Consider the following 144,179-nt stretch of genomic DNA (forward strand, 5'->3'; position numbering starts at 1 on the left):
AAAAAAAAAATTAATTAATTACAAACACATTGGCCTATACCAATTTTCCTTCTAAAGTTATATGACTTATACATTGCATTTAAATTGTTGAGATTCATTCTAAAGCAAACATGAACTGGAAAATGAATTCAGAGAAACCAACCGCTCGATAGAGATATTGTAATGTTTTATGGTGGTTGTAGAAAATCTAGCCAATTTGGTTCTCGTTTCGAATTCGATCAACTAGGTCAAATTTAGTTACTCTTATAAACCTATATTTATATATCATACACTCCAAATGGCAACCTCTATCAATTCAAATAAAATGGAAAAACCGACCGTTGGATGAGATTATTATAATAAATTATGAGTGTGGTAAAAAATTTAGCTAATTTCACCATATTTTCGAATCCAATCGAATCGATCAACCATAGTCATGACACATATATGCACATATTCACTATGTCAATAACCCCATCAGACAACAGCCGATGACTGTTGTCTGATTCAGAAAATTTCTGTTGTCTAGTAGCCTGATATCTCTTAGGCCTTCAGACGACAGATATTACCCGTGATCTAAATTTCACTCAAACAACATAGGCCGGCCAATAATATGTTGTCTGATTATGTCGAGATATGCCGAATTATGACTTTCTGAGGTTAAAGATGTAACAAAACGACAGTTATATGTTGTTATAAAAGACTCTGCACAACATATTTTCATAAAACTCTATCGTTTATATTTCATTAAGACGACAGAAATCTGTTGTCTGAATATATGGAAATTTGAACTATCTTGGATTTTTTCTGTTGTGTGAATCAATTGTGGACAACATATAAATTAGAATGTTCTATTGTTTAATTTTGAGTAATAAGACAGAATTATGTCGTTTGAATATATAGAGGCTTGAACTTTCTTGGGCCTTTCTATTGTGTGATTCAATTAAAAACCACAATTATCTGTTGTCTGACTAGCATAAATAATACAATTGGTCTGCTTCATCTGTGGTTTATGGTGATTTCAGACAACAGACATTTGCTTAAATTTTGTAGTCTGATGTTGGTTTGGATGTCAACTTTAATTGGTTTTTAGTTCTGTCTTAGAAAGAGCATTTGCACGACACAATTTCAGAAAAATTGGTCTATTTATTTGAATATCATCATGAATCATTACAGCCACCAAAGTGAGTTCTAGCTATATGCACAAAATGATTCCTAACTACTGATCTACCATAGACATACAACACTAGTGATCTGAAACTTGACAGCATGCTTGCCCATTCAACCCAGACTTGATCAATGTCCAAGTAATCTCCAACTCGGTAGTTATCCTGCATAAGTAATATTCAAGTGTAAGAAAAGGTATAATAGAAGAAGCCTAAAAGGGAAGATCTGAGGAGGGGGAAAAAGGATAAGGGATTACCTCTTCAATTTTGTAGAACTTGTACAATTCATCGACATATTCAACAACTACTAGTTCCAACATCTGTATATTGTCGTGACAACATGTTTTCCTTATGAGAGGTGCATGTTAGACAAGAATTCACCATCTCAGGTAAATACAATCTTTCAAAAAGAAGCAACATAAACATACATTCTTAAATACATGCGTACCTACAAGAAATCACCCTGCTTTAAATGGTCAACACTCAGAGATGGATACCAAACCTGTAAAAAGTAAACTTCCAACCAAAATAAATATCAGACAAGATCAAATTATAGTTGGCATGGATCAAATTTTCCATTGGGTTAATTTCATCCCTTTCTATTCTTGAAGCTTCAAAATGAATAGCAAAACACCAACATAAGTAAAGCATTTATATAATGTGCAAGTAACACCAAGTACTGATCAGACTTATATAGTAGAACCTTATACATAAAAGATTGAAACTTTACAATGAGATATACCTGAAACTCTACAATGAGATATGCCTGAAACTTTGTCAAGCAATCCTTCAGTTTTACCAGGATGCTCAACCTGCATGATGTTTACCCTATTAGAATTCTCATTAGTTCAAGGACTAAATTACAGTACAACAGATTGGTTAAAGCACCTGAAGACGGGTATTCATCTCGATGAAATAAAATTGGCCTGAGACTGTATCGACTATAAACTCCACTGTGCCAGTGATAACCAACTGCCTTTATATATTTGGCAAAGACTTCAAGTTACAGAGATACTCTTATAAACCCAAAAAGAAGGAATAAAAACAACAGTATTAACAAAAATGTGTAAAGGAGCAGAAAATCACAAGCACTCCACTCTTTGTGGGGCTATTTTCATATAGTTAGAGTATATCATCAACGAAAACACCACACCTTGGCAGTAGATACAGCTGCTTGAAATGAAAAAAATTCCTAAATGAACAAAAACTTAAAATGCTGTACATATATGGGGGGAAAGTAACCCCAATGACACAAAACGGAGTCTTTGTAATGATTTAAAACATTGACAAGTATGTCATAGCTTATACAAAAATCAGTAAAACTCAGTCAGTGGTACCTTTTATCACACATGTGGAGGCCCAATAAAGGTAAGACCCTTATCTTCACAAAGTTGAGCGAAGTCAGAACTCTCTGACAGAAAATCATAGCCAGAATGGATAGCCTAATCACACAAATCTGCATAAACCATCTCCTAATACATTGAACTATTGATCAATCAAGTCAGTGAGCAATTGAGCATCAAAACCATTGAGCTAACTATAGTGACCTACAGTATTTTCAATTGTCTCTTTTCTATTCACTTTTCAATTCATGAACTTCATACCCAAATAGAAGTTCAACCAAGGAAATATTTATTTCTTTATACCAATGCAGTAAGAATTCAAATTGATTACCAACAATATTTAATCATTCATGGTAATCAAGTCTGACACCAAATCTGATATACAGTTCAATTAAACTCTAAGGCAAGTAATATACAAAGTCTCAAACTTTCCATGACCAATCATGAATACAGCAAAATTGGCTAGTACAGCAAAATTGACTCAACTCCTTGGCCTTTCTCTAATCTCCACACAAGTCCAAAGTTTTCTTTTATCTTATTTTTGGCTTCCTCTCTATTCACCGAAATCCAAAGAAAAAAGATAGAGCAAAAATAGAAGAAGCTCTGCGTCATGACAAATAGAGAAAAGGCCGATATGCGTCGTCAAAGACAAATCAGATTTTCCACAGTTGGTTTCTTAAAATTATATTATGCTATTCTGAATTAAGCAGCATCATCAATCAATCAATTTCACTCAAACGGATACGATTCACATGAGCTGGAACACTCCACATCAGGATCAAACAAGCTAAGATACTTCTACTTATACCCAGAAGAACTTAATGTCTACATTATATTAATTGAGAACAATAGTCTTTATCATGTATAAAACAGCTATAGACTTTCAAAGAAACAGCTTAAGCAACTTCAGGAAGGAAATAGAAAATGACTACATATTAGATAATCTCCTCCATACTCTAGTAATTGCATTAAATGTATATCAACTTGCACATAACACAATGAACATCCTGACATGACATGTTTGGTTCGGTGGTGTTTCCTGTTTGTTCGAGCTTTTGTTTCCAAGTTGGTAACTGGAAAACAGTTATTGGTCAATTTTTTATCCTAGACTACTGTTCTATAACTACAAGTAGCAATGCCCTCAAACTGCAGCTGGTGCATGAAATATTTGCAAACTATCCCAGTTATTGAGCAAACACATCACTTAGTGATCAAAGAAATTGTCAAAACAAGTAATCAAAATCTCTTTCTCTCAATTCTCTAAGAGACATCTACTCGAAAAGACCGAAAATTAATCAAAATCTGAAGCAAATTTTTAAAAGGATCTCAAATCAAGAGCGAGGAGGAGGATATCAGATACCTTGACTTCTTCCCTCTTCCTATTTCTTCTTCTTTTCTTCTCTATCTTTCTTAACATCCATATCCTCTTCTTTCTCCTCTCTTTCCCGACCCCTTCTTATTTTTTTCTTTTCTTTCTTCTGCTCCGCCACCAAAAGCTGCAACAAGTACATAAAATTTCAAGCTTGCAGATCAAATCAAGCTATTTTTAGAGAAAAGTAAATCAAACCAAATTATCAAGCAATCTTTTAACAAAAAGGTAAATCAGATCGAATCTGAGAGAGGGACAGACCGAGACTGACAGAGTGATGTCGCGAGAACGAGACGAGGTCGTCGTGCCGCTGCCGTCGACCGTCGCAGAGACTGGGTTGAAGGTTTTGAGGAGGTTTGGGTTTTCAGAAGTTTGGGTTTTCGCATACCTCCGTCTTCCACCTAGCCTCTGTTGAGGAGGTTTGGGTTTTCGCAGACCTCCGTCTTCCACCTACCCTCTGTCTTCGCCTAGGCAAAGTGAGCTGAACAGTTAATCGAAAAAACCCTAAATTCCCAATACAACAAAACCCCTAAATCTATAAACACTTAATCGAATGGCTTACCAGCAGTATAGTGAACGAATAGAAGAGATTGATGTTGGATTTGGCGCTGGATTTTTCAGTTCAGTGGTTTTGGTTTGAGAGATGTGCTGTGAAGAAGAGAGAAGTTTGAGAGAGGGGTGTTTTCAGCGTTTGAGAAATGGCCCGATTTGATTAAGTTGTTTGATGACTTGATCTAATTTCATTTATGTGTTACCAAAAAACCAAACAGTCCTTTCCAAAAAAAAAAAAAAGCAAACTTTCGAAACTAAGCAACTCTCCATTACACACACAACAGAAAACTGTTGTCTGAAACAAAACATTTTTCTCAAAACCAATTTACCATGGTATATCACTATATTCAGACAACAGAATTTTTTCATTCTGTCGTTAAAGTTATTCAGACAACAGAAAGCAACAATTCTGTCGTCTGAGCTCTGTTGTCTGATGGGTTTATTGACATAGTGATTCTATATAGAAGTATGAGAACTTCCAATTTCACCATAAACCAAATTACAACAAATTCACACTCACAGTCACACACACACACACACACAAACGAAGGAGTTCCTCCAAGTCTATGAATTTTTTTAGAATACTCTTTTCTTAAAAATGGAGAAAATATTTCCTTTTAATTGCCGGCTATCAAAAAAATCAGAAAATGTTACGAAAGAAAATAGAAATAATAAAAAAAAAAATTTCTATACTAATGGATTCGGGTCCATAACATAGAGGGGGAGGTCATAAGCGTCTATACCGTAAAATCGATTTTCGACACACACACACACACACACACACACACAAACACAAACAAACATGTCTAAAAGTCCTGGATCTTCACACACACACAAACATGTCTAAAAGTCCTGGATCTTCGATAATGATGATGTGGCATACTGAAGATTTCCAAATATATGTGCTGGGCCTTCTAGATGTGGCTTTTCGTGCATATTGTAAAAGATGCTGTAGATTCTCGTCCAAGCTGAACTTTCTTCACTTAAAAATTGCCATAACTCCTTTTAGAAAAGTCGGAATCGTAAACAGTAAAATTCTTCAGAAACTAGACACATGGGGCTTTCCGTGCATATAGGGTACAACTCCTAATTCCATCCGAGCAGTTCTCAGTAATTCAGTGAAGTTTGGTTCTAGACATGAGCTTGTAAAAGATGTTGCAGATTCCCGTCCAAGATGAATTGCCTTAACTTAAATTGTCATAACTCCTTCTAGAAAAGTCGGAATTGCAAACCGTAAAATTCCTCAGAAACTAAACACATGGGGCTTTCCGTGCATATAGGGTATAGCTCCTAATTCCATCCGAGTAGTTCCCAGTAATTCAGCGAAGTTAGGTTCTAGACATGAACTTGTAAAAGATGTTGCAGATTCTAGTCCAAGCTGAACTGCCTTCACTTAAATTATCATAACTTCTTCTAGAAAAGTCGGAATCGCAAACCGTAAAATTTCTCAGAAACTAGACACATGGAGCTTCCGTGCATATAGCGTACAACTCCTAATTCCATCTGAGCAGTTCCCAGTAATTCAGTGAAGTTAGGTGTTCTGCACAACAGTTTCTGTGTTAGTTAGCTTAGCTTAATTAGCTTCTTTTCTTCTTTCTTTGAAAGACACCTACAAAGACATTAGTTAAAAGACACTAAACTAATGTAAATGAACTATAAATAAGGAGAACTAAACATATATATCAAAAGAAAGAGGCATAGAAATATAAGAATTAAGAAAATATGAGCACATCAACACACACACACACACACACATATATATATATATATAATAATTTACGGGCTTTTACGTGCAGGGCCTATGGGCTGGGCCAGACTTTTGAGAGTTTTTTAACGGGCCGAGCCAGGCTTTTGGCCCTCTCAGTCGGCGGATCTCCATCTGCCCACTTGATACGCAGGTTTTTTGATGAGGCCTAACCCGATACATATTCTAACCGTTTTTACCCATCCACAATTATTCTCTTCACAACCATTATAATGACAAAACATCAAATTTACAGAACCCGGTTGAATAGCAACAACGTCACACAAGAATCCATTCCAAGTATTAATACCAGATTTGTCGACCGACCTAAATTTCTTCCATAATTCAATTACAACACTCAACCACCATAAACAAAATCAAATCAACTTGATCAAGTGAACACACAGTCGGGACGACTTCAATTTCAACGTACCAACCACAATCATCACAATTACTCAAACTCAGAGATTGGAACTTTGAATTTACCTTCGTTCTGTCCAATTTGCAGATTGGAACTCAAACTTCTTCACAGTAGCTTCCTAAGAACCCGGTGATGAACTGGAAATCTAAGCCTCGACGTCCACCAATCAAAGCTTCTAAATTTTGAAACTTCACCACAACAACGGTCGAAATTCACTACAATCGGAAGTAACTCAACTCATCTTGTTTCGAATTTTCGATCTCAGAACTGGAAACTCGACTGACGATGAACTGAGGATTCAACAACACCCACCAAGAAATTTCCAGACTTTAGCTCTCAATCGAAGTTAGGCCTCATCTACCGAAGCAGTCGAACCAGAAACCAAGCAGGAATGAACCGAGGGCAGTCGGAAATGTCGCCGACGTTAGCAACAGCGTCGAACCCGAGCTAACCCAGAACTCAAATCGACAAAACTCCATCAATTTCAAAAACCAATTAGCCCAACATGTAGAGAATGGCGTGAGGATGAGTTTTCATACTGAATGCAGCCCAGACGGTAGCCGGAAATCGCTGAAATTCGCCTGAGCAGTCAGACCTTCTCACTGTCGATTGTCCCTCCTCGTTCGGTGCATGGACAATCAAAGACCACAGACGTGACGGCAACAACGAGAGGAAGAGATCGGTGGTCGTGTATCGTCGATCAGTAGCCGGACGGTGTCACTCTGGCTGGGTTTCTTTCCTGGGTCGTGGTTGTGTCTCGGGTCAGAAAGCTCTGCTTCTCTCTCTCTCTATCCTTTTAGATCGTCCAATTGGTCAAAGGCTTATATATAGACTTGTCCAATTAACAATGGACGGTTGTGATCAAGTGGTGGAAGTCTTGACGGTTGAGATTGCACCACAATTTTTTTTTTTTTACTTTAATTATTTTCTAGAATCTCAAACTTTGGAGAATCATAACAAATAGATTGGGTATCCTAAAAATTCCCCAAAAATTTCCAAGAACTCGTCGTGTCGTGTACTTTATTTTTCATCCTTAAATTGAAGATTTCACCTTTCAAAAATTTCTGAAAATATTCTCGAGCATCCTTTATTATTACCGAGATCATTTAATAATTTCTCATACGATCTCCACTAACCTCGATACAATTTTCCGGGGCTGACACATACAATATTACAATAGAGTAAATAAAAAATCCCATCCACTCCAGTACTCCACTAGGATTAGGGCAGAGGGGAAAAAAACTAGAAATAAGGGCAATAGAAAAATTAGACCACCGAAGTAGGCGTGAGCCAATTGATGAGAAGTCTTCTAGAAGTTATTAGAGATGTTTTAATCAAGATCCAATTTGCTACATCAATTTTGATTGTAGTCCATCCACTTTTTTTTTTATTGTTAATTGTAGTCCAATCACTTTTTTTTATTGTCCATTTTGCCCCTCAAGGTAAATTAAGGAAACAAATCAAAATTTCATAATGAGTTTTTCTATTGGAACCTCCAAATTTACTCACTTGACCTCCTTGGTTTTTACACCTCCTATCAAATTTTCAAATACTAAATTTACTCACTAAACCTCACTTAAGTTCCTGAAATAACCTCACTCATATAATTTGCAAACAAACTATTAATTACATATTCATTCCTTAACCAGATTACATAAATCTCTTATCTAATAAAAAAGAAACTCAAACACAAGGTATTGGGCTTTAAAAATTAATTTCTAAAAAAAAAGAATTGTTTTTTTTTTTAACTTTTTTTTTTCTCTTGTAGATGTGCAAAAAAAAAAAAAATGAAGAGTAATTTTTCTTAATGTTTAATTATTTTCTCTATTTTCTATACCTCATGATAAATTATTTAATAGCTTTTTAGATTTTTTTACTACTAGCTCCTTTTTTTTTTTTGTAACTATAATAAATAGACTGAGATTTAGGTCATAAAATAATTTCTTTTGTTATCCCTCACCAATATGCGTTCAACATATATGATGATAAAAAAATTTATGTCACATGATCTTGATTATAGTTTTAATTCTTATTAAATATATATAAATTCTTTAATGAGTATGTAGTGAAATTGAAAAATGAAAATAGATAAGGAAAATAATAAAGAATGCAATATAATATTATTGAATTGGAAAGTCTAGAGAAATTAAATATAATATTTTTTTGGGTATTATTATTGTCCTTAATAGTCATTTTATAAGAGGTTATATATGTCATTTAATAATTCATAATAGAGTGAGGTCAACTGAGCAGATTTGGAGATCCTAATAGAAACACTCTTTCATAATTTGGAGAACTTGTTTTCAGTTCAAATCTTTAAATTTTGAATTTCAAAGCTCCTCTAATCTACTCAAGGAAAATAATTGTAACAAACAATATGCATTTAAAACTATGTATACATATCATGTTTACCTATATAGAAGGTAATTAATTCTCAAACAAATCAATGCATCGATGCTAAAAAAAAAGTAGCAACTGACTAAAGTTGACACAACAATTCGTAGAGCTATAATAGTATACTGAGAAAACATCACCAATGGTCACTGAGTTATGACTTATTCGACACTTAACTCACTGTATTTTCAACAATATCACTTAACTCACTCAGTTTTACATTAGTCTTTCACTTAACTCATTGTCGTTAATTCTGCCGTTAAAAGCTATTAAAATTGAGGGTATATTTGTCTAAACACTAAAAAAATGCATTTCTAACTTTTTTTTTTTTGAAAGACAATTTTTTTTTCAAATTATATTTAAGTTAAAAAAATCATTTTTTATTAGAAATCTCATAAATTTAAAAAATTTAAAAAAGTCTAATAAATGTAAATTGAGGGTATATTTGTCTAAACACTAAAAAAAATGCATTTCTAACTTTTAAAAAAAAAAAGACAATTTTTTTTCAAATTATATTTAAGTTAAAAAAAATCATTTTTTATTAGAAATTTCAGAAATTTAAAAAATTGAAAAAAGTCTAATAAATGTAAATTGAGGGTATATTTGTCTAAACACTAAAAAAAATGCATTTCTAACTTAAAAAAAAAAAAAAAAAGACAATTTTTTTTCAAATTATATTTAAGTTAAAAAAAATCATTTTTTATTAGAAATTTCAGAAATTTAAAAAAATTGAAAAAAAGTCTAATAAACTTAGTTTTTTAAAGTTAAAAATGATTTTTAAGTGTTTTGACAAATATACCCTCAATTTTAACGGCTTTTTAACGGTAGAATTAACGGCAGTGAGTTAAGTGAAATATGGATGTAAAACTGAGTGAGTTAAGTGATATTATTGAAAATACAGTGAGTTAAATGTCGAATAAGTCCATAATGGAGCTTTAACAATATCCATAATTGATAAGGAGAGATAAAAAAAAATATATAAAAATAAAGGCTCTGCTAGGGTTGCGTTCACGCCGCTCTAGGCCTCAAAGGGCAAGTTTGGGATTGCTGTGACTTCTAAAAAAAATGCTACTGCTGTGTTGTGAGAATAATCAGCTATGAATCACTACTACAAAAACTGCATCACACAACGATGGAAATCTGTTATGTGATGTAGACCATGTCTGTTGTCTATCTCAATGTTGTGTGATGAGCACACTCATACAACGGTGTTTATATCATAGACACAACGCAATGCTTAAAACCGTTGCACCAATTCTGCGCATGCCAATGCCAGAAATTGGATGCGGCGCATTCAATTGTTGTGTCGATGTGGTCAAACAACAGAAGTAAGTAGGGACCGTTGTTGGTTAACTTCTCATACAACAGAAAAATGACACTCAGACAACGAAAGTAATACTATACTATTATTGGTTAACTTATCATACAACAGAAAAATGACACTCAGACAACGAAAGTAATACTATACTATTATTGGTTAACTTATCATACAACAGAAAAATATGGAACCTGTTGTGTGAGTACTAGTGAGACAACAAAATTTTATAGGAACCGTTGTGTAATTTAGCATTGAGCAACTGATACCTATTTGTTCTGTTGTGTGAGTACTAGTGAGACAACAAAATTTTATAGGGACCGTTGTGTGATTTAACATTGGACAACTGATATCTATTTGTTCAGTTGTGTGAGTATTAATGAGATGACAAAATTTTACAGGTATCGTTGTGTGATTAAAATTGATTTGTTGTGTGATACTATATATGCGTATTCATACTACGTAATATAATTGATTGTTATTTGATTATTTTTGGTTCTTTACCTGAAATATTTGCACAAAAATAATGCACAATATAAGATTTAGGCATTGAAATACTCTAATTCAACCATCCAATGTACCAAAAGAGGTAACATTCATATATCCATCCATACCATAAAACCAAAAAGAAGACATTCTACCTAGCTTGATGGCTGCTGCATCCTAGCTAATTACAATGAAAGATAGCAAAAGCTGATACAATATCATTATTCCAAAAAATACACATGCTGGCATTATTGCATTCAAGTGCCTTCTTCCCACTTGCTAGCACTAATGCAGCTGCACCATCACTGTCCAAGAGAACAACAGAACCCCTTACGCACTGTTAAAAATATGAGACCAATATGAGAAGTACCCAAGCAGAGACACACACACACACATAGATAGCATTATGATAGAAGTATTGCCAGTAATAACTAACCCCCATAATATAAAGTAAAAAATAAAAGAGATACTCAAACGATAACATAGATAGGACGTTCATGTGACTTGCCTTTATCCAGCCAAAACCACATAGCATCGTGCTCATCTTCAGCAGACATATATATCCAAAACTTATAGTTAGCTGCAAATGCGGAATGATGTAAGTTTAGCAGGGAAGAAAAAGATGCAGCTGGAGGAGTTTACCTCCTTCAACACTAGGGCATCCAATTATTCTTTTGTCATAGTAGGACTTGACTATAGTAGGTGTTTCCTACAACACAGAAAACATAATAGCCTTAGTTACATGATAATGTGAGTCGAAGACATTTATACACGCTCTTAATCATGCAACACCGGTCAAATCACTACCAGTCCACTTGTGTAAAATAATTTTAGGACCAGAATCTTCCAAATATTGAATAATGACCAAAATTATGCAAATGAACAAATGAAAGAATCCTTTTCTTATCTATTTAAATACCTGACCCTGTCTGATTAATAATGCCCTAACCTAAAAGCACTTGAATAAATAACAGAACCCAACCTAGTTGTTAAGGAACTCACAAGGATTTAGATAAATTAACTAAAACATATGTAGAATTTACATAGGCCATAATTGCGTTAGACAAAGTTTGAATTACCTGGTTATTGTGCTTGTCCAGCACAGGAGTAGTCTCAGATCTTCTCCTAGCTGCTACCGCTGTCTCTCCCTGCAGGCAACTAAAACATTTACAAATCATAAACTTATATCAAACTAAATATCAAAATACTTATATCTAATACTCAAGGTAATTGTTAAGACTCCAAAAGTAATTAAAAATGAACAAAGAAGATAATCTACAATCCCAGCCTGATGCTAAATTGATGCTTATAGAAAAAAATGTCTAAAAATACTTACAAGCATCCTATTCTTCCAAATATATCATACTTCGACAGGCAAGAAATAAAGAGAGAGCACTGACAACAAACAAAGAATCATTTCACTTAACCCCTCCACACTCTTGCAATTTGGCATCGTATTTAACAAAATTGAAAATAAAAACACTCATTCAGATCTAGTTTAATTAGTAAAACCCAATGAATGCATCTACTGATTGTCATCTGAAGAAAGAATAGTTTCATAGCTTGAGGTATATATAGAGAAGTTACCTCAACAGCAACTGGAACAAGCTCAACTCGTTCTACCAGTAGCTTAAGCCAAATTCCCTTCTTTCTCTGCAATCAAATGGAATTGTTAAGTACTTGTTTACGGTTCAGGCTAAGATATAATCATCACTAAGGTATAAAGTGACATGCCTTGCATATCAAGATAATAATACGTAGACATGGATGACTAAGACTAGAGTAAGTCAGAATAGTAACACCATGACATACAGCAAGTTGCACATTCTGATATACATATCATCGATATTAATATCTGAACAAGGAATGTTCTGAAGAAACCTAGATATACCTTATCCAGTGCAAGAATTTTTGTCCAAATGAATACAAGAATCTGTCGTAGTTCAGGTGTCATTGTTTGCAACAGCTTCAGTACATATGGAAATATTCCAACAGACAATGCTTATAAAACACAAACGTGATTCCAAATAAAAATCTCTTATTAGTTATTACTCAAAAACATCGGATAGAATACAGGATGGAAATGCAAACAATATAAAAAAAAAAAAATACCAGATCTACAGCCCAGGGTCCCATATCAAGGAATCTCCCGAGGACAACCAGAGCTCGAAACCGATAGCATTGACTAAGATCTAAAACATAGATGATACATGAGAATTAACATGCATCTCAACCAATACTTCCTATGACTAGCATGTCATTCTGCCCACTTAAATTTATAGCTGGCTATAATGAATGTGTTATGCATACATATAATATACACTCTTGCCAACTACACAATTATTACACCAAATTTCTATCAAATGCCTCACGTAGGATACTCGCTTGATAATACCAACCAGGCAACTGGCATATTAACATTTTATGACTCTGGTCAACCCTCTATAACAACCGAACCTCAAAACTAATAACATGACTAATTACAGTGTTTTTAAATGTTAATCCCACAAGCTTTTAGTCAACCCAAACTAGTTTGAATGACAAAGTAGAGCATCAGACCTGAAGAACAATAGGCAACTGCTCTGGTGGTTTCTTGTGTTCAGACCCGTGGTCAGGCCATACCTCAAAAGCAGTCAACTGCTCAGTGAAAAATGGACTTGGCTGGCATAGAGCGAAAAATAATAATAGAAGTCAAGTCAATAGGATAAACACCACTGATCAAGAAATCCACAGGCAAATTGATAGGCATATCACGCAAATACAAATTATGGCACTCTTGAAATGGATCAGTCTGCATATAGCCATTCTCGTACATGATCAAAGAATATGAAACTTGCACATGACATGAAGCACACCTGAAACTCAGCATTAGGATCCTGAACCAACAATGGAAGCTAAGAAAGGCATATCTCAGCAACCATGTCCCATGCATCCCTGCAGAGTGCATAAGCAAAAGTGACTATCGATTCAATAACACAAAGCGTAAACTTGAGAATTATATCCTTTAGTACCACATGTGGTGCTGATGGGTAGAAGGCAACTGTGGATGAGAGCTTGGAGAGCAATTTGCGGATCACATAATCCACGCGGCAAGGAGTTATATAGCAATTTGCACCATGGGGTTACAATCACTCCCCGGTGGCGCTGGCTTGCTACAATTGGGTGATGCCAGTTGAAAAGTTTCCACTGATCACGAATTCCTACTGGATCACTCTTCAAGGAATCCTCCTACATTTGCTTCATTGCTTATGCCTTTTGATGCTACTGCAGGTTGAGGATTGTTATCCACAGTAGCTGCTTCCCCTTCATCCGGTAATCTCTTCATCATGTTCATGATAGTTGGCACCAACTCAGTGGACAAAGGGAGAAGTCCCGGAAGCTGTAGCCACATTAGCCAACAATTATTAAGGCAACTCTATTAAAACCTTCTACAATATCTCATATTTGAGAGCCTATAACATGAGTTCATTCTCAAACAATTAACTAAATATCATTAAACTAACTATTAAGGTTAACTAGTTCAGCATGATAAACAAGAATGTATCTCCCAAATGAATGGAAAACAACTCTAACCTCCAAACAGATTACAACCACCACCAAAGCAACGACGCCATTCATGACTTGAATTCCTCGCAGCTGGTTCGGATTCTTAGTGACCGACCAGAGGGTAGATGTACACACATGTAGAATGTTCAACATGATCTACCCAGCATGTGCTTAAGTATTGGAACTACCAGGCCATTATTTGCTTACATTCCAGTGTCCAAAGAAACCCAAATTCAAGCATAGTGAGGAACCCTTTTCTTCTATAATGGATATGCATACTCAAAAACGAAATCCAGTCAATCAAGTAGTTCAACACATATATACCATTCTTTACAAGCAACCAAAAGTCACTAGAAGAAAGAAATTTTCCAACTTTCATAAGCAAAACAATGTCCTGATTGAACCCAAAACACCATTTCAATTCAAACCAAAAACAAAAGGATTTGACATGCAGAGAAAAGAGGGAAATTGGTCATCAAGTTTGCAACTTTTATACTTATTTCTACATTCTAAATTTCTAATAAGTGTAAGAGAGTAAGAACGGTACCAGAAAAAACAGAGCGCAAATTAACCAAGGCATACGATAGATTAGTGTCATAAAACACTTCCCTGCTGTCGATTTTGTACGATCCAAATGCATAGGATTCCAAAGCCATCTGGGTCCATTTTGCACCAAAAAACCCAAATCAAAATAGATCAAATTCAGAAACATGAGAACAAGGAAAAGTTGGAATAGAGACTACCTTTGTGGAGACCTAGAGATAAGGCATAGATTCGATAGGGACTAGACTGGCAGAAAAATGCCATATGGGAATGAAATCTTAGGGTTTGACGAAGAGAGAGATCGAAGGGCCCAAGCTTGGGTTTTTAATTTGACCAAAATCCGAGCAACTTCTAACCTCAAGTAACGATTGGTCGAGGCCTGGAGATTAATCGGATACAAATCAGATCCAGAGTGAACAGAAACAAAGATGAAGGCTTCAAATGGAGGAAGAGAGAGAGACTGTTTTTCTAATCAAATAAGTGGGCTTCTCAAAATAAGTATAAAGCGACGACACCTCTGTGCAGTAGCAATTTACAAAATACTTTGCATCGGCAAAGTTTTACCAAAGCATAGATCATTGTTTTACGACAGCTATTACCACGGCACATTAACGTGGTGGCAGACCTCCCATATCTTCGCGATGGCCCAATTTTGCCAATGCAAATGGGCAACTATTGGCTACGGCAACTGCTTGCTGACGCAAAGTAGTGAAGCCAATGTAATTCTTCTTTGTAGTGTCTCTGCTCAACATATCGAGTACCTGAAACAACAACCCATTTCAACGAAAAGAAGAAATTTGAACTAAATTTATCATTGAGGACCTAAAGGGAAGAGGTCATAGAGAGCTTGATCATCGCTGACCTCGACTGCGGTGGTGCTGGCAGTGCTCACCCTCCGCGTACTGCATCGTGTTCATGGCTTCTCTCTCTTTTTCTCTCGTTGATGTCGTCCCACCAACGAGATCAATTTCAATCAAAGATGAAGAGCGAGCCCTAATAAGTGAATTAGCTAGGGTTTCAAGGATAAGAGTAGATCGAAGGAGAGGTAAAGAGAATTGGGGGTGGAGTTGGTGAATATGAGGAACAGTGACGAAGATAATTTGGGTCGAGAGGCTATTATGAGGGTTTACAGTTTGTATGTCGAGAGAGAGGGTCTGAGAGATTTTGTTTTGTATTCTTCTTTCTTTTGGACACGATGTGGCATGACAATTAAACTTAAAAAAATTCTCAAAGTCACTCCCACAACAGAAAGCTCACCATCCGTTGTATGAGTGCACTACATAAAATTAAAGTTTGGAAACATACCGCCTACAACATTTTTGCTCAAAATGTTACCACCTATGTTCCTTCTTCACACAACAGAATAGCTTAAATCTGTTGTCTAATTTCTAGAGCTTGCGACATTCAAGTAAGCTTCCTCAAAATTTGGCGCCAGTTTTCAATCACACAATGGAAATCTTAAGCACCGTTGTGCCTAGTAGCCCAAATTTAGATTTCAAGAGGCAACCAAGACTCCAGAGTGGAGGGAAATCTGCCACTAAATTTTCTAAGACTCAGACAACGGAAAATACTTAATTCCGTTGTGCAATGTAGTTCTGATAAAATAGTTATCATTTTGTTGACATTCACACAACATAACATCACTAATACCGTTGTACAATAGACTTTACTTAAACACACAACAGATGATTTCTATTCCGTTGTGTGATTGGTGTTGTGTGATTAACTTTTTGTAGAAGTGAATTAAAACAGTTTCATGTTTGGTAAATAATATTTTTAAAAGTGATGTCAGTACATAAAACAACTTCAGAGGGTATCTTGATCCACATCAGCTTCTAAAAGCAACCTCTGGGTTGCATCTAAAATCTGCTGCCAGTGACCTATAACTTTCAATTAAAGCTGTTTTTTACTTATTTACCAAACACTATAAAATCTAAAATTTTAAACCAAAGCTGTTTTTTTTTTTAAAGCGAAGCAATCCCAAACGGGGCCTAGACATCTTCCTCCATCATCGATGGAGACATATGCCAATCTCCATTCCATCAGACTCACTGAGCCTGGCTGCTGCCGTCTCCACCAAGAGGCCAAGGCTAGGCTTTTTACCTACCATGACCTCCGTCTCCCAATTCCAATCTAATTTTGAAGTTTTGAACCGAGACGTCAAGTTGCTAACCAACGAGCGGCTCTACTTTGACGCTACTGGTGGTGAAGCAAAAAGAGGTAAGCCATTTTGTGGAGCCGATGGTGTGAGAAATTGTGCTAAGATTTGCAAGGGTAGCGGCTAAAGGCGTTAAGCCTTGATCTGTAGCTCTTGCGAGAGCAGCTTTGCATACCACCGGACTGGTGTGGCGGCAACGTTGATCATGCCAGAGAACGGTGTCTCCTAGATGGGGGTGCCCAAATCAGTTTGGGTGCCTAAATTGGGTTGGGTGCTCAAAATGGATTGGATACCTAACACATTTTTTCAGACAGGCCCAATTTTGGATCAGACTAATGGGCTCTAGCTCACTAGGATTTCGGACTACTGAAGAAATCATGAGTCTACTATTTTCAGGAAGACCTCCTAGCCCTAGCTTGAAAGGTAAGGAGAAAATATAGTTTTTTATTTTCTATGCCTATAAACTATGCTTTGATTTGTATCATAGTTATAGGCTTGCATGAATAAGTGACCATGTGTACCGTCAAATGATTGGATATAATCTATGTATCGCTATGGTTCTTACCACAAACTCTTTATCTACTCATAAATTATAAAGGGAGGATATATAATAGCCCTTTCTAACTTGAGTATTAATATATCAACATGATTTAAAAAAAAAAAAAAATTATCCCTAATTAATAGGTGGAGAAAAAGAAACTAGGACACAACTACTTACCGTCTTTTATGATATGTAAAATTCATCTCCATTTCTAAAATATTACTTTTGTACTCAGTATCAAAAGTGCAAGCATATCTATGCACAAGATAAAAAAAAAAATAGCAAGGTAGTTTTAACATTGTTCCTAATAAAAGGTATAAAAAAATAATAATAATAAAAAGAACCATCCCAACTTATCTTTCCCTTAAGATATTATCTTTGTACTAGGTATCAAAAGTTCAAACAGATCTATGCACAAGGTAATGAAAAAAGAGCAAGCTTTTTTTAACAATGTTACTAATCAAAAAATAGGAAACATTCACTATAACAAATAAAGCATATAAATGTGAAATAACTATGTCTAATAATTCTAGGACAATCTTTGACTAACACCATAATCGTTTCTATATAGCAGGTATGCAAAAACTTCTTATAAAGTCTATGATAAAGGTAGCTGCAAATTGAAGAAGTCACATTAATGAACTAAGAAAGGAGAAGCCACACATTTGGATAGAAAAAAAAATGAAAAGAAAGAAATGAGAAGTATGTATTGGAAAAAAGATAGCCATGGAATGAGAGCAAGAAAGATATTTAAGAAGGAAAAAGAAATCAGATGTTAGATGCTTGAACTAATATATAAGAACATCTTTAGCAGACTCTCTATTTTGACTCTTTAGTTATTTTGGAGAGCATGTTTAACATTTTACCTATTTTTGCAACTGTATCAGACTCCTAAGTACTCTATATTAAAACTTTTAGCTATCTCGCTCCTAAATATAGAGAGCGAGATGAAACTCTCTATAATTTAAAACATTCATTTTTGAGTTATTTTATGTACTTTATAAGTACATTTAAACTATTTAGTCTTCATTTAAAAAAAGGACAAAATACTGTTTACTCCCTATACTTATAGGGTCTCAACGTTTCAGTCCCTGACGTTTCAATTTCATCTAAAAAGTCCCTGAACTTTCCAATTTCATCTAAAAAGTCCCTGCCGTCAATTTTCCGTTAAAAAATCTGTTATCTTGCTGATGTGGCACTATTTCAACAGTAAAATGACTATTTTACCCTTATTGACCCCCAAAAAAAAATTTACTCTTTTTTCTCTATTTTTTTAATTTGTTCTCTTTTTTTTTTTACTCTTTTTCTCTCTTTTTTTTAACTCTCTTTTCTCTTTTTTTATTTATTTGTTCTCTCTTTTTTTTTTAACCCTCTTTTCTCTTTTTTTTTTTTAAAAACTTTTTTCCTCTTTTTTTTATTTGTTCTCTCTCTTTTGTTTTGTTTTTTTTTTCTTTCTATTTTCTGTTTACCTCTTCTTCCTCTTCCTCCTCTCTGCTCTTTGGCCTTCTTTTCCTCCTCCCTGATCGCAGCTCCAGTTTTCGGCGAGCATCACCACCTCTCCTAATCACCGTTGGCGTGCCCGCCGTTCCAAGCAAGTGCTGGCCATTCCACCATCCATCCATCATCCCCGTCATGCCAGCAAGCATCACCACCTCTCCTAATCACCCCTCTCCATACAGCGGTTCCAAACCAAATCGGAGCACACCCAAATCAAATCAATTCACGTTCCACCTCCCTTTCTTCGGTGCCAAAACAGTTCAAACATTTCTCTCTAAAGTTACGATCAAAAACAGCCAAATAGACCAAAACATGGAAACTCGCAGGAAAACTCAAATATCTTATCCTCTTCGAATCTCTATTGGCTCATCATCTCAGCAAACCAACAGCAAAGAAACGTTATTGACGTCGAGAGAAAGCTTCTGATATAGCTCCGACACCACGAAGGGGCCGGAATCTGAAGGGAAGAGAACCCGACCATTCCGGCTTCCAAGCGTGGCCGAAAATTGGAGCTGCGATCAGGGAAGCCCGAAGAGCAGAGAGGAGGAAGAGGAAGAAGAGGTAAATAGAAAAGAGAAAGAAATATATATATATATATATATATAAAAAGAAAAGAGAACAAATAAAATAAAAAAAGAGAAAAGAGTGTTAAAAAAAAAAAGAGAACAAATAAAAAAAAGAGAAAAGAGAGTTAAAAAAAGAGTTGGAAAAAAAAGAGAACAAATTAAAAAAAATAGAGAAAAAAGAGTTAAAAAAAAGTAGGAATAAAAAAGAACCAATTAAAAAAAAGAGAAAAAAGAGTAGGAAAAAAAAAGAGAAAAAAGAGTTTAAAAAAAAAGTAGGAATAAAAAAGAACCAATTAAAAAATAGAGAAAAAAGAGTAGGAAAAAAAAAGAGAAAAAAGAGTTTAAAAAAAAGAACAAATTAAACAAAATAGAGAAAAAAGAGTTAAAAAAAAGTAGGAATAAAAAAGAACCAATTAAAAAAAAGAGAAAAAAGAGTAGGAAAAAAAAAGGAGAACAAATTAAAAAATAGAGAAAAAAGAGTTTTAAAAAAAAGTAGGAATAAAAAAGAAAAAATTAAAAAAATAGAGAAAAAAGAGTTAAAAAAAAGTAGGAATAAAAAAGAATAAATTAAAAAAATAGAGAAAAAAGATAAAAAGAGTAAAAAAAATGTCTTGGTCAGTAAGGGTAAAATAGTCATTTTACTGTTGAAATAGTGCCACGTCCGCAAGATAACATACTTTTTAACGGAAATTTGACGGCAGAGACTTTTTAGGTAAAATTGGAAAGTTCATGGACTTTTTAGGTGAAATTGAAACGTCAGGGACTGAAACGTCGAGATCCTATAAGTATAGGGAGTAAACAGTAGTTTGTCCTAAAAAAAAAGATAAATTCAAAACTAGCTAAAATAAAAAGCATTGATGCAGATGTATTAGAGCATCTTTAGCAATGCTAGTCATTTTTTAGTTAAATTTTAGCTAAAATAACTTGAAAGTCATTTTGGCTAGCTACTTTAGAAATACGTCTGTATCAATGCTTTCTATTTTAGCTAATTTTGAATTTATATTATTTTTTAAATGATGATTAAAGAGTTTAAATGTATATATAAATTACATAAAATAACTTAAAATAAATGTTTTAAATTATAGAGAGCCTCATCTTGCTCTCTATATTTAGGAGCGAGATAGCTAAAAGTTATAATGGAGAGCCACTTAGGAGTTTGGTACAGCTACTAAAATAGATAAAAAGCTAAACATGCTCTCCAAAATAACTAAGGAGCTAAAATAGAGTCTGCTAAAAATACTCATAAAATGAGTTTTTAGCTACTTTTAGCTAAAATTTGACTCACAAATTTTTGAGTCAAATTGACTAAACATGCTAAAATAGATAAAAAAAAAAAAAAACTAAACATACTCTCCAAAATAACTAAAGAGTCAAAATAGAGAGTTTGTTAAAGATGTTCTAAGGAGTTTCTAAAAGTTTAATGCACTAATTATTAACTTTAATTAAAAAACAGTAATTTTAGGAAACCTTGTTTAGAAGATAAATTGAATTTATTATTTCATGAAATCTTGTTGGACTGTAATTAATTATGTCAATTAGGATGATAATCCGTAGAATTTATTACGAAAGGGTAAAATAGGAATGCACAAACATACAATTAATTGGCAAAAAATTGAAAAAGAAAGAAATTCCATGTGGCCGGTGAATCATAAGACCTGTAATTAACAAAAAATTTCTTGTGAATTACATCCGATATAGAAGATGAATTTTAGACCTAATGAATTTTGTCTAGTAGTTAGTAATTAGTGAAGCCAATTGTGAAACAAATTTGGCAATTGAAGCTAAAGGAAAAGCTGCCATCCTCGCTCTCTTTGTTGCCCAGGAGTTCATTCACCTCCCTGTACAAATCGAATCAGACCGCCAAGAGCTAGTAAAAGACATTAATGGTATCGACTCTGGTAGGGATTGGAGAATGTCTCCTGTGATTGCTAGAATTCGAGCAGCTTCTCTTCCATGCATGCTAATATCATCGTCTTGAATTCCCAGAAAAGTATACTGCACAACCCATCATGTTGTGTCGCTGAGTGTGAGGAAGACGTGTCCGAGCATCTGGATTGACAGGCCGGCGTCTTTCCTGGTCCATGTTCTCTCACGTGACGGACTACCATGTCCACCGGCGACGTCAATTGCTGGGTTGAGACCTGCCGGTCTTCTTTTCTTTTTTATCGTTGTTTTATTTTCTTCCCCCGTTCTTTTTAACGTTCTGCTTTTAATTAGCCTAGGTAATACTAAATCTAGTGCGGGCCTGTCACTATGAAAGCTTGTTTGTGGTGTTTGCTGGGCCTTGGTTCTTTTGGGTCCAGTCTGTTTCTTTGCCGTATGGAGATTAATAAAAGTCATTTCACATCCAAAAGAAAAAAATTGTGAAACAAAGAGAATAAAACCTTCACTTTTTCTTTTTTTTTGAGAAGAATAAAACCTTCACTTGTTTGTCCAATCCCACTAAAGTCACTGTAGTCTATGGCAGACATATTCTGGGGACTAGACCTTCTGGGGTCACCATCGATCATTAAGCAAGCACTTTCATGACAATTACATTGTTCAATTATGGACTTATAGTATATGAAGGAGGCACCGACCAGCGGCGTAGTCGGCTAGTCGCTCTCAGCCACGCAAGGCCAAGAAGAGAAAATATGCATTTGATTTCATCACATGCTTGATGTAATTTGGACAAGCCGTGCAGTGTCAGCCATACAATTAGGTCAAGAATACCATACCGTTGTAATATTGGAAATTGAAACAAAATGTTGATGGAGATTGGACAATGTATTAGCGTATGGGCGGCTAATGGTTGTCTATTTTAGGCCGCATCACTATGCATTTCACCAAAACTAAAAAATTTGAGATGTGTTGGTATCAGGCCCGCTCACCTGCGGGACTACTTTTCAGGGACAAAAAGGGACAGATGGTCTATGGTCATTAGATTTAAATGAACCAGATCCGAGGGGTGAAAGAAACTGTACAAACCTTCATGGACTCCACCCAATCCGTTACCCATCGTCATTCGCTGCTCTCTCTCTCTCCCCCTCTCTCCTCTCTCTCTCTCTCTCTCTATTCTATCTGGCTCATTCAATCACTGGGGTTGGTCTCGTTTGAGACTCATGAATAATTAAACAATTATTAATAGTAAAATTCATTGGAATTTGGGTTTGAATCAAGGGTGCGAACTATTACAAATTCAAGATTGATTTCTATTATTTTTTGTATTCTGGAATGAACCAAAATCCAGCACCACTTAGCATGTAAAGGATGAAGTTGATCTTTCTTCTGTTTTGTTTCAGCATAATCACAAGTTTTTTTTATATGTAATGGATTGTAATATGCATCAGTTGGGTTGTCATTCAATGAATGTTTTTTCATTCATCCACTGCCCAGAACTTGTGTATATTCTTTTGCATTATGATTATAACTTGTGATTGTGAATTGGGATGTCCGTTACATGTCACTGACCAAGTAACTGTAACTGGTCACGTAACTGACCATGTCACTGACCAAGTAACTGTAACTGGCCATGTAACTAGTCACGTAACTGACCATGTAACTGACCATGTCACTGACCAAGTAACTGCCCATGTCACTGACCAAGTAACTGCCCATGTCACTGACCAAGTAACTGGTCACCTGCCCATGTCACTGATCATGTCACTGACCAAGTAACTGCCCATGTCACTGACCAAGTAACTGGTCACGTAACTGACCATGTAACTGACCATGTCACTGACCAAGTAACTGCCCATGTCACTGACCAAGTAACTGGTCACGTAACTGACCATGTAACTGACCATGTCACTGACCAAGTAACTGACCATGAGACTAAACGGGATTGGATAATAGGTTAAAAAAAATTTGTTTTAATGATTTGCCGTTTTATCCGTTTGATCAACTGAATTAAGATCCAACGGCTGGGATGATTTTGTCCCGTTTTGTCCCTTTATTTTCGTCCCGCAGGTGAGCGGGCCTGGTGTTGGTATTAGTACAATTTTGTTCTATTTATTTATGGTAATGCAATTGAAACTTAACTAATAAGTACTAAATTAGTATGGGTGAGGTGGAGGGCAGTAATTAGCTTGAGTTTAATCTTCTTGCAAAACGAAGTGAAAAGAAAAACTTACTTCGATCCCTTTTTTATTTATTTTTTGAATAAATGACTAATGAGGCTGCCCTCAAGTCTTGATTGATGAAAATATTGAATACAAGGGAGGATATTGAGCCTAAGCACCACCATTGGCCAACCCACAAACCATTGATCCATCCCAACCACCTTTTGATCAAACCCAATCAACCATCGAACCTAGACCTGCCTCTATCCAGATCGTAGCCCCAATCCAGGAAGAATGTCGCCCATCTCCACCATTCCTTCTCACCCATGGTGACGCCACCCCCTGGTGCCACTGCGATTTCATGGAACCTTGTAAGCTCAATCCCTTCCAGCAACCACAAACCTAAGACAGATGTAGCCACAGCCTTCCCTAGAGCCTGACAAGAGAAAGAGCCTCCCCCCCAACCCTATCTCTGGACACTAGATAAGTGCACCAACATCACAACGCGTCCGGCCGCACTTACCATGCACAAGTGAGGCCAGCGGCCCAAGCCGGTGCAGACGTGCAACCGGACATGTGCACAGATTACCAGCGGCGTCCTCTCCTCTCTCTAGGGTTTTCCTCTCGTCACTTCGATCCCTTTTAAGATGGAGAAAAACTTTTGTATACAAGTCCAAAATCATTGCCGAATCTGAAAGTTTCTAAATAAATTCTTGTTACATATGCTCTTTCAAAAGTATACATATATTTCTGTATAATAAATCAAAACTAAATTTTTTTATAGACTTTAGATATAGTACTTTTTTTTTTTAATCAATGAAAGAAATGTGTGTGTGTGTTTTTTTTTTTTCGCTGCCCTCAAGCCTTGATTAATGAAACTGCAAAATATAAAAGGAAGGGACGTAGAACCTGAACCATTGATTACAATAAGCATAAAGAGAATAGCCCGAAATAATACCAAGAGTCTCCACTAAAACTATGTCTTCTACCAAGCACCAATTAGCAAAGAGTACACGATTGGCTACTCCATTTGCTTTGACAAAGCGGTGACATACCGGAAAGAAACTCTATCCTGAAGAAGCATCATTACAAATAGCACAGTTTTCCCACTATGTTGCCGCACGGAAATAAATCCAGCGAAACTTCATTTCATCCTGCCACTAGGAGGTTGCGTCCATTTGATCAAGTAAACGCTCACTGCCTCACGAGGCTAGACAATGTACACTGAGTGTGCATACCGAGACCAACCCACATAGCCCTACCCTCAAGATAGGGTCTTATTACTGGCATAAAGCTACGTCTAATTAATCATAAACAAAAGCAGTAAAACATAAAAGAAAACAAGTATGGTACCAGAGCCTAATGCCATGCCTAGGCCCAACAACTATCACGCCCAAGCCAAAACTGCAGACTGACATCATCACCGTACCACCATCTCACACGTAGACATCCCATCGTCCCACCATTCGCCGCTGCTTCGAGCAAGTACCAGCAGTCCCTCCGTCCCTACATCCTCTCCATCACACCAACAAGCAACATTGCCAATGGAAACTAACCAGATCGAAACTGACCCGATCTGATCAGCAAGATGCTCACCGACGCAGATGCCTCCAACCAACCCAAACCAAATCGGAACACTCCGATCCAATCTAAACTGATCGAACCACAACTCAGGTCGATTGCACTCTGCTTGGGGCGGGGTCGATACCAGCCCTACCTGGCAGCCGCCAATCTCATGCCTCTCTTCCCCGACTGAACCTACGCTCGATCTGGATAGTGACACAGCACAACCATCACCCCAACCAGACACCCATCTTCCTCCGGACAAGCGGTCCACTATGGCTGCCCTAAGCCGCCGCCACGAGGGCGTGCCGTCGGACAGGGCATGAATCTCACTAGAAGCTAAGCAAGCCCGTGCAGCCCATTCTAAAAAAATGTCTTTATTAATTGTTGGAAAAAAAATGAAAAAACTTTTATTAGATGAACTCAAATGAGTTGTTTACAATCATATTCAAACACATCAAGAATATACTCGGGTGCCTGATCAGTGCAAACATTGCCTTGTTCAGCTCAAAATTTATACCTGCTAGGCAGTGTGCAATTGCATTGCAAGATCTAGGAGCATAGTAAATCTATACTCCCTAAAGTCTTCTTAAATCATGCTAGATGTCATTTATAAGTCCCCCATTTGCTAGGAGTTCATAATCTGTGCATAAGGCTTCAGGCTAGGGATAGCTTTTGTGCAGTCACTTTCAAGGACAACATTTTGTGCTTGAAGTGAATACAGTAAATCAAGGCCTTCTCATATTGCTAGAACTTCGTACTGTTTTGGTGATGATGTATGCAATATACAGCGAATAAAAGGAGCTTTAAACTGCCCTACAGAGTACTGTAAGACTCCTCCAACTCCACCATGAGTTTGATTTGGTAAGAACAAAGTATCCACATACAGTTTTAGAGCACCTTTGAACAACCGATATCCATTTCTTTCTGCTCTAGCTTCACTACTTTACAATCAGTAGCCCAAGCCTTTTGAAACTCATCTAGCCAAGCAAAACTGCTCAAAACAATGTCTTGTACAAGATGTCTAGTTAAAGTTCCTACAACATTATTTCTTTCTTCCACATCGCCCAAATAATCATCAATAACTTTAGAAAAATATCAAGTTTAAGATTCAACGCTCTCTCAAGCATCCACTCATTAAAGTTTAGGGAACGCAGTAAACTCTCTTGCAGATTAAAAGGTGGAGCATATAATATTTCTAAAGCAATAGAGCACTTATAAAACATGTGAGCATTGTCTTCAAGCGGGTGAGAACAAAGCATGAAGGTAGTATCACTATTGTAACCTTTTGTGAGAAATCTTTCTCCTGTGAGTAAGAGATTGTTACAAGCTCTCTAAATGCAAATATGCACTTTTTCAGAGACTTTTTCCTTCCAAACTCTCTTCTATAACTCCTTAAGATCACCATTGGAAGTGAAAGTGATGACATTTTGGAGCACATGTTCACGAGCAATCCAATATGTAGGTTTGACAGAGTAGAAACCCTTCTTTTCCAAACTCCAAATAAGTTTATCATTGCTCGTACTCCGGCTTAAATGAATGCAAATAATTTTTTCTATAATATCATGGGGAAAGAGAGCATTAACAGATGTAGATACCCATCCTCTACATCTTCATTGATTAGATTTGCTACCATTTCCAAATCAGTATTTCTAGGTCTTTGAAATTGGTACTAAGGGCACACAAGGATCCATCTATCATTCCAAATGTTTACCTATTTTCCTTCACCAAATTTTAACTATACTCCAGCTTGCAGAATCGGTCTACCATTGAGAATATTTCTCCATGAGAAAGATGGTGGCTCACCAACTTTCGCTTCCCAGAATGAACAATATGAAAAATATCTTCCCTTGCAGAGTCTAGCAATCAATGATTGAGCATTAAGGTAATTCTCTATCCCTATTTAAAAAGCATAGCTAAATTGTAAGCATAGATATATTTAGAACCCATACCTCCTTCACGTTTGGTAAGACACATTATTTCCCAACTTCTCCAATGTATCCTTTTCTTTTCATCTGTATCACCCCAAAAAAAGGAAGCACACAATTGATGAATATCATCACATAACCCCTTTGGCAATAAATATAAGTTCATTACATACGAAGGCATAGTTTGAGTAACATCTTTTATTGGAATCTCCTTACTTGCATAACTAAGGATTTTTTAATTCCAATGAATCAGCTTCTTGGTTAGCTTTTCTTTGATATACTCAAGATGGCTGTTTTCGACTTCCCAAGTCTCAATGGTAGTCCAAGGTACCTATCATGCTCATCAACACCTTTATAGCTAGAATGGAGACCAACTTGTTTTGTATATCCATCTTGGCATTGTTACTAAACATAAGACTGCTTTTTTGAAAATTTAACTTTTGTCCATAAGGTTTCTCATAGATGTCAAGAATGTTTCTATAACCATAATACTCTGCTTCATTGGGAATACCAAATAAAAAGCTATCATCAGTAAAGAATAAATGGTGAAGGGTGGAAACTTGATAGCACATTTTGAGACCAGCAATGACATTATCTTGAACTACTTTTGTTATCAATGCAGAGAGATCTTCTTCATAGAGGATCAAAAGACTGGGTGATAAGTGGCTTGCCTTATCCTCTTGTAGGTATAATATGTCAAGTTGGCTCTCCTTGGATCAGGATAGAATAACTGATAGAGGTCACACGATTCATAATCATTGTAATCTATCACTATGCCAAAAAACTTATCAGACGACAGACAAAAACTGTTGTGTGATTTGAAGTGCCACCGTTGTAGAGCGAGCCGTTGTCTGTTGAAAATTCAGACAACGGTGGAACACAGTTGTCTGAGAAACAAACAGGCAACGGGTATGTGTTATAACTGTTGTGTGATGGCTCGACAGATGGCTCGGCAGATGCCATGTGCAGCTACACAGCAGTTGAAGCTCTGGCTTCAGACAACAGTGCTTGGTTTCAAGCTGTTGTATGTTAAGCATATCAGACAACAGACTTTTAGTTTGTGTGTTGTTTGATTGATCCTCAAACTTCAGTGCTTGGACTATATCTGTTGTATGATCAACTTTGGGACAACATAATTCAATTTCTTCTGTTGTCTGATTAACTTTGCGACAACAGAGTTTAATTACTTCTGTTGTGCATGTGTAGATTAGAAGACAGTGATTTGTTAAAAACTGATGTGTGATATGAATGATTGCAGTGTGATTTGTCCCCATTTTTGGCCATCCAGACAACAGGCAGTTATCATTATATCTGTTCTGTTGTCTGATTATTTGAACATATCCCATTCCTGAATTAAATTGTGCATTTGATCCATTTACATACCAAATATAAACATTGCAAACCACTAATCATTGTGTGATCAAAATTGGGCAAAATTAATGCTCCATTATTACCTAAATAATGGTACTGATCAATATTAGAAAGAAATGTGAATCCAATTCATCAATTGAAGTACGCCAGTTCATACATTAAAGAATCAAATGTACTATAAAGAACGTATTTCCCAATCATCCATACATTAAAACACACAAAATCATTGTAATAGCTCCAAGATATATGTATTGACGACAAAATTAACCCACTCATTCCACATCTGAAAATACCAAATCATCTGGTGCTCTTAACTGCTCTCCCAACAGAGACGCTTCGTCATCTTTCCAAAGCCTACTCCCCCTTCTCACTTCTACCAGCAATACCATATGAAGTACCAAACCTATAATTCAGACAAAGCAACAATATTCAGTTATGCAACTCTATTACCTAAAACAAAATGTTACCTAAAATAAAATGTTACATTCTATGTTGTTTCAAGTCCAATAGAGTAACTGATATCAAGACTTAACAAACCTTATGAGTACTAAAGTAATCAGCCACGGAATGTAAACACAACTGTACTTACCCCTCTTTCTTGTCTAGGCAGAAATTGCCTATGCAGAAAAATGCTGGCAACGGTTTATAGAATGGGACCTAAAAGTCGTTACAGTTCTGATCCACTGTAGGAAAAGCTATAACACCTTATCTACCATATCTATCACGGTGAAATGCCACCATAAACCCAACTTCAAGGATCAGCTTCCTTAGAGTTTTGAAGGCTACAAAGCAGTACTTGATATTAATAACACTTTATTCAGTACATAAATCAAGAAAGCCTAATTATCATAAAACAGTATAAGCCTAACACTTTATTTAGGGCACTCATGTACATATGATATTTTTGGGTAATTGATCATTCTCTAGCACCATAACCTTGGTTTAGAGTGTTCAGCAAAGACATGCATTTTATGGCCAGAACAAAATATATGTCTATAGTCATCAAAAACCATAAGACATGTTAATAGATAAGAAGAGTATAATAAATTTATAACTGGTATCCTTCAACTATTGCAGTAACAAGTAACTAGCATAATAAGATTCATATATATATATATATATATATATATATATATATATATATAACTATTAGCCTATTGAAGCCTATAGAAGTTTGATCTAGCAGCACAAGGACTAGAGACATATTCAGATTCAAAGAAGCTCAAACCAAGCAAAAAAATAAATAAATAAGAAGAAGAAGCTAAGGAATGCTTCTTCAATCACGACAAGAAGAACAAATAAAAAGTACTTGTAATGACTTGAAACTTAAAAAGCTTTTCGTAATTTCTTCAATAGGTTCTCTGGATTCACCTTCTTTATCCAATATGAGTGTTTAACTGCAATCAAAGACATTCACACAATGCCCAGACCCAAGTAAAATATCAAGCATTTTTCATAAGCAGCAAGTATAAATGAAGAGGTCTTACAACTAATCCCCACTTGAATTTGAAGCCCTATATCCATTACTGCAAGAAGACAAACATAGATAAGTTAACTAATGATTGTATAAGCTAAGTATTTTAAATACTCACCATCTTCTCCCTTCCCCTCTTCGCATAGCAAAAACAGAGATAATAATTAGTAAGCATAACAAAAGTATGGACAGAACATACCTTTGAGTGGAGTTTATGTGCTTTCTCTGAGAAGATACTTCCAATTTCTGATATAAGCCTGCAGACTGAACAATAATCTCAAATAAGACATGTAGAGGAAGTAGAATAGCAATAACCAATATGTGCTTGACAGATTTCTACCTATTCTCTTAGTTTGCATTTTAATAATATGTATATTGTGTGATGACATAAAAGTAAGAGCTACAGAAATGACGTCCTCTTAACAAGCAGTTTATACAAATCTATGATGTCTTATAGTTATATATCCTTATATGTAGTTTTGAAATTTTAAAGCTTGATAAAGTACGTCAGAATGGCCTTTTAGAGAAAGTTGGAGATGGGGAGGAGAAAGTACATCAGACTATAGTCCTTTTGCAACTATTTCTAACTCATTTGAGCTTACTACAAATGATTGACTTCCATGCTAACTTGTATTTACAAGGGAAGAATTCAATGATATATATACCGAACTTAACATAAGCACTTCTGCAAACTTAGATTTACAAGGGAGAATTCATTGATATCAAGAATGTAACACAAGGAATTGTGATTGTTAGACAAAAGCTTGAACGCTTAATTACCTACTTAGGCAAAAGAGTTACAAGACAATTCCAATTGATTTTTCTTCTACAAAGAAATGTTTGGGAGAGTCTAATATCTGGTAATTATGAAAGAAAACAATTGTTTATAGATAGAAAAATCAACTATCAAAGTAACAACAATATAACATTGGCTTTTCTTTAATTGTTGTTCACAAGTTGGTTCGTGAAAACTGTTCTTACCATTCATGTAATTTTTAGGACTGAAATAAGTCTCTTGTCAGAGACTCCAATCCCAGCATTGAAGAAGGAATTGCTCTAGTAGGCCTCTGAAATTTGCAACCATTTAAAAGAATACACAAAACGTAGACCAAATGTCACTCCAGTTTATAGAAAAATGGTATAAATTGGCATTATACTATCAGGGTATACAACTACAAAAGTGGAATAATTACACCAATACTTTACAAAATAGTAAAAATACTGAACTTTTGGAACAAAAAGGTTCCAGTACCTATTTGAGTTAGAAAAACTGCACGTATTGCAATTGGCAACATGCTACCATATAGCATCAATAGTTCAAAATTCTTCACCGGCCTCAATGTGTCGAGACTGCCTGCACTTACAATCATACTTACAATCATAAACTCACTCCTCACGAAAATCCATCGACACTGTATAAACATGTCGAGAAATCAAAAGCTCTCACCTCAATTATGGTCTCTCTGTTTTCTTCATCAAAGACTTGTTGAATATCCTTGAGTGCATCTCCAAACTTTTCTTTAAGCACTTGTTCAATCCCCATTTTCATGGTGGTTGTTGAGCTAGGACAGCTTCCACAAGCCCCTGTTTCAACATTTCAGGTCAATTCCTTTAAATTACAGATTCTCATTTCCACAAACTGAAACTAAAACATTAAATTTGTTTCACGATCAAATTACATGTATGATTTGGAATTAACAGAACCCAAAACTCAGAATTGGGAAAAAAGAAACGGAAATGAAATCCCACCTTGGAGCTTCAGAGAAACGACGTCGTCTTCTACGGACACAACGTCGACGTTTCCACCATCGTTGATGAGATACGGGCCGATGTCCTCGAGAACCAAGTCAATGTTGGGAACTATGAGCTCAAATTGCTTGGCCGAGTAGAGTCTCAGAGAAGAAGAAGAAGACTCGGCAGCAGCGCTTGCGTTCGAAGCTCTAATGGCGGAACAGAGAAAGATTCTTCTTTGAGAAGTTAGACGGCACCATTTTACAAGCATAAGTTGTGGGGATTGATGGGATTTCGCTGGGATTTGAGAAGAAGGAATTGGGGTTTTGGGCAACCAGGAGAAATCAGAAGGAACCATGAATAACCCAAATTAAAATCAAACGGAGAGGGTTTTAGAGAGAGAGCGCTTGCCTGCGGAGGCGATGGCGTCGGAGAGACAGTAGCGGGAGTGAGCGGAGGAGAGGGAGGCGGTGGTGGCTGTGAAAAGAGAGCGAGAGAGGAAGGATGAGAGGGCTAGGGTTTCGGGGAAGAGCCAGAGTGATGGGTCGCCAGTTCTTTCGGAGATAAAGTGAGTGAGGATGAAAATGGGCTGCCAGAGAGAGTGGGAAAACTGACCTAAGTGTGTGGGAAATGAAAATTTTGTTCCCCCGTATTGAAATTTTTAACTTTGTCTTTTCCGCGGTTTTTTTTTTTTTTTTTTTTAACTTTTTCACACAACGCATGTATGAAGTTAAGTTGTCTGAGTTAAGGGAGCAAAGGAGGGAAAGTTCCCGCCTATGTGCAATCAAAGTAGCAGTTTTGACGTTAGGGACATACATTTCTCATTCAGACAACACAAATAAGCCATTCCGTTGTAGGAGCTTAAATCGTGTACCAGCATTTCACTCAAATATTGGCCTTTTTGGGGCTACTCACTCACATTTTGGGGTACATGTGATTTTCTTCCAAACTTACACAACGGAAACAAAAAAATGCGTTGTATGTTATTTTGCAACTTACTCTCATACAACATATACAACAATACTGTTGTGCAAGGTGAGTCAAAATTTCGACCCAAATTTGAGCAAGGTGGGGGGGGAATTTTTTTTACATTCAGACAACAGACAAATCCTTAAAACTGTTGTACAATAATCTTGGACCCAAAAAAAATGATGTACGACCTCCTTATACAACGCCAATCTCATTAAACCTGTTGTGTGAAGCAGTTTCAGTGATCACACAACGGAAATTTTTTTTTTCGTTGTCTAAAAAGTGTAGTGTGATGCAGTTTTTGGCATAGTGTATGCATAATTAAATCCCCACTTTGTTAACATAGCTAGTAAGAACTGCCATTCAAGGTAGTCATAAGCCTTGCTGATTAAAGAGAGAAAAAAAATTCTTTGCACTGAAGTTGATGCATAAAGTGTGCAGCCCTCAGTAGCTACCCAAGTACTGTCTTAAATCAAACGGCCTGTAACATAAGCACTCTATAATGGTGATATGATTTCTGACAACCATTGCTTTAGCCTATTTGCCACAACTTTAGAGTTGATTCTACAGATTATATTACTCATGGCTATAGGTCTAAACAATAGCATCTTTAGGGTTTTTGAGTTTAGGTATTAAGCATAAATGAGTAAAATTGGATTCATTCCAAACCTTTCCTTTTTTTAAAATAATTCGAACAACTACATCCATACTAACAATATGCCAATACTTCTGGAAAAAGAATGGGGACATATTAACAATATGCCAATACTTCTGGACTTTTAGAAGGATGCATTTGAAATAGAGCAGCTTTTATCTCCTCATAAGTATAGGGTTTCATGAAAGCATCATTCAACTATGTTGTTACTTTCGTAGGTGTGGCATTCAAAACAACTCTAATGGCCTCACTGTTACTGTCCTCCGTTGCAAAAACAGTTTTAAAGTAGGTCAAAAGAAATCTTCATATTTCAACTGGTTCAGATTGCCATTGACTCTATTCATTATTGAGTCCTTTAATCATGTTTACGCTTTTCTTGTTGCTAGCATGCATAAAAAAATAATCAGAGTTTTTATCATCATCTTTGAGCCAAACTACCCTAGATTCCTGCCTCCAATACTTCTCCTAGTGAGCCAAAATGACATGACCCGCCCTGAAATCTCTCCCTGAAATCGGAGGTGGACCTGAGGGGCCCACTTTCTGATAAAATCCTACCGAAAATTCGGCAGAACTTCCCCTAAAAGTGGACAACCCAAAACCTGTTAAAACATATTTACACTTCTAAACAACCTACAAGACTCTTGCAGCCACCCTGCTCCCAAAACGAACAATTCCACAATTTAGAGTATCAAAACTATCCAAGTATCTCAAGTTACAATCAAGTCATATCTTACAATATTAATTCAAAAGTCTCATGGTTATCAGAGCAGTCTAAAGCCAAAAGAACAACGATATACAAAGTAGGTTAGCAAGTAACCTACGAAGGATAGATGGCAGCGGTGGTGCTAAACTTCAACTCCTAAAGCCGAACAGCTACACTGCGAACTGGGCATTTGAAACCAAAGGGCCCAAGGGAAGCATATAAAAACGTTAGCGTGAGTAGACAAAAATATATATATATATATATATTTTTAAGTATAATGATTTCATTCATAGTAACACATGCCAGAATGACACAGTACATAGTTCTTACTATGGAGGATAGGTGTCATTACACTTGAAACAATTCCGCTCTTTTTCAGAATCCTAGCAGAATAACATAATTCTAAACTAAGAATAATAGCAGACAAAGTTCCCGGTGCCAATGCGCACAATTGTGGTACACCAAAGAACCTTGCACTTAGATGTGTAGAACCAACGATCATTCTGTAGGCAAAGTACACAAGCTATGGTCCCTAAAAACTTAGGGAATTATTGAAAGTAAACAAAGCTACTAACATAGAGTTGGGCCTAGGTAAAAAAACCTAGCCCAATATAGTAGACCAAACAGCCCCAAGAAAGAAGCCCAACACCGACCCAAACAAAGGATTGCTTGACCCTAGCCCAGACCATCCTCAGCCTCAACTGGTTAACCGCCTCAATCTGAAGCCCATTGCCGCCATCGCAAAAAAACCAAAAGCCAGCCCCCGCCGCTGCCACCTACCTCCAGACCTCGCCGCCTCAACGTCCCGCCCAAATCCTGCTTCCTCAACCCCAGCGAAGTTCGAGCAAGCCACGCCGAAACTGAAAACCAGTTTGATGCAGTCTAATCCAACCACCGCTGCTACCGTTCAGTCCTTCCATTACCGTCACCCATCATAGAGGTGCCTCGACGATGCTTGACCCGCGTTGTACCGCCACCCACTGAGCCCAATACCTCGTCTGGTGCATGTTGCCACAACCATCTAGTTCAAACCCAAGCCAGAACCTCTCTCCAAGAAGCACCCAGGCCTCTAGTATTCTATTTCCCGTCCGGCAGCAGCCACTAGCCAGTGAGGCGAGCCACCGCCACCCATGGGCACCGCCAGACAAGAAGAAAAATTTGCAAACTCTAGACCAAGAAACAGTCCGAGTTTTGTGGAGAAGATGGTAAAACTAATCTATATGGAATGTGGACAAAAATAAATAATTGGAAAGAAAAGGGATTTTATGTTTTCCCACATTTATTCCTTTAAAAACTAGATGCATGCAACATTTAGATAAACATAAACTGATTGAAGCTCACTTCAAGAAAACCGACTAGCCCCGCTAGTCACAAAACAAGTAATGGGCAAGAAAAGAAAAACCAATACTCGAGAAAATAAGACCAACCCCTCTGGTTAAAAGAAATCGGACTAGTCTCACTAGTCAAGTAACAGAAGGATATGGGGAAGAAAATATCACCATACAACATAGAGTCTCCCAGACTTGGGTCGGAGCCTCCCTGGCTCTACCCTCGACTTCAACCCACAAATACAAAGTAAGTAAGGAGGAGCCTCGACTGCCCGTGAAGAGGAGAACTAAATGAACAACTTGTATCAAGCTAAGTATGGTGAAGAAAATCATTCGAAAACAGTAAATCCATAAAGCTTCCCCAAATTCTGCAAATAACATCACGAATACGATTCCCAACCATACTCAGAAATCTCAAGATAAAACAATGAAATTTAAGGACGTGTCCCACACGCGAAAAGTGTTCTCAAATTGGTAAACAACATAAATTGAAAATAAGGTTAAGTCTTAATCACTTAAAATAAGGCGACGTCATTCTTGAAAATCAATATCAAAGTGTCATAATTCAAACTTCACAATCTCGAAACATGCTCGATAAATAAATCCATGAGTTTAAAAAGAATAGTTGCATGCATAATATTTAAAACAAGGTCCACTCATAGTATACGGCTAATATGGCACCTAAGCATAAGGTCCTCGTCGAGCAATGGGTCGGTACCTCGTCCTATAAAAAATTATATTCTGTAAACAACAATTCAATACTTAAATACAATTCTAAACCGAAACCCTAAAACCCTTTGTAAACCAACATTTTTTCCGGATTCAACCCAAACTTTACCACTAATATCAATCCGTCGATTAGAGTATTCCATAGCGGAACAAGGGAAATCCAAACGTTGGATTCCCATAAATCGACATCCGAAACTCCAAACTTCAAAAATTCACAATCAATATCAAACTTCTCCAAATTTCACCAAAATCACATATTCAAGTTCTACAACAATTATAGGATTTAACTAGCTAAAAATCGAAGCCAGAAACCTGCTTTACGCGCCACCCGTAGTGGCGGCGCGTAGGCCCCACGCGTTGGCGGCAACCTCCACCTCCTGTCACCAAATTTCTTGTACAACATCATCTCAACATTTCCACCAAGTTTCTCAACTGTGACAAAGTCAGAAAATACCTTGAAGTGGCCAAAAACTAAGCAAACCCGAAAACTCTGATTTGCACAATAAAATTTTCCTGCCATGATTTCTTCCTCCACGCTTCAGTTCATTGCAAGAGATTTGAGGAGCATGAAGGGTGGTTCAAGGCGCTTCCAACGAACCTGGTTTGGTCACCCGTGGTGGCCTGAATTGAGAGAAACGGGCGTTGACCTCAAAATTGCTACAGTCGGGTTTTTGAGTTTATTAGGCGGTTTTCCAGCTAAATCGCCACTAGTCACCGCCGCAGGCTTCAAGGGGAGGAGGAGACGAAGCCACCCACGCTGGTGGCACTCCGTGAGGTGGCGTGGAGGCAATGATACTCCGAAGTGAGAGAGAGAGAGTTGCAGAGGGGGGAGAGAGAGAGAGAGAAATGGGAGTTACCCAGCTTCCACAGTAAAAATTTAAATTTATACCATTTACCCCAAACAGTAACTTTAGGATTTCGCTTATAACTTTTACATACGAACTCCAATTTTTACGTACCATATATGCACTTACTCTGTTTAATGTCCTCTACAACTTTCATAAAGAAAATTTTCTCAAAATCTTATCCAAACAAAAGTCAACTTTTAGGGCCACTAAACGTGTCGAACAAAGTAAAAGGTGAAAGTAATTGTCGTTTACAGTCTCAATGACTATTAAACTGGTAAATTTAGGTTCGGGACGTAACATAAAAGTTGTTGACATACAACAGCCTTTGCTCCTCATACTGTTCCAGAGAGAAAAGTAGTTTAAGGATATCATTGAGCTTTTCTTGAATGACACGCAATTTAGGTTTCTATCTATCAAGCTCATTGTTGTGCCATTGCATAAGTTTGTGCCCTGTTGTTTTGATTTTAAACCCTAACTATTGCAAAGCATTTCCCGTAGATGGTTGTGCCCATTCTTTCTGTATAATAACATTGCAATTCAGATTTTCATGCCACATCTCTTCAAACCGGAATAGCATTATAACTTCCTGATAATGAAGCTTTTCAGTACTAACATCAATTAACAGAGGGCAATGATCCCATTCAATAGGATTTAGGGGAAGAACTCTATTGTAAGGGTGTTGACACCCAAATTTCCACGAGTTCAAATTCTATGAGTGATAAGCGAAGATGGGAAGTCATCAACCTCGTAACCTAATTGGGCCTTCAAGCAAGCCCATTTCACGTCAAAAGGAAGCTCTCTATTTAGCAAGCGATACGAGAAGCCCAAATTCTCAAACGATTGACATGCATTTTCAAAAGAGCCAACACGCTTATTTACCATGCGATACGCGTAGACCCAAGCTACATTTGGGGCTTATACAGAAGGGTGTGGTGTGGAAGGTAACGGATTCTATGAGGCCTATTGTTAAGTTAAGGCCCATCGACAAATTTGGGCTTGGGGGCCAAAATTCATGCTTGAGGGGCTAAAATCTTAACAAAGGCTAGTAGAGAGATGAATGCAGGCCCAGCAAAAACTTAAAGCCCACTAGAGCCATTTCCCTACCCAAAGTCCATTACACCAGCCTTTAGCCCAAAGACTGTTGAACCATCTTCTTCCCCAAACCAGAAACGCGTGCTGTCAAAGTTGCTGCTGGGATTGGTGCTTCACCATTTTTGGCAAGAACCCAGAATCCAAGGAGAGACTCTTTGATTCATATGCCCAGCAATCCCTTTTCAATTTCCAATAGCCTTCAAACTTTGTGATTACAATTTACAATAACAGAAAATAGGGGATTAGAATCCTCAAAGATCACAGCAGCACAAAATCTGGGATCTTCACCACTAACCTTCACATTCATAGCCAGACCCAGCTTTCACCCTTTTGGTTTCATGGGGAAAACAAAAGCTGAAGGCTTTAGGATTATCCCACCAAAACTAAGAATACCACTTCAAAACCCCCAGTTCTTAGCACGAATCTTCCCCTTCGATCTCCACTATAAAAAGCGGGTTCATCACCGTTGGAAGCCACAACAACCCAGAAACATCAAGCAAGAGATCAAGCTCTATCTCTAAATCCCTAGCCATCAATTCATCCCAATCAACCTTAACCCAAAACCCAGAAATCATGCCATTGCTAGAACTCTCTCTCTCTCTCTGCTAAACTCCCAGGCATCTAGCTCCAACACCATATCTACCTATAAGTTCTGTTCTCGTGAAATCAACTTTGATCGCTGTCATTATCATATGACCCCAATCGCTGCCATTATCATCTAACCCCAATCGATGTTGTTATCTTCTAGCCCAATAGCTGCTGTTACCATCCAGCTAGTCACAACAAAATTGTTCCTGGGTCACACCTTCGATCGATTTTTGGCCTGGTCTTCGCTCTATCAAGAGGGCTATCGCTGCTAGAAATCCAAAGCACAAACTTGCCCTCACAAAGGGAACTAACTCCTCCATTGCATGGTATGAAAACCTCTATCTAGGCACTCTTTAGTGAACTTGTTGCTTCAATGATACCACAATCAACCATTCTTCTTTTAATAGTTGCTATTAGAGCTACAGCCCTCAGATGTCCTCTTGATTAGTTAACTCTTGACATAATTTCATTGAAATCTCTTGCAATTAACCATGGGAAGTTGCAATTTTCAGCGGCTAGAGTTCTTATCAGAGACCAAGTTCTATGTCGTCCATCTCTTGCCGCAACACCATAAATTCTTATAAATCTCCATTTGCTTGGCCATGTCAATATGGTTGGGAGAGTACGTTTTTAGGCTTGTATGAGTGTCATCATTCCAAATCAAGGCAAGCCCTTGTTACCCTTTCTGCAATGGAAAACAAATATTGTCCTTAAAACTAAGATGACGAGTGATGGAATCGATAAAGTTTTTCTGTGCTAGGGTTTTAGAGAGAAAAATGAAACTTGGTTTACGAGCATGGACAAGGTCAATCAAAACCTGAGTCTTGATATTCATGATCCCTCGATAATTCCATACCAAAATGTTGCCTTGTAGCATATGGCCAAAGGATGCCTACTTCACTGCCAGAGCTTGACAGTGCTACACACAGTAGGCGGCACATAAGATTTTGTTTTTCTAGATCAAATCATGACACTTCAAACATAGCACTTGAATCGCAACATATGGTTGGTAGAAGCATTTACTTGTTAGTTTTTACGTAAAATTGTTGTGGTTTATAGTTTACACTATAAAATAATTATGGATTAGAAAATTTAGTCATATTCACTTCATCATCATCTTAAATTGGAATTAGTCATGCTAATAGACTAGCAAGATGAAGTTTTTTTCTCTGACAAAGAAAGCGTTGCACGTGCTTGGTCAGCTTCGATTGGGACGTATGCCCGGTTCGACGGCACGCCCTTGTGACAGCGTTGCCGGACGAGTAAGAGATGGACTGAGTGTCTGGTGGTAGATGGGTGTCAAGTCGGAGGGAAGACTGCATGGTGGCTTTGTTGTTTAGATCACACAAAGGTACCGTTGGGGAAGAGTAGCGTGGGCTGGTGTAGGTGAGAGCGAAGGGTGGATGGCAGAAGGTGAGGTTACCTAGTGGTGACGAGTTGGTAGTGACGAGAGCGGGAAGGTTCAGATCCTATCAGAATTCTCCGATCTGGCTCAGGTTGATTGGATCCACTTGCGTCCGCAACCATCTCCTTGATCGAATCGGGTCAGTATCCATTGGTGGCGATGCTGTCCGACAAGATAGGGAGGGTAAGGGGTGGAGGACGGCCTGAGGTTGCTCGGTGCAGTGGGTATACTATCGATGGTGGGACAGCGGGAGCTCTGTGTGCGATATGGAGGAGGGGTGACATATGCAGCCTTCTTTCTTGGCTTGGGCTCGGTGACTTTTGGGCCTGGGCCTGGGTTTGGGCTATGGTCCAAAACTTTGTTTCTTTTATGTTTTTATTACTTTATTTCTTTTATGTTTAGTAATATGTGGCTTTATGTTGGCAATAAGTCTCTATCACTATATGATAGGGCGATGTGTGCTTGGTCCTAGTATGCACACTCAGTGTGCCTTGTCTGGCCTAGCATGGTGATGAGCTGTTTACTTGATCAAATCGACGCAACCTCCTAGTGGGAGGATGAAATGGAGTGTCGCTAGATGTGTTTCCATGCGGCAACATAGTAGGAAAGCTGTGTTATTTGTAACGATGCTTATTCGTGATAGATTAATCTTTCCATTTTGTCACCGCTATGTTAAAGGAAATAGAATAGTCAGTTATGCATTCTTTGGTAATTTGTACTTATTAGAATATATAGATTTAGTGGAGACTTCTGGTATTATTTCAGAGCGTTCTCTTGGAAATGCTTATTGTAATTTGGGGTTCAACCTTTACGTCCCTTTTTGTATTCTGTAATTTCATTAATCAAGGTATTAGGACACCCACACCACTCATTTCAAAAATTGGAATTAACCTGTTTTCTTTGAATTCTTATAATTCTAATGATCTGATGCTAGAATCCAACATGCATTTGTAGTTATGCAAGTATTTTACGAAAAGAAATGCAGTAGCAATCTTATAATCGCAATGATGAATGAGATCAATAAACACAACTCACAGTTTGATTTTATGTAGAATATTCCAGATAAGTTCTTCTGGCAAAGCATTATGCGCCAACGTATGACAACACGTTTAAGGATATAATAAATTTGTTTATCAAAATAAAATAACTAAACCTTTTGGACAGAATGCTTCTAAGATTATTGAATAATGAATGCCAAAGGATAGACTTACTGTCAGCCCAAAAAAAAAAAAGTACAGACTTACTGCTTATGATTATATAATATTATAATATGTTGTAGGTGAGAAATTATCCAACTCATTAGGGTTTCATTATCTCTTACGTACTTAAAATTGTCATTGCACACTCTCCTTAACTTGTGCCACATGGAGAGCTTCTTGTGGATGATAATGACCTTCCATGTATCGGATGCTTTATCTACAGTGGCAAAAGAAGAAAAAAGAAAAACAACGATAATTATAGGTAAAATAGTCAAATTACTCATTGACTTTTCTTAAGGTTGTCGATTTATCTCCTAACGTTTCAATTTTGATTATTTGCACCCTTATTTTTTTTTCATTGTTTCCGATTTACACCCTACTTTTGATTTTTAGACTTTCCATCCAATTTCTTGTTAGCTTCACCTCATATGTTAGGCATTTTTATCTTTCCAATTATTGGATAAAGGGTCTCTACCTTGACATCCTTATTGGTGTGATGAAAAGGATCCAGAGCTCAACGACTTCTCGTAATAACTTTGCATGCTTTAGGTGCAGAAGCCCTTCCTCAGCATCTTTAATTGCCTAAATAACATCCTCTTGAGGCTGATAAAATGTAAGCGTCACGTGACTATGCTAACGATTAAGTCTTAGCAAGTATAATGAAGAGCTTATAAGCTAGAATCTCATCCCAAACATCACCACAATTACTCTTCCTAGAGCTGATTAATTTGCAAAGCTAAGAGCTTGATCATTCACCCCTCCAAATTGAAATCATATTTGAGCTAATATCAAGTACATTAAGAGCATCTCTAACAGCTTCCCTATAATTTCTCTATTATAAGGAAGCAAGAATTAAAATTTTCAAAAATATTTCTGCTCCAACTCCAACAGATTCTCTATTTTACAGATTCCATAATTCTTTCCTAAATCTTTTCCTAAAATTTTGCAGATTGCTGTAAATATAGGGAATTTTGTTTTCTCTCTCATCACTATCTCTATTTTAGGGATAATTATAGGGAATCTGTTGGAGCAAAACAGCTAAATTTTTCCATAAAATGGAGAAAAATCAAGATTGGGGAATCTGTTGGAGTTGTTTTAAGCCTATCAATTAGAGAACATGATCGTGCTTGTCTCGTTTAAGCCACCAATTCAATTAACCATAAAACCTAACATCATCTACATTGATTTTGTTTTCTAGGTAATCGAACAAAATGAGGTGTTTAAACAAAAGAGCAAGAGAGAGAGTACACAGGTCGGAGCTCGGGATTGGTGAGGTCAGAGACTAAGGCGTCATTGAGGGTTGCAAGAGAGGCTCTTTGCACTTGCAATTAAACGTCTAGCAGGTTCTCCAGAACCCTCTCATTCTAGCTTGCCATCGCTACCTCTCTCCTCCACTATTTTTTTTTTTTTGGATAAAAATTAGAAATACAAAAATGCCCAACACGGGAGGTCAAAGTTAATGGAGAAATTGGATGGAAAATCTAAAAGTTAACGGCAGGGTGTAAATTGACAGCAATTTGAAAAGTTATGGTGCAATTAATCAAAATTGAAACGTCAGGGAATAAATTAACAACCATGAGAAAAGTCAGGGGGTAATTTAGTTATTTTGTCTTCTATTTATGTATTTGTAGCCGTCCAGTTATTTTATGTGTAATAGTCATACTATAGTTTCGTTTTATTTTTATTTTTATTTTTTTGATGACAACTATACTTTCGTATTAGAATAAAATTGAAAATCTTGTGACGATAAAGTGTTCCCTAATCAAAGCTTCTAAACCCCTAGCTATCACAAGATTTATGTATACAACAAGAAATGTAAATTCAAGTCTTACATTTTCTGTTTTAGAAGGGAAGGAAAAGTAACAATCTTTGATATGTAAAAGTTTGTGGCCACCAAGCAAAGCAAAGCAAATCAACAAAGGAAAATGTACGTGAGTGGCATTAGACCGTTGTATCCTTCTTTTTGGGTCTAGATGACCGTTTAACACTTGTCATTTTTCTACCTACCACATAGCTTGCCATTTAATATTACTAAGCCTAGCAATTTCATTATCGCACCAACTCTTTTTTTTATTTTTTGGGTCTATAGGACCTTTTTCTTATAGATTATCCCAAAAATTGATGACCAACGGTGAGAAATTGAATCACTTCAATACCGCATAGCTTTTTTAGGAGCCGTTGGAAGACAAAGAGGGGCCCTTGCAAGCGAAACCAAGCTAATAAATATGGACTAATTATGGGCGGCAAAAAAATATAATTATCTCTAATCATCTTCTTAATTATTGCTTAGCAAGCACTCTATGTGACCCCCATATATACCCCTGTACACTCCCACTCTTCTCCAATCTCCATCCACACACAAACACAACCACTTCTTCTTCTCCTCCCTTGTTTATTTGTAACTACAGCCACTCACAGCTAAGGCCATGGCGAAAGATGTTGAGGGAGCTGAGCACAGTGAGTTTGCGGCAAAGGACTACCATGACCCTCCTCCTACTCCTCTTTTTGACGCCGAGGAGCTGACCAAATGGTCATTTTACAGAGCTCTCATCGCAGAGTTCATTGCTACGCTTCTGTTCCTTTACATCACGGTTTTGACTGTGATTGGGTACAAAGAACAGAGCAAACTCGACCAGTGCGGCGGTGTTGGGATTCTCGGTATCGCTTGGGCCTTCGGTGGCATGATCTTCGTCCTTGTTTACTGCACCGCCGGTATCTCCGGTAAGTCATCGTTAACTTCCTATAACATTATTGCCAAACTAGGTCTTTTGCTTGGGCTGCGTTTGGTGTGTGCTTTTTAGGTTACAAAAGTACTCCTTAGTGTTTTATTCCCGTACATAATTAGCACTTAGATTTTCTGTAAAATTGTGTAACTGCTTCTAACAAAAGTGCTGCTAACGAAAGCACTGTCTCAACAAAAACATTTTCCATGAAGACACTTCTCTTACAGGTGAAATTAGCATGGAGGGGTAGTGTCTTTTTTCGCAATTAATCAACTAAAGGACAGACAATCGTTAGTGGTTGTGGTTTGCACTTTGAAGGGGGAAAAAAGAATTTCATCACCTCAATCATGCACAAAGTTGGCAATTTAGACCCCCAAGTTATAAGGATAAAATGAAAATTTAGGACCAACACATTATTTAGGTTTCAATTTATTGTTTGGTTGCTGAGATATTGAAAGGAAGTTGAAATTTTAGGGTTTAATTGTGCGTTCCGAGTGACTGATGAAATGCTTGTGACAATTACAGGAGGACACATCAACCCAGCTGTGACTTTCGGGCTATTCTTGGCACGCAAGGTGTCGCTCCTCAGGGCTGTGCTCTACATAGTTGCACAGTGTCTGGGTGCTATCAGTGGTGTAGGGTTGGTCAAGGCCTGGCAGAAGACCTTGTACGTCGAGCATGGTGGTGGAGCCAATGAGTTGTCCCCTGGGTACAGCAAGGGCATCGGATTGGCGGCTGAGATCATCGGCACCTTTGTTCTTGTATACACTGTTTTCTCTGCCACTGACCCTAAGAGAAACGCCAGAGACTCCCATGTTCCTGTAAGCACCTAACGACCATTCTCCTTCAGTCGTATATAGTTGACATATATTATATTTTCGGACCGCGAATATGAAGATTTAGTGTAATATTATTTGATAACAAAACATGTTAGATATCTAAAAAGAAAACATTGCCTTTTGGTTACAAAATTACTAACTTGGATCCATGTGAGGCAATTTGATGGTGGAGATTACTTGTTCATTGATCCATTGCACAAAATTTTGTTTACTAACCAACCATTTGTATATGTTTTTTGTTCTTGAATAAAGGTCTTGGCACCACTTCCCATTGGATTTGCTGTTTTCATGGTTCACTTGGCCACCATTCCCATTACTGGCACTGGTATCAACCCTGCTAGAAGTTTTGGAGCAGCTGTCATCTACAACCAAGACAAAGCCTGGGATGACCAAGTAAGTATAATTTGCTTGTTCCATTTTCCAATTAATTGACTTTGTTCTTATAAATAATTTGGTGGTTTCTAATCATGGATACTTTACCCTATTTTCAGTGGATGTTCTGGGTTGGACCTTTCATTGGAGCTGCCATTGCTGCCTTTTACCACCAATTTGTTCTGAGAGCAGGAGCAATTAAGGCCCTAGGGTCTTTCAGGAGCAATGCTTAATTAAGCATGATTTTCCACCCATGCTTGATTTCAAAAGATGGAGATGGTCTTAAATTCTAAGAGAATAATAGCAACAACAAATTAAGGATTGCAAGTCTGTCTCTCTCATGGCTCAAAAATTGAGAGGACAAAAATTGGAGGGCCATGGAAATTTGTAGATAAACATGTCTTTGTTTGGGCAAGGGTGTATTTTGTGATCCCTATCTTTTCTTTCTTTGCAAGTATGTATGTGCTGTTGTCATTTCTTCTGCATGTGTATCCTTATCTTTAATTTAATTACTATTTTCACTTGTAAGTGGGTGTTTTCATGATCTTGTTGATGCCAGCAGATAAAGTTAATGAAATCTGGGTTGTGTTGTCTGGTGTCAATCGTCTTCTAGTGCTTCACTACTTGGTTCATTAGTAAACTAATTAATACTAATCACCCTGATCAGATGGATTAGGTTTTATGTCAATACATCATTGGTCTCCCTTAAAGTAAACTTCTTCACCACATTGCTTTCAAAATGGAGTCTTTGAGTGAGACAATGAAATTTGGAAAGATACACTTTAACTTTATTACTTTAAGTGCATTATTTGGGCAAAATTATAATTTTGGTCCCTATGCAGCTATGCTTAGGTCCATTTGCTCTTTAGGTACCAAAAGCCATAATTTAAGAAAATTTATCCTTGTTTTTGTACCGTGTGGTTTAACTAGATGCATGCTTATTATCACAATAGATGTGAACTTTTCCCTCCATTTTGGTTCTCATTAATCCACGAACTAAACAAGCAAGAAGTATATTTGCTGAAATGGAAACCATGACTAGAATGAATATATACCTAGGTTTACCGTTTACATGAGTATTTCAATATTTTTCTTCATAAATAAAAGAGAACTATGTGTAACACAGTTAAACAAATGCTGATGATGAAAATAACGAAGCCTTCTGGCTCATCTCTCTCAGATCAAAGCTTGAATCCACAATCAAAAGCTATCTCTCTCTCTTCAACCAAAAAAAAAAAAAAGCTATCTCTCTCTCTCCGAAGCCTTCTGGCTCATCTCTCTCAGATCAAAGCTTGAATCCACAATCAAAAGCTTCTCTCTCTCTTCAACCAAAAAAAAAAAAAAAGCTATCTCTCTCTCTCTCTCTCTCTCTCTCTCTCTCTCTATATATATATATATATATATATATATTATATTGTGGCTATAATTTAATCATAGTATACAATAAGAACCACAGCTTTGTTCTACGCATTCTTATCCTCAATCATTTATATATAATTTATAAAATTATTTCATAATTAAGGGGTGTTGATGATGAGATGGTTAAATTAGTAGCATAGTTTAATAGTTGTTGTGCACAGAGTGATAAAAGATGCACAATAATAATAATAAGACGTTGGCTTTTGTGGTGGCGGTTCCGGAGAGTGAGATAGATGATGATGCATTATTATCTGTCACAGTTGTTAAAGGGACAATACAATAGGTTAGGTGCGGTGAGGTCAGTAGAGATAGGAGGTTCTTTGCTTTTATAAAAGGTGGGATGTTCATGGAATATAGTTTTTCTGGTTATTAGTCTACCTTATCTTGTCCATATTTTATGCTTTCTGGTCGTTTTCTAGGAATAAGTAGGTAAAATGCTTTAGCTGCTTTATGATGCACTGACGCACACATTGGCTTAATCTATGGACTTTTTGCTCTTGCACTATGCTTGCGATGAAAGATGTTTGCCAAAGAAAGCTCGAGGCTTTTCTGGAGAGTTATGTGTGAAGTGTTTTTATTCAATGGATAATGTTCGTGTATATATATCTTAGCTCTTTTGTATATTTATGACAGTTAAGAAATAATAAAAGTTAATAAGCTTCATTAGACGTTAGTAGCTGTTGTTATATTCACTGAATATATAATTAGAAGCGCTTTAATTATGAGAAATCTCCTAATTATGAGAAATAGCTACTAGGAAAGGCAATCGCTTTCATCAAAGCATCTTTATGTGTCTTGCTCTCTCTAAGAGTTGTGGGCGGCAATTGTTTGAGTGAGGCTTTCGGAATTGGAATTGAAGGATACGACAGTATATTCTTGATGAAAGTAGTAAAAGGAGTTGATACATCTTCATCTCGTGTGCGGTTGATGATCTTAACCCTAAACAAATTGGCGTCCAAGCTTCTTTATAGAATTTAAAGGAGAAATTCATAAATCCGCCACTGGAGCCTTGCTATGAGAAACCACTTAACTGAAAGTGCTTTTCTAATCCTAAAAGCACTGTTTTCTTTTGTGTCAAAAGTTAAAACCCTATAACAAATTAATTCTATTTATCTAAAAAGTAGTCTAATTTGGGGCCACGGGATACATTACTGGTTATAGTATTACCAAACCAAGTGACAGCCGTAATCAAAACCCTATAACTAATTACTTCCGTTTATCTAAAGGATAGTCTGATTTGGGGCCATGGGGTACATTACTAGTTATAGTATTTTCTTAAGGTACTGGGTATGTGTTAAAGCCTCACTCAAACAATTGCCGCCCACAACTCTTAAGAAAATTCAGTTAGTACATAAAATAAGGATTTCTTGTTGTATCAACTATTGGTATTTTTTTTTATGACAAAACTATATATTGGTATTTTACTATTAAGAGAAAGAGCAAAACTAAAACAATTTTCATCCAAGAACATACCAAGTACATGAATAAAGATTTCTTGTTGTATCAACTATTGGTATTTTTTTTCGATGACAAACTATATGTTGGTATTTTACTATTAAGAGAAAGAGCAAAACTAAAACAATTTTCATCCAAGAACATACCAAGTACATGAATAAAGATTTCTTGTTGTATCAACTATTGGTATTTTACTATTCTATCTAACGACCTGGAACATGATAATTAATGCTTTGTTAGAGTACTGACCTGTAAATGCAGGAATACTACTTTTTCAAATAATGCACTGATGTCACGGTATTATCTACCATTAATTCATTACGCAGGTAATTAATCCACAGAGAAATTAATTAACAATTATCTGTTTTCGTGGTCGGTTTGGGGTGAAAGCAACAGGAATATTTGATTTCTAGCTTTCTCTGTCACTAATACTACCCATGTCTGTATTGTCTGTCTGTTTGGGTATGGAAAGTTCAGATAATGTAGTTTTTCTGGGTTTATAAATAGAGGCTCACAGAATGGTGTTATTGTGGTCATGAGCTACTAGTTTCTTTCTTTTTGGTGGAAATTTTTTAAATTAACTTCAGTTTGTTCTATTTGCATTATAATTCTGAGATTATGAAATTCAGATGGTTTTGGAAGATTCCCAATTTCAATGTAAATTTTGTAGTCTTGTATAGTGCCGGCGTGATGAGATTATACCTGCTGGTCCAAGGTCCAGATAACAGTAGTAATCAAGATAATTTCATCTGTAGCTCCATATGATTAATACAATTAATATCACATCATTATTTTAAACCCTACATTTGAACGGTGAAATCATCATTGATCAACTTCATTGATGTTTTGCAAAAATGATCTTCAAAGGCGAGGTTCATATTGATTTGAACCCAACTAATTTGCTTATCCCAAAGTAAGGAAAAACTCAACAATATTTTTCATAACAAATGTCTCTTCAAATAAGGTTATGGGTTTTAGTCGCTAGAGCTCCAAGAAATGCTGACAATATGGAACTTAATGACAACTGAAACATTAAGTCATACCTAGGTGAATCTGAGCTGGGTATCTTTAGTTAGCTGTTTTGAAGAAGAAAAAAAAAAAAACTAAACGTGGGAGTTGAGGGTTTAGTATCCTCCATTGTCATGGAAGAAACAATGAATCCCACACATTTTAAACACACCAATATTATTACTACTCTAATTACCCATTTGAAAGAAAAACGATTTTGTTGAAGGATATCCACATTGAGTGTGGCTCTTCAAACTAGAGTTTAGTTCTAGAGTTATAATAGGAGAGAAGGTCCTAGATTTCCCAATTATATTCGGATTCTATTTCCTTGTATGACAAGATTATGTACTTTGTAAATCCATATATAAATAGCTCCTATTATCAATAATAGAACACACACAGTTCTCTCATCTATTCTCTCTGCAATTCCATTTTCACTACAACACGTTATCAGCACAAACCCTAACCCTAGCCCTAAAAACCAAAAAGCTGCCACAAACCCTAACACCCAAAATTTCTTTCACCAAAAGCTGCCATAAGCTCCTAGCCCATGCTAGCCATACCCTGCGCTGCTCCTGCAGCCCTTGCGCACCCTTGTGCTGCCTATTGCCCCTGCAGCATTGTCGCACGCCTGTTGCCCCTGCTCGTTCCTGTGTAGATCAGCCTGTTTGCACGCCCCGAAACTTCTTGATCGGGACCTCAGATCAAATTCTTCCTTCATCAAAGTTGTTCGTCTCTGTCTCTTATATATGACTTCAAAATTTCAACCCCATTGGAGTGGTTTTGAGACCTGTACACCATTCCAAGTGGGAGCTGTCCAGAAACAAATCTGCTCCGAATTTCAACAAGTAAGTTTTAAAGATTAAAGTTTCTGCTTTCTTATCTTTTAAATTTCTTTATTTGCTGCAGGATTTTCCATATACAAACATGGATTCGATTATTTAATAAGCGAAATTGTGGGGATTCACGCTAAATGAACTATGAGCGTTCGTAATCAATGAACTAAGAGTGTTTGTAATCTTCGGACTAAGAGGGTCCGCAAGCATCTATTTTTGACCATATTAAACATCATTGTTTCAGTCTAATCCAAATTTCTTGGAAATCGATTTCTTGGTAGCATTAAGGCTCGGAAATCTTAATATTAGTTTTCATGGAAGTATTGACTCCGAAACTAATCCGTTCTTGTTTCTCCTTTTTGGATATCAAACTTGAATGAGCTCGATTTTACTCCATTGGATTCTACGGGCACGGGATATTTATTGCCTACAATCCAAGAGCCCTGTTCTAAAGGAACCATTCAAGACTCACAATCTGAGATAGATAATTCCAGGGCACTTACCCTGATGAAGCGCCACATAGAGATGGCACACTTTTGAGTCCATGAATGAGGATAGCGCTAGAAAACTTTGGGTAGCGCTTCGTGAATGTTTTAACAACATTCACAATTTTCCGAACTTAGAAGCATGATGGAATTATCTCTACTTCCCTAACTTTGACAAAGTTATGGAATATTGTTCGGAAGCTCTCTGCATCAGACATTGATGCATGCCTGTGAAAAACTATCACAGAAGAACAATTGATTGAGAAAACCCTCAATACCTTCCCTGTCTATGCTATGAGGTCCTCTGATTTATTCCAGACTCATGTAAACGCAAGACGGATCACAAATTTCCATAAGCTAATTGGAGATATGGCATGTGTTGAAAGGCACAGCCACGAACTTTGTGAATGGAAAATATGGTAGGCCTTAAGATGGCTACCATGAGCACCGTTCAATGGCTAGAAGATGTTGCCATGGATGATATGATCAACATGCTCTGAAGGTCATCCCCAAAGTTGGCAAATACATGACCAAAGGAGTCATGACGTTGAGGGTTGGGGGTTGGACACCATGGCGCCACTTTTAGCCATGGTAACACTATTCCAATGCAATGGTCCTAGGGACCATTTATATTGCGTCAATACTCCTCAATCAAGATAGCATCCTCTACATTATGTTTTATGGAGTAGTTGGTCAATGGTGATCAAGACATCGAGTTTAAAAAGACTTTAAATCTGGCGATGAAGACAAAGTGCCGCAGATTTTTATTTTGAATAGTCTTTTATTTTTCCAAGAATTATGTAATGGCAATTATGCCTTAATCAATAAATGACAATTTTTTCTTCACTCTTTCTCAAGTGGTGCATCCAATGAAGTATGATGTCTTGGAAAGTGATTGAGATTAGTGGTACTTAAGAGAGCCTCGCTCCACCGACATCTCTCTCTACTTCCTTGGTCATATTTGATTGGAGTTACCAAACGGATTAAGTAACTACGATTTGTCTAAGTTTGATTTTTATTTTGGATTAGAGTTTGGTTAAGAAACTTTGATGTAATCATTGACTATTAATAAAGTGTCGATTGTTTTACTTCATGTCTTGGACATACCTTAATTCAAACTTTATTTGAAAGATATAAAAGCCAATGGTTTTCATGTGGAAACACATTGTGAGAATGGACAAGAGTTCCTTTGCATCACCTCTAATGACTACGGACATAAACGAGTATTAGAGAAACCTATGTGTCACTCTAGTGGGTTGTATGCAACCACTATTCGAGTCATTGAATCCAACCATGCCATGAGAGATGACTTATGAGATTCTGACACATATTGGTTTTGGCACGACCGTTTGGGACACCTAGGTCATGATATGATTATCTGTGATACTAAAGACTTCACACAGACATCTCTTCTTCAGAACGAAGATAAGTGAGAATCAAAAGTCAATTCAAAGAGAGCATTGCACCGTCGCTGCGCCTTGGGCCGCCACCATGCACCACCAACCGGCCAACTCTGGCGCCGTGATCCCCCTGCTGCAAAATCATGGCTTTGACGCCATGTATGGAGACTTGGCTCCTCTCTCTACTTCTCAAAGTAAATTGTGACATTATGGCTCAACCAAAACCTTAATTGGTTGATTATAAGGCCAATCTTTCATTCTGTAAAGCCTGTTTTTTTTTTTTTTTTGGATCAAGACCATCCTATGCAAAGGACACTAAAGAAATAATTCCATTCTTACATAGAATCCAAGGGGATTTTGTGGATCGATTCAACCAACTTGCGGACTGCTTAGATGTTTTATGGTGTTGGTTAATGTGCGGACACGCTGGTCACGTGTCGCGCTATCATCCACTCGTAATGCTGCTTATGATAAACTCCTAGCCCAGAACATATGGCTACGGGCTCACTACCCAGATCATCCCATTCAGTCAATTTGACTTGATAATGCTAGAGAGTTTACATCGAAAATTTTGGATGACTATTGCATATCATTGGGTATTTATATCAAGTATCATATTCCCATGAACACACCCAATTGGTCTCGCGGAAAAGCCATCATTAAAAGACTACGATAGTAGCCCGAACTTTGGTAATGCGCACCAATATTTCCGCTTGGGTTATGCAATATCGCATGTAGCTATGCTAATTCGTCTACGACTCATAGCAGCCACTCAACGTTTATTTGCGTTACAGCTAGTGAATGGGTTCGAGTCTAATATCTCATACTTATGCATATTTGAGTGTGCGGTTTATGTGCCAATTGCGCTGCCACAGCGAATCAACATGAGTCATTGCAACTAATGCATATATATATATATATATATATATATATATATATCACTACTAGAATTATGGCCCCAGACATCGGCCAAAAACCGATGAGAAACAAAAACCCGACCGATCTCTTTGTGGGTGATGAGAAAGATCTGGAAAATCCAGACATCGGTTTTTAGCCGATGTCTAGTATTCGTTTAGACATCGGTTCCTCATTATAAATCGATGTAAATAGGTTTAAATGATAACAAACTTGCATGTTTTATTATTGTTAAACCCACATTTTATTGTATTTAATGCTTAAAGAAATACAGATTATACAACACAAGTTTGCGTTTTTACATCGTTATTGATTTAAGAACCGATGACTGATACTGTTACAGACATCGGTTCCCATAAACATTTCTTGTTCTTCATGATTTTGAAGCATAATTTACCACATATACCACGATTTTAGATTCAATATACAAAGTCTTGTATTGTAGGAACTGATGTCTGGTACTCAATAATATATCGTTTTTGACAAAAAATCGATGTCTGTGTATTTTAATAACATCGATTTTAATTTTGGAACTGATGTCTGGTACTCAGTAATATATCACTTTTGACAAAAAATCGATGTTTATGTATTTTAGTAACATCGATTTTAATTTTGGAACTGATGTCTGGTACTCAGTAATATATCGCTTTTGACAAAAAATCGATGTCTGTATATTTTAGTAACATCAATTTTAATTTTGGAACTGATGTCTGGTACTCAGTAATATATTGCTTTTGACAAAAAATCGATGTTTGTATATTTTAGTAACATCGATTTTCATTTTGGAACTGATGTATCTGTATAACTGGACATCAGTTTTTATGGTTAAAACTGATTTCAACTTTATATCTAGACATCACATTCTATAAAGAGGATAATGTCCACAAAATATGTAGCTGCTGTTATAAATTGCAATTTCGATAGTTGACAAGAGTGATTTGAATATTGGGGCATTATATCTGAAATCATCTTCCTTAACAGTTTACAAAATGGGCAAAATAAAACCCCAATTCACCTACTACAAGGCTAGCCTAGCAATTAGTATTCATGTTTGTTCATAATTTCTACAAAAAGTTCATTAAAAGCTAGCCTAACTCAAAATCAAGAAACTGGTCAGAACCTACAGCAGAGTCTGTAAGTAGTCGGCTACTTCAATGCGGACCTCGTCAAGTTGTTGTTGGGTATACCTTTTCCGATCCTTTACCGCCCACTACAAATATATATAACAATGTAAGTCATGACAGCACCACACAAAGCAGCAGAAGAAATTGACCGACTAGTTAACTAAAGTTTTAAAATCTAGAATTCCAATCCTTAGCAGCAACAACATAAACTTGATTGCAGAAAGTGAGACAAACATAGTAATAGCAATCTTCGATTATATAACAAAGCAGCAACTAGCTAGAAGCTAAAGCCTGAACAAGATAAACAAAAGCATAAATGTATCTAGATAAATTTCCAAAAGGCCAAGTGTACAATATCCGAAATGAATTAGGTATGTGTACATATTTTCAAACAAACAGTAAAACCTTAAGAACATATATTAGCTATGTTCATGATCATACGTCTGAAATACAATGAGAAAAAAGTAATTATTAGTTAGTCTCAAGTACCATGAGGAAAAAGTAATTATTAGCTAACCTGCAGTGAACTATAGCACAACAACAACAGTCATGACAGCCCAAATGGTATTCTGTCCAATTAAGGGTCTGTTTTGTTCCTAGATTGGATGGAAAGCTATGGCTGGAGGTTGTAAAAATGGTCTTGGAGATCAAATAGGAAATGGGTCTTACAGACTTTAGGGTACCGTAGGCTAAAGTGTTGCGGGCTGAAGGTTGTAACAACTTGGCATCCATGGTGGTGATTTGGGGACGGAAAGATTGAGGGAGAGGAGTCTGGTATCATCATCTTCTAAAGCATCATCCAACAAATGCTCTTGTGAAGGGTGACTACTATAGCTATAATTGGGCTTCATTTTCAGTTTGGGATCTCTAGCAATAAAGAAACCAAAGCAACTACAGCATACCATCAATCTAGCGATAGAGGAACTCTTATGCATTATTAGAAACCTGATGAGTGAAGTAGTTACTATAGCTCCCAACCAAAACCAACTTTTTTCTAAAACCTGCAAAACAACATACTAATTATTTTAGGCCAAAATTCGTGACCGAAATGTCATATTAATTTGCCCAATACTCATATAAAATAGAAGAGAAAAGAAACCTCTAAAATTGCAGAAACTGTATCATAAGTACTCAACAACTGAGATATCAACCTTAGCACACAGAGATGCATGTTCCTTTCCAACAGACATAACCTTTTTCCTCAGAGTATCCACCTTTCCCAACACCTGTAATAACAGAGAAAGTAGAAAAAGGTCTAAAAGATTATACCTTTGTGCATTCATCTAGTGTAACAAAACAGTGAAATATACACATCACTCAAGATGTAGAAACAATCATAAAACTAATTTGAGAAACAGAAATCAAAACTTCATTCAAAAATCAAAAACTGTGTATAACTGTCATTTTTCACAAATTGAAGCATCAAAATACATACATAACTCATATCTGTACTGTACTACAGATATAGGATGTGATGACTAATTTTTGTCTATTATAAGTTTATAAGATTCCTAATTTAAACAAACAGAGATTGCCCATGATTTTCTTAGGTACCTGTTCATAATTCCCCGAGAGTTAATTCCATAAGAGATTGAGCAAAGGGTGAAGCTACTTTTTATTGGAAAGTTCTCTGGATAAGTCCTTATTGGAACTACTATTTCCTGAAACCATACAGAAGGCTAACAGTCATCTTTGAAAAGTCATTCCATATGAGAAAAGTAAAAGAGAAATAATCTATATATCCAAAATTTTGAAAAATAAAGTTCAGAACAAACTTTGGATCAAGTTGCTTTGCACCTTTATTTCTTTCTCTCTTTGCAACATTAGCATCCTAAAACAAAAACAAAATATATCAAGGGTAGCAGCAGGTGCTATTAATGAAGTCCGCTATAATGTCAATCTAATGTAGTCTGGTCACCATCAATATAAACCACATGCCAGTTGCAAATACCTTTTGTTGGTGCATTACCATTGGTGTCTTTTGAAATGCACCAACAGCTTCAAGTATTTCTGGAGATTTGAATAGTAGACCCAGCCACCAGTCAGTATTCCCATACAAAATCAGCTACTATTCTTGGTCATAACTGTTTTGAATCATAGAATTTTATCTCAGCACATGCATAGACAAAATAAGATACATTAGATACATCCCTAAACAAACAAAGTCCAAATCTTTCATCACCTAAGCTATTAAACTGAACAAAATCCAGGGTGCATATAACTTACTTTCAGTACGCAAAATCAGTTGAAAGTATGGCTTTTATTATTTTATATAATGCATGGTTTATACAATAAGCTGAGAAACCAATAAGATACATTCCAGAAAACTAATCAACTCATTTTATAAATTTCCACTTAGAGCAGAAGAATTCCAATTCTATGGCGAATTTCACAGCTTTTCAGTTACCAAAAACAGCAAATGGATATAGAGAAATTACACTTACACTAGCTTTTAAAGCTGAATCCAATCTCCAAAATTGGCAAGTTTTATGCTTCACGGCAACTTCAACCTCATCCATCGTCCTCCTCATCTTCTTCTTCTTCAGTCGCATCGCTCTGAATAACATCAACATCATCGCCCTCTACGTCTTCGTCCTCCTCCTCTTCTTTGTGTTGATCTTAGTTGACCTTTGATCAATTCTAACAGCAAAAGACCTTTGATCAATACTAACAACATACAAAAAGACAATCAATAAGATTCCAATCGATTAGTAAAAAATAACAGAGCAAAAACCCAATCACCCAGCCCCCTCTACACGAACTGAAAAAAGCTCTCACTCTTTTTCAACCTATAACCCACCGATCACAAAATTGTTTAGAGAAGATGATAAACAAAAAAGAAGAAACCAAATCCAAACCTTCCTCGGAAGTCGACCACAATCTTGGATCTCTCCTCTTCTCTAGCCTACCCAAGCAACCTACAATCAAAATTGAAAATGCTACATAAAAATCAAAAATTCAAAAGCTTTGAAAACCAAACCCCTCTGATTCGTTTTCAGCCCAACCTTTATATCTCAGAGCTTGATCAATACGGTTGATACCTGAGTTTGACGCTGCGTATGTATCCGAGAAAAAAATCGAAAATAGAACGAAGAGTTTGTATCTGGCTGTAGTCAATGTAGGCTTCTAGAACAAAACAAAAAACTTGGGCCTTTTTCTCTGCACATACACAGCATGCACCAGCTCAAAATACGAAGCACTAAAGTCAAACACAATCAACATGCACCAGCTCAAAATGCTACAGCTTTAAGTCATTCAAAGACAAACCCAACTCAAATACACAAGAATTAAACAAAAAAGATACACAAGAATTAAACAAAAAAGATTGTACTTTAGATCAAAACCGGACAGGAAATCACCAAGCTAGAGAAGAGAGAAAGAGGACCTACGCAACTAGACGTAGAGCCGGCTCAAATAGGAGAATGACAAGCTCAGGTCGGCTAATAAGCTCGAGTTCAGATCGGATCTCAAGCTCGAGGTCTGGAGAGGGAGGTTGGGTCAGAGAGCGAGGCCGGGAACTCAGGGTCAGGGAGCGAGGTCGGGGACTCTGGGTCAGATTAAAGGAGGCTCCAGACGGCTTAGGTCAGAGAATGAAGTCGGGGACTTGGAGCACGTCAGGTTGGAGAAGGATGTCGGGAACTCCAGGCAGGTCAGCTTGGAGAATGATGAGGTCGGCAAGGTGAATGAGCTGCTGAGTCTCATAGTTATTAGCTAGGGTACGAAAGTTTTAGAGAAAGAGGAAAAAAATACAAGTGTTGGGGGGAATGAAATAATTGGTCCCCGCGGTTGTCAAAGTTTAAAACTTAATCCCTCCGCGTTTTTTTAAATTTTTCTAAAAAAACTTTTCTCATCGGTTACAAAAGTAACTGATGTCCATAATAATAATAGAAATCGGTTTTTTCACAAACTGATGTTAGCACGGTTTTTAACATCAGGTGCAATCCTAACCGATTTAATAGTGGCGATGTCTAATGACATTATTCTAGTGTGTGTGTGTGTATATATATATATATATATATATATATATATTTGTGTTGGACATAAGTCTCCAACCATAAGTCCGCTATGTAAAACCCTTGACAGGCGATCTCTTTTTCGCTGGATTTGCCAATTGTCACTTTGATGAGACAGTCTTCCCGTCGTTAGGAGGAGATTAGAACGTCAACGTTCAACCGGAACGACAGGAATTATTGTGGTATGTCCCCACTATGTCTCATCTTGATCCCCTAAAAGTGACGAGATCACATATACCTGCTGCAAATATATCTGCAAGGATTGTTGTCCCCACAAGAGGACATGGTGCCACTCAGAGGAGATGGGTATGGCACCACTACCATGGATGGTGGTATGATGACTCCACAAAGGTGGCATAATGGCGTCATAGGTCATGGGTTCCACTAGAAAACGTAGGAGACCCATAGGTTCGATGGGTTCTCGCCCTAAGAAGAGAGCGAGTTTGGCACAACTTGATCCATTGATCATTGATACTCAAAATCCGTCTGATGAGAATATTCTGGAATGTGGTTATGTCTAAGAGACATCGTTGAGGGATGCCTCAATGTTAGAACTAATTCCTGAGAATATAGAGATCTCTACGAATTACACTAGTGTACATGAAGACGTGGAATTATTAAGACCAATAACATCGAACCTTACTCCTTTGAAGAATGCCAACGTAGAGAAAATTGGCATAAATGGAAAGATGCAATCCAAGTTGAATTGGATTCACTAATGAAGAGGAAGGATTTCGGGCTTGAGATGCCAACACCTAAAACCTGTTGACATTAATAGGTCTTCGTTAGATAGCATGATGAGAAAAAGAGATGGTAATCTCGCCTTATGGCGCAAGGCTTCTCACAAAACGCCCTGGAATCGACTACGAGAAGACATATTCTCTCGTAATGGATGTCATTGCACTCCACTACCTTGTCAGTTTGGTAGTTTCCGAATAACTGAACATGCAGCTTACGAATGTGGTCACTACGTATCTTTATAGGGATCTAGATACGGAATATGATGAAGGTTCTTGTGAACTTCATTTACCCAAGTCAAGTGGCTCTAGACCATGGAGTGCGTTTGCAACGAGGTTGAAACTCTCACTAACGTGACTGCTTGATTGGGAAGGGATATGATGAACTATGCCCACACGTTTCCATGACAAGTTCTGGATTTGCAATTGTCGCGGTTTATGTTGGAACCCATGAGAGTTAAGGGAAACCGCTGAACACCTGAAATCCAAGTTTGAGAGGAAGGACCTTGGGAGAACACGGTTTTGTCTAGATTTAGAACTTGTATACCTTGTTAATATATAAATGCTTAGGCATTTTTATAAAGTCAAAGATGCACTCCCATGGTAGTCCGTAGTCTTGGCCCTAAAAGGGATCCGTTTCGTCCCAAGGATGATGACGAAAACGTGTTAATAGCAAAAGTGCTTACCTGAATACAATATGCGCATTATTGTACTTATCACAATACAAGACCGGACACCTCAATTGTTATGAACTTGTTGGCTAGATATAGCCCCGCGCTAACGCAACATCATTGGACTGGTATAAAGATAATCTTTCGTTACTTAAAATGTACTATAGATATGAGCTTGTTCTACCCCTACAGAGAGAAAAGAATGACGTAAGAATGATAACGGATCTCATTAGCCCAAGAGGCGCCGTCCAAGATGCCATGACCGGCAAAGCTGCTACCGCCAAGGATGGCCGGCGTCATCCTCCTCCCTTACACCAAAACGATGGTGATGTTTGCTGATGCAGGGTATCTCTCTGACCCTCACAAAGGTCGCTCCCAAATGGGTTATGTCTTTACCATGGGAAGCACCGCGATATCTTGGAGGTCTACAATGTTGCTACTTCCTCGAATCATGCAGAGACTATTGCTCTACATGAAGCTATGCGTGAATGCATATGGCTAAGGTTCGTAATTAGACATATTCGAGGAACTTGTGGTTTGAAGTTTACCACAGATGAACCTACATGCATTTATGAGGATAATGCAGCTTATATTGAGCAAATGAAGTTAGGTTTCATCAAGGGCGACAACACCAAGCATATATCGCCTAAGATCTTTTACAATCAGCAACAACAATCACTTCTAAAGATTAAAGTGAATCAAATCCGATCAGAGGATAATGTAGCGGACTTATTCACTAAGTCGTTACCTAAATCGACCTTCGAGAAACATGTGAAGAGCTTCGGATTGAGAAAATTATCCGAACTCCCATGATTGTATCTATCAGGGGGAGATGTCAACATCAGGGGGAGGAATGATGTCTACATGATCGATCTCAAAGAGTGAATGACGTGTTGTGCTCTTTTTGTCCTTCAACTAGGGTTATTTTTGTCCTACAGGGTTTTTGTTACCTGACAAGGTTTTTAACGAGGCAACGATCAAAACGTCATCACCAAGTTTGAGCGGCACAAGGGGAGTGTTGAAGGATATCGACATTGAGTGTGCCTCTTCAAACTAGGGTTTAGTTCTAGAGTTGTAATAGGAGAGAAGGTCCTAGATTTCCTAAATATATTCGGATTCTATTTCTTTGTATGACAAAATTATGTACTTTGGAAATCCATATATAAAGGGCTCCTATTATCAATAATAGAACACACACAATTCTCCCATCTATTCTCTCTGCAATTCCATTTTCACTACAACAGATTTGGCATTAGTGTGTGCAGTCTTTTCCTTATAAATCAATATATGACTCTTTGTTGAAGGATGTCGACATAATGTGTGCCTCTACAAACTAGGGTTTAGAGTTGTAATAAGAATGTGTTCTAGGTATTCAATTGTAATCAGATTCTATTACCTTTTTGGGTACCTTGTAACTCCCTATTTAAAGGGCTCCTATTATCAATGATAACACACAATTCTATTCTCCTACAACACGTTATCAGCACGAGTTCTAACTCTAGCTTCAGAAAAGAAAAAAAAACCTAGAACTTCTTCTCTGCCGCAGCCTCCAGCTAACCCCCCCTCTGCAGCCTCCTGCCGGTCTCCCCTGCTACTCGCCCTGCAGCTCCGCACACCGGCCTCACCCCAGCACCCTAGCCACAGTCCACTGCAGCCCCTGCTGCCCGCACTGTCCCCTGGCGACCTGCTGCGCACCTGCCGCACGTCACCTACCGACCTACTACAGCCCGCCTAAAGCCCTCCAGCCGCCTCCACTGCAGCCCGCGCTGCCCAGTCCGCCTGCCCACTCGGCCCTGCACACATCCTGCCCACGCCCCGGTGCTGCTGCATCTTCCCTGCCAGCGACCAGTTCAGCCCTGCCCAGTCTGCCTGTCCACTCGGCCCTGCACACATCCTGCACACCTGACACCTGAAGCCGCGCAGCACCGGACGAAGAAGAAGACCGAAGGAAAAGAAAGAAAGAAAAAAAAAGAAGAAAAGCAAAGGGACCGGGCCGGCCCAGAGAGAAAAAAAAAAAAAAAAAAAAAAAGGGGGGAGAAGGGCTGGGCCGGAAAGAAAAAAAAAAAGGAGGAAGAAAGAAAGAAAAAGGAAGGGAGAAGGGTTGGGCCCGAAAAAAAAAGAAGAGAAAAAAAGAAAAAAAGGAAGGGAGAAGGGCAGCCCACCAACTGCCAATTTTCGACTAGATTCCAGCAATCCTAATTTAGCTACACGCCTGCATCAACACGCGCGTGTCTTCAAGCCAAGAACAATCACGTAAGTTTTTATAATTAAGGTTGCTGCTGTCTTGTATTTAAATTCCTTTTATTTTCTGCAAATATTGGAATATATGTTGCCAAATGATTTTGATATTTAACAAAGCGGAATTATGGGGATTCACGCTTAACGAACTAAGAGTGTTCGTATGAACTAAGAGTGTTCATAATTAAACGAACTAAGAGTGTTCGTGTGAACTAAGAGCGTTCACAATGCTTGGACTAAGAGCGTCCGTAAGCATCAAATTGTGACCATATTAAAACATCATTGTTTGGTCTAATCCAAAAGAGATTCTTGGAAATTGATTTCATGGTAGCATAGCTCGGAAATCTTATTGTTTTAGTTTTCGTGGAAATTTAACTCCGAAACTAATATATCTTCTCTTCTTATTTTCAGGATGTCGAATGAACCTAGACTCGACTTTCCCATGCTTGACTCAACAGGCTCGGATTACCACAGTTGGGTAACCGATGTTGAGAACCATCTCACTTCAAAGGGAATATTACCCATAATCCAGGCACCTAACCCGGATCTTGTGTTCAACTGAACATCTACAAAGCATGCTCAAGCAGTTATCTTGATGCGACGCCATATGGACAAGGCACTCAGATTGGAGTATATGTCGATCAAGAATGCAAGAGAGCTATGGGTAGCACTAGAAGAGCGCTTTGGAAATGTCCAAGATTCCCTCCTCCCTGACTTGAAGGTTCAATGGAACAACCTGCGCTTTGCTGATTTCAAGTCTGTTGCTGAATATAATTCAGAAGCTCTTCTCATACAGTCGATGTTGAAGTTTTGTGGACAACCTGTCACAGAGCAAGAGCTAATTGAGAAAACTCTCTCCACCTTCCCTGTTTCAGCCATTGTGGTATCAAAGTAATACCGTACTGAAGTCAATGCTGGACGGATCACGAGATTTCATCAGCTTATCAATATCATATCTGTAGCTGAGAAACATGATAACATACTCGTGAGGAATTATAATTCAAGGCCCATTGGAACTAAGAGCGTTCATGAGGCGAATTATAATGCACCCAAAGGAGGGCGCAAGGAGCGGTACCCTAAGAATGGAGGATATGAGGGACGTATGGGCCCATATAACCGCCCTAACCAGGAAGGAAACCGCAAGTTTGGTGTGGATACACGTGGTGGTAATGCCACACGTGGGAGAGGGGGTCGTGGTATCCCTAGCCATAATGGTGGCACCATGGGTCGTGGTGGTGGCACCAACTCTACTAGGGAACGCCCGCAACGTGCACAACGTGCACCTCAATTAAAAGGAGGCAACCACAATGATGAGTGTCATCGATGTGAATCAATTGAGCATTGGTTCAAGCAATGCAAGGCAAGCGAGGAACTAGCTTCAAGATACAAGGCATATAGGGACCTGAGGGAGCAAGAAGTGTACCTTGCAGAAGAAGAAGAAGATGGTGGAGATGTCAATCTCACCATAGAGGACTTCAAAGCTGAAGATGAATTGCACAAGGATGCAGCAGACTTTGATTAGATTAGTCCTTTTATTTTTCCAAGAACTTTTGTAATGGCAATTTGCCATAGTCAATAAATGACAATTGTATTAACTCTTTCTTATGCGGCGAACCCAATAAAATGTGATGTCTAGGAAAGTCATTGAGATTGTTGGTACTTAAGAGAGCCTCGCTCCACCAACGTCCCTCTCTACTTTCCTGGTCATATTTGATTGGAGTTACCAAACGGATAGAGTGACTACAATGTGTCTTACTTTGATTTTATTTTGGATTAGATTTTGGAAACTTTGATGTAATCATTGGCTATTAATAAAGTGCCAATTCTTTTACTTAATGTCTTGGACATACCTTAATTCGAACTTTATTATATAAGAGCCAATGGTTTTCATGTGGAAACACATTATGAGAATGGACAGAGTTCCTTTGCATCACCTCTAATGACTACAGACATAAACGAGTATTAGAGAAACTTATGTGTCGCTCTAGTGGGTTGTATGCAACCACTATTTGAGTTATTGAATCCAACTATGTCATGAGAGACGACTTATGGGATTTTGACACATATAGGCTTTGACATAATGATCCGTGTATTAAAGACTTTACACGGACATCCATTTTCAGAACGAAGAAAAGTAAGAATCAAGAATTGGTTCGAGGAGCTGCACATGCGCCTCATGGCGCCATGATTGTGCAAAGACAGGCCATACATGGCCAGTGCCGCCTACCCCCTGCGGCAAATACATGGCATTGACTCCATAAACTCCTCTCTCTACTTCTCAAGTCTATTGTGACATTATGGCTTAACCAAAACCTTCATTGGTTGATTATAAAGCCCATGTTTAGTTCTGTAAAGCCTGTTATTTAGGATTGAGACCATCCTATGCAAAGGAGATTGAGGAAATAATTCCATTCTTACAAAGAATCCAAGGGAATTCTATGGATTTGATCAACCAACTTGCGGACCGTATAGATGTTTTATGGTGTTGGTTGATACGCAAACACGTTGGTCACGTGTTGTGCCATTATCCACTCGTAATGCTGCTTATACTACACTCCTAGCACATAACATATGGCTACGGGCTCACTACCTAAATCATCTCATTCAGTCAATTTGACTTGATAATGCTAGAGAGTTTACATCGACAATTTTCGATGACTATTGCATATCATTGGGTATTGATATTAAGTATCATATCGCCATGTACACACCCAATTGGTCTCACGGAAAAGCCACCATTAAACGACTACGATGGTAGCTCGGACATTGGTAATGCGCACCAATATTTCTGCTTGGGTTATGCAATATCGCATGCAGCTATGCTAATTCGTCTACGACTCATAGCAGCCACTCAACTTTTATTTGCGTTACAGCTAGTGACTGGGTTCGAGTCTAATATCTCGTATTTATGCATATTTGAGTGTGCGGTTCATGTGCCAATTGCGCCGCCACAACGCATCAACATGAGTCATTGTAACGAATGCATATACATATATTTGTTGGACATGAGTCTCCAACTATAAGTCCGCTATGTAGAACCCTTGACAGGCGATCTCTATTTCGCTAGATTTGCGAATTGTCACTTTGATGAGACAGTCTTCCCGTCGTTAGGGGGAGATTAGAACGTCAATGTTCAACAGGAACGACAGGAATTGTCGTGGTCTGTCCCCACTATGTCTCATCTTGATCCCCTAAAAGTGACGAGATCACATATACCTGCTGCAAACATGCCTGCAAGGATTGATGTCCCCACAAGAGGACATGGTGCCACCCAGAGAAGATGGGTACTGCACCACTACCATGGATGGTAGTATGGTGACACCACAAATGTGGCATAATGGCGTCATAGGCCATGGGTTCCGCTAGAGAGAGTAGGAGACCCATAGGTTCGATGGATTCTCGCCTTAAGAAGAGAGCGAGTTTGGCACAACTTGATCCATTGATCATTGATACTCAAAATCCGTCTCATGAGAATATTTTGGATTGTGGTTATGTCCAAGAGACATCGTTGGGGGACGCCTCAATGTTAGAACCAATTCCTAAGAATATAGAGATCTCTACAAACTACACTAGTGTACATGAGGACGTGGAATTATTGAGACCAATGACATCGAACCTTACTCCATTGAAGAATGCCAACGTAGAGAAAATTGGCCTAAATGGAAAGATGCGATCCAGGTTGAATTGGATTCACTAACAAGAGGAAGGATTTCATGCCTGAGATGCCAACACCTCCTAACATAAAACCTATTGACATTAATAGGTCTTCGTTAGATAGCGTGATGAGAAAAAGAGATGGTAATCTCACCTTATGGCGCAAGGTTTCTCACAATGCCCTGGAATCGACTACGAGAAGACATATTCTCTCGTAATGGATGTCATTGCACTCCACTACCTTGTCAGTTTGGTAGTTTCCAAATAACTGAACATGCAGTTTACGAATGTGGTCACTACGTATCTCTATGGGGATCTAGATACGGAATATAATGAAGGTTCTTGTGGACTTCATTTACCCAAGTCAAGTGGCTCTAGACCACGGAGCGCATTTGCAACGAGGTTGAAATGCTCACTAAAATGACTACTTGATTGGGAAGGGATATGATGAACTATGCCCACGCGTTTCCATGACAAGTTCCGGATTTACAATTGTCGCGGTTTATGTTGATAAACATAATTGGAACCCTTGAGAGTTAAGGGAAACCGCTGAACACTTGAAATCCGAGTTTGAGAGGAATGACCTTGGGAGAACACAGTTTTGTCTAAATTTAGAACTTGTATACCGTGTCAAGAGACATTTTTGATAAAGTCAAAGATGCACCATGGTCGTCCGTAGTCTTGGCCCTAAAAGGGATCCGTTTCGTCCCAGGGATGATGACGAAGACGTGTTAATAGCGGAAGTGCTTACTTATGTACAATAGGCGCATTATTGTACTTAGCACAATACAAGACCGGACACCTCAATTATTATGAACTTGTTGGCTAGATATAGCCCTGTGCCAACGCAACTCCATTAGATTGGTATAAAGACAATCTTTCGATATTTGAGAGGTACGATTGATATGGGCTTGTTCTATCCCTACAGAGAAAAGAGATAACGAAAGTGTGGGATCGGACCCCACAAGGCAAAATGCCACATTCCGTGCTCCTCCTCCCCTCCATCAAAATGACAACAAGCATTTCTAAATATTGAAGTGAACCAAATCCGATCAGAGGATAATGTAGCGGACTTATTTATTAAGTCGTTACCAAAATCCACATTCGAGAAACATGTGAAGAACATCGGATTGAAAAAGTTATCCGAACTCCCATGATTGTAGCAATCAGGGGGAGATATTGACATTAGGGGGAGGCATGATGTCTACATGTTCGATCTCGAAGAGTGAAGGACGTGTTGTGCTCTTTTTATCCTTCGACCAGGGTTATTTTTGTCCCCTAGGGTTTTTGTTACTTGGCAAGGTTTTTAACGAGGCAACAATCAAAGCGTCATCACAAAGTTTGAGCGGCACAAGGGGGAGTGTTGAAGGATGTCGACATAATGTGTGCATCTACAAACTAGGGTTTAGAATTGTAATAGGAATGTGTTCTAGGTATTCAATTGTAATCAGATTCTATTACCTTTTTGGGTACCTTGTAACTCCTTATTTAAAGGGCTCCTATTATCAATGATAACACACAATTCTATTCTCCTACAACAATCTTCACTTTTTCGATCCAAGACTACTTGGCTGTAATGCAAGCCACCCCAACTTATGGTGTATCACTAGGCAGTTATGGTTGGAACTTGGAGACGTCTAGCCTACCCTAGAACCCTTTTTTTTTTTTTTTTTTTTTTTAAATGAGGCTGGTGTGGCTGCCATCAAGTCTTAATTAATGAAACAGCAGAATACAAGGAGAAGATGTAGAGCCTGGACTCTAAATTATAATAAGTATAGAGAGAACATCCTGAAATAATACCAAAAGTCTCTACAATTATTTTTTGTTGAATTGTTTAAGCTTTGAGAAGAGTGTTAAAAAAAAAACTGAAAATGAAGGTTAAAAATCGAAAGTTTTGGATCCGTCAAGCCTTCAATTAACCTTGCAAGTGTAAATAGAAAAACTCCTTTGTATCGATCAACAGACTCAAACGACTCCTGTGATTTGTGGAAGATGCATTGCCAAAACATGTGAAGCCTTCGAGGCCCATTAACACGAAGCGAGGATCTTGTGCATTTCTTTAGTGGATCTCCAAGAAAGAGACTACTGTTACAGAAGGTGAAAGAAGCATATTGGGAATTGGTTAATAAGAAAAGGGGAAAGAATAGCTTTGAAGAGTGTCATGATTTTCACGGTGGAGTGGGGAAGGGGAGGTTGCATTTATTTAAGGTCTGGGGTTGCATTTATTTAAGGTTTGGCATGCGCCTAACGTAAGTCTGCAATAATGTCCAAGGGCGGTGAAAGAAACAAAAGCTGAGCCTGAGGCTACCCACTATAATGACACACATCATGAGCTATGTATGGCAATGTGTCCTTTGCTGCTCCTCCAAGCTAAGAAACCTGCTTGCACCTCCCATTACTCACTCTTTGTACAAACTTAACGTAGTTTATCGATCACTGTTTGTTAAATGATATGTCAGAATATACTTTTGGTTATAAATAGATAAATCTTTAAGTTAATTCATATTTGAATAAATGAAACACTGTCACATCATTTGCTAAACAAAATTTTAGAAATATAACGACGTGTAATGAAATTGTTGTTACATGAAAACGGACCATGAAACACTATCAATGCGTGTTTTCAATGCATTGTACTTGTAGTGCATTGGAATGCAACTTTAAATGATAGATTATAGGTTTGTTGATATCCTGTTATGAAAAACAGAGGAATGAAGAAGATGATAGATCGTTTTCCTAGTCCCCACTCGTGTATGTGTTTAATTAAGGCACTCAAGCAGATGACACATGATTTAGAGAAAAGTATAGTGAACATAATAAGCCTGCCAACAAAACTAAATGACAATCATACCCTGATAAAACATTTGACTGCACTAATTGGTCCATAAATAATTGCATATAAATGGGGCATTGAATAGGAGAAAGTGGAATTGCCCTCCAGTAGCTAGCTTGCAAATTAACCTCTCAATGAAGATTATGATCCTTAAAAAATTGAACTTTCTAAAGATATGTTGGTGGAATTTACAAATTTCCATCATTCTGTTCCCTCCTCCTCACCCTCTTTTTCATCACCAAAATGATAGTCCAAGCAACAGCCACTTCCCTCAACCTTATAAAAAGCCATACTAATGCTCCCAAAAGTTTCACAAGAAAACTACTACAACATTAGCTTCCAAGACATTCAAGAGTTAGAAAGTGAGAATGGCTTCCATTTTTCCATTATTTCTCTTGTTCTCTTCTCTCACCCTTCTCTCCATTGCTGGTGCTCAGGAAAGAGCTCCTCATGGACTAGCCAAAGAGAACCCAATGGCATTTTCGCCAACAGCATATGATTTTTTTCATCCAAACTCAAAAAACCCAGTTGCTAAAGACCCGTGTGTTGCTTCCAAATGCTCGCCATTGCCTATTGCAGCCCATGTCGAAGCAACTGAAGGTCATGAGAGCAGATTTTCTGGCTCACAGAATGGCAAGACAAGGGTTGGAGCTGGTGGCATTGCAGGCATTGTGTTCGGTTTAGGATTTGTGGTGTTTCTGGCTATGGGCGTTTACTATGTGATTGTCGCACGCAGAACAAAAATGACTCGGGCTAATACTGTTAAACCTGATGTATGAGGTTTCATAACTTGGACAAGCCATCTACTGTTGCCCTTTCATCTTTGTTTTATTGTAGTAAAACCAGATTATGTAGTGTGCATCTATAATTCATTACGTAGTTGCATGGTATTTATGAGTATTACCTATGATTTACAATCAAATTTGCACAGATTTCAGCATATATATATGATTACTAATGTAGTCTTCAGCATGAAACCTAACTCCATAGTGGTTACAAATACCATCACTCGCTTGAACCAAACTCTTAACCAAACTAACCGCCTCTTTCCACAGATAATGGATAATAGAGACATCGATCTCAGTATACATCTTACTATCTTGTTGAAAATGAAAGAAGTTCATGTTTAACTATATGACACTGACACCATTTGGTGAACGAGTTTGAAGCAGACAAAAGGTACTCCTGAAATGGCATCCTTGAGATTGAATTCTCCTTTTTCAAATGAACTGAACAAAAGGTGCCATAACAGCAGAAAGGAATGTGAGAATATTACAACTAGGGATTTTGTTTATATATTGAGGGGATATAGCAGAATTGTAATTCCAGCCAAAATCCAGGGGCAAAACCGTCAATTCTTATCCCTAATGAACAATTGAAAATAGTGAACTCATCTTTAGTATGTGTAGTAATGACAATAAGGCTAAATAGATGGTAGAAAGTGGGACAATAGGCGGGCTGTGTTCGACCGGTATTCAGGGAAAGACTGGAGAGGATAAAAAACAAACTCTTATGGTGAATGAAAAACTACTTGAGCTAGAAGCCCCCGACAGTTTTGTTCTTTCGGAAAGTACCAATCGCACTCTTTCGTGAATGAAAAACTAGACTAATGTAAACAAAGAACATCACAGAGAGGATAAAGCTGAGTTGCAATCAAGTCCCATTTGAGGCATTCATAGCAGTAAGCAGACAATTACATCTTCAGTTATGGAGTGACCTCCAATGGTGATGGATATGTTTGCCAGTTTGAGCTGAAACGATTCTGGTCCCCAGTACTGTTTTTCATCTTTGGTCTTAAGTCTAGAAGATATTTTATCATGTAAGAACAAGACGCGAATATTCATTCATGCAAAATTTTAAACAAGAAACTAGGTTGCTGGCAATATGATTATGTCTTTGCATCATGGCCAAGGTGCAAGCCGTTCTGATTTCTCAAATATGTAAAATGATACAATTGTAGACAAGTTATAAAGGTCACAGAATCAGACTGCCGTACTTTGTAGACATGTAGATTTACTCAAATAAATCTACCATCCAGATGAACTAAGGGACTCAATCACTGGTCGAAATGTCTGGTCCACAGCCTTGTTCCAGAGGTGCGCAAACTCTGAGCGATATTTCCTTCCAAATATGGGCTCTCTCATCTGTAGAATTTTAAAACCAGGAACTATTAATATTTAATAAGCACTGTATAGCCAAGTACCCAGTAACTTATTTAACCTTCATTGTACATTTGTATGCTACACATGCTTGATTGGTAAGTTCAGTAAAGTTCACTGCTACTTGTTTAATGTGAGAATATCTAGTAACAGAGCCTAATAAGCAAAGTTCACAGAAGTCCATAACATGAAGGCACAACCTCAGTAGAAAGTTTCTGAATATATTAGTTCAGAGATATATGAAAGTTCAAATTTGATATTGCATTAATGTCGTTTCCTCGTGTATTTAAGGTTTGACTAGAGGTTAGATGTATCTACGACCGTACTTCAAATAACAAGCAACCATATATATCTGCATTAAGTTTTCTTTTCTGTTTAACCAAACATATTTCTTTAATAACCAGCCCAGCCTCTTGGCAAATCACACTTGGGTATCTTTATTAGCCATTACTGTTAAACTACGAAATGTCTTAGAAAGACTGGAAAACCCATATCAGCAACCATTCCAGACCCTAAATTCTGATAAAGTGGTGTACATAGAAAATTGTTCAAATGCAACCATGTGAAAGAATTAGAGCAGTGCATGAAACAGAACAAGTGTTCCAAACTTCCAGCCAAAACGCCCTAGCTATTCTACTCTTAATATGTCCTGTTGGGATTAAAGCTCAATAGAACTACCCTACCCTGAAGGCTGAAAGTCTGAAACAATAAATTTTACAACAAAATGTAGTTCTCTATGGTATGGTGATCATAGTTGAGCTTATTCATATCAGCAACGATTCAGTAATCCTCATACAAGTTTCCGGACAAATCAAAGACAGAAAACTGATCGAAATCACTGCTCAAAATGAAGAATACCAATCGTTTTCTTTTGCATTTTCATACCTAACGAACATTAACCACCAACTAACTCAGTTCCCTTTTACTGAAACCAGTGGGAATAAATCACCATTATCATGAGTCCTTCATCTTAAATCGACACTAAATTAGAAAACCAAAAGCCTTTTTCTAACAAAATGAGCCAGTCATAGAGATTCAAAAAATTCTGATCAGACATAATAATCTGGTCAATTGGGTAAAAAGTTCAAATCTTGATAAAAAAAAAAAAAGTTGGTTATGAACAACATGAACCCTGATTCTAACACAAACCAGAAATGAAACGATAGAGCACAAAGCTAAAGTTAGGGTTTCAGTCACCACCAAAACGGTGCGTAAAGCATCAAATTGAATACAAAGTTTGGGAATTACCTGAGATCGGGCAACGGATTCAGGTTGGGTACCAGAAATGGAGTTGTAGATGCTTCGTCGCTGCTCAAAGACAACGATTCCGGTGAGTATGCTTCCGAGTGCGGCGCCCAATAGACGCTCCTGCATCATCATCATCATCAAATTTAGTTCATAGAATTTGGTTTTTAGGGATTTCGGATTGAGTTGATAGTGAAAATGCACGAACCAAATTGAAGAAGGAGTAATTTTGGGTTGGAATTTTTACCTGAGCAAGAACGCTTATCATGGCTGTCAGATTAATGCTCTCTGCAAATGGCTCCCTATTCTTTTAACCTCGCTGCTAGAAAGAGGACCCAACTTGGGCTTGGTTTTGTTCATTTGTTGGATCAAATCTATGGGAAGGCCCAGCATAACAGTATATTCTTCGAAACGAGGACATGAAACTTTTGAAGCTTCTCTTTTTTTTTATTTTGGTCTGAACTCTTTTTTTTATTTTTATTAAATAATAAGTTCATTATTACGTCATTACTACAAGAAGTCATCGTAACTAGTATGATTGTACGAGCAATATAATCATGATCCATTAACGACTTTACTCATAATAAATGTCAAATCATCGAGTCTAAACATAATTTTCTAACCTCAAGAGGACAACAATGAAGTTAATAAATTTCTAGTAAACTGTTAGGCTAGAAAGATGTCATTAACGACTTTACTCATAACAAACGTCAAATCATCTAGTCTAAACATAATTTTCTAACTTCAAGAGGACAACAATGAAGTTATTAAATTTCCAGTAAACTGTGAGGCTAGAAAGATGGTCATGTAGATTATGGAAACTCTGAATCCAACAAAGTGCGGTGAAGCTCAACATCATCTTGTTGAAGAAGATGAACTAGAACGGAAGAATCAGAATCAACTTCTAGTCGAGAGATCTAAGGTAAGATAGCTTTAACCCATGGTACAAACCCCAGGTTTTAGCTTGTAATACTTTTCCAAAAGCAATTTTTCAGCTTTAACCCATAGCTAATCGATACTTTATACCTTTTTTTTGAATGCTTTATTGTGTAATTACTCAAGATAGCGATTGTAAGTTGGTGCTACAACATTGATCTTGAATAAGGTTTTGTACTATTTTGGTAGAATTGACGCAAACATTTAGCTTTTATGACCAGAAAATACAAGGGTTTCCTAGCATACATGGTCCCCACTTGAGACCAAAATACCTCATCTTTCAACATCTCAACTTGAGGAGAGGCGCTTGCATGTGAACCCCTCCCAAAGGTCGCAGCCAGTGTCATGTGAATGTCCCTAATAAGACTTTTTGGACCATTTTAGACAATGACTTGGTACCCAAAAGTCCAGCTCTCTAGCCTCCCTCCTCACTAGTACTTCCCATGTAAATCCCTATTTGCTGCATCAATAAATAACAATGCGGCAAGCTTGACAGAACATGAAGAAGTAACAAGAAAGAGAGGTATTCAGAGAAATAAATACATGAAGAAGATTGAAAAGAAGTTCATTGATTAGATCTGAATTACCCAAAATAAAATAAAAAGACAAAAGACAAGGAACTCATTGCTTATGATTGCTTGTTTGTTGGTGGAAGGTTTAAATCATTGTCCATATATAATGTACAAGTTTCTGTTTTAATATTTTGCATTGTGGTGCGCAAAGTCATAACAATGATTAGGTAGTTTTATTTGGCAAAACCATTATTAGGTTGTTGGAGCATAGAATCCCTATATTTGTCACCATTATTAATCTGAAAAATTCTTCAATGCAACGGCGATGCAAATGTACCAACGGATTCAGCAGATCTCAACCGTTGATATTTATAAGCAATTTTTTTTAATAACAAAAAAATATACTTGATGAGTTGATGTAATTTAGCAGTCCATTTATGTTGGTGTAAGTGTCCGTTGATACACCGAATACTCTCTCAATTAATCTTACTTCATATTCTTTATTTTCAACCCTTGGGGTTGAGATTGAGGTTAGTTCATGCAGTGAGCGAAAATGAATTGAGATGGGACTAGAATATGTCAGAAACTCGATCATCTTGTATGTAAAACAAATTTATAAAAAAATTCTTCACATTCTTTTTTTGAACCTAATTTGCTGTCAAAATTACTTTTGGAAAGTTTAAGATTTTGAGACGGGATTTATGGCACTGGCACTGAGACAATAATTCACAATCCAGAAGTAAAAACTAATAATAATTATAATATTCTCCGATACTCATAATTGAATAGGCCACAGGGCAACACCCGGATGTGAAGAGGTCAGAAATCAAAAGGGCATTTCAAGACAACTATTTTTTTTTTTTTGAGAGTCATAGGAACATCCGGACCCTACTAGGAAGATCTTATGCGCCATTTATTATGTGTTTGTCTTTGGCTGCTTTCTTCTGGGAACCAGTCTTTGTTTTCAATGCCAACAACCTGCAAAAGGGTCCTCTACAATCTGTGCAACAAAACAAGTCTCTTCGGTAAGCTGAAAGCCCCAACAGGAAAGCTGCTTTCTTCATAATTCAAAAGCTCCATTCTTGCAGGGCATGCTCAGCTTTATTCTCTCTCTCTCTCTCTCTCTCTCTCTCTCTAGACTTGCATATATACAAGTTCTGACATTGTATAGCTCAGGACCATTAGAAGCTGTGTTGAATCAATTTCTAGGATTTAAGAACTTTGACTGGGTAATGAGAACTTGTAGCTGTAGGTAGCTGTCTGTCTAAACTTTTTCTGTGTCTTCTCTGTGGTTGTGCTGGTGTTCTACTTTTCTTGAGAAATAATTAAAAACCCAGATAAGTTTCAAGATTCGAAGCTGTTTTCTTTAAGAATCCTAGATCTTTTCTGAGCAAGAAAAGTAAAATATCTATGAGAAAAGTTACCTTTTTTCAAGGTAAAAGGGTAAAACTAGTGGTTAAAGTAGACTTGGGATTCACAATACAAGTAGGTGATTGACAAAGTTACTGTGTCTGGGTTTTGAGACCTCACCAGTTTCAAACTCATTTCCTGTGGATGTTCTGGCATTCATTATTCTGGGATTCAGGCTCAGTCTTTGAGATTCCCAGGGAATCTCTTGGGATTTGGACTTGGATTTTTCTTACAAATTTGGAATTGTGGGGATTTTAGCCGTTAAACAAGGCCAATGATGGACAAGTCAATTTCAACAAAGACAGCCTGTTGTGTCGGTTCTATGGGGTTCTTCCTTCTCTTTTTATCCCCATTCTCTTTTGCCCTTTCTGAAATTCAAGTCTCAAGAAGAATCTGAATTGTTTGATATATATACTTGATTTTTAATTTGTTTGGTTCCTATCTTGTGTAGTTTGAAATCATCAAGGGTATTTGAGAAGGGGGTCTAATGCCATATTGGTTCTGGGGAGCTTCAATGGGTTGATGCTTATTGACAATGCGCTTGTTCTGGTGGCAGCAGTTGCCTCTGCTTATACTCATTCAACTTTTACAACCCAGCAGAACAAGTTACAAAATATACGGTACTCTCTCTTTCTCTCTCTCTCTCTACTTATTAGAATGCGTTCACAATAATTAGCAAACTCATTCTTCATATTGTTGTTGCTATGAATATGTACATGGTGATTGAAAATGTCTTGGATTTGGGGCCTTATAGAGCCACAAGTTTGGAGTTTCCCAGATTCAACGAGGTTCCAAGTGTATGAGTATGGTTAGAATACTCGTTAGATTTCCCTTTTTGAACAGTTATATTGTAATTTTCTTTTCAAGACCAGTGCAGCAATTCCTATCTAGTTTATTTTGCTGGCCAAAAATTATAGGTTTTTGGGGTAGTAATTTATCTTTCCTTGATTATGTTTGTAGTTGCTGTAGAAGAATACTGACTTTTTGTTCTTTTTACTTTTTCTGAAACCTGTAGCTGAAGCTTTACTGACCTTCAAGAGCAGGGTTGGAAGTCCTGAACTCTCCGGTGGTCAGATTGGAAAATATCCGTGTCTAAAGCAATGGACATTTCTCAAATATTATAAACTGAAGGACCCTTGTGTTCCTTTGTAAGCTCTCTCTCTCTCTCTCAAGTTATTGTATTGCATTAAATATCAACATCATTGGATGTAACACGTGTTACCAACTTCACCTGGTTTGTGATAGATGCTAGTTTTTATGAACAGGCTCCTTGAGTCCTTAGGACCTGTATATTTTGGTGGTAATGTTCAATCATGTGATTCCGATTCTTACTTCAAGAATCCATTTTATGTATCATGTTTTACTAGTTACCTGGAACAAGGTTTAGGCAGGTTGTGGTGCGCTACATTGTATCTGAGGATACAAAAGTTCTCGTTTTGGTACATATGAAGTTTCTGACATCTTCAAATGATTACCAAAGAATAATATTCAGACAAGTACCATTTAACTTGGCGTAGAAGTGTAATACAAGTAGGTTATATTCATAGTAATTTTTGTTTTTTTTACTCTGTTCATCTTTTTATCACTCAGCGGCACATTTCCTGGTATCTCTTCAATTCCCCTGCGGTCTAACAGAGTCAACTTAGCACCATTTGCTCCAAGCCTTTTCATGTCACAATCTTCAATTGATGTACAAAAAGAACTCCATAAACCAAGAAACAGAAGGATAGCAGACATAGTTGATGGGGACAGCAGTGTTCCAACATTCACACCTGTACAAGAAGCTGGTGATAAAAAACCAAAACAGAAAGTTGCAGCCATCATTGGTGGAGTTGCTGCTGCTTTTCTTGTGGTTATTGTAGTGATACTAGTTTACATCTACTTGACGCGTGTCAAAAGAGTCGTCAGGCGAACATCTGATACATCATCTTCTACACCATCCCCCCATGGTAAGTTAGCTATGGGTTTTCTTTTGGCTTCGTTTCTAAGTTGTACATGATTAATTGCACACTGTTAAGGCTGTGATATAGCTTGCTGTGTAGTTAAGTAAATGAGTTTCTTCTTTCTTTTCACTTCTTTCAGTTGAATGGACAAGAGGGGACACATCCCCCTACGCCGTTGCTTTATCTCCATATGATACACACAACTTGAGGCAACTGTCAATATTGGAACTAGAGCAAGCTACTAGCAATTTCAATGAAAATAATATCATAGGCCAAGGTAGATTTGGTTTGGTCTACAAGGGATTGCTCCAAGATGGATCTATTGTGGCTATCAAGAGACGCCTACATGCTCCGACTCAGTATTTTTTTCAAGAGGTAAACAAGTCAGCAATCATTTCTTCAGTCAACCTTGACTTTCTTTGTGAGGCAGTGTCTAGACCCTCTTTTGATGGGCGTTCTTCTTAGTATCTTCTTTTGTCTCGATCAAATATAGGTGAAGCACATAGCTCGTGTGAACCACGTGCATATTCTCAGGCTCATTGGTTATTGTCAAGATACAAGTCAACAGTTACTTGTCTATGACTATCTTCCAAATGGAAATGTTGGGAATCATCTATATGGTACTCTCTCACTCACTCATTCATTCATGCACACTCACCTCTATCTCTATCATTCCCTCTGACCATATAGTTATGCAGATGCTGAAGGTTTGCCTAATGGAAAGCTCGGTTTATGGCAAAGGTTATCGGTTGCTTTGGGAGCAGCCAAAGGTACATCAGCTGGTTCAACTTCTAGTGCAAGCCTTAATTTTTCTTCTGCATAAAAATATACTTTCATTTTGCACCAGGACTTGCACATCTTCATAGTTTGGTACCTCCTCTCCTGCACATGAATTTCAGGACAAGCAATGTTCTTTTGGATGATAACTTTACACCCAAGGTGTCTGATTATGGATTAACCAGACTGCTAAATAAGGGTCACTATGCTGGATCATCTTCAGCCATAGACTGCTTTCTTGACCCAGAGTATGTAATCTCTCTTCAGTCCACTAAATTTTGTGTGCTACAAGATAGAATGCAGATATCATCTCCCTGTATCTGCAATGTTATTTCTACTAGTGGTCCAGATCAGTTGATGTGCAATAATGGCCTGCAAGGAAAACAAGAGTAAGAGTCCTCCTCCACTAGCTTACTCACCAAAGATTCTTGCAGGTCATTTTCGCATGCCAAGTGATTTGATTAGTCCTCCTCCACTAACATTGATCTTGATCACTTCACTGCAAGTCACCATCTAAGTAATGCATAACTCTAATACTGATACTACAGGAAGTGATTTCATGTGGATACTCCTCGGATCTAATGAGCTTCTCCTTGTTCCACTTTTTTTTGTAAATTTGCACATCCCTAACAGATCTTATATGGAGTTCAATAATGTTACTTAATTGGCACTCAGTTGATCTTAAGCTGTCAGCATTTGATTTTATTATGCTATTATTGCTTAAGTTTCTAAACCTACATTGAATAGCTAGTGACAATCTAAGTTCTTGAAACCAAAATTACTTTGAGTTTTGAGTTGAATATCCATCTAAAAAGAGATATCTACAGACTTTATGTTTAATGGCTGAATTTGTTACTGATGACTAATCTAATCCTTTTTCCTAAAGGTTAGATTCATCGAAGAAATTTTCAGAAAGAGGTGATGTGTACAGTTTTGGGGTCTTCTTACTGGAATTGATCAGCGGACGTGAAGCAAATGGCAGAAACCAGTTAAATTTGGGGGATAATTTATTATTGCAGGTAATATTACAGCAGTCTTTTCATAATAGCCACTATTAGTGGCAACCTATATGTCTCAGTTTATGCATATACTACTGGATGCATTACATTTTTACAATTTGCATATGTAATATTAATGTGAAGGAGAGAAAGTAACTAGGTGAAGTGCAGCTATATGTGTTCTTTTATTTAATTATTTTCAAACCTTTCGGTTCTTACAAGTTTGTGTATGCATATTGAAGGCGAAGGATTGTGAGGATTTGGACAGATTTGTTGATAAAACATTAGGAGACTATACAATGCAAGCTGCAACAAAACAGATGATGGAGTTAGCATTGATGTGTATAGAGGCTAGTGAACAAAGACCACACATGAAGACTGTTGTTCAAGTGCTCGAACGGATTCAAGCGAAAGAAATTAGCCATTTTCACATCGAAGTCGAGGAGATAGGTGCTGTGACTCTTGGTAGTGAACTTTTCAAATGAGTGCCCTCTGTAACAGTCATCTTTTCATTCTTTTATAGATTTGATTGGTTTTTAAGTAGTTACAGAAGAGAAATAGATTATATAAAAGCATTCTTGAAGTATATAAATCAATGAAAATGGTACAGATTGATGGGATTATCTGCCTCTGCTATTTAAGACTCTTTTTGGGGTTAATGTACAAGTTTTACCACAATTTCTAAAATATGTAAATATGCAGGGAAAAGCTTTTGACTTGCTGGGAAAACTCATAACTGTTTTCACAATGTTCTTTTCAATCTCAAAGCAGAGTAATGCATAGCTATTTTCTGGGGGAGAGATCTCAGAACTCCACATATAACTTGGTCTTTTGTTTACTACCCGAGAAAATGGTGGTTTAGGAATAAGAGCAACAGTGCTGCTCTTCCCAAGTTAGGCTCGAAAGTTCTCACTAAAGCTAAGAATTGGTGGGTTATACTTCTCAAGCTTAATTACTTTCTTTTTTTAATAGAGATCACACAGTTCCTTAAAGGCTTTCTAGGTCCAAAGACTAATCTGTGCCGGGGAATCATGTCAAAACGCTTCCCTCACCCGGCCACCAAGAATAGATTGGGATTTAACTCAAATCAACATCAGCATGATTTGACTCGAATGTGGGGTTCCACACCTATAAACTTTTACCAATTCGACCACCTGTGGTGGTTCAAGCTTAATTACTTGAGACGCCATATCTTTTTTCAAGCCAAGAAGTCCTCTTATGGCCTGGAAAGGCATTCATGAAGGTCTTAAATGCATTGTATAAACTATAAATGAACTAGTTGGTTCGTTAGTTTTCCATTAGAATGGCATTTTGGTGGCGGTTGGATGCTAGTGAGAAATAAACTGAATGGTACAGCTAGACTTCATGCTCATACTGTTGCTATACGTGTGTGCTTGGTGACATCATTCTAATGAAAATCATGGACCATTTATTCAGTGAATGCCTTGGTTTATTACGGACATTGCTATCTTAAGCTAAATGAAATTCGCACTCCTTAGTTTATAATCCACATTCATTACTTCATCTTTGAAATTTTTACAAAAAGACAAAATTTAAGAGACTAAAAAATAAGGCTAGGCATAAACCGAGCCAAAGGTGCAAAACCGGCTCGGCGACCAAATGAGATGAAATACGGCAGAAAAAGTTATTTTTCTAAACCAGACTGGACTTTTCCAGTTCGGAACCGGGTTCAGCCTCTAAACTGATAGGAAAAAAAAACCGGCCGAATAAATAAATATTTGTTCAAGTAAATCTTTATTCTGTGTCTGGCCCAAACTCTAGGTTACTTGACCTAATAGTAATAGGGTTATTAATTAGAGATTATCTCGAAGAATCTTAGAGATATCTATTCAATGTATGATTATCTTTCCTTATACAATTCAGATTATATGCATTGTAATCCTCTATATAAAGAGGCTCCTATTATCAATGAGTTTACACAGCAATCTTCTCTCAATTACCGTTTCTCTAAAACAAGTTATCAGCACGAAGTCCTAACCCTGAAATCCTAATTTGGTAGCCCTCAAATTCTAGCATCCACCGCCCCACATATTGAAGCCCCAGTCTCCAAGAGCCCAGAACCGGTGGCGGAACCACCAGAACAGGCCGGAATCCACTTGAATCGGACATCGGAAAATCCTGACCGGCCCCTACCCTGTGCCTGCCACCTGCATACCTACCGAGATCTGCCGAGACCTGCGCACCCTTGTGCCTGCCCCTGCCCCTGCCGACATCTGCCGAGAGCCCTGCGCATCCCTCTGCCGAGAACTGCCGAGAGCCCTGCGCATCCCCTGCCGAGACCTATCGACACCTGCTAAGACCCCTACGTAGCACCTGCCGACAAATTGCGTGCCAGTCCTGCACAGCCCCTACAACAGCCTCTCATAGCCCATCCTAGCTCTGGCCACCGCAGATTACCGCCATTTCCAACCACTTTTCTGACGACCTCCGGCAGCTTTTTCCAGCCATCTTCAACAGCTTTTTCTGGCCATCTCCGACAACCTTTTCAGGTCAAATTCTGGCGACTTTTCAAGGTAATTTTTTTTCTAAAAGTTCCCGTTTTTGAAGTTTTTTATTCTTTTCTCTTCTGTTTTTTTTTTCGGGGACTTGCAACCTCCATTCTTCTACCCCCCTTCTTCTTCATAGGGGAGACCAAAAGTCGAACTGTAGGGGTTTGTGCTCACTCCAAGCTTGGAGCTTGTAGAGTCCTCCAAACTTAGAGTTTGTTGAATAGAAATGATCAACCACAAACATCGTTGTTTCAATCTAATCCAAACCCCTCTTAGAATTGGATTTCTTGGAAGTGACTACGCTAAGAAATCCCTAAATTTCTTATAAGCGACTACGCTCAGAAATTTTATTGTTTTCGTGGCAGCCTTTTTCGCTCCGAAACTAACCCTAATCATTTGTTGTTTTTTCAGGATGAGTAACATGAACAAGTTGAACTTTGTTTCACTGGAGACAACAAGTGCAGGATACCACCGGTGGGTCCGTGATTTGCGCCAACATCTTAAGGCTGATGGAATTCTAGAAACCATCCAAGAGCCAAGTCAGAACGTGCTCACTGTTGAGCAAGCTGCCACTTTTGAAGCGAACCAAGCTAAAGCCATAATAATTCTCATGACAAGGCACATGAATGACGTGCTCCAAAGTGAATACCTCAATGAAGAGGACCCTAGAAAACTATGGGTGGAACTTGAGCAGCGATTTGGCAATGTTCGTGACTCCCTACTTCCTGATTTAAAAATGAGATCGCATAGCCTCTGCTTATGTGATTTCAAGTCTGTACTTGACTATAACTCGGAAGCCCTTCTTATCAAGTCTTTGATGAAGTTATGTAGAAAGAACATCGCTGATAGGATGTTAATTGAGAAGACTCTCTCTACCTTCCCTATCTCTGCACTGATGATTGGTAAGAATTATCGGATTGATGTGAATGCAGGACGTATCACAAGGTTTCATGAGCTTATTGGTGCCATGAACGTAGCTGAGAAGCACGACAATATTCTTGTGAAGAACTATAACTCTAGACCCGTGGGAACCAAGTCTATTTTGAAGTCTAACTATAGTTGCGCCTTCAAGGGAGAACGCAAGGAGCGAAACCCTAAAAATAGGGATAATTCTGGACTTTCTGGTCCATATACTCGCCCTATAGAGGAAGGAAACCACCAAGAGAGGCGAGCAAAGGGCCGTGGAGGTCAACGTGTGAAGAGAGAGAGAGAGGCAGAGCCTCCGACCATGGTGGTGATGCCACCAAGGACAATGGCCATCCTAATTGCACCCCAAAGGCGCCTTGATCAAGGGAGCGTGACTATAATGATGTTTGTCTTCGGTGTGGATCATCCGGACATTGGGGCAAAGCATGTAGAGTATCGCAGAATGTTGCAGACGCATACAAGGCGTATCGTGAAGCAGGAGAAGCACATTACGTGGAGTAAGATGATCAAGATGACGATCTCGCTCTTAGGGTGGACGACTTCAAGGGCAAAGAAACTGGCAATTTTGATTAAGTCCTTTTATTTTCCAAGAGATGTAGGCAATTGTCATATTATTTTTGGTAGTAGATGCCAATGGTTTAGTCTTTCTTCAAAGTAGGCTCACCCAAAGTAAATGTGATGTCTAGGAAGGTTTTGAGATTAGTGGTACTTAAGTGAGCCTTGCTTCACTGACATCTCTCTATTCACCTGGTCACATTTGCGTTGGAGTTATCGAAAGAAGTTAGACGACTGCCATTGTTTTGCATTAGCTAGTTTATTGGATTAGATTTTCTTTGGTTAAAGAAACAAGGATTAATTTCAGTTTAGTACGCTGTGGTTTGGGGGTAACATCATGTCAGTCCCTGATCTTTCAATTTGATCAAATTGAAAGAGCAGGGACTGACATGATGTTACCCCCAAACCACAGCGTACTAAATTGAAATTTATCGAAGAAACAATGATGTAATTCCGTTTGGCTTATTAATAAAAGTTGAGTCTTTTCTTTATGACTCCTTTTTAATTACGAGCTTTTCTTTTACTAATGGATTCGGGAGAACTACAATGTCTTGCGGATAGTGCAACTATGCACACCATTCTACACTATAGGCAATTATTCTTAGAGATGTTGCCTACATATTCCTCTGCGACTACGATGGCTGGGCCATCAGGGTTAGTTCAAGGACATGGAATTGCCCAATTCCTATTGCCAAATGACACCTTGATTAATGTCGCAGAAGCTCTCTACACTCCTAAGGCAAATTGAACCTTATTGAACTTTAAAGATATAAGAGTAACGGATTCCATGCAGAAACGCATAATGAGAATGGAAAAGAGTTCCTTTGCATTACCTCTAATGATTGCAGACGGAAGCGCATCTTAGAGAAGCTTATGTGTCAATCTAGTGGACTTTATGTCACTACAATTAGACCAATTGAATCCAATAATGTGATAAGAGAAGATCTCTTGGATTCAGACACATATTAGCTTTGGCATTACCGACTAGGACATCCTGGTCGTGATATGATGATCTATATATTAAAGACTTCATATGGACATCCATATTTAGAGTGAGACAAAGCGAGAATCAAAGAATGATTCCCTAACTTAGTGTGACCACCTCCGCCATCCATCGCTGCCATAGGGCAGCGAATGTCCCTCGTGACAATGCCATAGATGGCGCCAACCATGGCCATGACGCCATGGATGTTCATCCCCATGGCCAAGACGCTATGGATGCCACTTTCCATGGTCCTAATGCCATGATAGGTGATGTAGTCACACATTTTGCTTCTAATAGCACTACAAACGCTCAGGCCCAACCAAAATCCTCATTGGTTGCTTCTAAGGCCCCTCACTCATTTTTCAAAGCCTGCTCCTTAGGGAAATTAGGACCGAGACCGTCCTATGCAAAGGATCCCAAAATACTCATTTCGTTCTTACAGAGAATCCAAGGGGCTATCTGTGCACCAATTCAACCATCATGCTGACCCTTTAAATATTTTATGGTATTGGTTGATGCGTCGACACTCTAGTCACATGTCGCGCTGTTGTCCACTTGAAATGCTGCTTATGCTAAACTCCTCGCCCAGAATATCCGTCTACGGGCTCATTACCCTGACCATCCAATTAAGTCAATTCGACTTGATAATGTTGGGGAGTTTACATCAAAAATGTTCGATGACTATTGCATGTCACTGGGAATTGATGTTGAGCATCCAGTTCCCCATGTTCATACCCAAAATGGTCTCACGGAAGCCGCTATCAAACGACTATAGATGATAGCACAGACATTGGTTATGTGCACTAATCTCTCTGTTTCCGCTTGGGGATATGCAATACAGCACGAAGCGATGCTAATTTGGCTATGACCCACTATCACTCAACCTTATTCTGCGTTACAACTAGTGACTGGGTACGAGCCTGATATCTCGCACTTATGTATTTTTGGGTGTGCCATTTATGAGCTTATTACGCCGCCACAGCGTACTAAGATGGGTCCACAACGACGAATGGGCATCTATGTTGGATATGAATCTTTAACTATCATCCGCTACCTTGAACCCTTGACAGGCGATCTCTTTACTGCTAGATTTGCGGATTGTCACTTTGATGAGACAATCTTCCCGACGTTAAGGGGGGATAAGAACACAGATGTTCAACAGGAACGACATGAATTGTCGTAGTCTGTCCTCACTATGTCTCATCTCGATCCCCGTACCGCACAGTCCAAACTTGAAGTGCGAAGAATAATCGAGCTCCAGAACGTAGCAGATACTCTGCCTGATGCGTTTTCTGATGTTGCCAAAGTGACGAGATCACACATACCTACTGCAAACGTGCATGCAAGGATTGACATCCCAAATACTGGACGTAACGCCGCTCCTGAGGTTCCAGGAGATGGTGCCACTGCCCATATTGGCAGTGATGTGGAGTCTATGGCTGCAGGTCCCGCAAGGAATTGTGGTAGACTGATTGGTTCGAAGGATACTCACCCTTGAAAGAGAGCAAATGAGGCACAAACAAATCATTTGATCATCGATACTCAAAATCCGTCCCATGAGAATGTGGTCCGGATTATGGTTATGTCCAAAAGACATCATTGGGGGACGCCTCAATGTCTGAACCTATCCTTGAGAACGTTGAGATCTCTATAAATTACACTAGTGTACATGGGATGTGGGAAAGAAACTCCATAATCATTCATGGTGTATTTGCATATTCAGTAGCGCGTGAGATTATTGAGACTGATGACATCATCACGCTCCGTTGATGAATGCCAACGTAGAGCTTGTACATACTATTAGATATTTGGCACTATCGGCTGGGCCCCGAAGGAGTGCCCAACCACCACACCATGGCCCAGGTTCGCAACCTACCATGGTGGTACTCATCAGGGACAACATCTTTGACATCAAGGACTTCGGACCTAACCAACATAGGCCATCTGAGTACACATCAGGAGAATGGATATAAACTACAAGATAACCTGGGTCCCACATTGAGGATATGGGAATTACTCTTCACATGCTCGAGTATTAAAGATTAATACAACCACCTTTTAGAGGTAATAACTCCTTTCTGATACTATTACTCTGTCCATTTCTATATCGGTACCTTACTCTGGCATCGGAGAGGTATAAGCCGTCCAGTACGGTTTATCCCTCTGATGTTTTGTACTGATACAGGATACATGAGTTGGATCGGTACCCTAGGTGGTATAGCATTCTGTGTGAGGTACCCGAAGAAAGGCACCAGAAACATTGGCGCTCCAGATAAAGGGCCCGAATCATGACTGAGCTGGAAAAAACAGGAGGTGAGAGCTGAAATGTTGCCCGAGCATTAGTATTCAGCCTAGGCACTTTATCAACAGGGATGCCAAGTGTTGGATTGACAACACATGGTCTGGGATCCTTGGACCCGCAGAATGCAAGCAATCCACAACTACCCGATCCAACAGCCCCGATGTCAGAGCTGGAAGCCATGCGAGCTGAGATTATAGCCTTCAGGGAACAGGCTCGGATCGATCGGGAACAACATAGACTACATAGAGAAACTAACCTCCTTTCATAGCAGCGGCTACAGGAGTTGGAGGACGAGAATACCGTACTCGCCCGGGCATTGGATCGACGACATCAGCATAACGAGGCGCTCACTCAAGCTCTCGCTAAAGCTTTACAAGTAACCACAACAGAGTTAAATACCACACCGATTACAGGTGCAACTGGTACCGGACTGACCACATCCACCGTTACGGAACAACGCATCATCCACATACCTGTAGATTTGTACCCGGAGAATTTGAGGCACATGCCACCACCACCCTAAATTGAGCCCCCAGTAACCGACCCAAACACGACATTGTTCTTACAAATGAGCACAACTTTGAGTGCCCTCCAAGCAAGGGTCGAAGCAGCGGAGAACCAGGACACCTGGCGTCCCCTGACCACTTACGAAAACCGTCTAGGTCCTTTCACCCAACAGGTTAGAGGTGCAATTTGCTCGAACGTATCAAAGCTGCTGAAGATTGATTATACGGGAATTGGGAACCCGTATCAGCACCTACAAGCTTTCCGATCACAGACGAGCTCCAAGGGATACACGGATGAGGTGTGTTGTAACATGTTCTAGGAGACATTATAAGGGGAAGCTCTGAGTTGGTTCTACGAACTGTCGGCAGGTTCTGTAGGGAATTTCAAGGAGCTCGCTGACAAATTTGTAGCCCGATTCATCCTACGAACTGACGGGATTCACACTCCCAAGGGACTGCTGAAAGTTCAGCAGGGAGAGAATGAAACGCTGAAATCCTTCGTGAACCGGTGGCAGGCGGCTACCGCTAAGTGCCTGGACCTTAACAAGGAACTGGCCGAATTAGCTTTCAGGAGGGGATTAAGGCCCGGGGATTTCCTCTACGGGATTAATCATCATCCCCTAGCTAGCTACGACGAGCTGATGGCCACAGCCATCAGACACGCTTAGGCCAAATTATAAACATAAGGGGATAGCGTCAAACTAGAGCGAAGAGTCTCCAACCCGGCCTCGATGGCTAGGGATGAGCCACAAAAACGGGAGTGGGTCCATGATCAGGGACGATCACCCCACAACTCAAGCAAAAGGAACAAAGAGCCCTTGTTCAGATCTAATGGTTACAAGACTACTCAGTCCCACCGGGAAGAAAGAGCACAGTAGGGCCCACGAACACCACCTCTACCCCGGTACGAAGTATTCACTCTCCTAAACTCTTCGTACAAAACTATTTGGAACGAGAATAGAGATGAGATACCTGGACTGCCACCTCGGAAGTTCCTAAAAAGAAAACTTACCCAGCAGGAGACTGGAAGGTTCTGTATATATCACGAAGATGCTGGGCACAATACCAACCTCTGCATGACTCTAAAGAATACGATCGAGTCGCTAATTCAAAAGGGCAAGCTTCAGCGATACCTACCCGCTAAAGAGATAAGATCTATCGACATATATGGCCGGATCCTCACGATTCACTGTGGAGGACCGAAGGATTTACCTCCCTGGATGAAGAAGCGAAATTCTAGTTTCGGTCACCCGGAAGTTTTCAATTTCCACAAGACCCCGCATCAAGGGGGCGACGCTGGGTGGAAGTCCGTCATTTTCTTGCAGGAAGAAGAAGCTGACCGTAAGATGCCCCATGATGACCCCTTCCTGATCACTCTCCAGATGGACCACCACATAACTTCTCGTGTGCTGGTAGACACTGGGACCTCTGTTAGTGTATTATTTCGCGATGCGTACAAAGCCCTGAACAGAGGATGAACCAAGCTATCACAGGATAATGAGCCCCTTATCAGCTTTTCCGGAGATATCGTTCAATCACTGGGATTAGATTACTTGTCGATCACAGTGGGGGAAAGTCCAAACTGCTCCACCATCAAAACAGAGTTCATAGTGGTTGATTGTGCTTCATCCTAAAATACTATCTTGGACCGCCTGGAACTCTGGCGTTTAAGGACATTCATTGATGGCCACATGCTCATGATGAAAGTACCAACCCCGGTTGGAATTGCGACCATACGGGGTGATCAGGCTGCGGTAAGGCAGTGTTATTCTTTAACGGTATCTCGGGGTAAAAGAAAGTCATAAATATTGCCTGTAGTCACCGACCTTCTCACGAACAGGTACAAGGATCCCAGAGATGACACAGATTCTGACGAAGAAAGGCCCGGTGCCATAGAAGACATCAAGGAGGTGGTGTTGTACAAAGAATTCCCGGACAGAATTGTCAAGATAAGTACCAAGTTCGCTCCGGCCATCAGAGAAAACCTAATCTCGTTCCTTCTCTCTAATGCATCCGCTTTTACTTGGTCGTACGAGGATATATATGCCCGGTATACCAACTGATATAGCCGTGCACAACCTCAGCATTCTTCCTTTCTCGGCACCGGTAAGGCAGAAGCGCCGAGCTTTCACACATGATAAGTACGGGGCTATCCAGGTGGAAGTGAAGAAGTTGATGGCCATCAATTTTGTGAGGGAAGTGACGTATCCTCGGTGGTTAGCCAATGTGGTTATGGTACCAAAGAAGGTGCCTGGATCATGGCGTATGTGTGTAGACTTTACAAATCTCAATCGGGCATGCCCTAAGGATAGTTTCCCGCTCCTACGAATTGACCAACTAATCCCGACTCCACTGTTGGGTACCGGTATTCATTTTCATGGATGCATTCAGTGGGTACAGCCAAATTCGAATGAACCCAGCAGATGAGGAGCACACCGCTTTCACCACAGACAACGGTCTCTATTGTTACCAGGTCATGCCTTTCGGATTGAAGAATGCCTGCGCTACTTATCAGCGACTTGTCAACTCCATGTTTGTAGATGTCATCGGTACTATCATGGAGGTATATGTGGATGATATGCTGGTCAAAAGCCTAACCGTCGAGGACCACGTAACTAACTTATCAATTGTCTTCACCATCATATTACGCAATGGTATGCGGCTTAATCCACATAAATGGATTTTTGGGGTTGAAATAGGGAAGTTCCTCGGGTACATCATTAGCCACAGGGGAATAGAGGCGAACCTAGAGAAGGTACAGGCTATATTATATATGATATCCCCCACCTACCGGAACGAGGTCCAATCCCTTACTGGTAAGGTGGCTGCTCTGTCAAGATTTATCTCAAGACTCACGGACAAGTGTACTCCTTTCTTCAAGTTACTAAAAACCCAACACGTCGAGGTAATAGCCTAGACCACTGAGCACAAAGCTGCTTTTCTCGACCTTAAGGCATACTTGGCAGCGGTACCTCTGCTTTACAAACCTATTCCCGGAGAAATGCTTTATATATATCTTGCGGCATCTTCTACTGCAATAAGCTCAGCTTTGATTAGATGGGATTCCGATTGCGAGTACTTGGTGTACTATGCTGGAAAAGGTTACACTAGCGTAGAGTCAAGGTACCCAGACATTAAGAAGGTAGCCTTAGCCCTCCTTGTGTCGGCCATGAAGCTCAGACACTACTTCCAGGCACACTCGATTACCGTTTTCACTAATCATCCATTGAGATAGGTTTTGTAGAAACCAGAGACATCGGGAAGATTAATTAAATGGGCCATCGAATTAGGGGAGTTCGACATCAAGTACCAGCCTCGGACATCTATTAAGGGCCAGGCAGCGGCAGGTTTCATTTCTGAACTTATTCCCCCTCATGATCCACCTACGAGAACCCCTGAACCACCAGCCCCGAACCCACAACCACCAAGCACTTGGTGATTGTACTTTGACAGCGCAACTAACAAAAAGACAAGTGGCGCCGGTATTTTGCTAATCAACTCGGAGGATCAAGTCTACAAGTACGCCCTCAAGTTTGCCTTCAAGGCATCCAACAATGTCGTAGAGTACGAGGCACTCATAGCAGGTCTACAGATCGCTCGGGAACTAGGCGTCCAACACCTTCATATCTTCAGCAATTCCCAATTGGTTGTGAACCAACTTAGCAGTAACTTCGAGGCAAAAGAGCCCTACATGTCCTCTTACTAGGCCCTAGCCCGGGCACTGGTTAAGAGATTTACCTCCTACATCATCACTCAAATACCCAGAGCAAAAAATGACAAAGTAGACGTCCTTGCTAAGATTGCGGCAACTTCTCTAAGTCCTGGTTACGGGACTACCAAGGTCGAACTACTGGAAAAGTCGAGCACTTCTAAAACAGTGTCAAAAATATTTACGATGGACCACACTGCCTCCTGGATGGATCCAATCTTGAAGTACATGGTTGACGGTTTAGTCTCGGACGATAAGGTTGAGGCCAGGAGGCTCCAATTAAGGTCAGTTCGATACACGATTATGATTCGAAACTTATACAAAAGAGGTCATTGCTTCCCCAACCTCAAGTGTGTGACACTAGAGGACGGCCGCAAGATAATGAAGGACATACACGCCGGTGTATGCGACAACCATGCAGGGGCCCGATCTCTTGCACACAAGACCCTGAGGGCTGGATACTTCTGGCCAACCATGTCGGCCCTAGCTCAAACAATATCAAGCTCTTGCCATAAGTGCCAAATGTATGCGAACATTCCAAGGGCACCGCCTATTGGTCTCTCCATACTCCTCGCACCCTGGCCTTTCTGCTAATGGGGCCTAGACCTGATTGGTAAGCTTCCCACAGCAGTGGGACAATTCAAGTACGCCATTGTAGCTGTTGATTACCAAAAAAAGTGGGTAGATGTAGAACCCCTCGTCGCTATCACCACGGAGAAAGTGAAGAACTTTCTATGGAAAAACATTTACTGCAGGTTTGGAGTCCCGGACACCATTATCACAGACAACAGGACCCAGTTTGACAATGATGAACTTAGGGCTTACACTGAGAATTTGGGAACTAGAATCCTCTACGCATCCCCAGCTCACCCCCAGCCCAACGGTCAAGTCGAGGTTATAAACAAGATAATCAAGAAGATACTGAAAAAGAAGCCCGATGAGGCCAAGGGTCTTTGGGCTTCTAAACTCCCGGAGGTATTGTGGGCTATCAGGACCACGGTGACAGAGGCTACCGGAGAGACCCCTTTCTGCATGGCTTTTGGGTCTGAGGTGGTCCTTCCTAATGAAACGCAAATCCCAAGTCCCAGGATCGAATACTTCGACGCGGGTACCAACGCGGAGGGCCTACAGCTCGATGCTGATTTGCTTGAAGAACAAAGGGATGTGGCACACATGCATAATCTGCGAACAAAAGAAGAATAGCTAGCTATTACGATGCCAAGGTTTAGTCCCGGAAGCTAAAACTGGGGGACTTGGTCATGAAGCAAGTTTACCCAGAACCTCGAGGACTAGATCCTTAGTGGAAGGGTCTTTATGAGATCGTGGAAGAAGCAGGCCCCGCACTTCTACATCTGGGACATGGACGGGGTGATATCACGGCACCCACGGAACACATAGCGCCTTCGTTACTATTACAAGTAGCTCCCGGAGCATCTTGTCCTAGCTTTTTTGCTTTTGACCATCGCCTATGGCAAGCTACCCAACGGGTACTCATTTTGTACTAACCACCATGCGGTACTTGAATGGAAAAATGGATTATTCAGACCATTACTTGCATCTTGGCCTAGTTACCGAACGTACCGGACAACCAAGCTATATTGTTAGTTACTTTATTCCGGTAATGAGTAATTTAAATACACACGCCTTAGCAAGGCATAAAATACAAGCAATTTTAATCCCTTTAAACATTTCCATTCAAAACAAAAAAAAGCAACCCCGCACTTCGAGGCAAATGAATTTAATAAGGGAGCAACCCCAATACTGGCTCGAGGCCATTGTTCAAAAAATAGGTGTAACAAATTAAGGCCCCGGAAGACAATCTTCCTAATTATGAACATCAGGATGACCACCAGTTGCCCCTCCCTCGGGTCTACCACTCTGGCTTCCCTGTTCTCTCTCCTTGGCCTCCTGTTCCATCTTCTTTTTTTCTAGTAGTCCCCGCCTGAATTTGACTTCATCCAGGTACCCGGCTGCCACCCACTTTTTGTTCTTGATGATCACGGCTTTGTCCTGAGCAGCGAGTAGCATATCGACAAGCTCTTGGGAGCCCTTGAGCCCGGCAACAGCCTCTTGATAAGGCACTCCTCCAGATGCTCTGTTTTCACCTTCCATGAATTGGCAGATTCTTCAGCTTCTTTCACAGAGTCCCGGGCACTTTCTGTCTCAGTCTTTGCCCCAGCAAGTTCGCTTTCAAGATCCGAGATCCTTTTCTCCGCCACCTCCAGTTCGGTTACCTTAGGAGTTAAGGACTCTACCTTCCTCTTCAAGGAGTCCCACTCCTTCTCCAGCCTAGCCTTCTCCCCATGAAGATACTTCACTTGCCTGGAGAGGCTGCTCACTTCCTCCTTCAGATGGGTATCCTCCTCACTAGAATCGATGGCATAGACGTTTTATAGCGCCTGTACAAGGTAGCAGTATCATTATTGATACTTTAATATATATATATATATATATATATAAAGCGTTGTACAATTATAAGCCATGTACCTGCATCATCGACTCCCTCGCCAGCTTCCTATTCTCTTGGGGAGTGTTGTCCTTGGCCCAGACTCGGTCTAGGTCGATGTCCTTAAGGTCCCTAAGCATCGACCTTATGAATTTTTCATCTGCCACACCATACTCAGAGAGCAGTTGCTTGATCGGTTTCTTGGGGACAACCGGCAGCACCGGAGCCAGCAGCCCCAATGACGCGGTCGATTACGGAAGGGTTTGATCACTCTTTTTGGACATCTTCGAGTCCCCCTTCACATCCTGCCCAGTGTATGTCACTCACCTCTACATTTCCTCCACTGCGGTGACGGTGGCGGTGAACCTTTTTCTCTTCTTCCCTGGCAGAAGTACGCCTTCGCTACCAATGGACCCGTTGAAGAGAGAAGCCTAGGACCCGGTTCTTTTTGCCTTGCCCTTTTCCAGGTCTACGATGGTAATGACAGGCTCCTCCCGCTTCTCTATTTGGGCATTGGGGTCCGGTTCCCCATACCCCTCATCCGGTATCTCCAGCAGGATATCCTCGATGGAGGTCCGGGTCTTCTTACCCTCCAGGTCCATGTCGATCCGCAAGGCCTTGTCTCCCTGGTTCATCAGCCTATCCATCAGCTTTAGATCATCCATTTTATCTTCTTCCTTGCCTTTCCTTGGTTTCCTCTTCGGTACTTTGACTGCAAGAACAATGACACTATTTAGTTAGACGAAAACTAAGTTATTATAGTATAAGTACTCTGGCGTCATTCCTCACCGGGTACTCTTCCTAAACCCAACCTGTCCAATATAGGGTACTAGATGAATCTGTAAGAGCTCCTTCCTTCCGTGTCATCCCACACGGCATATACCCTTGCAATACGCTTCTTCTCCACCTCTGATAGTGTATACGACTAGTCCCTGATGGCTTGGTAGGTTCCCGTGTGATATCCACCAATTTACTTAGTTTGTTTTGTGGCCTTGTTGTTTGCAGACCTTATTTGTTTGGATATTGTGAAATATTTTGTTGTTGGATCATACAATATTTTTATGAGACTTATTTATTTATTTATTTATTTGTACACTTAGTTTTAAGTTAATTGGTTATTTTAGTAAAAAGGAAAATAGGAATTTTAAACTAGTTACAAAGAGGTTGTGTTTACTTAGAAGTCTGAAACTTAATAGATATTTTCTAATAGGTTAACTGAACCTATGAGTTTTGAGAGAGAAGAAAAGTGTTTCAGACATGTTTAAGGTAGAAAAAGAAGAGAGAACAACGACTGCATGCAAGGATAGGGAAAGGAGAAAATAGGTTAGGCTGCGCTGACCACAAAAGCTTGAGACGAAGTATCAAGTCTGAGATCAGGTGATATTGTTACAATTTCGACCAGGTATGTTTATTTAAACGATTATGGCTCTTTCATTATTTGAAATTAGACTTATCAAGGGTTATTTTGGAGTTGATTTTACAGAAAAATATTAAGAATCGAATTTATGGTGGTTTTTCAAAGTTGACATAGAGGAAACGGGTTTTCTACTGACAGAAGTTAGGAACGTGTTACAGTCATTGTTTGAAGAGCCAAATGCTTTGTTTTAGCCGTCATATTTTCTGAAACTTTTCTCTTTGTGTCTTCTTTCTGGAATAAAATTTTAATGAATTTATCATTCATAGTTATTTTTATAAAATTCGTTAACCATATGAACGTAGCTGTTTATGTGGAGAGGCTTATTTTGGGTTCTGTTTTGTAGATAGATTTTGGGGTTTGGAAAAAACTGATTTCTGTCCCAAATTTTTATCATATGTTAAATATTGAGCCCTAAATAGATTTGTAAAATTTCAATGAGTTTAAGTTCATATTGAATCCTGTGGAATTTTTGGAAGAGTCATTGTTGGTGAAGGTTTAGTTTCCTGGAAGCAACATACACTACTAGAAAAATCACATACAATGACACCAAACAAGGACACATAATTTATGTGGAGTCCTTGAAGGTTTTTAAGGACACACAGCTTCAAATTGAAATTTTTAAGTGGCTGGACAGTTTTTAACGACACCCTAAACCATTTATGTTGTGTCCTCATCGGGCTCCAAAACTGAAATCCAATTGAAATAAAAAAGGGGGAGCTGCAGTACTTGGCGTTTTCGATTCCCTCCCGAAATTTCACTTCCCCCTCCCCAAATTTCACTTCCCTCCTTCTCCATTTTCGACTTCCCTCCTTCCCCATTTTCGACTTCCCTCTTCAATCGAAAACCTCACCAATTAGAGAAAAGATGTTTCATCCACTCTCTTTTCAGCTTTTAGTTGTAATAGAAAAATAGAAAGAAACTGGAGCTGAAAACAGATTCGATCTGTTTCGATTCGGTGGAGGTGGCGATGACTATTTGAGTTGATTCAACTCATAGTGAGGTTACTCGGTGTGAGATATACTCTGGGTCGACAGATTTTGGCAAGAATTTCAATACAAGGTGAGGTTACACGATTAGAGGTTGCTCAATCCCAAATTTCTTTTGGTTTTGTTTTTGTTTTTTGTTTTGTTTTGCTATTGTTGGGTTGAATGTTCTGTACTCGGTGACTTCCAGCTATTGTAAGCTGTGGTGTTGGTGATTTCATGTCATCGTATCTAGTATTGGTGGTTTTATGCCATCGTATGTGGTGTTGCTTGTATCCAGTGGTTCTATCGGAGCCCTTTGGCCAAATTTCTAGTAGTGAAGCAATGTTTATGTTAATTGTATATTACTTTCTGGTTCTTCTTAACTTTTACAATGTGTTTGCTGTTTAATTCAATCTATGAGTTGGTATGGTAGGCAGAGATGGAATTGTTGCTTATCTTAATGCCCTATATTTATATGGATTTTGTAATGGTTTTCCTTATGTCATTAGTTATGGCTATTGAGAATCCTTGTCTTACTGTAATTTACCTGCTGGTTCTTTGAGTTAACATGCGGTGAACGATTATAGAATGATTAGCATCAAAATTGTATTTCTGGCAAATTGATGGTATCATAATCACAAAGCTGAATATGTGTGAGACTTAGGATTTAAATACTGTTTGATTCTAAGGGAGGACTTCATGATGCTGTCGAGCATGATTGTTTTCCATCTGCCGCCACGTGTGGTACTGTGGAAATAAGTTTAAGTATCAATACTTTGGATTTTTATACATTATATCTTCTAGATCTTGCTAAACCTTAAATTTGGTTTATACTGGTTCTAGAAGGTGGACTTTGGCAATGGTGTACCAGTGAAAACTTCAGTGGAACCTAAAGTATCTGAGGAAGGGCTTCTTGATGCTATTCAGCAGGATTACTTCCCATCTGCCTCCTTAGAGGTAGCAAAGACAGATTATCAGTACTTTGAATTTTGGATTTTCTTGTTTTAAAATTAAAAAGGGGTTTGGATTGAAGGAAAGCCACCAGTCATCATTAATGATTATATAGCTAGGCTCCGTTAAGTTGTCACATTACCACTTTCAGAAATTGTATCGTATCAATAATCTGAATTTGTATTTAGTTAACCTTTTTTTTTTCTTTCCTTTTCAGAGTTTTGAATTACCTCTTTCAGAATAAAAAAGGGTTGGGTCTGAAGGAAAGCCACTAGTCATCATTGATGATTATATGGGCTGCAGTAAGGTATACATTGCCTGCTTTCCTTTTCCTGATTTATGGAAATTGGTGGTTCATTTGTGCTGTTATTATGCTGGCAGGAGGTATAGGAATTGCTACTATGATAATTGGCGGACCTCATGAAAAGGTATTAACTTTCAAGCATACAAGTCTCTTTTTTCACATTTGCTTTTAGATTGTTAGATAGGAAAAAATATTATAGATTGCTGATTAGATAAGATTGTTTTTCTATTGAATATTAGGACTTTGTACCATTATTGAATGTGGTATTTGATCAGATGGTTTGTACGCATTTCTGGACTATAATTTAGTCATTTAATAATTCAATCTCTGTGCAGCACATGCAGGAGCTTATCCGTTATCTCCAATTTGGACTATGGTGGCTGGCTCTTGGTGTTACCAGTAAAACTTCTGTGAATTGAACAAACAATTTCAGTGAACCTTATAGCTGATTCTTGGTTAGATGAATCTGTTGTATGTGGTCTGATCTTGGTTGCCTTTTCCATTACAATCTAAAAGAAGAGATCTTTGATATCATGCCTTGGTCGGGTGGTTTCATGTTTTGAGTAAATAAAACAAGACATTCCTACAGATATTTGTACTTTTAAAAGTTGGATTTAATAAAGTTTCTTGCTTCTCAACAAAAAGTTTGTATAAAAGATTTCTGTTACCTCATATTAGTTGTTTCTCTTCATCTAATTAGCCAAAACATTGAGGCCATATATAGATTCATTTTCTTGCATCTTTCACTGGGATCATGTTGCATCGCAGCCTACCTTACCTTCTTGCAATTCCTGATTCTGGTTTCCCAAGTAATTTTGTTGCTGATGCTTTCCTTTATGTCCAGGTAATTGCTCCTCTTATGCAGCATGCCCCGACCAAGTTTGGGAGGTTAGATTATGTTAAAAGGTCTACTCGGCTGGACAGGTAGCTTTTACTTATTCATAATGCTATTAGATATCACGTTTTATATATGGCTAGCGTCATCATGTGTATGTTAACTGATAGTATTCTTGGCTTTTCAGAACTTATATATAGTTATAATGTGTATCTTGTAGCATATATATGAAGCTAGTTGGAAAAATTTTGTTGCTCTTTTAAGTGGAAAATTGTGTTGCCCACCAAGCATGATTCAACCTGGGGCTGTAAAGTTATGAAAGTATTGACTAATCATTGATTTTGCAATAGGTACCATTGCCCAGATCGTGAGAACCCCGCTGAGATTTTAGCTGATCTTATATCTGTTGACTACAGCTCTACTGAAAGTGTCTACTCCTCTCAGAAAAGAAAGATGCTCTTGTTGAATCATTTTCACAACATCATCACTAGTTCTGTATGCAACTCCGATTACATTAAGGGAAATCTCCAAGAACAGCACCGGGTTGAGCAGGAAGAGTAGAGTTCAGAAGAAGGGAGGTTGGTGGAGGCAATTCTGGTTGCTCCTAAGGCTTGCGTGGATGCAGGTAAATTTTTACTAGCATGCTTCATAGTTACTTTCATCAAAATAGAATTCAACATTACTAATATCTTATGCTGATGTACATATGTGAGAAAGACAAGATTTGGTAATCTCAAACAATTATTCTGACGTTTTTTTAACTCACTTTCATTTGTTGATTATTTTCAGCCACTTTATTTTACCATTTCTGACAAAGGTTAAGAGCAGTATAACTCATTATGAACAGTAGCATCCACACTCTTAAGTAACAATTTATCACTTAAAGGTGAAGAGGATATGCATTTAGTATGGTAGCTTTTCATAATGAATTAGGTTGTAGTTCCATAAATATAATCCAAGTTCCTTGTTTTATCTAATGGCCTTTGAACAACTGACCAGGCTTCTCGTGATAGACCCACAAATAAAGTTCAGGAAAGAATGTCAATTGCATCAGCTCTTATATTTGGGTCAGTTTTTTGGAGAATGGAAGTTCTCAGACACCAATACAAGACATAATGGGATTGCTTCAGGTGTGAAAATCTATAAATCCATTGAATTGAATTATTCCATGATTTGAGAGTACTTAGGTTTGATTCAACCTGAAAATAAAACAGTCATTGAATATCAGTGTCCCTTATATAGTTTCAAACCTCTCAGTTGTATTTATGGATATTCTCTGTCAGGACTTGAAGTCTTTCAATTTCAGTTCAAATTCTTTGATGAGCTTATTTACTTGATGTTATGTACTGCTGTTGTTTCCTTAGTACTTAGATCAATAGTTTACTGTGTTCTTGGTTTCTTACTAAGCTTTTCATGATGTAGTGCCATGGAGATGTTTATCGAGTAGAGTGGGCAGAGCAGGTTGATGGATTTTGGTGCAGATGAACTAAAATAGTTAGCATATGTATATGCAGATTGTTTACTTCTGGTATGAATCAGATTAGTTATATATATTTGAAGCCTACTGAGTGTAGCAACAACTTTGAATTAAATTGGTCAAAACAATAGAGTAGGGAGATTTTGGATCTTTAATCTCCTTTAATGAGATGGACTTATGGTGTTTGTAGATTACTTGTATTGGATTTTTTCTATATCAGTTCTCATATTATAAGGACTTGTTGATATGTCATTTGTATGAAAATTTGATGGAAATGTACAGAAAATAGGGCACAAAATGCATTCCCATGTCCTAGTACAGAAAACAGGACATATGAGAATGTATATTTTGTGTCCTCTTATTGATTTAAGGACTCCATTTTCAAATCTTTGAGGACACAATTTGTGTGTCCTAGAATAGAAAAGAGGACACATATGAGAGTTTATTTTCTGTGTCCTCTTATGGATTTAAGGACTCCATTTTTAGAGTTTTTAGGACACAATTTGTGTGTCCTTGTATAGAAAAGAGGACACATATTAGATAATATGAGGATGCAATTTAGGTGTCCTCTTATGGATATAAGGACACCGAGACTAAAGTTTTTAGGACACACAAACTGTGTCCTCGTATAGATAAGAGGACACATTTCCAGTGTCCTTATTTGGGACTTATGATGACTCCCAGATAGAGGACTCTTTTTTAAAGAGTCCTTGTATGTATTTAAGGACACTGTTTCAATGTCCTTAAATCATGTTTTTTTAGTAGTGATATGTCGTTTTTAGAAAATTATTTGGATAAGTTTTTAGTATTATTTTGACTTGATATTTTTACAGTAGATACTTGAGCATGTCTAGTTTAGTGTTGTAAATTTTCAAGGGATTTGATTAACGACTGTAGTAAGTGAGATTTTTCCTCAGGACATAGGCCCTGCCAGATTTCTTTTACCACAGGTTATAAGGTTCTAGTTCGTGTCTCATTTTGAGTTTTTGTTTGCTTTAGGCCGAGAAACCGCAACTTAGGACGCTGTACCAGTTACTTGTATAGCTTGGTTAGTTGAGGTAAGTAACTTTTGTTTGCTCTGGAACCATGATAACTATATTATGGATGCTATGTTACTATATTTATTATACACTTATGCTTTGAGTGCACCATTTTTGTTTCTGTTGTGAATGCTTTAGCTTCTACTAGTATGTATCATGCAAAATGTGATAAGTTTTGAAAGATATTTCTGCTAGGTACTCTCTTGGCATATCAATACCAGTAGGTTGTCTGGGGAGAAATATGTTCTATAAGTGCAAATTATGCACTGTTTTGTCTTTGTAGGTTCTGCATTGTCTGTTATATGGCCCACATAGTGGGTTTGTCATTGACGGGTGACATCTGTCTCCCACCTATGATAAATTTGGGTCGCACGGGTATGGTGTGTCTAGAAGGACCTAGAAAGTTCTGTTTGATTTGTCTTGAGTGCACTCCATGTACTATGCATTTTACTATATAGTATATAAGTGTGGAATGTCTTCCTATTTGTTATACGTGATGTGTTATAGTTACTTACTAAGTTTATATCTCATTAGTAATTTGTTATGGTTCTAGGAACTGAAGAGGAATTGAATGCTTAAACTTGGTGGCAGCTAGTGGTTGTGTCGGCGTCCCCTAAAATAAAAGTTTTAGTTTCTTGTTTAAGATTGTTCTAAACTTTAGAGTTGAGCTTCCGTTACTTTTTTTAATTTAAGATTTTATTTTCAAATTAACTAAAGTGTATTTTGAAGCTTTTCTTTATATCATTTTGACTTAAGAGAAGTATAGTTTTCACCTCCAATTTTTGGGGCGTGACATCCCGTAACCTGCCACTTCCTATTCTTTATCTGCCACCTGCCCCCAGCAAGAAAAACCTTGTTTCTCCACTTCTTGCTCTGTGATGTTGGTAGGTCTGTAACCAAAGGCTCATAATCTCACGCATTAAAGGTCACGGTGCCTCAATACTTCTTCGAGTATGCCACTCGGTACACGGCTCGGAACTCGTTTATCGTTGGCCAACCTTGTTCGTACAAATCCCACATCGCCAGCATGCTAAGGATCTGTTACCACTCATTCGTGGTTAGTTGACCCAGCGATAAGTTGAGCATCCTTATCAAGTATTGGACCGGCTTCGGTATTGGCAGGGATAACCCCTGGTGCAGTTGATTCTCGTACAGTGTTACCCACCCGCTGGGAGGGTTGCATGCCAGCTCATTGGGGCCCAGGGGCCTGAGCTCCACCTGGTCGGGTATTCCCAACCTTAGTCTAACGAAGATTATCTCCTTCATGGTCATGCTCCTTCCCGGCTCCTCACACTACGTTCCATCCACCAGCATGTACCTGCGTACTGGCACGCCCTCTGGAATCGCAATAGTGACCTTCTCTCCGGACCCCTTATGTGCTTCATTCACGATAGTTTCCTTACTTCCCAAAGACGACTCCACCCTAGCTGACGATGCGGTCTCCTCCTCCCGGTGCCCCAAGTGGGTACCGCTACTGGCCAAGTAGGCATCTATAGCTTGTTCCGCCCGCCTCTCCGAGGCTTGATACGATGACTCCCCTCCCCCAAGTGTCACCCTCATTTCTGATTCCATCCTATTAGCCTACGGATACTCTACTCTCCAAGTCTACCTGGAATCAGAAAAAGGGGGAGAATCAGCCCAGAGTCCCAGATCTAGGGCTCCGTGGTAGTGTGGATCAATCCCTACTGCTATCAACCCACAAACTCAAAAACCCAGACAATAATCTCTTGCCCATAAATCCTAATCTTATTCCTACCAAATCAATTCTAAACCCAAATCAACGCCTGCAGAGCAGACTTGGTGCCACAAACAAAAGTGCAAAATCAAACAAAAACAAGGCACACCAAAACCCAGAAAGAGGCAAACCAGAAACCAAGCAAAGAAAAACCCAGATTACCTATAACCTAAGAAGTGATTTCTTACCTCTTCTTACTGTAGTCGCTTCGCCTGCTTCGCGCTCTGCCAAATATCAGTTCAGCCACTCCTCCCTCAAAGTCGCAGCAACAGAGAATAGCAAAAAAAAAAAAAAAAACTCGGAAAACTTTTTCTGGCTGTTTCTCCACAGAAATCACAGAATGAAAAGAAGAACAGAGGTTTTCCCTCTTAAATTCAACTTATGTGCAATCCCTACCGTTGGCAACGAATGGTCGCTAATCGTCAGATCGCGCCACATGTCCCACTAACTCCTTCGACCCCTTACTTACGCAAACCGTTAGAATAGAAGTGACGGGCATTTATTGCCCCTCTGGAATCCGCGCGCCACGTGCCTCGCATGCACAACTAGCCCCACCGGGTACCAGAGACTCATGCCCTCACCTGGAACCCCACCAGGTACCAGAGGCTCAAGCCATCACTTGGAACCCCATCGGGTACCAGAGGCTCAAGCCCTCACTCGGAACCCCACGGGGCACCAGAGGCTCAAGCCTTCACTTGGACCCCACAGGGTACCAGAGTCCAACCCCAGGCTTAAATCGAGTACATTGTGGAGTAGCTACCTACAAAGGCCCGATCAAGACATCTCTTGACCGCGAACTTGGGGGACTCCCTACGTGCACGATAGTGTCAAACTATTACGAATAAGTCCCTACCTAAGAAACATCTTGAACGGGAACTTGGGTGACTTGTACATACTATCAGATATTTGGCACTATCGGCTGGGCCTCGAAGGAGTATCCAACCATCACACCATGGCCCGGGTTCGTAACCTACCATGGTAGTACTCATCAGGGATGGCACCTTGTACGTCAAGGACTTCGGACCTAACTAACACAGGCCATCTGAGTACACACATCAGAAGAATAGATATAAACTACAAGACAACCTGTGTCCAACATCGAGGATATAGGAATTACTCTTCACATGCTCGAGTATTAAAGATTAATACAACCACCTTTTAGAGGTAATAACTCCTTTCTGATACTATTACTCTGTCCATTTCTATATCGGTACCTTACTCTGGCATCAGAGAGGTATAAGCTGTCCAGTACGATTTATCCCTCTGACATGTTGTACTGATATAGGATACATGAGTTGGATCGGTACCCCAGGTGGTATAGCATTCTGGGTAAGGTACCGGGAGAAAGCCACCAGAAACAGAGCTGATTGGCCAAAATGGAAAGATGTGATCCAGGCAGAACTTGATTCTCTAGCGAAAAGAAAGGTATTTGGAAAGGTTGTGCCAATACCGCCTAACACCTAACTAGTTTGTCATAAATAGGTATTCGTTAGAAAGTGTAATGAGAGAAATGAGATAGTAAGGTACAAAGCTCGCCTTGTGGTGCAAGGCTTCTCACGACGCCCTGGAATCGACTACGAGGAGACCTATTCTCCTGTAATGGACGTCATTACGTTCCGCTACCTTGTCAGTTTGATAGTTTTCGAAAAACTGAACATGCAACTTATGGATGTGGTTATTGCGTATCTATATGGAGATCTAGATACAAAGATATACATGAAGGTCCCAAATGGACTTCGGTTACCCAAATCAAGTGGTCTAAACCACAGAGCGCGTTTGCCATAAGGTTGAAATGCTCACTATATGGATTGAAACAATCTGGACAGTTGTGGTATAACCGTCTACGTGACTACTTGATTGGTAAGGGATATGTCAACAATGAACTATATATGCCAATGTGTGTTCATAAAAAGAACAAGTTCCGGATTTGCAATAGTAGCGGTTTATGTTGATGGCATGAACATAATTGGCACCCTTAAAGAGTTGAGGGAAACCGCTGAACACTTGAAATCTGAGTTTAAGATGAAAGATCTTGGGAAAACATGATTTTGCCTCGGTTTGGAACTTGAGAACCTTAAAGATGGTATCCTGATTCATCAATCAACTTATGCCCAAAAGATGCTTAGGCGTTTCAATACTGATAAAATTAAGCCTTCAAGCACCCCAATGGTCGTCTGTAGTCTTGATCCAAAGAATGATCCATTCCATCCAAAAGAAGACGACGAAGAAGTGCTAGAGGCAGAAATGCCCTACCTAAGTGCAATAAGCACATTATTGTACTTAGCACAATGCACAAGACCGGATATCTCATTCGCTGTGAATTTGTTAGCTAGATATAGCTCTGCGCCTACACGATACCGTTAGACTAGTGTTAAAGATACTGTTCATACCTACACTAGCAAGCTAGTTCTCTACATCACCAAGCATAAGTAACACCCACTTTGGGACATCCACGAGACATGGCAAGGCCCAACCGAGACATGCATCGTGTAGCCCTATGTTCAGGCTACGCGGCGGTATCCGGAAGTCGCAAATCCGCCACCGGGAAGCCACCTTTCCGCCCTTGCCAAGATGCCCCCATAACATAGCTTTCTACATGTTAAATAGACTAGAATAGTGGGTTCTTGTCCCACATCTAAGAAAATGTAAAGGAGAAGCATTCCTTCATCTATAAAAGGAATGCCTCCTCCCACAACTCAACACATTCATTACATCTCTTGTAATCTTGTTAGGCCGCAAGGCTCGACACACTAGTATAAGCTTTCAAGTGGACGTAGTCTCCCGCTCATGCGGAGGCGAACCACTATACATCTTGTGTCAATCTCTCTCTCTCTCTCTTACTTATCGTTAATTAGATCCCCACGGATCCAAGCGTTAACATTGGCGCCGTCTGTGGGAAGCCGACACACAAGGGCTTCGTCACCTACCACGAACTTTGACCCGAAAATGTCGAGTCGACGCTCATTCAACATCAAATTGGGTCCGGTCAACGCCCAGCGGGTCCGGTCAACGCCCGGCGGAGCTGGTCAACGCCCAGCGGAGCCGGTCAACGCCCGGCGGAGTCGGTCAACGCCGAGCAGTGCTTGGTCAACTCTTGGTCAACGCTGACCATAGTTAGTCAACGCTGAACTCCAAAAAAAAAAAAAAATCTGGGCGGCCAAATTTTCTCTGGACACCCAGAAATCTTCTCTGGGCACCCCTCCAATTTTCAAATTTCCCGCCAGACTTCATCCCCGCTGCACTTCAACCTGCAGCTCCGCCGAACTCTTCGATCTCCACTGAGCTCAGGCGCCGGCGAACTCCTCCGCCAAGCGGACACCACCGACCTTGCACCACCATCAGCGCCGCCGCACTCGGACTCTCCGCCGCACTTCGCTCCTCCGCTGGCCTAGCTCTCCACCAAACTCCGCCAGCCACAAGCAGCGCTCCTGCTCGGCGACTCCGAGTTCCGCCAAACTGCGGTCGCCCACGCCGGGGACTTCCGCTCAGCCCCGAGCTCTGCAGCTCCGGTGCTCCGCCGGGAATAGCTCCGCCCAACCTCATCCGCCGAGCTCCAGTTCCCCGCTGAGCTCCGTGGTTTCCGCCAGACAACTACCACCGTTGCGAACCAGGTCCTCCAGACAAACACGGCATCCGCCACCGTTGGTCGCCAGCACGAGTTCCGCCCACTGCAGGTCGGGGACTGCACTGTTGTTACCTTCCTCCGCCGGCCAAGTTCTGCTGAGCTGCTCCACTGCTAGCCATCAGCGCTCAGTTCCTCCGCTGAACCTTTTTTCCGCTGACTCGAGCTTCTTCCACCCGGCTTTGGCGACCGCTGCTCCTCGGCGCTCCGCTAGGAGACCCAAGCTCCGCTGGCAGCAGATGCCGAAACGCAACAACCAAGTGCTCCGCCTCTAGCTAGTCCTCCGCCGGACTGTGCTTCAGCGGCACACCTCCGCCGAACTCTCCCGCCGGACTGTGCACCGCTGACCATTGATCAGCGGCACCACTGGCTCTACCGCCAGGCTAGAGCAGCATCAGCGCCTCCGCTCCGCCGGACTTCTGCAGCGCCGCTGGGCACCCATCTCCGCTACGCCAAACTCCTTTGGCAGCACCGGTGTGCAGTCCCCCGCTACGAGCTCCGGTGGGCAATCCCTGCTGCACCGCTCCTCCGCTCCGCCACCCCGCAACGCATCTCCGCTGGACTCCACCGCCAGGCTTGGGCTCCACAAACGTCCGACGGCCTTGCACCGCCAACCTTCATCATCGGCGGTAAGGCCGAGTGCCAGCGGCAAGCAGAAAACTAGCGGACACCCAGTCCAAATCTTTTTTGGACACCCACCACCGGCTTCCGAGCATCGCCGCTCTCTGCACGCTTGAACGCCCATCTTCGATGCTCGATCACAGTCAACACTACCCTCGCTCAACCTCTGAGTTATGGAAAGATAAGTCCTTTTCTCTATACAGTTTGTTTCTCCGCTGAACAAATTGTTAGACGTGCACATATAATTCTATGTTATGCTAGTACGTACTGCATGCATGCAGCCACACACGTACAAATAGCTTAGCTGGCATTTCATAATTATCATATTGGCATGACTTTGTGGCCTTCATAATTATCAAATTACCATGCACGTGGGCCAACAAGGAAACTTATGGCATGATTTCTGCAATCATCAGTTGGCTCCCCACGTTAGTATGTCGCTGCTTTCCAATGACTAGCTTATATAATAATCTTGTAGAGCCCATGTCGATCAAATTGATCACACTCATGGAAGTACAACATTTTCTCATGCTTTTCCCCGCCCAACATTTTCTCATACTTGGTCGGTTTATAAATATGGATAAAATGCTAATCATTTACCTTATGTTAAGGGGACGCCGTCACTTAGTACCGCATCAATTAACGCGGCTTCTACTAAGGAACTTCACCTGAGTAATGGACCGCCACGCTCGGTCACACTCCGCTCGCCTCCAAACCAGCACCAGATAAGTCACTATATCTTATCTCTTGCGCTCTTGCAATTTGAGCTACTGCCGATGCCATGACTATACATGTCTCTATAACCCCTAAGCATGCCTACAACATGTTATTAGCAACTTTACTACAAGTACATGCTACACACATACATGCTTAAATTCAATTACTTGTGACATTCATCTAGAACCTTGTGACACTTATAGCTCAATTAAACATGCTTGGATAAACGCTTGCGAAACGGTTACGACTCGTTTAGGTATCAAAGCATGGCCGCGACTCGCTTGGGCTACGCCCCGCACGCTCATATAACGCCTACACCTAACTTGCTCGAACACCTAACTCACTACACTTATCCAACATGCTTTAATTACGCTCTTGGTTCACAATGCTTCTTACATGTGGTCTAGCCTCCGGGCACTACACTTTTTCACGTTTCCTTACATATGGTCTAGCCTCCGGGCTCCACGAGTCTATGGTCTACGACCTACCGCCATGCGGCAGGGCGACGCCCCATTCTCTCATGCACTTACGAATTTTTGTCTTCTGTGATACAGGATAGCGAGTCCCTTCTTGCTTGCGGAGCTCGGGGACTTGTAGAGGCCGTGCGCCTCTCGGATGTTACTTATGCTTGATGACTTCATGATTTGAACTCCCCAACCAAGAAGCTACTCTTACTCGGGGACTTCGGGGACTTGTTCATACCTACACTAGCAAGCTAGTTCTCTACATCACCAAGCATAAGTAACACCCACTTTGGGACATCCACGAGACATGGCAAGGCCCAACCGAGACATGCATCGTGTAGCCCTATGTTCAGGCTACGCGGCGGTATCCGGAAGTCGCAAATCCGCCACCGGGAAGCCACCTTTCCGCCCTTGCCAAGATGCCCCCATAACATAGCTTTCTACATGTTAAATAGACTAGAATAGTGGGTTCTTGTCCCACATCTAAGAAAATGTAAAGGAGAAGCATTCCTTCATCTATAAAAGGAATGCCTCCTCCCACAACTCAACACATTCATTACATCTCTTGTAATCTTGTTAGGCCGCAAGGCTCGACACACTAGTATAAGCTTTCAAGTGGACGTAGTCTCCCGCTCATGCGGAGGCGAACCACTATACATCTTGTGTCAATCTCTCTCTATCTCTCTTTATTTATAGCTAACTAGAGATCCCGCTCAATCTCTAACGTTAACAGATACCTTTCGAGACCAAAGTGGTACAATTGATATGGGCTTGTTCTATCCCTACAGAGAGATGATGGATTCGGACCCATCATATGTCAGGGACACCACACATAGTGGTTTGTGTTCCCTCTCCCCATCCCAAAATGATATAAGTGTTTTGAAAGGTTTTGCTGATGCTGGGTATCTCTTTGACCCACACAAAGGTCGTTCCCATACTGGTTATGTATTCACCATGGGAAAGACCGCGATATCTTTGAGGTCTACAAAACAGATCTTAGTCACTATTTCTGCGAACAATGCAGAGATTATTGCTCTTCAGGAAGTAGTTCGTGAATGTATATGGCTTCGATCCATAGTTATGCATGTTCAAAGTAATTGTGGTCTGAAGTCTACCACAAATGAACCAACAAGCATTTATGAGGATAATGCTGTTTGCATTGAACAAATGAAGCAAAGCTACATCAAAGGCGACAACATTAAGCACATATCGCCTAAATTCTTCTACAATCAGCAACAACAGAATCTCCTCAAGATCAAAGTGAACCAGGTTTGATCTGAGGACAATGTGGCAGACTTTTTCACTAAGTCATTGCCCAAATCCACGTTCGAGAAACATGTGGCAAGCATTGGCTTGCGGAAGTTATCTGAACTCCCATGATTGTAGTCATCAGGGGGAGATGTCTACATGTTGATCTCGAAACGTGAATGGTGTGTTATACTCTTTTTCTCCTTCGACCGAGGTTATTTTTGTGCCACAAGATTTTTGTTACTCAGCAAGGTTTTTGACGAGACAACGAGAGGAGCACCACGTTTGGGTGACACAAGGGGGAGTGTTCAAGTAAATCTCTATTCTATGTCTAGCCCAAACTCTAGGTTACTTGACCTAATGGTAATAGGGTTATTAATTAGAGATTATCTCGAAGAATCTTAGAGATATCCATTCAATGCATAATTATCTTTCCTTGTACAATTCAGATTCTATGTATTGTAATCATCTATATAAATAGGCCCATATTATCAATGAGAATACACAACAATCTTCTCTCAATTACTGTTTCTCTAAAACAATATTCAATTTTTATTTAAATTAATAATATTTTTTAATGGTTGTCGAGTTTTCATTGGTTGAAATCAGGTTACACATAGAACCTAATGCACCTGGTTCCTCTCAGTAGAAGAAAACCCTAAGCCTTCCAAAAAAAAAAAAAAACTAAGATTAAAGTTTGTGGTCGTCATCTCTCTCGTCTCTCTCATTAGACTCAGACTCAGACTCATCTCTCTCATCTCATCTCTCTAATACAGCCCTAAACCCTTAAAAATGAAATATAGTGTGAATTGTAAAATGGGAAACCTGAACTTCACTTCCTTATCAAATTAGTAACCTAACACTATCAGAACTAGAAAACGAAAAATTCAAGTTATAGTCCCAATTTATTTGTGATCTAAAAAAATCACTCTAAGTAGAGGGATCTCGGGATTTTTTTTATAGTCTTAGTAGCCTGAAATACGAGAGAAACCCCAAATACGAACCCTCAAGCCCAAGATCAGTGATAGAGAGTCCAAACCATCAGCCAAACCTTAACTGCGGTGCCGCGATCACCAAGTTGTTGAACATGATCAACAAAGCCAACAACAACATCATATATATCTACTGTTTAAGAGTGATTGAATTTAATTTTCTTGATCAGTTACTAACCACGTAAAATTCTCAGCCATTCATCATTTTAAATCATTTCTGAAAAAAAAAAAAAAATCAGGAAAACAAAATAGCAAACTACAAAGACCCCCTAGTAGAAGTCCAAAACACAAATAACACCTCCACTTTTGATTTTATACATCTAAGGACAAAAGTTTACACTTAAGGACATTTTGTCTTTAGTAAGTCTTTTACTTTCCTTAATAGTCATCTCTTCCTTTGGTAAAAATAAAATTGACGGAGCGTAGTGGGCCCATGCTTTTGAATTTGTTTGTTTAACCATATTGCAGGTATAAATCCATCCTCTATACTCGAAGGTAAACGGTTATTTTTACCATTCATAATTTCGATTGTTGATAGACTTGAGTTGATTGCTATCTGTAAAATTACTACTAAGGAACTGCAAAAGGAGAGAGAAAAATTGAGAAAATTAAAAACCTATAGAGATAATCTTAGTAGAGATTCTCCCAACTACTGGGATATTATCTATAGACTACAGACTAGAATATATAGAATAGAAGAGGAGATAGATAATCTCTTAGATGTTCTGGAAGAGGAACAAAAACCTCTTGATTATTTGAGCATTGGTTAGATCCGCACATCACTGGTATCAGAGCTTGTAAAATAGCTCAAGGAGAACCCCTCCTTAATGGGGACAATGTCAGAATTGTTATTAGAAAAAATAAATTCTCTATTGAAATCTTCTGATGAGAAATATCAGAAGTTGTTACTAGAAATATCTAGATGTCAAACTCATCTAGAAAAATTACCTGCTATAATCCACCAATTGGAAAGATTGGAAAACAAACTGGATTATATCAAAGAACTTCCAAAAACGGAAGAAGAAAAGCTGACAGTCGTTAGTAGAAAAATCAATGAACAGCAAAAAACGCTGGAATCTATGAAAAATATACTGAAGGACAAGAAAGGGCCTACAGTAAAAAAGAAAACTAATGGATTCAAACCATTAGAAAAACCAGACACAAATCGTGTTCCAAACATGATTTTTCTGGAACCATCTACTAGTCAGACTAGTATCCGGTATAAAACCCGGAAAAAAGAGAAATGAAAATGTTAAGCATCTTTGGAAAAAAGAAAGGAGTACAGCTCCTTAATGCTGAAGAATTCGAATTCAATGAAATTGAACAAGAGGTAAAAAACTCCTCAATCCCAAAATTAGATTTTAAACAAATCTACAAAAGGGGAAAGTTTGATCTAATGGATAGCCATTATTTTAAACTACTGGAAATCACAACCCCCGCTACAGCAGGTGGAGAGACTGATCTTCTATTAACCACTCCTTCAGAAGTTGCTAGAGCTCAAGCAAAAAAATATCAATTTATGCATATTGGAGCAGTCCAAGTAGGCATAAATCTGCTTGCACGTGAAGGCATAAACTGTTCGGTCCTATGTGTTCTACAGGACAACAGGTTAACAGACTTCCAAGCTAGTTTGTTGGGAACACTCGAAGCATCCTTATGTGATCAAGTAGCGTATTTCAACTGCTTCCCCAACTTCACCACCAGCTTGAAAGATGCAGCTCGTTGTCTACGACTGAGAGTCAAGACAGATGGCATATCTATGAAAGAAGATATGCAAGAACTTGCTATAGTATATAGAATATACTATAAATTGATGAGTACTACAGTAGCCCCTAAGACAAGGATAACGAATATCCCAGGTCTTACTACTGGATTCCTCACCAATCAGAAGAACCATTCACAACAGATCCACAAGGTTACTTGGAATGAAGTGACTTTTCCTCTTGAATGGAAATTATCCGGTCCAAAAAAGCAGCCGGAAAGAGCAAAAGCAAAGATCTACGAGAGTAGAAAGACTGGAGAAATTAGTCTTAATTTTGACAATCACAGAAAAAGTGATGTCTGTCCTGAGAACCTCAGGATAAACAAGAATAATCTTCTGAGAAGAAGCTACAGCACTAGAGAAGCTAGTGTCAGTGGTATAAAACCCACTATTGAAGAACCAATTTCTGAAGAAGAATTGGAGGCTGATCTGAACAGACCAGTCAATATGTTCAGAGCTGAGAGGCTCTATGAACTCTATAAAGAAGCTGAGAATTGTGAAAATTCTGAACGATTAGAAAAACTAATCGAGGAAATGAAAGAATTCAAAATCAGAAAGACGAGAAAAGTCTTTCCTTATCAGGATATTGAAATGGAAGAAGGAGAAAGCCCCAGAACTTTCATTAGCAGAGAAAAAGGGAAGGTAAAACTCCCATTACAGAAAGCCCCCACGGGTAAAAAAGGAGAAAGAAATTCCCAAAGATTTGTCCCAGAGGACAATCTGCCTAGAGTTCCTATCACGAACTACGGCATCTGGTTAAATCTAGATAAGAGTCTAGATAAAAGAAAAACCATTGACCAATGGGTAGATAGCCTGATGATGGCTTCTGCACTTACCCTTGGCAAATTTGAAGCACCAGATCTGCAGGTGTACTATGAAACTACTCTCACTGGAGTAGCAAAAAAGTATTACCTATCCTTCAAAGAAACTGCCAGAGGAAGAGACTGGCTTGAAGAAATCAAAAATTCAAAATCTCCGTATGATTTTGCAGTACCACTGTACGATCAGTTCTGTGGAGATCTTTCAAATCTGAGTGAAAAAGCCAAAGAAACGGCAAAATCGAATATCTATGCTCTCAAGATCTGTGACATGAGATATTTCAAAGAATACCTGAATGAGTTTCAGGAAGATTACTGTACAATTGGTGAACTAGAGAATACTGATCTAGTTAATCTGTTGCACAGGAAACTCCCTGAACCATGGAGAACAGCTGTGAGAGAAAGCATAGCTGAAAAACCAATTGAAAGGTTTTCAGTAGGAGGAATTGCCGACAGGATCCGGCAATTACTGAAGGAGCAATGCAAAGCCAATCTTAGAGCTAAGATGGCCAAGAAACAACTCAAAGGAGTTGAAAATTTCTGTTATGGAATACTGGATATGCCCACAAACTGGGGATGTCATGAATCCAAATTCCACAGAAAGAAGAAAAAAGAAAAATATTACTCTAAAAAATTCAAAAAGAGTAATCATAAAAGAGATTGGAAATTCAATAAGAGTTCCAATTACAAGAAACAAAAGGATGAAGATCCTAAAAAGAAATTCTTCAAGAAAAAGAAGAATACTCATCAGCATAAACAACCAAGCAAGAAAGCTTGCAGATGTTGGTTATGTAAAGCTGAAGGGCACTATGCCAATGAATGCCCTGAAAAGGGTAAAAGATCTACTAAAGCTCTCTTCGAAGAGTATGAGCAAATAGTAGAGGTAGCAAACATGAAAGGCTACGAAATAGCCTATTCTGATGATGAAGATGATGATAGGTCAGTCTACTCTGCCTGGTCTGAAGAAGAAATTTCATCAGATGAGTCTGAGATCGATTCTGAAGTAGAGTACTTCGAATCCAGACAAATGAATGTTTTGAGAATCAAAAATTGGGAAGAAAGCAAGACAGAATCCTTCATGTCTTCTTATCAGGTGAACCCTGGTACATTCGTTTGTGACTACTGCTTATGTCATGAAAAGAATGGTCTCCCTATGTTTTGTAAAGAGTCCAAGAAGACTTATCATAAAGAATGCTTCATAGCTGAAGCAAGAAGAAAAACCAAAAATGGTCTTGTCAGCCAGTTGGTTGAGCAAGAATATGAAGAATATTTCGCTGAACAAAAGGCGAAAGAAGTGGAAACTCTGTTCCAGGAAACCATGGAACCATCTTCCTCGAAAAAGGAAGAAATCATCGATGAAGAAAAAATCGATGAAGATATTGAACTGGTTGAAATACCAGAAAATGTAGAACTGGTGAAACCACCAGAAACTGTTCATCTCTTAGAACGACAAGAGGCTACTGAAACATGGGATCTACTTGGCCAACCATCAGGCAAGTTTGATTATAAAGTCAGATATGACCCTCCGTCATGGTTCAGTGACCCAAACATCAAAGAGATAATTCCTACAAATTGGGATGATACAAAACCTTCTAGTTTTGATAAATCACCTCATCCAGAAAAAGTTCCAAAAGAAGAATGCAAACCATTCATTCCAAAGGAACAAGCTCAGGAAAATGAGCTTCATCAATCGAAAGTCGTCTCTACAAGTAGATACAGCAACTACATAGAGATTGGACTCAAATTCCCTGATTACAGAAAATATCATCTACATGCCTTTGTAGATAATGGATCAGGTTTTACAGTTGCAAAAAGAATTGCAATTCCAGATGAACTCTGGAGAGAAGATAAGAAAAAGTCTGCTACTGGTGTTACATTTGATGGAAGCCATCTCACTATGAAAAAAGTAGCAAAAAATGTTCATATCACCATTGGTGGAGGAACATTTATCATCCAGAATGTTTGGCAATCTGAAGGCCAAGGATCTGATTTCTTGTTGGGAAATGATTTTATTCTCCAACAACGATTCATTCAGGATGAAGAAGCGATAGGCTTCAGGAAAGGAGAACGGGTGTTCTGGGCAGACCGCCTCACACAAGCCAGAACTGTGGTCGGTCCCGGTTTTACTACTCAGTATCAGAGATCGCAACAGAATAGTGGTGATCTTACCCCCTACAAACCAAAATTCGAACCCATACTCCAAATCAAGCAACAAGAAGAATTACTTGTTGAAAAATCTTCTGAAGAAGAAGAAGAAGAAGAAACTAGTGAAGATGAAGAAGCTAGTTTCATCCATGAGCATAACCTCAAACACTTTCAGAACAAGCTTGAGTCTCAGCAAATTCCCACTCTTGAAAAAATCAAGAAAACACTAGAGCAAAATGTGGATACAAATCCTCAGAAGTTTTGGGAAAAAGACCCAGTGGTCTGTGAATTGAAATTGCATGACATGAATGCTATCTGCCATGTTAAAGCCATTCCTCATTACAAAGAGGAAGATCAAAAAGAATTCAGAAAAGATATTGAAGATCTCCTGAACAAGAGATTAATTCAACTTTCCACTAGCCCTCATCATGCTCTAGCATTCTACGTGAGAAATCATGCAGAAAACCTACGAGGAAAAGCTAGAATGGTTATTGACTACAGAGATGTCAATAAAAAGACTGTCAAAGACGGTTATCAAATTGCTCAAGTAAGAGTATTGATTAACTAGCTCAGAGGAGCCAAAGTCTTTTCGAAGTTCGATGCAAAGTCGGGTTTCTGGCAAGTCAAGATGCATCCTGAGAGCATACCTCTCACTGCATTTGGAACACCACAAGGCCATTACGAATGGTTAGTAATGCCTTTTGGTCTAAAGCAAGCTCCCTCAATCTTCCAAAGAAAGATGGACAACATCTTCAAGCATGTGGCAGAGTTTTGCGTCGTCTACATAGATGACATCCTAGTCTTCTCCAAAAACAAAGAAGAACACATGAAACACCTCCATGAGGTAGTAAAGCTGATAGTTCAGCATGGAATCATCCTAGGTGAAAAGAAAATCTTCTTTATCCTTGATGAAGTTGATTTCCTAGGGATAAACATCAAAAATGGAGTAATAAAACTCCAACCTCATATTCTTGAAAAGATCTGGAAGTTCCCAGACAAAATTCCTGATGCTAAGAGTCTAGAGAGATTCCTTGGTGTCATAAATTATGGGAGAGATTTCATCCCTAAAATCTCAGGGTTAACAGCGATGTTATCTCCTAAGACAAGTTCCAAAAGAAAATGGAACTTCACAGAAGATGATGAAAAAATCGTGAAGCAGATAAAAAATCTCTGCAAAAACCTCCCTCCTCTGCAACAACCAGAAGAGAATGATGAAATTATCCTCCAGACAGATGCGAGCGATAATTATTGGTCCGGTGTGGTTCTGGCAAAGACGCCTGGAACTAACATTGAAAAGATCTGTAAATTTTGTAGTGGCAAGTTCAGCCCTGCAGAACTAAATTATCCCACAGGGGAAAAAGAAATTTTGGCTGTCAAGAAAACGATTTTAAATTCTCCAGCTTTTCTTGGAAAACCCTTTACTGTTAGCACCGATTGTGCCAGAGTAAAGAATTTTAAAAATTTCAAACTTGATAAAGCAGCTGATAGAGGAAGATTAGCAAACTGGCAATTATTTCTTAACCAATATGATTATAATGTTGAATTAATTGCAGGAAACAAGAATTATCTTCCAGACGCATTGACCAGGGAAATGGCAATGTTCAGCCAGAGAGAAGACGACGAAGGTCGTAATCCCAGAAGCAGAAGGACTGAGAAAGAACATGAGCTTCAAGAAGATCCTATGGAAACCAAAGAAAAGGTTCTTAAAAGGTTTCTGCTAAGTCCTAAAGGACTAGCCTCAACTGATCAATCCCAGGGTAAAGGATTGGCTAGCCCGTCTCAAACGGCAGACGGTAAAGGCTCATCAAGACCGTTGACGGCTGCTGCTTTGCCAAAAAGCAGACCAACTCCAACTGGAGTCATAAATGTTTTTAATTATGAATTAAGAACTTTTGACACTCTTGTGTTCAGAACTGGCAGGAGACTAGCTTATCACCAGAAGGCAATCCTAGATAATCTCTTATTTGCTTTTCAAGAAAGAAGCAGTGGTCTAATGTTCCCAGCACTCTTTGCACTAGCTGAAGAACTATATGAGAACGCCAGACCACAATTTGAAGAAAGTCATAAACAGCAGAGTGCTGTAAGGAAAGAAAAAATTCTCTTCCTTGAAAGTCCAGAAAGTGCTAGAGTTCCTGTCATGGCACTTAATGAATCAGACTGGCATGAATTCCATAGTCTGATAGGAAGACATAATCCAGAAGACCTAGTTCCTCCAACTCTCTTTATTGTTTCAGGTCCTTATGTTGGAAGATACCTGGTTAATGTTCAGAGTGAACATCCTCAAGAACACAAGCTCTGGCTTGTTGAAAATGGTTTTGTCCATAATCTGTGGACTAAAACAAATGATGATCTAAAAGGTTTGCCGCCTATCATTGTCAATACAGTCAACAATGTAAGAAAAAATGACTGTATGCTTCGACTGAAGTTCAGATCCACTCCTCCAGAATGGATCCAGAAGGCAAACGGTGAAGTTGAATATATTCCTCCTTATCATTATGTAAGAATTATTCAAAGGAAATATCTTCAACCAGCCTGTGTAGGGTACAATGGCCAACCAAACTCAAGCATCCCGTGGATGAAGGCCATGACTCTAGAATATATCAAAAAGATCATCTCTGAGGATACCTACAATACCTTCCTGGCAGCAGGAGAAAAAATTATCATCACTGCTTACGATCATCCTGACGTAGTCAGCAGTGACTTATTCCTATCTCTTACCAGAAGAGAGATAGATTCGACACTGGCATGCTTACGATGGGTGGAAAAACTTGAAACTGACAACCACTACAAGATGTATGTTGATACAGATGTCGAAGACAATGCAACAACAGTAAGGATGGCTCAGGCAGATAACGACTCGTTTGTCCTTGGTCACAATTCAGAAACCGATGAGAACATGTGAAGCAGCAGGTGTAGAAAACACCGAAAGTCCTTTTGGATTTTTCCAAACGTGACTTTTGCTTTTCAAAAAGCAGGTGAAAAACATTTCACCTAAAGGAATCTGCTTTTTCCCCGGCCGACCTCCACCAACAGGAGCACTAAGGAAAGCAGGAAATCACGGAGTCGTTCTGTATATTTTGTTGTTTTGAATTGTAATTTGAGTTCCGCTCCCTATATAAGGAGTTTTAGCTTCCCTTAGAAGGCATTCGAAGTAGAAAACATCAGTCTAATATTCGAAAATTGAGCAGAATCAGATTCTCTCAAAAATAAGGAAGCCATAGTAGCAGCAGTAGTAGGTTTTATATAAATCTCTTTATGCAAGTGTGCATCTGATTCCAAGTAAGTATTTGTAATCAAGTTATGAGTAGCTAAGCAGCTTCTAGCTGTTTGCCCAAGAGTGAGGCTCTGGGTTCTGTATCTGTATTTATGTTTGAATAAATAAATTCAGTTTGTGCTCAGTACCCCGTCACAAAAATATTTTGTTATTTCTGCATTTGAAAGTAGCAGTAGCAGTAGCAGTTTGTAGCAGTAGCAGTTATTAGGTTTTTGTTTAAAAGCCTACATCCTTTATTATACTAAGGCAACAGTGATTCCGCCCTGTTAGTAGCCGCTTAGACAGGAAGTCGTTAGGCGAAGTTGTGGCATGATGAAGGTTAGTCCTTAGGCTGATACTGTGTGAAGACTTTTTAGCAGGAAATATTGGCTGTTACTGTAAAAAATTGTGAAAAGGTAAAAAGAAATAGGGTGTGTCCTTAATTGTATAAGGGGAAAGGTTGTGGAGTTTTTTGTTAAACAAAAGGTGGTCTGGTAGTCCTTTGTAGTTATCCCAAAACAAAAAGGGTAATACAACTGCGTTTCACTTCGGTCATTTCATATAAAAACCCGGAAACCCTCCCCCACTCTGCCGAAATTGCAAGTCTAAACCCTAAATGCTTGTAGAGCGACGAAGCCAGTTTTCAAATGGCGGATTACCTACCCGAACATCTGATAGTTCAAATCCTGCAGAGGTTGCCGATCAAATCCCTAATCCGCTTCACCTCCGTTTCGAAACGCTGGCGTCTCATCATATTGTCGGACCCAAATTTCGCCAAATCCCAATTCCAGCAATCCCGGAGTCGCAGAGTCCTCTGCCTCGACCGCAAAGAATCTGAGTTCGATTCCCGGGACATGGAGTCGCCGTGGTCCACTGGAGAAAGCTCTACTGACAGAAAGCTCAGCTGCCCATTCAAGCAGCCGGGCTATAATCTCAACGCACTCTTCTCCTGCAATGGTTTAGTATGTGCAGCTCTGTCTGATCGAAACTGGACCGATTTGAACATCTATCTCTGGAACCCATCAACTCAGTTCTTCAAAAAACTACCCGGTGCTCCCTTACGATTTCCATTTACACGCTGTTATGGTTTTGGCTACTTGTCAGCCACTGGCGACTACAGAGTTCTCATAGGCAACTTCTGCACATTGAACAATAACCACCACATCTTCTCATCGAACACTAACAGTTGGAAAAGTATCCAATCCCCTTTACCTGTCCAAAGAGACGATCAGTGGATTCTTTCAAATGAGGCACTTCATTCGGTTGAGAAGGAGATACTTGCTTTCGATTTAAACCATGATAAGTTTCAAACAATGCCGCTGCCTGACCCGGAACCGGGTCAGTATATCAGAGAGCTAGGGGACTTTAGAGGCTGCCTGTGTGCATTTGATTATAAGAATCAATGTATTGGCTTTATTGATTTGTGGGTCATGAAAGAATATAACGTGGGTGAGTCCTGGACTAAGTTCTTTACCTTAAAGATTTTTGATCTGCAGCCTATGGTTGTACGTTATTTAAGGCCGATCATGGTTATGGAAACTAGTACAATTCTGGAGATAGAGCTTTCTAATGATCGTAGGCTTATTGATACTGAGTTCAAGTTGATAAAGAGTTGTCATAAGGAAGAGAAGTTTGAAACACATAAGATTAGCAGGAAGATGTATGCCAAAATGATTGGATATGAAGAGAGTCTACTTTGGCTTGGTTAGTCATTCTCATTTTCAACTCCTATTTTCTTCTTTCATTCAAATTGTTTCAGTTCACATGAGTAACTAATCTGAGTCACTCTCATGATAATATCATATATGTTCACCGTATCATTTACTTTTTTGAGGTTTAGTTTCAGACTTAAGCAACTGTAAAGGCATCTCTAAACTTTGATATATATCTTCATGCATAAATCTGTGTTTGTGTTTGCTATAAACAGCCTAGACAGAGCAAAGGCTATTGCGTTATTTAAAACAGAGAAAGGACACACCATAATGACTTGCTTATAGTTTGTGATAGTGGGCTTCCCTACCAGGCTGCCACATTTGGTTGCCGTGATGCAATATAATGGAGACTGCACACCATGTTTCATCATTTTTTTGTTTTATAGTCCAGGTTTTGCATAACCAGTCAATATGTAATACATGCAAAAAGATGGCATTTGGTTATAGATTTCCTTCCATCTCTTTCTTATTATGTATTTGCGAATTGGATATGTAATACATGTAAAAAGGTATCAGGAAGTTTTTCTGTGACTGTAAATTGCTCTGTTTGCGGTTCAGGAGTCCATAACAACAGGAACTGCCCTATGGAACTAGCCAAGAAGGCTAGGAATGCTTCAGAAGCTGAGGTGAGCTTCAATCACATCATGATGACTTCTGATAATCTATTAGTGTGTTGGATCGACGTTAAAATTGGTTACCTTTGTGTGTTTGTTCGACTAGGGGCAGAATAATGGAGAACAAGGCAGAATGAATAGTGTCAATGTGGCTAACCAAGGGTCAAATCCTGTCAATGTGTGTGTTCAAAACCATGGCAGCAGCTCTGTTGATGTCCAACTGCAAACAAAACAGGCAACTGTAAAGGAGCAGGTCAGTCCACTTAGAATTAGTGTAATTGTAAATAAAAAGTTTACTCTGTAGTTCTTTGTTCATATTGGTCCACTCCTATAGGCTATGATGGTTATGATGTACTCCTTGTTTGATTTGCCTCTTTATTTATTTATTTATTTATTTTTTGATAAAGTAATTGTGTACGTACTAACCGTTTTTGGACATGATTTGCTGCATGTACGTTGTCTTTCTCTTTTCTTTTTGATTTAGGTTTCTCATTCATGTAAATGACATATTTTTTCCAAGCAGACATAAGCTCTTGTTTAATGAAGATTGGTAATTGTGTGTATTTGCTTTCTGGTATGTCTATCAAATTTTCTCGGCAGATTTAGTCTTTTTGAAATTATTATCAAGCAGCTCTTTAACTTTTCATTTGTGTGATGGTGTTGTAATAAAATGTTGCAATAATTGTTGTTTTCCAGGTCAGCAGAGCACCAAAGAGATCAAGAAAGGTTTGAGAGTCATCTTCTGCAGCTCAAACATCACAAACTGCTCAAGCAACCTCCCAAATTGTTCTGTCATCATCCCAAAGCCCCTGTATCTGCCTCACAGCCAACTTAATCATCACGGAACAGTGTCTCCCAACTCCAGATTAGACCCAGTCCCCAGTTGGTCAAGAAGGTCCAACATTGGCAAGAAAGTGTAACAAGACACCAGAGAAACCAATTGGACCAAAACAACCAAGCAAGGCAATATCTGATCTCCAAAAGCAGCCTAAAAGAGACTTCAGAAAGCCATCATGGAAATTGCGATTTGAATACCAAATAGGAAATGTCCCTTCTGTTGTGGTCAGTATGATGTTTTTTTTGCGCATCTTAGTACTCTACATTTTATATTTGAATTTGTTATGGGATATGTTTGAATACCAAATGGGAACAGACTTGGATAGTTGGAACAGACTTCATACGGATGCCCAACTATGTAGAACTCAGTTATTATTGCACTTTTGGCATTTGTTTTCCGTTGATAAAGAGTTGTCATAAGGAAGAGAAGTTTGAAACACTTGGGGTTAGCAGGAAGATGTATGGCACCATGATTGGATATGAAGAGAGTCTACTTTGGCTTGGTTAGTCATTCCTCATTTTCAACTCCTATTTTCTTCCATCATTCAAATTGTTTCAGTTCACGTTCATTAGTAACTAATCTGAGTAACTCTCATGATAATACCACATATGTTCACCGTACCATTTGCTTTTTCTAGGTTTTGTTTGCGACTGTAAAGGCATCTCTAAACTTTGATATTCATGCATAAATATGTGTTTGTGTTTGCTATAAACCACCTAAACAGTGCAAAGGCCATGGCGTTATTTAAAACACAGAAAGGACATACCATAATGACTTGCTTATAGTTTGTGACGGTGGCCTTCCCTACCAGGCTGCCACATTCGGTTGCCATGATGTAATATAATGGAGATTGCACACTGTGTTTCGTCATTTTTCTGTTTTATAATCCAGGTTTTGCATAACCAGTAAATATGTAGTACATGCAAAAAGATGGCATTTGGTTATTGATTTCCTTCCAACTCTTTTTTTAATTTTGTATTTGCGAATTGGATGTGTAATACATGTAGAAAGGTGTCGAGAAGTCATTATGTGATGGGTAACTTGCTCTATTAGTGGCTCAGGAGACCATAACAGCACCTGCTCCATTCAACAAGCCAAGAAGGTTAGGAATGCTTCAGAAGCTGGGGTGAGTTTCAATCACATCATGATGACTTCTGATAATCTATTAGTGTGTTGGATCAATGTTGAAATTGGTTACCTTTGTGTGTTTGTTCGACTAGGGGCAGAATAATGGAGAACAAGGCAGAATGAATGTCAATGTGGATAACCAAGGGTCAAATCCTGTCAATGTGTGTGTTCAAAACCATGGCAGCAGCTCTGTTGATGTCCAACTGCAAACAAAACAAGCAACGGTAAAGGAGCATGTCAGTCCACTTAGAATTAGTGTAATTGTAAATAAATAGTTTACTCTGTAGTTCTTGGTTCATATTGGTCTGCTCCTATAGGCTATTATGGTTATGATGTACACCTTGTTTGATTTGCCTCTTTATTTATTTATTTTTTTTGATAAAGTAATTGTGTACGTACTAACTGTTTTTGGACATGATTTGCTGCCTATACGTTGTCTTTCTTTTTCCTTTTTGATTTAGGTTTCTCATTCATGTAAATGAAATATTTTTTCCAAGCAGACATATGCTCTTGTTTAATGAATTTCCAAATAGACATATGCTTTTGTTTAATGAAGACTGGTAATTGTGTGTATTTGCTTTCTGGTATATCTATAAAATTTTCTCGGCAGATTTAGTCTTTTTGAAATTGTTATCAAGCAGCTCTTTAACTTTTCATTTGTGTGATGGTGTTGTAATGGAATGTTGCAATAATTGTTGTTTTCCAGGGCAGCAGAGCACCAAAGAGATCAAGAAAGGTTTGAGAGTCATCTTCTGCTGCTCAAACACACAAACTGCTCAAGCAACCACCCAAATTGTTCTGTCAACATCCCAAAGCCCTTGCATCTGCCTCACAGCCAACTCAATCATCACGGTCTCCCAGCTCCTGATTAGACCCAGTCCCTGGTTGGTCAAGGAGGTCCAACACTGGCAAGAAAGTGGAACAAGACACCAGAGAAACCAATTGGACCAAAACTACCAAGCGAGGCAATATCTGATCTCCAAAAGCAGCCTAAAAGAGTCTTCAGAAAGCCATCATGGAAATTGCGATTTGAATACCAAATAGGAAATTTCCCTTGGGTTCCGTTGTGGTCAGTATGATGTTTTTTTTTTGCGCATCTTAGTACTCTACGTTTTATATTTGAATTTGTTATGGGATATGTTTGAATACCAAATGCGAACAGACTTGGATAGTTGGATCAGACTTCATATGGATGCCCAATTATGTAGGACTCAGTTATTATTGCACTTTTGGCATTTGTTTTCCGTCTCAGAAGAGCAATTATGCTCAAAATTTTACACTGAATATGTGTTGGGAAAAGTAATAGAATAGAAGTAACAATTCCAACCACAAAAAGGATAAATATACAAAGTGAGTAAAGGAAATGGAACACCGGATATAACGTGGTTTGGCAAGATGCCTACGTCCACGGGGCAGCAACAACAAGAACTTCCACTATGATAAGGTGGGTACAAGAGATACACGACTTCAAGAACACTACTTGAAGGAAACTCTCTCTGTCACTTGTTTTGCTACCTAACCACAACTACACTCTCAACATGAAGTGGACACTCTTCACTCTTTACTTGGAAGAAGATTTTTTCTTCTTCTTCGATGATCTTCCTTTTTCTTCTTTTTAAAAAGAGGATATGGATTTCACTCTTACCCCCATGGTGACTCGAACCTATGACTTCGTCATTAGCACTCTGACTATCACAATGCACTCTGACTTGAATTTTTGCTCAAGTGATTAGCACTCTGACTATCACAATGCACCTCATAATGTCCTTGCTTCACACCCAACTCTTGAACGAATCTTTGCAGCCATATCATTTCCTTGCCAGCTTCATTTGCTACTATGTACTCTGATTCTGTGGTGGATAAGGCAACACACTTCTGTAACTTGGACTGCCATGACACAACTCCCCTACAAAATGTAAATAAGTATCCAGAAGTGGACTTTCTATTATCAAGGTCTTCTGCCAAATCTGCATCTCTGAAACCTTCCAAGATTGATCCCGATCTACTAAAACACAAACACAACTTTGAGGTGCCCCTTAAATATTTGAGTATCCACTTGACAGTTTCCCAATGCTCTCTGCCAGGATTAGAAAGATATCTACTAACAACACCACTAACAACACCAACTGCATATGCAATATCAGGACGAATGCATACCATGGCATACATAAGACTACCAACAGCTGACGAGTAAGGGATACCTGCCATCTTGTCTTTCTCCACTTGTGTAGTTGGACATAATAATCTGCTTAACTTGAAATGATTACCTAGAGGTGAGCTTACTGGCTTAGCTTCTTTCATGTTGAACCTTTCAAGCACCCGTTCAACATACCTCTCCCGTGATAGCCATAATTTCTTCGCCTGCCTGTCATGAGTAATCTCCATGCCCAAAATCTGTTTAGCTGGCCCTAAATCTTTCATATCAAATGACTTTGATAGATCTGCTTTCAACTTGTGAATCATAGAAACATCTTTGCCCACTATCAACATATCATCAACATAAAGAAACAAAATAATGAAGTTACCTGCAGTAAACCGCTGGATATACACACATGGATCTGCATAAGTTCTCTTGTACCCATGACCCACCATGAATGAGCCAAATTTCTTGTACCATTGCCTTGGTGCTTGCTTGAGCCCGTATAAACTTTTCTTCAACTTGCAAACCATGTGCTCCTTTCCTTCGACCTCGAAACCTTCTGGTTGTTCCATGTATATTTCTTCTTCCAAGGCACCATGAAGAAATGTCATTTTCACATCTAACTGCTCCACCTCAAGATCCATGCTAGCTGCCATGCCCAAAATAATTCTGATAGAAGTCATCTTGACAACTGGTGAGAAGATCTCATCAAAATCTATTCCTTCTTTCAGCCCAAAACCTTTCACTACCAAGCGAGCCATAAACTTTGTCAACTGTTCATTCTCGTATCTCTTTAACTTGAACACCCATTTATTTTTCAGTGCTTTTCTGCCTTTAGGAAGCTCCACCAACTCATAGGTGCATTCTTCAATAAGGACTCCATTTCAGACTTCATTGCCAACATCCACTTATCATAGTTTGCATGAGTCTTTGCCTCCTCAAAGCATTCAGGCTCTCCATCATTGGTCAACATAATGTATCTAGAATATGGATCATCTCCATCACTAGTGACCAAAATATATTGTGAAGAAGGATACTTGGTATTTGGCTTTAGCACTCTGTTGGATCTTCGAATTGGTACTTAGGCATTTTCTAGCTGCTCCCTTTGATCATTATCTTCAGGTTCTGCTGCTTCTGCTTCCGCTTCCGCCATATCAGGAACATCTTAATTTACCATATCTTGAGCTTTGTCACTAGATTCTTGTTGAAGCGGTGATGAGTCGTAGTTGAGGTGGTCTGCATGTTCTACTTCATTTTTGTCAAAATCCGCAATGGTTTGACCTTCATGAAACACCACATCTCTGCTTCTGAATAACTTCTTGGTCTTTGAATTCCACAACCGGTAGCCCATCTCTTCATTGTCATATCCAAGAAAGATACACGGCATGGCCTTGTCATCTAGCTTTGATCTTTGCTCATTTGGCACATGTGCAAATGCTTTGCACCCAAACACCCTCAAGTGGGAATATGAAGCACTTCTACCAGTCCACACGCCTTCGGGAGTCTCCAAGCCCAACGATACACTCGGTGTTCGGTTGATAAGGTAACATGCAGTTGCCACTGCTTCGCCCCAAAATTTCTTTGCCAGGTTGGCCGTCTTCAGCATGCTTCTCACTTTTTCTAGAATGGTGTGGTTCATCTTCTCTGCTACACCATTATGTTGTGGGGTGCCAGGAATTGTCTCCATGTGTTTGATGCCATGCTTCGAACAATAATCTTTGAACTCGTTTGAAGTGTATTCTCCGCCATTGTCACTAGGGATACATTTGAGGGTTCTTCCTGTCTCCCTTTCCACCATGACATGGAACTCCTTAAAGGTTTGAAACACCTGGTCTTTTGATTTCAACAAATAAACCCAAACCTTTCGTGAAGCATCATTAATATAAGTGACAAAATATTTATTATGACCTACTGAGTCAACTTCCATGGGGCACACATATATCTGAGTGTATTAGGTCTAATACATTTTCTTTTCTTGTAAATGTTCTTGTGAAACTAACTTTATGTTGCTTACCAAATAAACAATAATCACAAGAGTCAAGTGAGGTACCTTTGGCAAAGGGAATTTGAGACTTCTTTGCCAAAACTTGCAATCCCTTCTCACTCATATGACCTAGCCGCTTGTGCCACAGACTTGGAGAAGAGTCGTCTGCAACATTCAACTCTCCTTTGCATATTTTGCCATATGTCTTATAGAGGGTGCAACACATCTTCCCTTTAGCAACCACCAACGATCCCTTGGTAAGCCTCCACTTTTGATCACCTCCATGATGATGGAACCCTTGTCAGTCAAGCACACCGGTTGACATCAAATTGTGACGTAGACTCAAAACATGTCTAACATCTTTTAACATAAGCTTGTTGTCTAAATCGGTCTCAAAACAAATATCTCCAATTCCTGAAATCTTGGAGTAACCGTAGTTGCCCATCTTCAGTGTCCCAAAGTCACCGCTTTGATATGTAGTGAAGTACTCCAAGTGTAGAGTGACATGGAAAGAGGCTCCAGAATCAACAACCCATGCAACACTGAGACAATCATCAACATGTAAGCATTCACCTTCAAGACAAAGGAACTCACACTCATCATGAGACACGGAAGCTGCAGTGTTTCACTTCGGTCCATGAATTTGAAATATCATATAAAACCTGGAAAACCTCCGTCCCTCCCTTACTCTGCCGAAATTGCAAGCCTAAACCCCTAAATCCAAAACTAATGGCGGACAACCTACCCGAAGATCTGATAGTTCAAATCTTGGAGAAGTTGCCGATCAAGTCCCTAATCCGCTTCACCTCGGTTTCGAAACGCTGGCGTCTCATCATATTGTCCGACCCCAACTTCGCCAAATCCCAATTCCAGCAAACCCGGAGTCGCAGAGTCCTCTGCCTCAACCGCAAAGAATCTGAATTCGAATCCTGGGACTTGGAGACACCGTGGTCCACCGGAGAAAGCTCTACTGACAGAAAGCTAAGATGCCCATTCAAGCAACCGGGCGATGAACTCTACTCACTCTCCTCCTGCAATGGTTTAGTATGTGCTGATAAATTTGTGACAGTGGCCTTCCCTACCAGGCTGCTACATGCGGTTGCCATGATGCAATATAATGGAGATTGCACACTCTGTTTCATCACTTTTCTGTTTTATAGTCCTGATTTTGCATAACCAGTCAATATGTAATACATGCAAAAAGATGGCATTTGGTTATAGATTTCCTTCCATCTCTTTCTTATTTTGTATTTGCGAATTGGATATGTAATACATGTAAACAAAGGTGTCAGAAGTTACTCTCTGACTGTAAATTGCTCTGTTTGTGGTTCAAGAGACCATAACAACCGGACCTGCCCTATGGAACTAGCCAAGAAGGCTAGGAATGCTTCAGAAGATAGGGTGAGCTTCAATCACATCATGATGACTTCTGATAATCTATTAGTCTGATGGATCGGTGTTAAAAATGGTTGCTTTTGTTTGTTTGTTCTACTAGGGGCAGAATAATGGAGAACAAGGCAGAATGAATGTCAATGTGGATAACCAAGGGTTAAGGCTGCGTTTGGGGGGGCTTTTTTGCTCCCCCGCTTATAAGCGCCTCGACCTCTCGCGTTTGGTAAACCAGCTTCTCCTCTACTTTTTCCAGAAGCCAGAGCTTATTCGATGGAAAAGCCAAAGCCGCCAGGGCCCTGCTTCTAAAAGCCGGAGATGGCTTTTGTCACTGTAGCGGTGTTACTGTAGTTTAATGAACTTTCAGAAATACCGATTTCTATCCTCTCTTCGTTTCAGCAATTACACAATGCCATAAAAATTTTCTCTTCCGTGTTCACCTCTCTTCATTTCGGAAATACCGTCTTCATGACTGTGGTTTGATCTCTCTCTCTGACTGCCTTCATCTCGCCTCTCATCTGTGTTCGAAATCGAAGCCTCAATCCTTGATGGCTGGCTGCTTGGCAATTTGATTCAGGGTTAGTCTTGTATCTATTTCAGTTTTAATTTCTTTGAATTTGATGAATGTTTGAAAATATTGTTCTGGGTTTGACGGATATGAGATCAATTATGCTTGAGTATAGTTCGTTTAGATCAATTATGCTTGGGTAATGAATCAATGTGGGTTTAGGTTGATTTGGGAAAATGGGAACCAAATCGAGCAGTTTTCTTCCAGTAGCTTCAATTTCTTCTTCCTCTTCCTCTCTTTGTTCACTCAATTCAAACATGACCGACTCTCCCAGAAGTGGAGGATATATGGGAATTGGAGATGTGATCTCAATTGAAGCTGCTGAGAGAAGTGGAGGATATTATGAATGGGTGGACATCTATTGGAATTTAGACTCATGAACTCTCTGTGTGGTTCAATTTTGGTGCTGACATTTATTAACTAGTTCAAATGTTGTATATGCAGTTCATTCTGAATATGTTGCCTATGATTCTGTTCTAGAGTTCAAAATACGTGTCATATATGCTTGCATTTTATAAGGTTCATGTGGTTTGACCTCTATTATATAATGTTAATGATATATATATATATATATATATATATATGATCATCGTTTTTGATGTATGAAATGTATAAAAGTACAGGCATATAAGTTGTTCTGTTCTTGCATTATGCATATATTGTACAGATCGATTCCATTGCTTAACTCTCTGCTAGTACCTTGAGTCAGTAGGTTATGCTCAGAATGTTTTTGTGCGATTGATTCGACAATTCCTCATGCATAGCTTTAGCCAAGATATCATATGTTGATTTCTCACTCAATTTTGGGTTCACTTGGTCAAGTATTCTTCAAGTAAGATGTGATCAACAATTATAGTATCCATCTTTTTTTCTTTTTTTTTCCTTCCTTTGGAAAAGAGAATGTAGTGTTGCTTCTATGTCGCTTAAAATGAAGATCTAAGAGGCGTTTCAGCTTAACCTAATCCCTTCGGACCTACTACGTTGGCTATCTAATCAAGTTCAAGGAAACTAATCAGACAGAGATCTTCTAAAAATGATGGAAATGCAGTTATTGAGAACTTTGAAGTGATGTTGCGGGTGATGTTTGCACTCCTAAGGATGCTAGGGGTCCTGGCATAAAACTCTGCATATTTGAAATACGGCCCTTACGAATAGGCATATGTGGAATATGCTAACTGATGACGTTGGATCAGAAGCTATTTTCTCAATGGCAAGAGTTTCCGATCTATCATTTCTGCACACTATAGGCGATGGTAGGAAGACTTTACTCTAGCATGATAGTTGGCATCCTTTTGGCGCCTTAATTATCTGTGTTTTAGCAATGAATGTCTCTCTATCGTTGGTATTGTAAGGATGCCTTGGTTAATTCTGCTGTTGTGGACTCCCACTGGACTTGGCCATATCTGAACAGTATGGAGTTACTTGAAGTGAGGATCTTACGTACTTTATAATACTACCCCCACATTCTTTGGTGGAAGTTTCTACTAGTTGGTTCACATGTAGCTGCTGCATGTCCACGTTTACCTATTAAAAGCTAATGTTTAACATATATTCTCTTACCAAGTTTTTGAATCAGCTCCTTCTGTACTAATTTTCATAAAAAGCACTTTGACTATTACAGATGCATTGTTTCCTCCTATATCAGTTACTATTTAACTTCAGTAATAGTAATAACCTTTTTCACCTCTGTCTGAATGACAGAGTGGATGAAACTCATTTAATCATACTGGGGTTTACAACTTGCAGATATAACATTCATCACAATGATAGGCATTTGATACTTTGCATTATCCTTTACACTTTTTCTGTGTATTGTTTCTTCTCTAATTATATGGCTCGCTTGATTGCATGACTGATTACTTAAAAGGCAGTTTGAATCTTCGAGATTTTCACATCTTCTATGTCTACTTGCAGATATTGTACTATTTTTCTTGGTTGACTCTAAGCAAGTATTTGAGGTTTGCTGAAGCTGATGTCTCACAAGCTTCAGGAGAAAACAATGAGTTTCACCCCAGAAAGGTCTTATGAATATTGAATTATGTCTTAAGACATTCTCTAATGTACATCAATATGTAATTTTGTGAATTTCATGTATTGCTTTGCAAAGGGCATACCAGCCACTATAACATGCAGACGTCACATTTACTTGTGTTGGCTGTTTGCAGTTAAGTGTCAGCATTGATGTTCCTGGGAAAGATACATATCATTTTAGGCCTCACTAAGAGATGGCTGCTTCGTACAGAACCCAATCCGCTAAGAGATGGCTTCCTTTTGAAGCTAATCCAGATGTTATGAACCAGGTAATGAAATTAATCCTTGATTATTTTGATGCTATGTTTGTTTTGCAGAAATCATGAAAAAGAAAAGTAATGATATTTTTGTATACCCAAAACGAGTAGCTAGGTTTTTGTTTGAATTTGATGTGGAAATTTGGGAGTTATGATTCTTCTGGAATATGGATGATGTGTTACTGAGGTTCCATGAGCACCATGATATTTCTACCATTTCCTTCTCTTACACTTTGGCCAATATGAGTTCATTATCCTCATTACTGTACTCGTCTCTATCATAACTTTAGTATGCTTTTTGAAAATGAAAATGGTGATTTTTCACGGATTGCATCTTCTGGATAACAACCACTCTTTCTAAATGCAATTTCTTTGGGATTGGGTGTTCAAGAGGATGAGCCAGAATGCCATGACGTTTACAATTTGTATGGAGAATTGTTAGAAATGGTTCCAAAGCCTGTACTTGCTGTGCTGTTTCTTATCCTTTAACCCCTACGGTTTTGAATCTCCCTCCAGTTTATTATTAATTCTTAACTTTGTGGATGGCTATCAATATTTTGTTACACATTTTGAAAGTATACTTGTCTCCTGATTTGAGGAAAGTTTGAATTCTTTGAAGGACTAATGAAGTTGACTTGATGGTGTTGCAAATAGAAATAACTCAATGGAGTCGGAAATTGGAAGGACAAGATGTGCAGGTGTTTCTTTGTGCTAGCTGCTCTCAAGTTCCCTCCACACAAGTGGCCTATAGAAGCAAATATATGTGCATATCAATTTCTTGTTAGGAGCCACAAAACAAAATAATGTATCGTTGTTTTCTCTGTGTGCCAACTACAGAGACTGATCTACACCTAATGATTTTTGAGTAAATATGTGTAAATCTCATGCTTGTCAATGACAATTTGTGAAATAGTTAGTCATGATTCTTAGAATAAGAGTATTATCTACCTTGTAATAAACCTTCTCTTCACTCCGGCGGTCTGGCCATACTCTTTGCTATCATCACCTAGAACCTATCTTGTACATGTCTAGGAACTAGTAATATGCGTACCTCCACTTCGTCACAAGCACTAAAGGGCCAGAAACTCTCCAAAATCCTATTTTGAACCCAAATGCAACAGAAACATAAAACCATGGAAATTGATGCTCCATCTCTGCATCTTAGGTGTTCATATCAGGTGCGTCAATCCCTTAGCTGTCTGACACTTTTGGAAGTGTGGCACCAGAGAGTTTCAGATCTTCCTTAAACGCAGAAACACTGAAACTTTGGAGATAAGTACTTGATGAGTTGGATGGGTCAAGTGGTGGGATAGAGATGGATAATGATGTAGAAAAAGAATATCATGGTCATGGTGCACAAGAAATAGAAACAATAAGAAAAAGCATTACTCAAAGTTTGATGAGTGCACGTAATAACGTGGACATTTGAATATGTCGTGATATTTTTTGTGGTTACTTGGTTTGAACTAGAAACCAATTGTTATTAATATTACTAATATATTTGTCTAAGTTATTTTTCAAATTATACAATATTAATCATATGGTCACCATGATTTATAAAAATTGAAAGTTAACAAAAATTAATAAGGACATAATAAAGATTAAAAATAATAATAAGAGCATTTGAACAACATTGTATTACCAAACAATTAAGGCAAAATAATCTCTCATGTCCAATTTAGTCATTCTACAAACAAAAAGCACAAGCCAGTTTGAGTTTACCAAACACTTTACCACTGCTTTTGCCACTGATAGCACTTATAAAAAGCCAGTTTACCAAACACTCAGCTGCTTTGCTTTTCAGCCACTTATTCTCATAAATAAGCAGAAGCCAGCTTTTCTTCAAAGCACAGCCATACCAAACATAGCCTAAATCCTGTCAATGTGTGTGTTGAAAACCATGGCAGCAGCTCTGTTGATGTCCAACTGCAAACAAAACAAGCAACGGTAAAGGAGCAGGTCAGTCCACTTAGAATTAGTGTAATTGTAAATAAATAGTTTACTCCGTAGTTCTTGGTTCATATAGGTCCACTCCTATAGGCTATGATGGTTATGATGTACTCCTTGTTTGACTTGCCTCTTTATTTATTTATATTTTGATAAAGTAATTGTGTACGTACTAAGCGTTTTTGGACATGATTTGCTGCCTATACGTTGTCTTTCTTTTTTCTTTTTGATTTAGGTTTCTCATTCATGTAAATGACATATTTTTTCCAAGCAGAAATAAGCTCTTGTTTAATGAAGACTGGTAATTGTGTGTAAATGCTTTCTGGTATGTCTATAAAATTTTCTCGGCAGATTTTGTCTTTTTGAAATTATTATCAAGCAGCTCTTTAACTTTTCATTTGTTTGATGGTGTTGTAATGGAATGTTGCAATAATTGGTGTTTTCCAGGTCAGCAGATCACCAAAGAGATCAAGAAAGGTTTGAGAATCATCTTCTGCAGCTCAAACATCACAAACTGCTCAAGCAACCTCCCAAATTGTTCTGTCATCATCCCAAATCCCCAGCATCTGCCTCACAGCCAACTTAATCATCACGGAACACTGTGTCTCCCAACTCTTGATTAGACCCAGTCCCTGGTTGGTCAAGGAGGTCCAGCATTGGCAAGAAATTGTAACAAGACACCCGAGAAACGAATTGGACCAAAACAACCAAGCAAGGCAATATCTGATCTCCAAAAGTAGCCTAAAAGAGACTTCAGAAAGCCATCATGGAAATTACGATTTGAATACTAAATAGGAAATATCCCTTGAGTTCTGTTGTGGTCAGTATGATGTGTTTTTTTTGCGCATCTTAGTACTCTACATTTTATATTTGAATTTGTTATGGGATATGTTTGAATACCAAATGGGAACAGACTTGGATGGTTGGATCAGACTTCATATGTAAACAGAAACAATATGATGAAGAATATTGCTCTTATTATTCACTGAATTAATCTACAGACTTTATACACAGTACACAGCCATTAGATCCCCATTCTAGGCCTAAGATCAAGCTAAATCATATATACAGCTAGCTAATAATAACAGACGGCTAAATCAATTTGCTAACTCTGTGGGATTCTCTTCCTCAATACTCCCCCTCAAGTTGGAGTGTATATTGATTACACTCAACTTGCTAAGCAATGCTTTAAACTGTGCCGTACTTACTGGTTTGGTAAACAAGTCTGCCAGCTGTTCTTTGGTTCGAATGTGGGCTGTTTTGATCACTCCTCTTTGCACCTTCTCAAGTACCACATGGCAGTCAATTTCTATGTGCTTTGTGCGCTCATGGAACACTGGGTTTGAAGCAATATGTATGTCAGCTTGGTTGTCACAATATAGCTTAACTGGTTGCTTGTGATGTATGTTCAAATCACTCAATATGTTGTGTAACCAAGTCACCTCACAACATGCTGTGGCCATAGAGCGATATTCTGCCTCCGCACTTGGGCGTGCCACTGTACTTTGCTTCTTTGTTTTCCATGAGATTGGTGCATTTCCAAAAAGCACACAATAACCTGACACTGACCTCCTTGTTTCTCTACAACGAGCCCAGTCAGCATCATAGAATGGTCTCAACTCCAATGATCTTGTGGAGGGCAGAAGCATTCCTTGCCCTGGTGCTTGTTTAATGTATCTCAAGACCTTATGTGCTGCCTTAAGGTGTGGTTGTCTTGGTTTGTCCATGAACTGGCTTAATGTATGGAAAGCAAAGACAAGATCCGGTCTCGTAGTGGTGAGACATATTAGTCGCCCTACAAGCCTGCGGTATTGAGAAGGATCATCTAATAAACTTCCATATGTTTGAGTGAGTGACAAACCTTGTTCAACAGGAAAACGTGAGGGCTTGGCACCCAGAAAACCTATGTCTTCAAGAATCTCCAGGGCATACTTTCTTTGACATAACGCAATACCTTGCTTTGATCTGGCCACTTCAATTCCCAGAAAGTACTTAAGCTGCCCATATCTTTTAACTTGAAACGACTGGAAAGAAATTGTTTGGTGTCCTTCAAGCTATTTCCTGCCAAGATTACATCATCCATGTAAACCAACAATGCTGTGAATTGCCCTTGACCAGTTCGGACGAACATGGAATGGTTTGACCAAGATTGGTGAAACCTTGCTGATTTAAAATCGAGCAGTTGAAAGCTTGATAAACCACTGTCGTGAAGCCTGTTTTAAACCGTAAATTGACTTGTGCAATTTGCACACTCTTGTCTCCTCCTTTTGTCTGAACCCAGGAGGCATCTGCATGTATACTTCTTCATATTGGTCACCATTAAGGAACGCATTGTTCACGTCCAATTGATGCAAATGCCATCCCTTCATAGCTGCGAGACTGAGAAGCACTCTCACCATTGTCAATTTGGCCACGGGAGCAAAAGTTTCATGATAGTCCACCCCTGCAATCTGACTGTAACCCTTAGCGACCAACCGAGCTTTGTATCGTTTGACCGAGCCATCTGGATTGAGTTTAATCTTGTAAACCCACTTGCAACCAATGGGTCGTTTATGAGGTGGTAGTGGTACCAAACTCCAAGTGTGATTAGCTTGAAGTGCTTGAATTTCCTTGTGCATTGCCTCTCTCCATTGTGGACTTTGAACTGCCTGTGAAAAGGAAGTAGGTTCTTTTTGGATTGTGAGCTTAGTGGTGAAGGCTCTATGATGAGGAGAAAGTCGATCATAAGACAATACATGAGAGAGAGTGAGCGGTACCTTGGGGAATGACCTCGTTTGTTGAAGATGATGGTGCAAATCGGGAGGGGAAAGCTGCTTCGACATGAAAGTCCTGCAAAAAGGATGGAGTTTTGGTAGGCCTGGTAGAGCGGCGCGGTGGTGATGGTAGTGAAGGAAGTGATGTGGCAGGTTCTATTCGTGGTGAAGGAGGAGGCTGATCCGTAGACGAAGGGATGATTGAGTCTGATGATGCAGGAGGTGATTGACTTGCAGCGGGAGTTTGGTCACTGTGAGTATTTTTAGGAATGACATCTTGAGTGTTAGGTGGAGACTCATTGTCAAAGTATGATGGACGTGATTGTTGCTGAAAAGTAGGGATGTGAGGTGGTGAACTTGAATTAGGATCAGATTGGAATGGAAAAGAATCCTAAAAAAACAAACATCACGTAAGACAAAGATTTTGTGCTTGTCTAGGTCATAAACTCTGTAGCCCTTTTGACCGTGTGGGTAGCCTAAGAAAATGCACTTAGTTGAACATGCATCAAATTTGGATGGCTTGAGAGGATGAGTTGACGCAAAATACAGACAACCAAATACTAGCAGATGTGAGTAAGTTGGAACTTTATGAAACAATTTTTCGAAAGGTGTTTTGCCTTTGAAAACTGGTGTGGGTGTCCTATTGATTAGGTAAGCGGAAGTAAGGATAGCATCTTCCCAAAAATGTTTTGGTAAATGGGCTTGGAAAAGAATGGCTCGAGCAACGTTGAGCAAATGCCCATGACACCATTTTGTTGTGGTGTGTTGACGCAACTCTTTTATGAATAAAAATGTTTGATTTTAAACTCGGGACCATTGTCACTACTCACAATTTTTACTCTTTCATCGAATGGATTTTCAACCAAGTGAATGAAATTAACGAGGAAATTTCGTGCTTCATCAAATACACCCAAGTGCTCCAAGTGTGATCATCCACTATTGTGAGAAAATATTGTGCACCAGAAAGAGAAGGAACATGATATCCACCCCAAACGTCAACATGTATTAAATCAAAAGGAGACTCACTAGAAGTAGTACGTAAAGGAAATGGCATTCTGGTTTGTTTAGCCAGAGGACAAATGGAACAATTGCTTGTGTCACAAGCTTTATTTGCTAGAAAGGGAAATAATGAAGAAACTTTGCTCGAAGGGTGACCGAGCCTTTGATGCCAAAGGTTTTGTGTGCGGCCCTGAACGAAATTGCATGTTCCTTTCTTTATTGGGTTGAGGCAGTAGAGTCCCTCCCTCTCAATTCCCATCCCAATCATCTTCCCCGATCCTAGGTCCTGTATGAAGCAAATTTGTCTGAGAAAAATAGTGATATAAAAGGAACCAAAGGCCAATTTGCTAATGGAGATCAGGTTCAAGTAAAAGAATGGGACACGCAGGACATTATGAAAAATAAAGTGAGGGGAGAAAACATTGCCAATGTGAGTAACCGGTGCCGTGGTACCATCCGGCAATTTAACCAAGTGATTGGTAACAGATTTTAATGAGGTAAGAAGGGATGAGTAGTAGACTGTGTGTCACGCCCCTAATTTTTAGTACAAATAAAAAATCGATATATAATCCCATAATTATACATGCTTGATGGTTCAACCATCAATACAAAATACCTGGAAACTTTTTTCCTTTAAACCAAGTACATATTGATGCCCTGAAACCCACTATGTCAATAATGACCCTATGTCAATAATGACCCGCTCCACAGAGTCATATATTACATAAGCTTACAGATTAAATTGTCACCACTAAATAAAATGTAAATGCTCCTCAGAGCTTACTACACAACGGAAGTCTTTTCAACGGTAAAGTTACAAAAATGGATTCTTACCGTAAAGCTGCAAAGATGATGCCTCAGCTTCAGCTACAATTACCCTGACATGCAGGATTAACCCCTACACCATTGAATAGTGCACCAGGTTGCCACACAACAAACCCGGTAAGCTTGTGAAAGCTCGTATGAGTAAACTCAAAATCACAAAGCAGAAACAAATTCTTAAGTCACCTCAACCTAGCAACGATAAGCACATAACTCACAGCTACCACCGTCTGTTTCATAACCTTCCATAACATGCTTATGTAGGTCAACTCGTGACTAAAACCACATGCTCAGATTCTCAACCTAGCATCCAATTACACAAATTCCAGTCAAACAAAACCTCCTCAGGTAATGTTTGGAAGTCCCTTAACGCACAACGGCGAGTCACAAAGATCACACTCATTTCCTTCCCACCGAAAGCCTTGTCATCAACATGATATCAAGGTAAAAACAATGAATCACCTTCCTATCCTCACACAGAGCACAATCGTCACCACTATGGCCTTTAAGATTAATCAAACCATCAATCAATAAGATCAAGAAGAAAAAAGGCAATCACAATTCAAAACAATTCATGGAGGAAGCTCTGAAATAACTTTTCCTTTTTCCTTCACCTCTGTGATTGTTTCTTTGCGACCAAACTAATGTTATTGATGTTGTTGACCTCTGTGATTGTTTTCCTCCAACTCTATGGTTGGTTTCGTGTACCTACCCCTGCTTTCCTGCACCTATATTGAAAACAAAATAAAGGTAAACAAACCTATATTGAAAACAAAATAAAGGGAAACAAACTGAACCATCAGAAAAAAAAAGTGTTTGACCTGTGTAAAGACCCAAAGAAATAAGTTAACAGGAAATTGGACAATGAAACTAAACTACCTTCTCGGGACACAGGAAATTGGAGAATGAAACTTTTCAAGTCTGCACCTCCAGCTGTACCTATACACAGAACGTATAAGTATTACAGTAAGGTGCTGATGGAGAACCACAAAGTAATAAGTTTTTTTTTTTTTTTGCTTTTTCCTCCGTATTTGTCTCTCATCCATGTAAAGAAACCATATAAATATTCTTTTCCCTCACCTCTGTGATAATGCGAACCCAAATAATGTGACCGTTTTACTTGATCACTGAGATTTTTTTCCTTCACCTGTATAGCAAACAAAATTAATGAAAACAAATTAAAGGATCAGACATATAAAAAGAGAGAAACAGAACTGAAGACAAAAGAATCATGGGAGACATCTCTACCAACATGGGATCTAGAATCTGATACTGAGAGCAAGTGCAGTGAAACCCCAACCCCATTATAGTGACTCAATAATCAGACCAATGTATATGCTGGTCACATTAAAAAAGAGGAAGGAAATGTTTGTTCAGTTGTAGACAGTGAATTTGCAATTGAATCAATGACTATCTTTGAGAACAGAAAGTTGTCATGGTGTAATTACATTGTCAACATTGTTATGGTTGTCAATTCTGAAACTTGAATGATTAATATTCTCGCTTATAAACTTTGTCATAATTGGTTCCTCATTTGAAACCCAGGTCAGTATTCCACCTGCTCATGACTGACAAAAACATTAATTATCTAATAAAATTAAATTAGTACATCGATCTAACACAACTTGAAGGCAAGACACCAACATTCTTTTGTGAAATTTCAGAACCATTCCTGCAGATTATAACACTTGCTCAGATGCAATTAATCTAATAGCCAAAAGAACTTGGTGGGCACATTAGCAGACTTAACAGCTAATTCTCCATTGTCGTATCACCTTCTTCTATCTACAACTATGCTCCATATGTGTGTGTGTGTGTGTGTTGTGTCAAGTATATATGTAATACCAATACTGATGCATTTTGAATATTCCACTAAATAAAGATATTACCGTTGTAAAGACAATTACTGAAAAGTATAGAAAGAGAGATGAATGGAGCAACGCCTTTGAAAAAATATTAATATTTTATTATATTTTATAGAACAGGCATGACACAAATGGATCATAGAGAGCGACACCATACAGTAATCAAAAAAGAAAAGAGAAAGAGTCTTCCAACCTCCAAAATGGTTTGAGAGAGTTTGGTGGACGGGTGTGTTTATATATATTTCTGTATAATGTTCCTACTGCTTGGCAGATGACTTCAAGCACTTTTACTCAGTAAATAATGATAATCCAAAACACCAATTTCTCCCGACCAGATCAGTCAATGTAGTTCCTAAACCACATATAAATTTCGACATGTACAGCACTCGACATTAGGAAACAGAAACTGAAGCACTACTTGAGCAAAACAAAACCCAAAGATAAATAAATGTAATGAAACTGAAAAGAACTAAAATTCTGAACCTACCAAAAACCAAGTGAAATTGAAAATCAATGGAAAACGATATTTGAAATTTACCCCATGACAATTATCCGGTCTGACCTCAGCCGATTTGTTAAGAATTTTCTCCTCCTTTTGGGTCTGATTCTGCTCTGCTCTTCTTTCTTTGTCTGTTTTCTATTTTCGTATGAACTGTAAATTGAAAGAGGAATGAGTGTTGATTTATCCATTTGTACTGCGAACAATTCCCACGTCGCCCTGAGTGTCTGTCTGCGTTGAGATCGTGGCCTGGCAGTTTTCCTCAAGTCTGGAGATCGTGTGCGAAGGTAGGCAAATGTTTCTTTTTTCTTCTCTTCTCTGGCGTAGAATTCTGTCCCCATAGTTTTTGTTCTGCCTTTTATTTTTAAAATTACCACCGTATCCCTCGTACAGTATTTACATATTCTGTGTAGTTTTAATAAACCGGGGGTATTACAGGTATTTAAAAAAATTTAACCATTCAAACAAGAATATGCTTAATTACCTAACTTCCTTACCTTGCATGTCATTATCGGCGACCAGAGTCACCGGAAAACACAAAAAAACCTTCGGAACCAAATAAACTTCTTGGCTTTGAATTGACTTCGTCGGAGCCCGTCGGTGGAAATCCAGGCCACAGGTTTGGTCGCGACGTCAAGGTGGTCCTAATGTAGGTGGTGCACCACTGAGAAGTGGCCGGACGGAGGAGATACCATCCGGTCTCCTTGGTGGGTCGCTGGTCCGAGAAACGGGTCGCCAACACTGATATTTCTGGAGTGAATGAGTGATCTAGACCATTGGATTTAATCTCAGCATGCTTATAGGCTCAGTGGACGGTCATGATGAAGCAGTGGTAGAGATCAACGCTTCATATTTAACCACTTGAATTTCCTTTAATTAAAATACATTTCCTTAATTTCCAAACTTCCAAAATTTAAAATAAATAGTTCTGACGTCCGAAAAATTCTACAAAAATTACCCTGAACTCGTCGTGACACACATAAAGTTTTCTGGAAAATTTCCCATGTGTCATTATCACTTATCAAGGAAAATAAAATTAATCTCATCTTAATTCCTTAAATTTTTCTCGGGGCTCACAGCTAGAAACAAATCAAACTGAAAAAAGGGCCAATCAAGAACTTTAGTGAGATCTATCTCTAACCAAGAGGAAAAATCAGCAACATCAATATGACATGAATGTGTAAACGTACAAATATGAAGGCAAAGCCAAAGGAACATCAGAATCACTACCAAAAGAGTAAACAAAATGAAAGGAAGACCAATATCGATATCTACGAATATCTAACATATCTAACACACAAAATGAAGAACCTCGATCACCAATTTTGTTGGAAGCTCTTAGCAGATACACCATGGAAGCCCAACTATAGATAGCCACTGCCCTTTCCTTGTTTTCTTCCTGGATAGGATTTTAGGCGACTACCCTGTTCTGGAACAAATAAAAAAAGAAGAAGAAAGAAATGCTAAAATCATCACACGCAATTATAGTATCATCAATTACTAACCCGAACCAAAGTAAACAAAGAAGAAGAATAGAAAATCTTTCTGCAAAAAACAATCTAATGAAAAAAAGGATTATGCATACATTAGCCCCTTGACATGAAAAAGAGAATTAAATTAAAAAAAGAAGAAGAAAGAATTGTGCAATTGGGAAACCAAATGAGTTTCAATAGAGAAGAACAAAGGGGTTGCCCGGAACCGTAACTGCTTCGATACCTGCAAGATTCAAAGAAAACCACATTAAATAAATCAGTTAGGAAATTCCAAAAAGAAAAAAAAAAAAAACGAAACATGAACGGATTGATCATTCAATTGCAAGTCTCTCATGAAAACCAAACCTCAAAAGTTACCCAATGACAATTATCAAGTCTGACACTATCAGTCAATTTGATAATAATTTTCTCCTTTTTTCGGGTTTGATTATGCTTTGCTCTTCTTTCCGTGTTTTTTTTTTCTTTTGCAAGAACTGTTAATTGGGAGATGGGTGAGCACTGATGTAGCCATATGTACTCCGATAAACTGTGGGCATTACAGGTACTTTAAAAATGTAACCATTTTGTCAGGAATTGGCTTAATTAATAAAGATATAATTAAACCAATTCTTAAGGGAATGGTTAAATTTTTGAACTACCATATATGCCCTCACATAATATAGATGGTAATAAATAAATTATTTCTATATGAGGATAAGATAGTCAATTAACTATATCATATTTCAAAAAATTGTAATACCTCCCATGACAAAATCAGGAGTGAAACTGTTGTAACTTTTTTAAATTAAAAAAAAAATTACAAAGCAAATTGACATGTGTGGAGCACATGTTATGGGGCTAGTAGTATATAACCCCAATGATTTGGAACATCTATAACCTAAATATTCAATATATATATATATATATAGCATATATAATATATTACATTTATAACCTTAGGAGATATGTTCATTAATTTACAATTATTACCAGTATTTGTTTTTGGCAGGTACTATACCACATGAGATTAGTCACCTTCCAAATTTAGAGACTCCAGCTCGATTTTAATAGTCTCAATAACATCGTCCCACCCTCAATCTTCAATATGTCCACAATAACAGTAGTAGCGCTTGTTAACAATCAACTCTCAAGTACCCTTCCAAGAAATATAGGCCTTGGACTTTCCAGCCTACGAGAGCTCTATCCATCGAAAAATAATTTGAGCGAAGTAATCCCCAAATCTATTTCCAATGCTTCTCAACTTACAGACCTGTATGTCGATGGATCATTCCCTTGTCCTTCAGAACACGTGATTATGGAAGAAAATTGGGTTGCATCTGATATAGAAAAGGAGTATATGAATTGGGTGCAAAATGATTCTGCCATTATGTTGATACTTGCTTCTACTCTATCCAGTGATGCTCTCTGCTTCATTATTGGAAGTAAGTCTTCTAAGGAAATTTAGTGTTGACTTAAGGAGAAATATGTTGATGATTCATGATATAACATAATTAATCAAACTCAAAAACACTTTATACAACATCCAAAAAGGCTCAGACTCTATTGATAAGTACTTAATTCGAGTCAAGTCAATATGTGATCAGCTTGCTACGATGGGAGTTTATATGGCTGATGAAGACCTAGTAGTCTCGGTTCTTCATGGTTTACCCTCAGAGTTTGCTACCATAAAAACTGTAATAAGAATCAAAATACTAAGCTCCTCTGTTTCAATTAACGAATTACGATCTCTTTTGTTGATCGCTGAAGATGAGATTGAACAAACTGTGAAGTCTATTTCTGAGAGGTTCAGGAATGAAATGATGGCACATGGTGATAGTTTCAAAAGGAATGTGACACTAATGCTGCTGATGGCTCTGTATCAGGAAAAGTGGAATGTAGATAAACTGAATCTTGTGGGATAGAATCTAGGAAGATTAACATGGACATGCAAGTTGTGCGAGGATTGAGCCTGAGTTCTGATAATATGTGTGAAAAATTTGAACATTGTGTGATTGAAAATGTTTTGAGACAATCTTCAGTGGGGTCAAAGACGAGAACTTCTGGATCTGAACAATTGCTTAGTGATTCTGAAGCTTCTTCAAACAGAATTACAGAAGCAATTGAGGGCTGCATAATAAGGAAGCATACTGGTGATTGCTTTGATGGTCGTAATGGCAAAGATCTTGTCAAAAACTGATAGATCAATGACATCTGACACCGTCATTAATGGAACCTATTATGCCACTGCATCTATTCCTGAAAAGGACTCTACATATGCTGCAAATACTATTCTGCAAAATGGGAATTGCATTATGCAATCTGTGTCAAGCAATGATCTCATGTTCAAACAATGCACATCTCCAATATGTGATGACAATTGCCTTGGTGGTAGGGACTCAATTGTAGTAAATAGAGCTCTAGACAATACTACACCTTCAAGAGTTTGCACTCAAAGTTTGGAGAGCAGGCCTCAACTTTTGAACTAAAAGAAAGACCAATCTTTTGATTGTTCCATTGATGGTAAAGCTGATCTTGGGAATAATCAATGTACTGCTAATGGTTCTCTAGATCTTAGGAACCATGTTGGTGGTAGAATTCTTTGTCCAGAAGAAGGGACGTATGCACTACTTGGAAAAGCTTCTTTTCTTGGAAGTTCAATGCGAATGATGGTATCTCTATGTGTTATTATGGTTGAAATAAATAATCTGAAATTTTTGCCTCTCATCATGCTACTTCCTCTTATTTCAAAGGCTATTGGTAATGCTTTCAATGAAGGCTTGTATGAAGGCTTCCATGTGATTGATCATTCTAGAAATGGAGAAACACTTGTCCTTGGACTATTATTTCTTAGTCACTTGTTGGTACTTCTGCAGAACTTCAAGTTAGTGGACTGGCCTATCGACATTGTTTTGACTGCTGGTGCATTGAAAATCTATGCTGAGATATTCAATTTCTTGATACAAGTGAAACTTGCTCTGTTTTCATTGTGGTGCCAATTGAAGTTGAAGGATATGTTCCACTTGATTAGTTGGAATAATCACTCTAAGCAACATGAAAAAGAAGTAAGCCATTTTGATGCAATAGTGAAAATGAGGCATCAGGTCAATTACTCTGTATCTACATTACAGCAATATGGGGAGTCACAGCTATCACATGTATCATGGTGCAGGTTTCTATACTCAAGCACAAGGTCAAATATATGATGGAACTTACTCTTTATCTGCTGCAATCTGATGCTAGGTTCCCTCCTATCAGCTTGAGGGGGGATGTTAAGGGTAAGAGGGGTAAATGACCCCAAGTCAAGTCAATAGGATACATAGTTTGTAAACCCAAACAAACTGTAATTTTTCATCATCACCGTTATATACAAAATTGCTCTCTTTTTCTGGGTTTTTCCTCATCTTCTTCAAGCTTTCTTATACTTCTAACAATTCCCAAGTCTCTTAAAGCACTCTCATATCTCAAGTATCTGAATTTGTCTTTCAACAATCTTCAAGGGGAAGTTCCAAATAGCGGGCCTTTCAAAAACTTGTCCGTTCAATCCTTTGTTTCAAACCATGGACTCTGTGGTGCATCCCAATTTCATGTTCCACCGTGCGAAAGGAAAACTAGCAGATCTATCTTAAAATATGTCCTTACAGCGATCTTGTCAACAATGCTGCTTGTGGCCATCATACTTTGGATGGTGATGTTACAGAGAAAGAAGAATATGGAAGCTCCAACGGAGACTACCTTCTTGGTTCAACTTGAACGGAGAAGAGTTTCATACAATGAACTTGTAAGTGCGACAAATGGATTCAACGAAAGTGTCTTACTTGGCACTAGGGGTTTTGGCTCCGTATATAAAGGAACACTGTCAGATGGGATAGATGTTGCCATAAAGGTTTACGATTTATAGCTCGAAGGAGCATTCCATAGTTTTGACAGTGAATGTGAAATGCTAGCCAATCTTCGTCACCGAAATCTTATCAAAGTCATTAGTTGTTGTAGTCAAATTGATTTCAAAGATGTCGTATTGAACTACATGCCTAATGGGAGCCTTGAAAAGTGCTTGTATTCTCATAATTTTTGTCTGAACATCCTGCAAAGGTTGAACATACTGATTGATGTTGTGTCGGCATTGGAATACCTTCATTATGGTTATGAAAGACCAATTGTCCATTGTGATTTGAAGCCAAGCAACATGCTACTAGATGATGACATGGGTGCACATGTTGCTGATTTTGGTATTGCGAAACTCTTGGGTGGAGGAGAATCTATGACCCAAACCATGACGCTAGCCACAATTGGGTATATGGCTCCAGGGTTGTAACTAGTTTATCTTTCAAGAACATGTATATGTTGTCCTTAACTATGGAATTTTTTTTTTGATCAATTTTATGTATGCAGAGTATGTAGTCACCATAAGAGGGGATGTGTACAGTTTTGGCATCATAGTGATGGAAACATTCACAAAAAGGAAGCCAACTGATGAGATGTTTGTTTGGGAAATGAGTTTGAAGCAATGGGTTGCAAATTCACTTTTGAAATTGCAAAAACAGAATTACCCAGCCTAATGGGATGTTGTCAATAGGCCAACAGTCAACATAAAGCAAGTATAAGATAAGATCAACAACACACGATATGTTGACGCAGTAAAACCCTCCTAAGAGGTAAACAACTGCGGGCACTATGCCGGTAAAAAATCCACTAATAAAGGATTAATACATAAAGAATTCACACAAACTCTACTTACTAGAACCCTACTAGAAAGGCAGCTTGATCTTGTCTTTGCTACTGAATCTAGAAAGTGAATCTGATTACCTTCGTCAATCTTGAAATGGCACAACACTAGACTCGGTTGTCAATCACCTCAAGGCACGAACCATGCATGAATGCAGCACTCACGGAAGCATAAAACCAAGGCTTTG

The 144,179-nt window shown here is 39.0% G+C and overlaps 6 protein-coding genes and 4 long non-coding RNA genes across 55 annotated transcripts; 6 read left to right on the plus strand and 4 right to left on the minus strand.

The window, feature by feature from the left end:
• Positions 1-11,267: 11,267 nt before the first annotated feature.
• Positions 11,268-12,404, minus strand: LOC112202283. The gene is made up of 3 exons (XR_002937256.2): positions 12,357-12,404; positions 11,849-11,917; positions 11,268-11,478 (listed from the first exon to the last, which is right to left on the minus strand). It is a non-coding gene; the product is annotated as an uncharacterized LOC112202283 (long non-coding RNA).
• Positions 12,405-12,886: 482 nt separating this feature from the next.
• LOC112163826 (nifU-like protein 1, chloroplastic) lies at positions 12,887-32,085 on the minus strand. Its single transcript, XM_040505924.1, has 6 exons — positions 31,746-32,085; positions 31,444-31,580; positions 14,002-14,148; positions 13,625-13,645; positions 13,329-13,430; positions 12,887-12,961 (listed from the first exon to the last, which is right to left on the minus strand). Exons 1-6 carry the CDS (start codon positions 32,083-32,085, stop codon positions 12,887-12,889), a joined length of 822 nt encoding a protein of 273 aa, XP_040361858.1.
• Positions 32,086-43,573: 11,488 nt separating this feature from the next.
• Positions 43,574-45,779, plus strand: LOC112165976 (aquaporin PIP2-4). Its single transcript, XM_024302713.2, has 4 exons — positions 43,574-43,964; positions 44,492-44,787; positions 45,058-45,198; positions 45,297-45,779. The coding sequence occupies exons 1-4, from the start codon at positions 43,670-43,672 to the stop codon at positions 45,408-45,410; spliced, it is 846 nt and encodes a 281-aa protein (XP_024158481.1). The 5' UTR covers positions 43,574-43,669; the 3' UTR covers positions 45,411-45,779.
• Positions 45,780-53,575: 7,796 nt separating this feature from the next.
• Positions 53,576-57,589, minus strand: LOC112202040. Of its 11 annotated transcripts, none has more exons than XR_002937078.2 (9): positions 57,209-57,589; positions 56,825-56,978; positions 56,678-56,737; positions 56,264-56,459; positions 55,771-55,903; positions 55,617-55,650; positions 55,374-55,480; positions 54,919-55,045; positions 53,576-54,820 (listed from the first exon to the last, which is right to left on the minus strand). It is a non-coding gene; the product is annotated as an uncharacterized LOC112202040 (long non-coding RNA). The 11 variants fall into 11 exon arrangements; XR_002937079.2 differs by having other exon boundaries at positions 55,595-55,650; XR_005799964.1 differs by having other exon boundaries at positions 53,576-53,905; positions 54,765-54,820; positions 55,374-55,903.
• A 10,673-nt stretch (positions 57,590-68,262) lies between these two features.
• Positions 68,263-68,780, plus strand: LOC112167335. The gene has a single exon (XM_024304348.2). The coding sequence runs from the start codon at positions 68,334-68,336 to the stop codon at positions 68,742-68,744; it is 411 nt and encodes a 136-aa protein (XP_024160116.1). The 5' UTR covers positions 68,263-68,333; the 3' UTR covers positions 68,745-68,780.
• Positions 68,781-69,710: 930 nt separating this feature from the next.
• On the minus strand, positions 69,711-71,759 carry LOC112166000. Its single transcript, XM_024302741.2, has 3 exons — positions 71,617-71,759; positions 71,373-71,492; positions 69,711-70,109 (listed from the first exon to the last, which is right to left on the minus strand). Exons 1-3 carry the CDS (start codon positions 71,635-71,637, stop codon positions 69,993-69,995), a joined length of 258 nt encoding a protein of 85 aa, XP_024158509.1. The 5' UTR covers positions 71,638-71,759; the 3' UTR covers positions 69,711-69,992.
• A 1,868-nt stretch (positions 71,760-73,627) lies between these two features.
• LOC112202231 (probable serine/threonine-protein kinase PBL28) lies at positions 73,628-78,642 on the plus strand. Of its 4 annotated transcripts, none has more exons than XM_024343178.2 (10): positions 73,631-74,554; positions 74,679-74,847; positions 75,243-75,375; positions 75,818-76,176; positions 76,310-76,545; positions 76,664-76,790; positions 76,869-76,940; positions 77,018-77,195; positions 77,834-77,966; positions 78,188-78,640. In XM_024343178.2, exons 2-10 carry the CDS (start codon positions 74,763-74,765, stop codon positions 78,428-78,430), a joined length of 1,566 nt encoding a protein of 521 aa, XP_024198946.1. In that variant the 5' UTR covers positions 73,631-74,554; positions 74,679-74,762; the 3' UTR covers positions 78,431-78,640. The 4 variants fall into 4 exon arrangements, 3 of the variants coding, with proteins under 3 accessions (XP_040375710.1, XP_024198946.1, XP_024198945.1); XM_024343177.2 differs by having other exon boundaries at positions 73,631-73,842; XR_005810945.1 differs by having other exon boundaries at positions 73,628-74,847; positions 77,839-77,966; positions 78,188-78,323.
• Positions 78,643-93,915: 15,273 nt separating this feature from the next.
• On the plus strand, positions 93,916-99,442 carry LOC112166527. Of its 8 annotated transcripts, XR_005810774.1 has the most exons (11): positions 93,917-94,361; positions 95,111-95,224; positions 95,436-95,525; positions 95,600-95,646; positions 95,858-95,993; positions 96,367-96,410; positions 96,708-96,982; positions 97,357-97,487; positions 97,780-97,885; positions 98,834-98,892; positions 99,428-99,442. It is a non-coding gene; the product is annotated as an uncharacterized LOC112166527 (long non-coding RNA). The 8 variants fall into 8 exon arrangements; XR_005810776.1 differs by lacking the exons at positions 98,834-98,892; positions 99,428-99,442 and adding an exon at positions 97,147-97,243 and having other exon boundaries at positions 93,916-94,361; positions 97,780-97,997; XR_005810775.1 differs by lacking the exon at positions 99,428-99,442 and having other exon boundaries at positions 93,918-94,361; positions 98,834-99,364.
• A 17,384-nt stretch (positions 99,443-116,826) lies between these two features.
• Positions 116,827-121,789, plus strand: LOC112202571 (F-box protein At3g07870). 24 transcript variants are annotated; one of them, XM_040507245.1, is made up of 8 exons: positions 116,827-117,955; positions 118,522-118,589; positions 118,684-118,830; positions 119,274-119,639; positions 119,824-119,917; positions 120,423-120,541; positions 120,636-120,767; positions 121,250-121,789. In XM_040507245.1, exons 1-4 carry the CDS (start codon positions 116,899-116,901, stop codon positions 119,307-119,309), a joined length of 1,308 nt encoding a protein of 435 aa, XP_040363179.1. In that variant the 5' UTR covers positions 116,827-116,898; the 3' UTR covers positions 119,310-119,639; positions 119,824-119,917; positions 120,423-120,541; positions 120,636-120,767; positions 121,250-121,789. The 24 variants fall into 24 exon arrangements, with proteins under 24 accessions (XP_040363179.1, XP_040363185.1, XP_040363186.1 ...); XM_040507251.1 differs by having other exon boundaries at positions 120,469-120,541; XM_040507252.1 differs by having other exon boundaries at positions 120,477-120,541.
• A 3,324-nt stretch (positions 121,790-125,113) lies between these two features.
• Positions 125,114-129,871, plus strand: LOC112202336. 3 transcript variants are annotated; one of them, XR_002937302.2, is made up of 5 exons: positions 125,114-126,068; positions 126,163-126,634; positions 128,539-128,643; positions 128,790-128,924; positions 129,532-129,871. It is a non-coding gene; the product is annotated as an uncharacterized LOC112202336 (long non-coding RNA). The 3 variants fall into 3 exon arrangements; XR_002937301.2 differs by having other exon boundaries at positions 125,122-126,068; positions 129,567-129,871; XR_005799187.1 differs by having other exon boundaries at positions 126,054-126,068; positions 126,169-126,634; positions 129,567-129,871.
• Positions 129,872-144,179: the final 14,308 nt, after the last annotated feature.

The sequence above is a fragment of the Rosa chinensis genome, chromosome 5 (genome assembly GCF_002994745.2).
Source record: "Rosa chinensis cultivar Old Blush chromosome 5, RchiOBHm-V2, whole genome shotgun sequence".
Classification (NCBI taxonomy): domain Eukaryota; kingdom Viridiplantae; phylum Streptophyta; class Magnoliopsida; order Rosales; family Rosaceae; genus Rosa; species Rosa chinensis.

Coding starts and splice junctions, on each gene's coding strand:
- LOC112163826 (XM_040505924.1), bottom strand. CDS start 32,085: ATGGTTCCTTCTGATTTCTCCTGGTTGCCCAAAACCCCAATTCCTTCT. Junction 14,149..31,443: donor ACAGAGAGACCATAATTGAG/GTGAGAGCTTTT, acceptor ATGTGGCTACAG/CTTCCGGGACTTCTCCCTTT. Junction 13,431..13,624: donor ATCCTAATGCTGAGTTTCAG/GTGTGCTTCATG, acceptor GCTCTATGCCAG/CCAAGTCCATTTTTCACTGA.
- LOC112165976 (XM_024302713.2), top strand. CDS start 43,670: ATGGCGAAAGATGTTGAGGGAGCTGAGCACAGTGAGTTTGCGGCAAAG. Junction 43,965..44,491: donor CTGCACCGCCGGTATCTCCG/GTAAGTCATCGT, acceptor TGACAATTACAG/GAGGACACATCAACCCAGCT. Junction 45,199..45,296: donor ACAAAGCCTGGGATGACCAA/GTAAGTATAATT, acceptor CCCTATTTTCAG/TGGATGTTCTGGGTTGGACC.
- LOC112167335 (XM_024304348.2), top strand. CDS start 68,334: ATGGCTTCCATTTTTCCATTATTTCTCTTGTTCTCTTCTCTCACCCTT.
- LOC112166000 (XM_024302741.2), bottom strand. CDS start 71,637: ATGATAAGCGTTCTTGCTCAG. Junction 71,493..71,616: donor TGATAAGCGTTCTTGCTCAG/GTAAAAATTCCA, acceptor ATGATGATGCAG/GAGCGTCTATTGGGCGCCGC. Junction 70,110..71,372: donor AATCCGTTGCCCGATCTCAG/GTAATTCCCAAA, acceptor AAAATTCTACAG/ATGAGAGAGCCCATATTTGG.
- LOC112202231 (XM_024343178.2), top strand. CDS start 74,763: ATGCGCTTGTTCTGGTGGCAGCAGTTGCCTCTGCTTATACTCATTCAA. Junction 74,848..75,242: donor AACAAGTTACAAAATATACG/GTACTCTCTCTT, acceptor TGAAACCTGTAG/CTGAAGCTTTACTGACCTTC. Junction 75,376..75,817: donor AAGGACCCTTGTGTTCCTTT/GTAAGCTCTCTC, acceptor TTTATCACTCAG/CGGCACATTTCCTGGTATCT.
- LOC112202571 (XM_040507246.1), top strand. CDS start 116,899: ATGGCGGATTACCTACCCGAACATCTGATAGTTCAAATCCTGCAGAGG. Junction 117,956..118,521: donor AGAGAGTCTACTTTGGCTTG/GTTAGTCATTCT, acceptor TTTGCGGTTCAG/GAGTCCATAACAACAGGAAC. Junction 118,590..118,683: donor GGAATGCTTCAGAAGCTGAG/GTGAGCTTCAAT, acceptor TTGTTCGACTAG/GGGCAGAATAATGGAGAACA.